This window comes from Tympanuchus pallidicinctus, unplaced genomic scaffold (assembly GCF_026119805.1).
Source record: "Tympanuchus pallidicinctus isolate F22 unplaced genomic scaffold, pur_lepc_1.0 scaffold9, whole genome shotgun sequence".
Taxonomy (NCBI): Eukaryota; Metazoa; Chordata; class Aves; order Galliformes; family Phasianidae; genus Tympanuchus; species Tympanuchus pallidicinctus.
This window is the reverse complement of record NW_026294813.1, coordinates 7,892,218-8,036,396: the sequence shown is the minus strand read 5'-3', so window position 1 is coordinate 8,036,396 and position 144,179 is coordinate 7,892,218. Positions and strand designations below refer to the sequence as shown.

General features: G+C 37.6%; 2 protein-coding genes across 3 annotated transcripts; both read left to right on the top strand.

The window, feature by feature from the left end:
- The first annotated feature begins 57,787 nt into the window (after positions 1-57,787).
- Positions 57,788-133,747, top strand: ITGA1 (integrin subunit alpha 1). The gene is made up of 30 exons (XM_052670225.1): positions 57,788-58,104; positions 85,091-85,211; positions 87,966-88,078; positions 89,042-89,130; positions 89,221-89,335; positions 90,043-90,170; positions 95,672-95,820; positions 98,074-98,224; positions 100,040-100,205; positions 104,321-104,394; positions 105,884-106,028; positions 108,168-108,310; positions 109,628-109,771; positions 111,122-111,376; positions 111,878-112,008; positions 115,022-115,185; positions 115,338-115,474; positions 116,464-116,574; positions 117,502-117,587; positions 117,793-117,928; positions 118,610-118,690; positions 122,187-122,263; positions 122,918-123,007; positions 123,932-124,034; positions 124,882-124,995; positions 126,609-126,713; positions 127,824-127,928; positions 128,419-128,511; positions 129,011-129,127; positions 129,835-133,747. Exons 1-30 carry the CDS (start codon positions 58,077-58,079, stop codon positions 129,877-129,879), a joined length of 3,516 nt encoding a protein of 1,171 aa, XP_052526185.1. The 5' UTR covers positions 57,788-58,076; the 3' UTR covers positions 129,880-133,747.
- Positions 58,155-68,663, top strand: PELO (pelota mRNA surveillance and ribosome rescue factor). Of its 2 annotated transcripts, XM_052670230.1 has the most exons (3): positions 58,155-61,889; positions 61,961-66,202; positions 67,877-68,663. In XM_052670230.1, exons 2-3 carry the CDS (start codon positions 65,477-65,479, stop codon positions 68,306-68,308), a joined length of 1,158 nt encoding a protein of 385 aa, XP_052526190.1. In that variant the 5' UTR covers positions 58,155-61,889; positions 61,961-65,476; the 3' UTR covers positions 68,309-68,663. The 2 variants fall into 2 exon arrangements, with proteins under 2 accessions (XP_052526190.1, XP_052526188.1); XM_052670228.1 differs by having other exon boundaries at positions 58,155-66,202.
- Positions 133,748-144,179: the final 10,432 nt, after the last annotated feature.

Sequence of the window (144,179 nt, the reverse complement as noted above, 5' to 3'; positions counted from 1 at the left end):
TTAGCCATTTGTACACATCTATGACTAGTCGCTTTTATCCTTGGAGAGGACATAACACCAAGTTCATAGCAAAGACCACAGTAAGAGCAGAAAATGTTTCAGATTTAACAGGAGACCCCAGCACACAGGGAGAGCATAAACACATTTCCAGCTGTTTTATTACTGTTTGCCCCAAGACAACCCAAACTTTCTGTTCTGGAAGGAAAAAAACCTTCCTTTTCAGCATGTCTGAGATAGAGGAGCAAGAAGATTCAGGTTTTTAGTTCATTCAAAAGCAGTCAAAATTTGGCTAAGATATTACAAATAGCTATAGTTGGTAAGCCTGGAAAAAATGAGAAAATGAACATTGCAATAGCTAATCCATTTTGTTTTGTACATCTAACTTCAATAGTAATTTAAACTCGGGAATATTTTTAAGATTTCACCATGGAAAAAACAAAATAGAATGAAATTTTAACATTTTACGTAAAAACAACAACAGTGCACACTGTAGTTTGACTTAAAAATTTCTCAATGGTAAGTACTTGAGCTCTGAAAAAAACTGCTTTTACCCTTCTTTTTCCTCTTCCCTATCAAAGAGAAGACAAATGCTTTGAAATATATATTAGAATATTACCTATCAAAAGCATTTATCAACTCCTGCTTATAAAATTATCTCCAAGCTGCAAATTACATTCTTGCTTTAATACTTGCATACAGCATGCAATGGTTAAATTATTCTCTCTCTTCTTTGAATAAACTGAACAAACAAAAAGGCTGTTTAGATGATGCTGTGTAGACATAAGAGAGTTATAAATCATATAAGCTTGTAGGAAAATAAAGGCCTCCCAAAAGTTATGAATGCTTTGACTATAGATCAAGGAGGTTCTTATACGAAGCTCATTAATGTTGAGAAATTTGAGGGCCACGCGTTTGGGATCGGTCCATTTTCTTCTCATGCCTTCACAGGAACCATTTCACTATTTATCACATGACAAATAGGACAACATCACACTGTTCAGAAATAACTTCTAAGTGGAAAGAGTTGCCTTCCAGTTCCCCACGTAGTAAAATTTAACTATAGAGCAAACAGTTTATTAATACCTTCTAAACATGAGTCCTCATTTCAAAAATTACTCAGAGTTGGTCATTTTTAGCAAGAAGGCTGTGCTTTACCAATCTTGCAAATGGTGACCTGTAAATACAGCATAAAGTGTTTTGATCTGTTATTCCACTTATCCTTACAGCCCAGTGAGGGTGTTAAGGGCAAACCATTATCTGAAAATATAAAGGTCAGTGCAGAAACTGAAAAAGAACTGCTCCAGAGCTAGTATCAGAGAAATGTGATGCTTAGTCACAAGAAATTCTTCTAATGTGAGCATGACATTTGCCCTTTGGATTCATATTCTGATAGAGGCTGACTAACATTTTCCAGAAACTGATTTAATTCATTGCACAGAACTTATTCAGGAGGGAACAAAACATTTTCTTCAAGTCCTTTTGTGGCACAGCACAAGGGGAAAAAAAAAAAAAAAAAAAAAAAAAAAAAAAAAAAAAAAAAAAGAGCAGAACAAGAGCTTTAAAGATCAATACTCCCATCTCGTGGCTGATGTAGAAAATGCACATAGGTAAATAAGATTTTTATGGAGACAGATTCTAAAAGAGAATTGACACAGATGTAATTTTTCTTCTATATCATAACTAAATTTGAATCTTAGAGCTCCTGAGGTTTTAGAGAAGGAAACAGATCATGCCACACCACACACGGAGTTTCTTTAGCAAACTCCCAATTGGCAGAAATGTGGATATCAAAATTGAATTCACTGACTACTGAATGAAGGAAGGAATATGCTAGAAGTCCAAAGACCAGAGGCAATAGCTAATACTGGCAGTTGACGGTGGAGAAGAAAGTAGAAGTTAATACACTGCCTCTGGATGTAACTGCTGTAAGTCTGATTTCTACTATTCTACAAATCTCAAAAGCAGGGATAAAAGATCTATTTTTCTAAGTCTTCCTAATGGATTTTTGTATAAATGTTTTTAGATATCTTCAAAAGGCTGAAATGAAAAGGATGTGGTTTGTGTTCCTTATTAAAAGATCCAAAAAGTAAGGTACCAGGAATCGTAGTCACTTAAACAAATCATTGCTGAATAAACTTATCTCCTCCATCATTTCAGGGTCTGATCCTAATACAGAATGTATCTTGATTCTAGATTATCATCACCAAATAAAAACAGTGATAATAACAAAGCGTCTACCAATGTATGAGCGTTCCTGTCCCTCAGGACTAAAAGTTGCTTAGAATACAATGGCACTGTCATTTGTAATGGTTTCAGTAACAGAGCTATTTGCTTTAATTTTTGGATATAGTCAATTCCAGGAAGTGCCAAGCATATAATTTTAGAAGTGGAAACACAGCTGGAAGCATGGTTATAAGGTTAAAATGGATGATAACATGATTATGGAGATGATGAGTCAGGCACTATCTTAATGAGAAGAATCAAATATGGAAAGGAAAAGCCTTCTAAGAGAAGCTTGAATGTCATGTAAATATGCTAGGTCACACTATTCATGGAAACTGGAAGATTAATACACCATATTTTGTTCTCACCTAAATTTCAATGTGATTGAAAAGAGACCAAGGTCCAATCTACCCACTTAAGACTGTGACTACTTGAAAATTAAAGGGTAATAATATTAATCAAGCTCAGTGGTCAACAGACATAGTAGATCATAAGATCACAGAACCTAAGAATTAGAAAATCAGGGATTATAAGGGACATCTGAAGATCATCTAGTCCACTACAGCAGGTTCTTCTGTTCAGATGGAATTTCCTGTGGCCCAGCTTGTGTCCATTGCTCCCTGTTCTGTCACTGGGTACTACTCAAAAGACCCTGGCCCCATTCACTGGACACTTTTCATTTAGATATTCAAAAGCACTGATAAGATCCCTTTTCAATCTTTTCTTGTCCAGGCTGAACTGTCCCAAGACTCTCAGCCTTTTCTCAGAAGAGAGGGAGATATTCCAGGCCCCTGATCATCTTTGCAGTCCTATGCCCAGTATTTCCCTGTCCTTCTTGAACAGAGAAGCCCAGATTTGGACACAGTACTCCAGATGTGGCCTCACCAAGACAGAGTAGGGGGAAGAACAGCCTTCCTCAATCTGCTAGCACACTCCTTTTAACGCACTCCAGGATACCATTGGCCTCCTTGGCCATCAGGCCATATTCATGGTCAACCTATTGTCCATCTATTCCCTTTTCCACAGAGTTTCATTCCAATGAGTCGGCCCCTAGCCTGTTCTGATACATGAGGTTATTCCTCCTCAGGTGCAGGACTCTACACTTGCCCTTGTTGAACCTCACCAGGTTTCTCTCCACCAAACTCTCCAGTCTGTTTAGGTTTCACCATATGGCAGGAAAGACTTCTGGTGTGCTTATCTACTCCTCCCAGCTTTGTGTCCTCAGCACATTTGCTGAGGTTGCACTCTATTCCTTCATGAAGGTCACTGGTGAATAAAACAAGATTAGACCCTGTTCCACAAACCTCTGTGGAGCATGACTAGCAACAGGCAAATGGAGCTTTCTGTCGGCAAATTTGCTCATAAACCAGACCACAAAGCCGTGTCAAGTTATGAACTGAAGACTAAGGTCAGGGCATATCAGTATCTGATGAATGAAAAGTAGTCTTCATAGATCGTAAGAGGGAAGGTAAATACAAGAACTTCAGCAATAATAACAATGTCTTAAACCCTTGTACACTACTTCGCAAGCACACAGGCCAAAAAATCCTGAAGGGTTTAGGAAATTCTGTGTTTCAGCTGGTGGGTATGTTTTAGTTTGAGTAGACAAATGGGAGTTTAACTTTGAGTTATAAATTCTGTGCATTCTGAAAACTGGTTTCAATAACAAGCTGAGCGTGAGGAACGTTAACCATTTTTAAACAAATGAGGAGTGCACCCTTGCAGTATGAAGACAGAACGCTTGCTGGCCTATTTAACAATGAGACCTATGAATTGATGGAAGTGATTATGCTGCTGCACTAGGCATTTTTGAGGGTGCATCTAGAAAATTGTTGTTGCTTTGAGCACATCTCCTGTACAAGATGCCGGAAGGCTTGAGAGAATCTAAAAGAAGGCCACTAAATTTATGTTGTTCTGAGGGAATCTAAGGGAAAAGTTTGGTTCTTTTTATCTAAAGAAGAAGGGACCTAAACTACTGATTCTACTATTGAATGGTGCATTCTAGCTTTCTCTTCTGACAGATGTGTGAGGAGAAGGGGCAAATGGTCAAAATGTGCAGCAAGAAAAATTGTAATTAGACATGAAAAAATAAAATCTTCTCCAGGACAGAACTGACGCACTGAAACAGACTGTCCAATAATCATGTGGAATGGCCATTCTGGCCAAGTTCCCAAGCAGACTCTTCTAACATTGTCCTATGCTGAGGAAGAGCAAGAAATGACAGGAGTCCTGTATTGAGCGAGAGGATGAATTAGAAGACATGCAGATCTTTCTTTCACTTCAGCTTTTCTAAGACTGAATATTTTAGGAGCTTAGATATAGTGCTGTAATAAATATTGTAAAAACAGTAGAAATTAAGTCTAATCCAGGAGCATTGTTTATAGAAGTCATTGATTTTTCTCAAGAACAGATACAGCACCCACAAATTAAATTTGGATGGCTTCTGTGGCAGTCTGTAGACTCATGTAAGATATTTAACTTACATAAGATATTTAAGTTAACTCTCTGTCTGAGATTGGTAAGGAATGTCTCAAATCAGCATGAGGCAACCAGTATCGCTCTGTGGGCAGTTTTACATTTGAAAGCATTTCTTAGGAGTTGTTTGCATTGAATGAGAGGGCCCAGGAGTATCTATTGCCTGAAGACATAGCCTGGGAGGAAATGAAACCAAGCTGATAGAGGTGACTGAGAGATGTTACCAGGGAGGATACAAGCTGGCATCTCCCTGCCTTCTTTTATCTGCTGACTTAAATTTGCAAGGCCTGAAAGACAGGAAAAAAAGGAGTTCCACTTGAGATTCCCAAAGTCAGAAGCTGTGATTCCAAAGAGCAGGCTTGATCACTTTGGGCTATAAGTAAGAGTTTGTACTGTCATCAGTAGTTGTCAACTGATCAGTGCAACTTCAGATGACCCACAACTTCTAGAGATCAGTAAGATATCACTGGATGGAGCAGTGGTGAAACATTTTGTTTTGCTGTGTTTGTACATCTGTCTGTCTCTCTTTCCTCATTTTCTCTTTTGTCTTTAACTTCTTCTATCATTTTACTCTTTATAGTAATCACTGCCTAATATTGTCTTACCTGTAATGCTTATTACTTCGCAAATTAGCCTATTTTACCTCCAGTATTAGTTGTTGTTAAGAAAGCTCTCAATAAATTGATATGTATTATTCCTTTGAGTCTTGGATGATTCCATCATGGCAGAGACCCTCTTGATAACTAGAGGAGGCATGATTCAGGACATAGAAAAAGATTCACTTCTGTCAATGGTTTACGGGCTTGCTCAGCCCAGTTCCATGACTAGCGGGGCAGGGGAATCCATGGACCTATGGCCTGAGAAAGGGAAAGGGGAAGAAAGGGATGCAGGGTAGAAAGATGGGCCTAAAAACAAAACAGCAGAAATGATCTGTGGAGAAACAAACTAATTTACTAAACAAGACGTCGGAACACACTATAACACAATATAGTACAATAGAATTAGAATTGAAGCTAATAAATAAAATGAGAGAGTGTCTGAAAGCTGAATGCCTTACTGCCATGCTGAGGCAAGACGATCTAGGGAGCTCACACTTTGCCATGATTAAAAAAGAGGAGGAAGGATCTGTGAATGGAATTTATCTTTCCCTCTGAGTGGAAAATGGAAGCACAAATAACACAAAGTCCTCTGGGGCACATAGTGCTGCTCTTCTGGGAAAGGTATCTGGAACTGGAGCATTAATTCTTTAACTCCCAGTGCACTACATGATCACAGAATCACAGAATTGTAGGGGTTGGAAGGGACCTCCAGAGATCATCGAGTCCAACCCCCCTGCCAAAGCAGGTTCCCTACACCAGGTCACACAGGTAGGCATCCAGGCAGGTCTTGAACATCCCAAGAAAAGGAGACTCCACCACCTCCCTGGGCAGCCTGTTCCAGTGCTCCGTCACCTCACCGTAAAGAAGTTCTTGCGCACATTGGTGCAGAACTTCCTATGCTGCAGTTTCCGGCCGTTTCCCCTTGTCCTGTCTCCACTCACCATTGAAAAGAGTCCGGCCTCGCCATTCTGTCCCCCACACCTTAGATATTTATAGACCTGGATCAGGTCCCTTTTCAGTCTTCTTTTCTCAAGGCTGAACAGACCCAGTTCACTCAGCCTTTCTCCATAGCAGAGATGCTCCAGGCCCTTCACCATCTTCGTGGCCCTCTGCTGGACTCTTTCCAAGAGATCCCTGTCTTTTTTGTACTGGGGTGCCCAGAACTGGACGCAGGCTCCAGATGAGGCCTTACCAGGGCAGAGTAGAGGGGGAGGATCACCTCCCTCGACCTGCTGGCCACGCTCTTTTTAATGCACCCCAGGATGCCATTGGCCCTCTTGGCCACAAAGGCACACTGCTGGCTCATGGCCAACCTGTCGTCCACCAGGACACCCAGGTCCCTCTCTGCAGAGCTCCCCTCCAGCAGCTCATCCCCCAACCTGTACTGGTGCATGCAATTATTCCTCCCCAGATGCAAGACTCTACACTTCCTTCTGTTAAACCTCATCTGGTTTTTTTCTGCCCAGCTCTCCAGCCTGCCCAGGTCTCACTGAATGGCAGCACGGCCTTCAGGCGTGTCAGCCAATCCTCCCAACTTTGTATCATCAGCAAACTTGCTGAGGGTGGCCACTATTCCCTCATCAAGGTCATTGACGAAGATGTTGAACAAGACTGGACCCAGCACAGACCCCTGAGGAACACCGCTAGTTACAGGCCTCCAACTGGACTCTGCACCGCCAACGACGACCCTCTGCACTCTGCCAGTCAGCCAGTTCTCAACCCACCTCACTGTCCACTCATCTATCCTACACTTCCTCAGCTTTATTATAAGGATGTCGTGGGGGACAGAGTCAAAGGCCTTGCTGAAATCAAGGTAGACTACATCCACTGCTCTCCCCTCATCCATCCAGCCAGAGACAACATCATAGAAGGCTACCAGATTTGTCAAGCACAACCTCCTCCTGGTGAAACCATGCTGACTACTCTTGATAACCTCTTTTTCTTCCAGTTTTCTGGAGATGATATCCAGCACCAGCTGTTCCATCACCTTTCCAGGGACAGAGGTGAGGCTAACTGGCCTATAATTGCCTGGATCTTCCCTCTTGCCCTTTTTGAAGACCGGAGTGACACTGGCTATCCTCCAGTCTTCAGGCAACTCCCCCGTCCTCCAAGACCTCTCAAAGATGACTGAAAGCAGTTCAGCAATCACCTCTGCCAGCTCCCTCAGCTCCCGTGGATGCATCCCATCGGGTCCCATGGATTTGTGAACACTGGTGTTGCCTAGGCACTCTCGGACCACCTCTTCCCTGACTGAAGGGAGGTCTTCCATTCCCCAGACCCTCTCACTAACCTCCAGGGTCTCGGATTCCCGAGGGGGAGCTTTTTCACTGAAGACAGAAGCAAAGAAGGCATTCAGTATCTCCGCCTTCTCAGCATCCCCCGTTACCAAAATACCCCCATCACTTAGCAGGGGAGCCACATTCTCCCTAGTCTTCCTTTTACTGTTAACATACTTAAAAAAGCCTTTTTTATTATCTTTTATCCCCTTCGCCAGATTTAATTCCAGGTGGGCTTTAGCCTTCCTCGTCACATGCCTGCAGGCCCTGACAACATTCCTGTATTCTTCCCAAGTGGTCAGACCCTTTTTCCACATTTCATGGGCCTTCTTCTTTCCCTTGAGTTTGTGCACGAGCTCCTTGCTCATCCACACAGGTCTCCTGCCACCCTTTCCCGATTTCTTCCTCACAGGGACGCACCGATCCTGAGCTTGGAAGAAGAGCTGCTTAAATGCCGACCAGCTCTCATAGACCCTCTTACCTCTTTACCCTAGCCCATGGAATAGCTCCAAGTAGGTCCCAGAAGAGATCAAAGTTGACTCTCCTGAAATCCAGGGTAGCAATCCCAGTTTTTGCTTTACTTCTTCCACTCAAGATCTTGAACTCCACCATCTCGTGGTCACTACAACCCAAGCTCCCCCCGACCTTTACTTCCCTGACAAGCCCTTCTCTATTAGTGAGAATAAGGTCCAGCAGTACCCCTCTCCTCATCGATTCCTCAACCAGCTGCATCAGGAAGTTGTCTTCAACACATTGCAGGAACCGTCTGGACCGTGCATGCCTGGCCACATTGCTTTTCCAGCAAATATCTGGATAATTGAAGTCCCTCATAAGCACCAATGCCTGGGATCGTGACGCTGCTTCCAGTTGCTTGTGGAAGGCCTCATCAACCTCCTCGTCCTGATCAGAGGGCCTGTAGCACACTCCCACCACAGCGTCAGCCATACCAGCCTGCCCCTTGATTCTCACCCATAAGCCCTCCACTGCTACACCGCTTTCCCCTAGGTGGAGTTCAATACATTCTAGCTGCTCTCTCACATAAAGAGCAACTCCACCACCCCGCTTCGCCAGCCGATCTTTCCTAAAAAGCACATAGCCCTCCATTACAACATTCCAGTCACGCGAGTTGTCCCACCACGTCTCTGTGATTGCAATTAGATCGTAGCCGTGCGACAGCACACAGATCTCCAGCTCTTCCTGTTTATTTCCCATACTGTGCGCATTAGTGTATAGACACTTCAAGGAAGCAGCATTCCCCTGCCACACTCCATCCCTTTGAACTCCACCCTCATCACCCATCAAGTTCTCTTTTGAACCTTGAACTACCCACGCAGCCTCAGCAGTCCTCATTTTGTCCCCTTCCCCCTTCTTGCCTAGTTTAACGACCTTTCAATGAGGCCCATCAGCTCCTGGGCTAGGATCCTTTTACCCCTTGCAGACAGGTGAGCTCCATCTACAGCCATCATGCCAGGAGCTGAGTAAATTGCCCCATGGTCAAAAAAACCAAAGTTTTTGTGCCTGCACCAGCCTCTAATGATGTTATGATGTGGAATACCAATAACCAAAAAATCATAAAACTGTGACAACCTCCCTCAAAACATACTGAGTGGGTCAAGACACTGTCTCAGTCTTTGTCATCTATTATATTAAGCTTAAGTGATAAGCTTATTCCAGTATGATAGATGACAAAGGTAAACTGAGGTTAGTTATTTATTAGCTGATTACAAATAGGGAGGTACTATCGATCTTTCTGAAGGTAGGGAGGACCTTCAGAAGGATCTAGATGAGCTGGATCATTGGGCTGAGGTGAATGGGATGAGGTTCAACAAGGCCAAGTGCCGGGTCCTGCATTTTGCCATAATAACCCCATGCAATATTATAGGCTTGGGGATGAGGGCTGAAGACGAAAGAGACCTAGAGGTGTTGGTTGATGCTTCGTTGAATGTGAGCCAACAGTGTGCCCAGGTGGCCAAGAGGGCCAATGCCATCCTGGCCTGCATTAGAAATAGTGTGGCCAGCAGGAGCAGGGAGGTGATCATCCCCCTGTACTCAGCACTGGTGAAGCCGCACCTTGAGTACTGTGTTCAGTTTTTGGCTCCTCACTACAGGAAAGATGTTGAGGTCATGGAGCATGTTCAGAGAAGGGCAACGAAACTGGTGAGGGATCTGGAGCACAAGTCTTATGAGGAGCGGCTGAGGGAGCTGGGATTGTTTAGTCTGGAGAAGAGGAGGCTCAGGGGAGACCTCATTGCACTCTACAACTTCCTGAAGGGAGGATGTAGTGAAGAGGGGTTTGGCCTCCTCTCCCAGGCAGCAAACAGAACCCGAGGAAATGGCCGCAAGTTGTACCAGGGGAGGTTTAGATTAGACATAAGGAAAAACTTTTTCTCTCAGGGAGTGTTCAGGCACTGGAATGGCTGCCCAGAGACGTGGTGAAATCAGTGTCCCTGGCAGAGTTCATGAGGCATCTGGGTGAGGTGATACAACATATATTTTAATACCTTGTGGTAGCAACAGTAATGGGAGGACGGTTGGACTAGATGATCTTGAAGGTCCTTTCCAACCTTGTGATTCTATACAACACTGAGAATAGTAACAATTCAAAAGCTGTTTTTGTGGTCAGTGGAACTTGGGAAGTATTATTTCAAAAGAATATGCGTTCTTTGCTCTCTCATATTATTCAATAAACATCCTTCACATCCTCAATAAAGGGGATATGCGGTTGGTCTGAAGGACTTAGTTGGCAGCCATCCACTGCCAAACTAAATTTGTAGCAGCTGAATTCTGTCTCCTCTTTCTGGGACACAGTGATCTAGGTTCTCTTCAGCATCTGGGATCCAGCTGTTGTAAAATTTACTGAAACAGAGTTATTGCTGAGACTTCTTTCCTCCTTTAAATGTAATTGAAACTTGCTAGCAATTTCAAATCCTGAGTATAGAACCAAACTGTTGACAGCATAAGCTTTGTTTTTACGGAATCACAGAATCACCAAGGGTGGAAAAGAGCTCCAAGATCATCCAGTCCAAACTGTCCACCTATTATTTTCCCACTAAAGCATGTGTTTTAGTATCATATCTAAGTATTTCTTGAACACCTTGAGGAATGGTGACTCAACCCCTCACTAGGCACTCCATTCCAGCATCTGAACATTCTTTTGGGGAATAAATTTTCCTAATATGCAGCCTGAACCTGGTGCAATTTGAGGCCATTTCCTCTACTCCTATTATCAGTTATGTGGAAAACTCTCACCATGCCACAGCCTCCTTTTGGTTAGTTGTTAGTTGGAGAGCAATAAGATCTTCCCTGAGTGTCCTCCAGATCAAGCAATCCCAGTTCCTTCAGCTGTCTATCTTAAGACTTGTGTTACAGATCCCTCACCAGCTATATTACCCTTCTCTGAACACTCTCCAAGGCCTCTTCAAAATTATTGCGTGTCTTTCTATTATAATCTCTTCTTAAAGTATAGATACCAAGCAGGAGTGCATATAAACAGCAAATTAAGACACAATACCATCCTACAAGTACAGAATACCAGAAGGCCTTCAGTTTGCTGAGTTATGCTATTAACTTTATACTGTAGAAGAAATGTAATTTAACTGGTAAGTAAAGCCAACAAATTTCAAGTTTGTGAGTGCAACATAAACTCTGCAATATTAAAAAGGAGTGCTGATACTGATGTTTTGGTTTTGTTTTCTTGCTGATCTGTGAATCTAACTTTTCTTTCACCTTTTTTTTTTTTTGGCAGACATATAAATGTAGCTTTTCATCTTTAGGGCATTGTACTTGCTAACAGGAGTGAAACTGGATACCAGATCCTTCAAGCGTCACTACTGTCATCTAACTTCAGATTTCTATCATATGGATTTTACATCTGAGCCTGTCCTTCTAAGCTACAAGTACAGTCAGTGGAGAGCAACAGCCACTTACAAGAAATTATTCATCTGACCAATTGTAGACATCTATCTAAGGATGATATTAACCACCACATTCCTCTGTGGTCATTCCACAGAGTGTGGAGTAGCTTAGATGCAAATATCCACCTGTTCCCAGATGAACCCTTTCCATTATAGTTAATAATTTCCATTATCCAAGTGAACATCATATTAATCTTGTACTAAGTAATTTTGCATTATTCAATGTGGCAATAGTGCTATTATTGTATACTATAAGTTTGTTTCTCTTCCTGCCTGAGCTGAGAAGAACTGAGCTCTTCAACTGAAAAATTACAGTACGCACTGTCCTAATCTTATGCCATGTGTGAACAATCACATTAATTTCTGCATCATTATTAATTCTATTTACAGCAATAGGAACAAGAACAGACAATCCATATTGATTATGACAACATCTCCACACAAACATTACAAGTGAAAAACTGGAAACAAATCAATCAACAAATAAAAGCTATATTCACTGTAATACTCCATATGCGCACTTCATATGCAGTTCTCAATTTGATGGTTAGGTACAGAAGGCATAACCTAAACAAAGATGAAACTGGAGTAAACAATTGAGAAGAGAGAAAGGTATGAAGGGACTGGATTGTGTAGCTGATCTCCTTAGTGCAAAAAGTCAGAACTAGTTAGAACTCTATAAAACATTGTTAAGATCTGTTCAGGTCTGTTTAACTTATGATAGTAACTGCTTTGGCAGCTTCAGTCTCTAGGTGGCTCCTGATTCCTGCTTCTTTCCCACCTCTTATCTGAGAGCACTGTCTGGGGTACTGGGTTTCCCAAAGATTTCCAGGATTATCTAGAAAAGCCTATCTCTGGAGTGTGGGATATTCCAGACTGGTAGTCTTCATTTCACTTTCTTTGTCCTAGGCTCATCCTCACTTCCTCCAGCAGTCAGATATATTACTTTCAGAGCACATTACACTGTGGTCAAAATTCAAATATTTGTGGCAGTTCTACATTCAACAGAAAAAAATGTTCTCTGGCAAAGAATAAATTGGCCTGTTTTTGACTACTGATCAGTACCTGGGCAAAGGAAGAAATCCCCATCCTGCTAAACAAGAGCCAAAAATACTGACTTTTTAATAAGCAAACTAATAATCCAACTGGATATACTGATATTGTATACTAATTCCAGTATATAGTATTCATCTTTCTCCCAGAATGTAAATGCTTATATCTATAAAAATCATATAAAAAAAGGAGTTTGCATCTACAGTAGTCACAGAATGCTGCTCTGTGACCACAAACTTCTAAGAAATCTCTCCACTTATGATTTTCTTCTGTTGCCTATCCTCTACAGGCAAAGAAATTGAACTCAGTAGCAGTTTCCTTCATTTTTCATGAGAGCCCTTCTGAAGAACATAGGAATTTGCAGTAGCAGTTGTGTTTTTCCCCTGCTGAGGAATAGGAATTAACTTGATAAGATGATTATGATCTATATAAAAGAGAGTTACATGTCTGAATGCACTTGTTCAGTTATTTAAAACAGGATGCATGTGAAAATCTGAATGAGATTTTCTTTGTCTCCCATTTTAGTGGCTTCTATACCAGAACACAGAAGGCTGTGCTGCCATTCAGTGAGATCTGGACAGGCTAGAGTGCTGGGCGGAGAGAAACGCTAGGAGGTTCAACAAGGACAAGTGTAGAGTGACAGAATCACAAAAGCATAGAATAGTTTGGAAAAGACTTCTAACATCACCAACCCCAACCATCAACACACCACTACTATGCCTCCTAAGCCATGTCCCCAAGCACTACCTTCACCTTTTTCTTGAAAATCTCCAGGACCACTTCCCTGCACAGACTGTTCCAATGCATAATCATTCTTTCTGAGCAGAAATTTCCCTAATATCCAATCTAGACCTCCCTTAACACAACTTTTAAGGTTATAAACTCTCATCCTATCACTAGTTACTCAGAAGAGGCTGACTCTCACCTTGTCACAACTTTCTTTCAGGTAGTTGTAGACAGCAGTAATGTCTCCTCTGAGCCTCCTCTTTTCCAGACTAAACAAACCCCATTTCCTCAGCTGCTCCTCATAAGACTTGTGCTCCACAACCTTTACCAGCTTTGTTGCCTTTCTCTAGACACACTCCATTGCCTTCATATCTTTCTCCTACTCAGCAGCCCAAAATGGAACTCTGCACTAGAAGTGCAGCCCTTATCAGTGCTGAGCACAGAGCTACAATCACTTCCCTAGTTTTGCAGACTATGCTACTTCTGATACAAGCCGAGATGCCAATGGTCTTCATGGCCACCTGGGTACACTGGTGGCTCATGTTCAACCACTCATTGTTTAACAACCCCAGACTCTTTTTCACTGTTTCTCTTTCCAGCCATTCTGCCCAATGCCTGTAGCTCTATATGGGAATGTTGTGATGAAAGTGTAGGATCAAGCTCTTGATCTTGCCAAAGTACATCCAATTGGCCACTGCTCAAAAAATCCAGCCTGTCCAAATCCCTCTGTAGGGCCTTCCCATGATCAGACAGATCAATACTTCCCTTCAACTTGGTGTCATCTGCAGACTTACTGAAGGTACACTCAATGTTCTTGTCTAGATCATCAATAAACATATTGAATGGGATATTCTCCAGTTCTGACCGCTGGGGAACACCACTCGTGACTGGTCACCAGCTGGATTTAACTGTACTCACCACCACTCTCTGGATCCAGACATCCAGCCAATCTTTTACCCAGCCAGAAATTTACCGGTCAAAGCCATGGGCTGCCAGCTTATCCAGGATAATACTGTCACAGACATAGTCCAAGGCTTTACTGAGGTCCAAGTAGACTTCTTTTATCCACTACATGAACATAGGTGCAGATTGGGTCAGTCAAGCAGGATCTATCTTTCATTAAACCATGATGCCTTAGTTGTCCCATACATTTTGTGTGATTACATTCAAAAAGATCTCTTCTATAATCTTTCTAAATACCAAGGTCAGCCTGATTGGCCTCTAGCTCTCTGAATTCTCCTTCAGACTCTTTTCATAAGTGGGTATCACTCTGACAAGTCCCACACCTGGAGAGGAACAACTGCATGCATGCAAGTCTGGAGCATCTCCATTGTGTGTAAAGGCTGAGATACCTGTCACTTGAGAGGTGGGCCCATACAAACCTCATGAAGTTTACCAAGGACAAGTGGTAGAGGTTAGATTTAGACTAGATGATCAGGAAGAAATTCATTATTATGAGGGTCTTGAGATACAGGAACAGATTGCCCAGCAAGGCTGTGGATGCCTCCTTTCTGGGGACATTCAAGGCCAGACTGGATGGGGCTGTGAGCAACCTGGTCTAGTGAGAAGTGTTTCTGCTTACAGCAGGGGTTGGAACTAGGTGATCTTAAATGTTCCTTCAAATCCAAACCATTCTGTGATTTTGTGAACCTGCTTCAGCAGAAAGGTTGAACTACATGATTTCCAGAGGTCTCTTCCAACCCCTAAAATTATATGATTTTGTTTCTCATTAGTATATGATCTTTGACTTTTTTTAATTAATTGTCATTAAGGAGCTTATTCCACAATGCTGAAAATTCACTAAAATTGAAATAACAAAGTTAGACACACGTGACTAAAGTGTTCTTCTCCAGGCAGCCAGTCTTTTGAAATTACTGTGAAACAGCTGCATACTGACTTGCTGAAATAATATAGAATACGTATATATATATACATACATATATATATATAGCTATATATGCACATACAACTGTTATTGGGAACTTTAGGAATGTTTAACATTCTTGAAGTCACAAATCCATTAAATTCTAACAATGCTTGTAAAAATTATATTTCAGGTCTCCCCAAACAGGAATTCAATAAAATCACCACCCGCACTTCAAAACTGCTGCAAATCCTGCAGTCCAGTACTGTGCTCAAGACAAAGTGTAGAATTTCCCACATAGGAAATGATTTTTGATACTGTGAAATTTCATTCAGTGGGAAAAAATTATACATAAGTTATTTCACAGAGCAAGTTAGTGATCCTTTTCTAGCTCCTGTCAAGAATGTTATTCATAGTCTATGACACAACTTTGTCACAATCCTGGCAGGTTTGAAAGACCAAAATAGTCTACATACTCTTATGCAAGTCTCCACAAAGATTTGTAAGAACGTAAGAGGCTATAAGGCCCTACCTGAACAATCTGGACAAGCTGGAGCACTGTGGTCATGGCTGAGGTATAAGGGGGTGAAAAAAGGACCGGGTAGGAACACTACACAGCAGCTCTCAACCCAGTGAGCATAAGAGGAGCAAACCAGTGGAATGTTAAGAATGCAGAGCCCAGAACATAACAAGGCAAGTGCCATGCAGGAGAGAAAACTTTGTACAGTGTTCATGATCAGACTGCTCCTCCTGAAACATAAGCTGACAATGACACACACTATCTCCATGATTATATCTCCATTGGCAGCTTCTCCAGACACTTCAAAAAACAAATTTTGCTGTGTAGTCTTTCCCCAGTTTCTTAGTGGATGAAGTTCATATGTACTTGCTTCTATGCTAGATGTGCTTCTGTCTATAGAGAGCGGTACTTATTCTATCTGTTTTAAAAGCAAAAAGTTATACAAGGTTTAAAGTTCAAAATAGTGAAATAATGAAATAAGTATCTGGGACTCAGATCTTTGTTTTCAGTTCTCTTGGATTCTATGCGACATCCTTCTCTGTTCATGGACCATTATCACAAATGTATGCCATTTGGACAGGCACACGAACAACAGCAGAGCAGATTTCTCTTCCATGTTCTGCTTCTATTCTTTAAAAGTGAGACAGAAGCAATACGAGGGCAAAGGAGGAATTCATCATCTCTGCAACACAATCTTGGAGAAACAGATCTCTCTTCGGCTGGGAAGAAGTCTAAAACTAAACACAGTATTCTGGATGCAACTTCATATGTGCCAAGTAGAATAAATAACATAAATAATAGACAATTTTATAAGCCACTAAGGAGATGATATTTCAAGCTACAGCCACAAGGTAGCAGAGTAACTTTAATTCGAGTTACTTGCATGAAGTAACAGATGTGCAAACAGACAAGAAAAGCATACATACATGTATATAAAGATAGTTGCCTCCTCTCAGTCTTAATGAACTGCCCCCAGACATTCCTTAATGATGTAAATGGTAACACTGAATTATGCCTGGAAGTTCAATGATGGGAAAATCTGAATAATGTGTAACAACGTCATTAAAGAAAAAGACAATTTATATTTCACAGCCTGTGAACTGCATTTCCTTTTCTTTCTTCACATTCCTAAGGAAAAAAAAAGAAGAAAAAAAAAATGAACTGAGTAACATTATCCTTATCAATATAATCGCATTCTAAAGTATATTAACTGCCTTGCTGTCTATACTCCACAGTGAAAAAGATGCTTTTTTCTTATTCAGTTTATATTTTACTTCATTTCACTGAACTTCAAGGAACTTAACTTCCAAAACAAATTAAGTTTTGATAATTAGGTTCTAAGATGAGAGGAATTATCTTTTATAAGTATTGAGATGGATTTTAGACTCCGCACAGAACATTTTAAAATTCTTCACTCTCATGGACCGCGTACAGTTCAGCAACAATCAATTAAAATTATAACACCTGATCGTGAGCTTTTAACTTCTAAATTTGTTCATTTACTTTCCGTACTTCAGTAGTTTCTTGGAATCTTCCTCTATTCCCATGATCTGGGAATGAATAAGCAATTAGCTTCAGTATGAATCTGAGGTATGGTATGACTCTGCATAAGCTCACAAGAGTCACCTGTAGGAAGTAAAAGTTGCTGGGATTTTTTGCTGATTATTTCTGATCTGCATCTTTTGGTCATAGCTGATCTTTGCCATGAAGATATTTTGTATTTATTGTACATAGACACAGAAATCTATTTTGGCATTATGGCAAACAAAGACAAGGGAAGAAAATAATTTTTTAATGAATCTTACATGGAGAATAGCTCAAAGAAAATCAAAAGAATTCTTTATCTGGTACTAAAGAAACTTGGTGGCAGACCTTCATGAAAGAGATATTTTAAAATATATTTGATTTTAATACTACTTATTTCATGTCTGCTGTCTGATTAAAAAATATGCATTTGTCAATAAAATATCATTTTCACATTGTAATTATCTGCAATGAATGCCAGTGGTTTTGCAGCTAAGCTTCACATAGGAAAAGAGGATTCTTCTCTTGAAAAAGGAAGGAAAAAATTTCTTCCTACTTTATACAATTAAAATCATTGTTTCTGGATATGCTTTACCTTGATTATATAAATCACTTTTGATTAACAGTTTACATGAAATAATTAATAAAGTTCCTTTTTGGAGGAAGATGGTGAAGTGTTGGGGGGGGGAAATTCTTTAATGCAAACTTATGAGCCCAGATATAGGGAACAATATCTCTAATGTGCCAAAAAACAAACAAAGAAGAAAAAAAATAAATGAAAACAAACTGCTTCTTTACACCTTTAGCAATGGTAAGCTGAAATTGTGTAATTATGTAGAAATTTTAACTCCATTCTCTGTTTCTGAGGGACTCCTGCTAATGTAGATGTTAAGTGCAAAACCTTCAGAAGAGCCTTGAAAACGTTTATCTAGTCATACTTTTTCCATATGTTAACAATTATTTATTTACAAAAATCAGATATTTAAGTTTTTTCAAGGCTAAACAAAAAAAAAAAAAAAAAAAGAGGAGAAAGTTACAAACCTTTCTTTTATTGCCTGGTTGCCAGGGAAGAAAGATGAAGTGGTGAAGTGTTACAATAAGCAGTCTAGGAAATGGGGAAATAACTTCTGATTAAATGCAGATGCTGAACTAAAAGTGGCTGCTAATCACACCCGCTGGAAACTGCTTTAAAGAGGAAAAGAGTAAAGATATGACCTCCTTCCACTCATCATTTACTTTATTGCCGCATAATTCTTCATGCAAAAATACTACAATGAAATAACTTCGGTCTTCTATAAATGTTTCTACACTTGATCAGGGTATTACAAGGACAAAAAAAGAATAACTATTTGTAAGAAGAAAATAAATCATAAATAGAGGAATTAGGGTCATGAAGCAGCAGAGCCCTAATAAATATTAGAAATGAACATCTGAAAGGAGAACAAAGGGAATCCATTTTAACATGCAAAATAAACAGTAAGATAAAATACAATTTTAAAGAGATCAACATAATTCTAATGTACAGAGCTGAATACAAAGTTTTGCAATAATATAACCTCTTTATTTAATGGTGAAAGAAAAGCCTGATCCAAGACCAATACAAATCAAACTAAGCTTTCTATTGATTTAAAGGAGTTTGGGCCAGAATTCAGTACTAAGAACCACATTCTGTTTATTTTCCCTGATGTTTTAAATAATAAAATTACATTTTGTAAGTGCCAGAATAAAATAACAATTAAAAAAATATATATCAAAAGACAATTGAGCTTTCCTAGAATCTCTTCTTGTATATGCCAAATGAATATGTATACACTGCTGCTCTGAAATGCTTATAAATCAAGGAGTTCTCACCTCATAATGCATGGCACTGTTTAACATATCAAGGCAAACTGCTAACAGCGTTATGGGATGCTATCAGAAAGGCATCCAAAGTGATGTATTGCTGACCACATGTTTTGTGTTTGGAAAATATTTAGATGGAGGTGGAGGGGTTTCATTTGTCCATATTTAGAATCCAGTGCTGTTAGACCTTCAGTCTAAATTTTCCTGTTAACTAAACTATGGTTGATAGGAAGACTAGCAGAGTACAATGATGTTGCTATTCTTTCATGGAGTACTTAATGAGAAGGAAATGAGCAGATTGTGTATTTGTGTGTATTTAAAGTAAATAATATTGTATATATTTTTATTATTGATGTAATATCTGATAAATGAAAATTATTTACTGTATTTATTTTATATTTAACTTTGATTCCCAAAAACAAGAACACTAGAATGCCATTCTGGATTATAGCAGTGACTGTGAAGACCTGTGCTGGGTACCCAGAAAGAATCACAGTCACATGCCTAAATATGAGAAAGAACAGGGCAAGTATATACAGTGTCTTGCCCTACAATCTGCCAGATTTCAAGTATTTCAAGTATTGTTCTTCATAGCCTACAAATGGATTCTGTATATTTAGTAATTTTTAGAGAATTTCTCTCCCATTAAATTTTCTCATTTCCTCTGGGACCTCCACAGATACTTACAGATCAGAATGTGTTTGGTAGGGAGTTGCAAGGGTTAGCTACCTCGTGTGTAAAGAATTGCCACCTTGTTTTGAAACTCGTTCCATCTCGCTATTACTTTATCTTCTTCCTTCCATACTTCCTACTACATCCTTAGTTTACAGCATTATCAAAACTGAATTGATAATAGCATAATTGCAGCACAGGATCTTACTATACATGTCAGCTATTAAGGCTTAAATGTACTCTTCTTTAAGAGGTAGAAACAAAGATAGATAAACTTTATGCCAATGTAAATATATGAACATTGCAATTGTCCCTAAACTGGCACTTTCTTAATCTATGAGTACATAATAATCTGTGGAAACTACAGTGACGAAATTACACATCCCTTTTGTCAGGAAGCCTTCTGATCCCTCCTCACATATATATACATAGTAAAAAAATAAAATAAAATGCTATCTGTGAATACATAATACATTATACAAAAGTACAACAATTTTGTGGATTATCTTACCCCACCTCAGTCATTCACAGGAACAGCACTGTACAAAACAGAAGCTGGAAAGACATTAATTAATGTTAGAGTTGCCTCTTGTGGTCAAGTGGGAAAATCTGCAAATCAAAAACTTGAGTTTGATACACTGCCTACTGCAGAGGCTGGATGCTTCTGTACTGAATCGAAGTGTACCAGCCAGAGATCTATGACCATTTTATTTGTTCTCCCATCAATTTATGTTGCCACTTGCAAGATTTTTACAGTATTGCTGCACAACAAATAATTGTATCAAGGCAATTTCAACTACACAATGTGTTGGCTTTATAATTTTCCTTATGTTCAGATATATGCTCCACTGTTCCGAAGGCCAGCGAATCTCAAAACTTTTTATTCCAGAAAACAGTATAACAGTACTTGTGGGAAAAGAACAGAATTACATACCGTAACCGAGGGGAAAGGTACAGAAAGGAAATAGTTTTCCACACCTCATCAGTAAAACTATCTTCGCTGCTTGATCATAGCTAAAGTATCCACCCAGAATAATAGAAAACAATATTTAACTTTGTGGAAGTAATTTGCAATAGAGCAAGACACGCACTGAGGATACTTTTCTTTTGTATAGACACTATTCAATTTTTTTCATACAATTCTTCCTTTGTTTTACTATATATTGCTCAGCATTACCTAAATAATAAAGCAGGTCTTTCTCTATAACATCCAGCTTAGACATCTCTTACTTCATTACCATATTCTAGTAATTGTATTTCTTCTGACAGAGTTAGGAAACATAATTTAAAAAGCAGCAAAGATGAGTCAGTCTGCTAGAGAGATTACAGGCTTCTTTCTTATATTCACCCTGCTCTAATTCCCATTTGGAGCCAATGGGAATCTTACAAATAAATTCCGTTGGAATTACATTTTTCTCTTAGGCAAATCATCAGCTTGGGAATCTGTTCTCAAACACAGATTTCATGATGGGAAGAATGTCTCAAAAAATAAAATCTAATGAAATTCTCTGTAGAGATAGAAGCAAACAATTCTCAATAGTTTGTAAAGGACTTCATTTTTGAAACAAGGATTAGTGTTATTCAGAATTTTTTGTATATCTATTATTCACTTCTATTTTTTAATGAGTACATAGTTACTCTCACTATGAGATTTCTATTATCCTCTCCCAAACCTCCTAAAGCTAAGGAAACGAAGAACAGATTTCTTCTCAGAACTCCATTTCCCATTTTATGATATTTCAAATTATAAGTTATTACTGCATTCATATAATGTACCACGTGTTGTTTTGGATAAGTACAAATTTCGGATTATTTATGGAATCATAGAATCAAAGAATGGTGTGGGTTGGAAGGGACCTCAGATGTCATCACATTCCAACATCTCTGCCACCGGCAGAGATGCCAACTACTAGGTTAAGTACTAGACCAGGCTGCTCAGGGCCCTGTTCAAACTGGCCTTGAATACCTCCAGGGGTGGGGCATCCACAACCTCTCTGGGCAGCCTTGTAGAGAATCCCATCACCCTCTCAGTGAAAAACTTCCTCATGTTATCCAATCAAAATCTTCCCCCTAATTTGAAAATATTTCTTCCTTTCCTGTCACTATCTACCTGTGTAAAATGTTGATTTCTCTCCTGTTTGAAATCTTCCTTTAAATACTTGAAAGCCATCACGAGGTCTCCTCGCAGCCTTCTGTTCTTCAGACTGAACAAGTGCAGCTCCCTCAGCCTGTCTTCATAAGAAAGGTGCTCCAGCCCTATGATCATCTTTGTGGCTTTCCTTTGAACCTTCTCCAAAAGCTCAACACTGTCAACAACATTGTCAATTGACAATCTTTTCCTGAATTGAGGGTCCAGATCAGTACACAGTGCTCCAGATGAGGCCTCATGGAGGCAGAGAAGAGAGGGAAAGTCACATTCTTCTCCCTGCTGGCCACCCCTCTTCTGATGCAGCCTGGGATACCATTGGCCTTCCAGGCTGCAAAGGCATATTGCTTGCTCATTTTGAATTTTTCATCTTCAAGGACCTTCAAATCTATCATCACTAGGAGTTCCTCTCCCAGTCTACATACATACCTGGGATTAACCCAAGTGCAGAACTGTCCACTTTGTTTTATTGAACCTCATTAGGTTTACATGGGCTCATCATTTGAATTTATCAAGGTGCCACTGGATGGCATCCCTTCCTTCAGCTGTATCAACCATATCGCTCAGCTTGGTGTCATCAGCAAAGTTGCTGAGGATGCACTTGATCCCATCCTCTACATAGTTAATAAAGATTTTAAAGAGCACCAGTCCCAACACAGTCACAGTTTATCATCAGTCTCTCCCTAGACACCAAGCCTTTTACCACAAACCTCTGATCTTCCAATTAATTCCTTATCCATAGAATAGACCAATTTTCAAATTCATTTCTCTCCAATTTAAGGGTGTGCTATGGGACTGTACAAAAGGACAGGCAGAAGTCCAGGTAGATGGCATCAGTTGCCTACTACATTCCTTTATTTTTATGACATTTTGAAAGTTGTGCAAATATTTAATGCTGATCCATTGCAATAGTGATAAACATGTTGATTTCACAGTACACCCATTGCCTTTATACATTGAAGTAAACTCACAAATCTTTACAGAACTGATGTTTCTCTAGAAACCCTCAACTCCAATATGAATTCTAAGTGTTTTCTGTGGCATCACTGATCCCTAGAACTAAAAAAAAAATCAATAATTTATCTTATTATAACAGTCTGTGATCCTAAAAATAGAAAACAAGACAAGGAGGATTACATCTATTACAGCTTCACATTTGGCTCCAAAAATAGACTACACTAAATTTTAGAAAGAGATGTCAGTGTCTTGTATGTTGTTTGGCTGAATGTTATAGAATAACCAACAGTCATCTTGTACTTAATTAAAAAATGAGGAGTCTTTCCCCTGTGTATTAAATCATTGGAAAACAAAAGGACTGTATAAGACAGTAACACTAAACAAAGCTGAGTTCCAGGGTACTTGAACCTTACTAATTTCATGTTGATTGCAACTACTGAACTTCTAAGAGCAAAGGCTGGGATTCTCCAAAGTGTATGAAATTATGATAGATCGCTCTTTATTAACGAGAGATTTCCATTTTTCCTAACAAATAACATAAAGTTGTAAATAATTCATTAGCTGCAATTAGAATTCATTGCAATAAATGTCAATATCTCAACTTCTAAATGGATAAAGGAAAGATTTTCCACTACCTAACAAAAACTTGCTGTTACAACGCCAAGATAATTGAACGTGCAGTGTGCTATTTATCTTGGTCACTGCTGCCTTCCAGCTATACCATTCACTGACTTAATTTCAGAGATTGGTTATCATCTTAATCTTCACTGATATCTTCTAAAATATTAAGTAAAGCCAGTGGTTCAATCTCTGTCTCTTTCAGAATAGCTTTTCCTATTATGTCTCTGCTTAAACATTTCTTATCTCTCTTGCCGCTTTCTTGGGAGTTCTGGAATGGATCTGTCTGTCCTGACATTTGCACAGGCTACAGACACTCTAATTTTTTGATCATTTCTGTTGGCAAGTTCTTATTATTCATGTTCTTCCCTTGGGAAATGATTGTCTGTCCCTATATTCTTTTGGAAATCCAAAGTTAAGTCATTTGATAAGTCCAGTTATGTATACCTCTTTCTATCAGTAAATAGCATCCTAGTTCTGTCATCTCTTTTAAGTAATCTTTATTCCTAGTGCCATCATGAGTTTTATTTAGTTGGACAATTATTTCTCAAATATTTTTCATTTCTGGTTGTCCTACAATTGTTTATGCTTGGTCTTTAACATCTTCTGTATTTGTTCCATCACAATTATATCCAGCATATTTCTTTTTCACTTCATTGCTTTTTATTTTTAGTGACTGAAGTGGTTCCTGTCTCTCCTGTACTATGTTAATCATCAGCTACAGTGCATCACCTCACTGGTACCTACTAAATGCAGTACTTTATAATCTACTATTCGTTCCATCATTCGGGGTCTTCTGTCCTTTTTCATAACTCATCACATTGAAATACTACATCTTTATTAGCCTCAAATATTAAAAAGCTAGATTTACAACCTCTGCTATAACATTGCCTCTGAATAATGGTGTTATTAAAAAAAAAAGGACCAACCTCAGCCTAAAACCAATTTGGGCCTTGTACAATTTTAAACTAGTCAACAAGGTTCAGCCTTAGAAATAACTGAGAGCAATATGTCTCTGTACAAATGTAAAAATTACTTTGCTTTAAAAAGATCTACTTTTCTTTGTACTAATAAATACATTTCTGTGTCTATGATAGCTCATTTGCAAGGTTCAGTTGACATTTCCACTTGGAAAATTTATGCTTGGGGAGCAAAGGAGCAAAACTCTTTGAAGCATGTCCTCCCTAACTGTTTCATCAAACAAGCGAGAATAGTTACATGGCACATCACAGGAGCACTTCACAAACTCTACATACTTCTCTTCTGATGCCTCACGGAGAGAATCAGCAAGGGACTAGAATTACTCAGAATCACAAAATCACAGAATCACAGAATGGCCTGGATTGGAAGGGACCTCAAGGATCATGAATCTCTAACCCCACTGCCACAGGCAGGGCCAAATGAAATGAAATTCTGAAGTACTTCAACATACTGTCAGCATTAAGCCACACACACTACAGCTTCTATGCAATAAAACCGGCATTCATTCCTTCCTACTTTTTGTCAACCTTTATCACAGACTCGCTTTTAACAAGGTTTCCCACTCAGAGGAAAAGAGTTGGGAGTATTTTCTGAGAAACTTCACAGCAATACAAAGGGATTAATAATAATAGGCATTGCCCAGTTCTTAGGATATTCAGAAAAGAGAAATATAATCATATCATAGAATCATAGAATAACCTGTGTTGAAAAGGACCACAGTGATCATCTAGTTTCAACCCCCTTTGTGCAGGGTCGCCAACCACCAGGCCAGGCTGCCCAGAGCCACTTCCAGCCTGGCCTTGAATGCCTCCAGAGTTGGGGCATCCACAACATCCTTGAGCAACCTGTTCCAGTGCATTACCACCTTCTGAGTGAAGAACTTTCTCCGAATATCTAACCTAAATCTCCCCTTTTTCAGTTAAAACCATTAAAACCATTCCCCCCTGTAAACAGCCATTCCCCTCCTGTTTATATGCTCCCTTCAAGTGCAGGAAGGCTGCAATGAGATCTTCCTGCAGCATTCTCTTCTTCAAGCTGAACAGGCTCAGTTCCCTCAACCTTTCCTCATAGGAGAGGTGCTCCAGCCCTCTGATCATCTTAGTGGCCCTCCTCTGGACACATTCCAAGAGCTCCACGTCCTTCCTATATTGGGAGGCCCAGGCCTGAATGCAGTACTTCAGATTGGGCCTCACAAGAGCTGAGTAGAGTGGGTTAAATTCTCTGAAAACTGTCTACTCACTGATTGGTTGTGGCACAACATATAATTATAAATTAATAAATAAAATCTACAACCAAATGAAACAGAAACACAGCCAGGAAGGTAACTGAGAGTAAAGCAGCATTATTATGCCAGTAAATGAATCCATACTATCATATCCATACAGAGAAATCATTACTCTATACTTATTCTAGTTCTATTTTTCTTGAACTGACTTGGCTTTATTCTGATGCAGAATATCAACACTGTTTTTATCATCCTCTCATGTATTAATATCTGTCACAGAAATGCTAGATCATAACTCAATTACATTCTTTCAAAGGAGGGTGATGAATATTGCATTTTAATGTATATGCTCCAAGAAATCAAATACTGTACTGAAAAACAGTTCTCCGAGTAACGCATTTCATACCGGCTCGGTTTGCTTTAGATACCATCGGTAGGTTTTGGTTTGTTTTACATTTACCTACAGAAAATGGTTTTTGGTATAACAGTTCTGTAAAACATTCTTGCTTTGCTTTTTTTTATTTTTAATAATAAGCTAAAGCAATAAAGAATTGAACCTTCTTTTAAGTTTTTATCATTTTCTTTATTTGCAAACCTATTTGATTGTCTTTTTTTTTCAAATTAATCTCTGTTATCACTTTAGTTATCCTCATTTTTTCTTCAATTGATTAGCAGTGTACTCCACGTCCAATTCATTCAATTTCAGTGTCCTCTTTTGAAAGATGAACATCTTAATCATTTTCAAAGATTGATTATTTGCTGCCTATCAGGCTCTACTTTCTGATTTTGTTTCCTCCAGAGCTCCTCTCTTTCCTTTTTTGTTTTCAGAAAGTTGCCTGTTTCATTACTTAATACAATTTCCCTTCTGTCAAACAGTTGCATACTTTAGGCAATTTTCCTTTCCGCTGTACATACTTTGTTTATATTACACCTTTTTGTCTTCATCTCCTTTCTCACTCATTAAAGAATACCTGCATCAATTCCAGCTATTTCATTAATTACAATAAATACAGTTTCCATTTAGCTTTTTCTCTCACAATGATTCAAGCAACTCTTAAACTTCATGTCTGTGATGTGAATTTGGCTATAACACTTTCAACCCAGCTATTTTAATATACTCATGTTGGTTATACCATTCATTTTATTTAAGAAAGAAAGAATAAAGAAAAGGTTAGGAAAAATATTTACTGTCTTCTCAATTAAAGTATAGTCATCCAACAACAGCAGTTCTGCCACATGCAGTATTTCGTTATTATTTGGAACTGTTGCTGTTTTGCTAGAGCTCCGAAGAGCCATGATTAATGCCGGAATTCCACAGCTATACATTACAGACACAAAAAAGAAAACTATGATCCTAGCTGAAAAAGCCTTGAGGTCTACAAGAATCAACAAATAGACTTCTCTTTCTGAAGAATTTATTCCATTTCACTTGTCTCGTGTAGTTTTTGCATGTCTCTCATGTAAGCCCTTTCTAATACATCTTTTCAGATTTTCTTTTTGTTTTCAAGCTGCCTGTCACACTGTAGTATCTTTCATCTCATTCCAGAAGTATTCTCACATTTCATTTTGTTTTATTTTTATTTCATTATTTCACTCAAAGACATTCAATTTCATCCTGCTTGATACATACCAAATTGTGATTGTTATGAACATTATGTGTACCTCTCCTTAACAGTAAATAAATAGTGAAATATCTTCAGTGCACAGGCATCATGTGAATCAGAAGCTGTAACAGGTCTTCAGAATCCACACTCCAGGTCTTTGATCCAGAAACCAAATTTTGTTTTTGTGCATAACAGATCCACAATGTTTGGTTATTTCACTAAAATTTATAACTGCAATGCTATAGCTGCTCTTATTATAGTGTTTGCTCTTCTCCAATATTAGCAGCTAAATAGCAGCTTATTCTGTGCAGAACACTGTCCAATGAGTTGTATCATACGAATTTTTTCAAAAAAATATCCTTTAGAGTGTTTGAACTGGCAATACTATTCTGATTTCCTAACAATCAGAAAGAATCTCTCTCTTATGATTTGTTTTGTTTTGTGGCGTAGTATTCTTGATTTCATTTAGCCTTTAAAGATTACAACAGACTCATAATAGTATTATGTGTTTTACTTCTGGGGCTTCTTCCCCAAAGTCTGTGCAAAAGTCTGTTAGATATCTCCTTGACTGAGTGGCTTGTTCTGCAATTGATTGCCTGGAATTACTCTGACTGCAGTCTGCAGTGATATCCATTGGAATTTGTTGTTCCCTTTACAAAAAAGCAAACCTTGCCTTCTTCCCTTCCCATTTGGAGTGACTGTTAAGAATCCTCTAACAAAGTTTGCAGAGATTTCCTTTCCCATTACGCTGCACTGCAGGTTTTCCTATGGGAGGGGTGCTCAGATTCCCTTCTCCCTGACTTAAGTCAAAACATCTATAATAGTATCAGAAAGTTAATGAAATGGCTGACTGGGGCTGAATGAGGAACGGCTGCTGTTTGTTTTCTGGCCTCTTACAGTATTTCCTGAACAATATTAAAATTGTATTTCCAATATGCATCATATTGGCATGTCATAGTGTAAGCACAGATTTCCCACAAAACTTTCGGCTGGTACCTCCAAAATAACAAAACTGCATGCTCTCAACTTCTGCTATGCTTTGTTGGAACAGAAAGAACTGACTGATCCGTAGCTCTGGTCATTAAAATCTCAATTGCAGAATAGGGCCTTGGACAACAACTGATTTGAATATTACACCAGTTGCTGTCAGGACTTGAAAATGTATGTGACTACCATCTGGCAGCAGCAAACTAGTCTTATTCTTCTGATTAGTAACTGCATAAGATTTTCAACATAAACTCCCAGTTTCATGAGTTTTCAATTTATTCTCCTCCCATTTAGAATTCAGGTATATCACACACAAATGTAGATGAAGCTCCAGGCCTCTTCTAAAAAGGTGTAGATTGGGACCTCAAATGTAACCTAACCCTAAAGCTTCCCCCCTTTGAAATCCATCTACAAACTTCTGGGCTCCAGAAAGTCTCAGAGTTTTGTTTTCTTGGAAAATTAAATATTAAGATCTTCTGACTCATGCACAGTAGTACAATTCTCTTTTCACTTGCCTCCCTTTTTCTTTAAAACAGCTGAGGCAGAGGAAAATTTTTGGAGTAAGAACTTCTCTTTTAATTCTAATTTCATTTTTACAAGTGCAGTTTCTTCTCTTAGCCTTACTGAACTTGATCTCTTTACTGTATTGTCTGACACTATCAAGGAGAGATGAGATCTTAAGCAGTGAGAGGTTCTATGTTGTCATGACAGAAGTCCATCTTAGTTTTTAAGCCATGTTTGTTGTCACAGTTTCAAAGCTCACAGAAAATGACTACACCACATGCAGTGAAAATCTTGGTCTCAAATTCTACAGCATTTACTACAAAGAACAGTTTTTCTTGTGTTTTCATTCTTGAAGTAATTATTTTTGAGTGCTTGTAGGGCACATTAGGGCATCATATTTGAAACATTACTGCAATAACACATATGTTTAATTGACGAAGTAATACATTATTTTAAGCTTAGCAGTGTCATACAATCTAACTTTACTTATCATCTTAATTTGCCAGGTGCAGTTTGGAAGGAATCTTCTCATGAAAATGAAAGCTGCTTTCACTGGATTATTAAGATATGACTGAAGTTTCCTCCAGTAACATGAAGTATGTGCAGCACAGTGACATCTCTACTGAGAAAATAGTTGAGCCAGTTGGAGGCATGTCCTCACTTGCAAAGGTCAGCCAATATGAAGTGTAACAGCTATTATTTTGGGCTTTCAAAGACTGGGAAGTCTGTACACTGTTTTTTCCCTTCTCTCCCTAGAGAAATGATAAATACCAAATGGGCCCAGCTGAGATTTGTAAACTTAACAGCTAGAGATGGGGAATAAACTATGTCAGATAAGCAGTCACCACAGATTTTTGCTTGAAGATTAATTTCAGGGCATATCTTCATGTGGGCTTTTATTTCCCACTTCCTCCTCAGGAATAATTGTGTGAATATATGTGTCTTCTTGCATTTAATGTCCTCTTCCTTTCAGTATTCTTTTATATATATGTATACATATCAGGGAAGTAGATTTAAATTCCTTTTCTGCCTCAATTGAAGCCTTGTTTGTATAGATTTTCTAGCTGATACACTGAAATAACACTTCTCTTACCCTAGTCAAGCTCAAAACCTAGACTCAGTCTTAATCTGTGATAGCTGTGACTGTTCTCAAACTCTGCCTTGTATGCACTTCAGGACATAAGATGTGTCTTCTTTTATTCACACTTTAATTAATCCCCAAATCCTCTGAGCCTTCATAACTTCCTCTCATTACGCAAATCTTAAAGTGTGTAGTTGAAGCTGGGCACTTCTCTCTGCTTACCTTTTAAGTAGAATATTACAGTGAATAGTCTTGAGTCATTATTATGGCATGCTTTGATGCCGATACTCTCATAATGCTTGCAGCTGTAGTTTAATATGAAGACATTATTTTAGCTGTATATTTGCTTGTAAATTCAGTTAAATGACTGGAATATTGAATCCAGTTTGCAGGCAGGGTGGAGAGTTTGTGTGTTGTTGAACTGAGTGTTCAAGTCCAAATACAGAGCATTTATTGTTAAGTCGTTATTTTATTTAGACACACTTTTCAACAGACTGAGTAAGGAATTAAAATTTAATGTTGTGATCTATAGCTCCTAGGCCCAATAAAATACTGGGCAGATATATTCATATTATTACATCTATGTACATGTGACATACTCATTCTGAGAATTATTACATTAGAGAGTTTAGGCTGCTCCCAGCATTGCTATTCAGCTGCTTCCACATGTTTACAAATTGGAGACTGACATGCAGCACGGCTTTGCTTTATTCAGTACTTTTTAAAGTATTGAAATAAAGGATATTCTTAAGGAATGAATTTCAAATTTTCTCTGTCCCACTACTGAGATGGATCCAAGAAAAATATGTTTCAGGGAAGATATTTCCACAAGAAAGAGAATACTCATTTTTCAGATTACAGAAGAATGGATGTTACTGATTCAGTAGCTTCAAAATATGTTTTTTATTCTGTTCTTCAGCATTCTGCCTGTACTGTGCCATCTATTTGAGACTCCCAAACAGAAAATGCACGTATGATGGGAAGAGTACTGTTGACAAAGGAGAATTAACATTAATTCTATGAGTCAATGCTGTGTTGGATAGTGACCATAATTTTTAAGCTCCTGAAGATGACCTTTCAACCAGAACACAATGATAGAGGTAAGCTGGAGTTTAACTGCTGCGATGTCAACACCACACTGGTATTTTATTCCATGTATTGGCCATTCAATGACTCCTTTCTATGAAGCTGTTGCATAAAATATATTTCTTCTGGGAATGTCACCCCATGAAGGAAGAAGAGGTTATTGCTCTCAGTAGTGATATCTTTCAAACGAACAGGAAAAGACAGCTGTGATTTCCAAATCATCACATCTGTCCCTGAAACTGTTTGACATGTTGAGAGAAATGGGATGCACTTCTCTAAAGAACAGTTACTCTTGTACTGGAGCAGCAGAAAATTTCTCTCTCTGCCTAGAGTACATAATTATTCATTATTAAGCTAAATACTCAAAGTAGCTTAATAAAATAATTACACAATGTTATTGCTACCAAGTGAGTTCCAGGAATCCAACAAAGAATAATGAAAAAGCTCACTCAGATGCAAGCTCAATCATTTTTTTATTACAAAATGCACCCTCAGGAAGAACACAATTTATATTCCTATGTATTTTTCACTTGTCATTCCTTCGGCTTGATGGGTGTCAGAACATGATGTTTTTAGAAGATTTGCAATTGCTCAAGAATTTAAATAAACCCTGTGATTATATGCTGCAGGACCAACAACTGAAATGCCAAATGGCCATTGCAATGCTTCTGGCAAAACTGTTCTCCCTTTGTGGAAAGAATTCAGGTGCTTTTCTGCAGCTGCAGTTATTGTCTGATGTTTGGAATAGGCTTTGGCTGCTCTCTTTCCCTCCTCTCTCCTTTCTCTCTCTTCTAAGGCCTATTCATACAGTCAGAACACTGCATAAATTATCATTTTAGACAGGATGGAAAGCAGGTTTACTACTGTATTATTTGATGCTACATAATTCCTGATTCATTTTCTGTTAGAAAAGTGCATGACAAAGTTTCTGAAGAAATAATCTCCTAAAGATAACGAGGAAGTACTGTGAGGACACAAAATAGTGAAATTAATATTCAATTCACTGGCAGAGAATGTTGTATTTATACCAATAATGGTATAAAATGAAATAGTTCAGAACTGTATAGACCAGACTGAATATATGTTATAGACCGAGTTAAAGTGACAACTTTTGAAAATTATTACATAGAAAAAGCATAGAATAATAATTAATGCTTTTTGTTCATAAAAAAGAAAACCAGTAAGTGACAAAATGATCTGTATTGTCTATGTAATTGGTTTTTGAAATATTACATGGATCCTTGTATCTGAATAAACTATCTTCACTTGATTTTCAGTTTAATTCCTTGAAGGTATATATACTGCCTTTTGGCCAAGCAAGAACTGACATGCAAGTTTTGTGTGACCAGAGATACCAACTTCAGTGCAGCACTGTAGTGATATATATACCAAGTACTCATTTTTGAACTCAAGGGCTGTTCAAACAGATGGCATTTGTGTAGATCCCAGTACTGACCCCTGGGGAACACAGTTGTCACTGATCTACATCTGAACACTGAGTCATTGACCACTGCTCTCTGGGTAGTATAGTTCTGGACATAAAGCAAAGTCTAGTAAAGCTAATAGTAAATTTTAAGGTGCAGGCATACTCTAGTAGTCAAGAAGATGTGTACAGTTTTCATGAACGATCTTCTGGAGTTTTTATGGGTGGCACAAGGTGTTTACAGATGTTAGTGTTACGTTATAAGTGGAGCACTGGTCTGACAAAGTGTGATGGTTCCCACATCCTTTTTTTTTTTTTTTTTTTTTTTTTGCTTACAGAAAGGCCAAGAGTAAAAATGTTTCCAAGGAATCTGTGTAAGAACAGACAAAATGATATATAACAAGACAAATCAGGAATGTTTTTACTATTTCAAAACAAATTTTATTAGTGTCGTTTTTCCTGCACAGTAGGATTCATGTATAGAATACAGGAATCAAATGGAATCTATGAAATATTGGAAATATTTGTGACACATTTTGTAGGGAAACAAAGAACAGACATTCACAGCTAGTGAGGGTCTACTTATACGAGTGAAGATATATCAATATAAAGGCATTTAAATATGAGAAGAGAATCTTTCTGTTTTCTAGGTAGTGTATATGTCTATTTTCATAGTCTCAGGAAATGAATTCATTTCTAAGTACTTTACTTGCAAATGGAGCACAGAAGTTATTTGAAAACAAGGGCAGAATACTGAGATAACAGGTCTGTTATATACAGATTTAAATATACACACTGCTTAAGTTTTAGAGGAGACCCCAGTTTGCTCAATGCCATTCCAGTGTAATGCCACACCACTGAAGTGACATTTTGTGATTTTGTTTGATTTTGTTTTTTAAATCTACAATCCAGAAAATCTCCTGCAACATGTAGAGAAGAAAAAGCATGAGCTATTCTAGCTGAAGCCAGTTTCTATGGTATAAAGCATGGAAAAAAGAAAAAAATAAAAAATAAAAAGAATAATTAAAAAAAAAAAAAAAACAACAACAAAAAAAAAACAAACACAACAAAACAGATAAAAATTGGTGTACTCCTGAATGTTGTTTTCTGCTATTGACTGCAGGGCAACTGTCATGAAAAGTACTAACTGGGTCTGACTATTTATAGAATCATTAAGATTGGAAAAGATCACTAGGATTATCAATTCCAACCCATCTCCATTATGCCCACTCACCATGTCCTCTAGCACCAAATGTACACATTTCTTGAACACCTCCAGAGATGATGACTCCATCACCTCCTTGGGCAGCCTGTTCCAGTAGCTCACCATTACTTCTGAGAAATTTTTCCTAGGATGCAACATGAACCTTCTCTGATGCAATTTGAGGCCACTGTCTCTCATCCTATCACTAGTTATGTGGGAAAAGATGTTAATTCCCATCTTGCCACGACCTACTTTCAGCTAGTTATGGAGTTGCAGTTGTAGTTGCTCCCCTTTGGACGTGCTTCAATATCTCAGTGTTTTTCTCCTAGTCAAGGACCCAAAACTGAGCACAGTGCTCAAGGTCCAGCCTCATCAGTGGCAAATACATAGTGATGAGCGCATCCCTAGTGCTGCTGTCTGCACTGTTTCTGATACAAGCTGGGATGCCATTGGCCTTCTTGGCTACCTGGGTGCACTGCTGGCTCACATTCAGCTGGCTGTTGATTAGCACCACCAATTTTCCACCATGCAGCTATCCAGCTATTCTGCCCCAACCCTGTAGCACTGCATGGTGTTGTTGTGATCTTTGTACCCTCAGGCTTCATCTGCCTCCCAGTTTCATGTCATCTGCAAACTTATTGAGGGTGTCCTTTCACATTTACAGTACAGCTCTTCAGCCTTAATAACATTGGAACCCATTTCTCAAACAGGTGTATTTTACCACGCAATATATCTAATTTAAAATCAGAGTAGGTACTAAGGACAAGTCAACGCCTAAAAGAAATGCACATCATTCTCGATAAAGATTTGACACATCTGACTTAGCATTGTGATGCCTATTAGCACAGTGCCATTGACTGTCCTTTTCATGAGTAGAAATATTTGTGATTTAGAAAGCATATGATTTGCTGCCAACACAAACTTTTGAGAATCACATTATTACAGAACTACGAAACACTTTTCTAGGAAATAATGCTATTTAATAATATTAATGATGGTTAGATTCACCTTTCTTTTCCTTACTTGGCTGCTGTTTCTAATAGTGAGCAAGAAACACTGAGTTATTGTCTATTGCTAACTTTTCTATCTTTATGTCATAAATATTATTATTTATTTAATTTTTATTATTTATTTGATATTCATAAAAAGCAGCAGTGGCAATTTGAACTAAATGTCTGGTTTTTTCTATACTAGTGATTCATGAAGAAAGGTCTATATATATATATATTATATTATATTATATTATATTTGTATTATATTATGTTGTATTATATTGCATTATATTGTATTGTATTATATGTCTTCCTACAACAAATTTATAATGTTTTAGGGGCTGGAGATTTTTTTTTTTTTGTAGTGGTGGTGGTGATCTGAAGTGTGGGGTTTGTTTATTTCCCCGTTTGTTTTAGTTTAAAGAATTGTCAGAGAATTACTTGCAATATAATTTGTAGCAATAAAAAAAAGTCAAGAAAAGTCACTATGATACATACCATGTTGCTTGGCAAATTCAAGAAAAAATGAAAGAGGACATTTTTTTGTTGTTGTTGTTGAATAAGAACAATTAGAGCCTCAATAACAACTTTAAAAAGGAGATTTCAAAAAGGGTAGTGGTAGTAAGATTCGTTGTCAGCTCTTGGCAACTACCTTTGGATCCTCTGCAATAGCTGACATAATACTCTCCAGGACTATGATACAGCCAGACATGGCAGGGTGAGATTTGACCACAGAGAGTAAAAGAGTGAAGAAGAAACACACTGAAGGGCATTCTCTCTTTTCATTTGTCATTCATGCTTTCTCTCCCCCACTGTTTTGTTCAAACATACCTAATTCAAATGAAATTTGTGCACTCCTGGTCAAGTGTTCCAAGTAGGGTTGTGTCCCATCCCAGCATTATGTTTTTAAGACATTCAACCAAGGCATATGAGACCAAATTTGAGCTATTTCTGCTTCATGAGAAGAATCAAACCCACAGTTTCCTCTTTCTGAACAATGCTCTCTTGCTGAATCCTCTCACGATTAGATAGCTTGTTGGTTGTAAGAAGGGTTGCCCCATAGAACCCATTTTAAAAAGGGTTTTTCTGGAAGAGAAGGACTCTGTGAAGAATTTTTTTCTGGAAGAACCTGTGGAGAATATTTTCTCTTTCCTGAAGACAACATTCTTTCTTACTTACATAAAAGCACTGAAAGCTACATGTTGTTTTTTGTATAAACAAACTCAAAATACAAAGTCAGCAACTCTAAGATAGCTACTGGCTATTTCTTAAAGAAGGAAGATGGTATGCTGTTGGCAAGTGAGGGTTGAAAGGGCAAGGGCTTAGCTGACAGCAGTAAGGGTCGGTTTCAAACAGCTTGGGAGAACTTCCTAAAAGTAACAATAAACATTAATGTTAAGGTACTTCAAGTTTCCAGAAGAGGACAACAAAAATGATGATAGGGCTGAAAAGCATGTCCTGTAAGGAGAGTATCCCAGTACAGAGAAGAAGAGACTGAGAGGTGATCTCACTACTCTGCAGCTCCATGAGAAGGGGAAGCTGCCAGCTTCTTCTTCTGTGAAATTATGGCAGGATAAGAACAGCATAATGCTGCCAGGGGAAGTTCATATTGAGCACTGGGAAACATTTCTTTACAGTGAGGATTGTCTAACATTGGAACAGGCTTTCTGGAGAGGTCATTGATCCCCCATGCCTTATCATTGTTCAAAAGGCTTTTGGATAATGTTCTCAGTAATATGCTTTAACTTCTGGTTATCCCTGAAGTGATAGAGAGATGGAATTGAGAATGTAAAGGCACAGAAGGAACTGAATTTGGCAAGAGATGTGAAAAGTAACCAGAAGGAATTCTACAGCTACATTGCTCAGAAGAGAAAGGCAAAGGAGTGTGTTACTCCTAAGAGTGAGAGTGTTGCCAGAGAGAACTGGCAACAACAGACATGGAGAAGAATGAGGTACTTAACAAATTCTTCAGCTCAGTCTTTATTAGGAGTCAGGCTTCCCAAGTTTCTCAAACTCATGTTCCCAAACCTCTAGGAAGGAGTTGAGGAAGTAAAATTTTCCCACTGTAAGAGAAAAGTAAGTCTGAGAACACCTGATGTCCTCCTCTATTCTGCCCTTGTAAGGCCCCATCTGTAGCACTGCATCCAGGACTGGGGCCCTCAGCATAAGGACATGGAACAGTTGGACTGGTTCAGAAGATGGCCATGAAGATGATCAAAGGGCTTGAACATCTCCCTTATGTAGACATGCTGTGGGAAATGGGAATGTTTAGCTTGGAGAAGAGAATGACCTGGGGAGACTTCACTGTGGCATTATATGTAACTGTCTTGTCAGTTCACTCTAAACATATACAGTGAGGTCCTTCTTCATATTTCTGCTTCACAACGTCAGATAGAATCAGATAGAAACTCATGTCACTTTTTAAGCTGTGATATTAAATTAGGCTAAAGGGCAAAGGAAAAAATCACACTTCATTTCTTGGCTGCAGAAGTCAGAGGGAGGGCACAAAAGCCTTCCTGACACCTCTACTTGGAAGTACAGCCATAGCTCTTCTCATGAAACCAAAGGCAGGAAATTTGGCTTCCACCACTGCTGGCACAATGCGACTTCTCAGGTTGGTACCTGTATTGTTTCTCGTGTGAGAGAAAACACTCTACTCCATTTGCAGTGGTATTTTCTTGACATATTCTCAGTCACATCTGCCAAAGCCACAGAGATAGAATGGCTTTACATTATTATTTTCTTTTAAATTAGTTAAATTAGAATCAGCCTATTTGTTCTTTAGTTATCAATGTGCTTCCTTGGAAATTATATCCTAGATTTGTGACATGTTCTGATTAAAATAGATTGATTTTTCAATAGCAATACCTAGAGCTGTGTCAGATCTGAAAAGTTTTACAATGCTATGAGAAATGGTCTAGGAAAGACAGAAAATACTATTTTGTTTCAAACTCATTCACAGCATTAAGAAGTAAATATAAATAGACATTACACATTTTTCAATATAATATATATTTTTCAATAATGTGATGCTGTCTGTTCTTGCAGTTCATTTCAGAATCATTTTAATTAAATATTCCACCATTCCAGCTGATGCTGTGTTATTTCTGCCAGTGTCTGCCCAGAAATAAAATTGCGTGTAAAAGTAACAAATACAATTACTAGCAAACTATTCTCTCTCTCTCTCTTTCTCTCTCTCTTTCTCTCTCTCTTTCTCTCTCACACACACACACACATACACATACACACACAAAAATCAATTGGATTGCTTAGAGGAGTTGCCATCCCTGCTGCTGTCCTGCTGATTCCTTCTTGTTGACAATGCCTGCAGCAAGCAGCAGAGCTGGAAGTCCAGCACTGAACGCATCCCAAAGAAAATATTCATTTTCACTACTTCAGCCCTGACTGCCTACCTTGCTTGCTGTTAGACTGCTGCATCAGGAGTACATCTTTGCTTAGTTCCTGCAAGCACATCAATGGCATGATCTTGTGGAACTGGAGCCTACTCTTACTCCCTGCTCATACACTGTTCCTGGCCCACCTGTATCTAACATGGGTTTTATCTATAAGGTCTTCTCTGCTCTGTCCTGACTTCTTCAGGTTCCAGGTTGGTGGGATCAGATATAACATTCTGGAAGTGTATGTATGCAAGGAGTCTGGAAAGGGGATAACAAGTCTGACTATCCTCAAAGTTCTGTCTGCCCTTCATATGCTTATTGTTTCCCATAGCAGTAATTTCCAAACCTAAAAGAAAAGCTAAACAGACAGCAGAATCTACAAAAGAAAAGAGCACAAGAGAAGGAAAAACTGGGGGAGAGAAGAATACGCTAAACTCCCACCATGGAGGAGCATGAAATCAATATGTCAATGAATATTACAAGCACAATCCACAGATGCCCCCCTCCCCCCCCAAAAAAAATCTACCATAAAGCAGCCAGAAAAAAAAAAAAAAAAAAAAAAGAAGAAGAAAAGGGGGAAGAGAATAACATGTCCATAGAAGTGCTTTTATCTTTTGTGAAATTCCGTGTACTGAATGGATTTTAGACAACTTTTTTTTAAAGAAAAAAGTTTTCTCTTTTCTCTTCCCTAGATCTCATAGATTCTGACACTTCTACTGCAGACTTTTCATCCTAGTTTTCATCAGTATTCTCAGCAACAGTAAACTAGTCTCAGACCTATTTCTTCCTACATTCTTCTTCACAGAAACTGTATTCTGTTGTGTTGTTTCTCCCAAGTGTATTTGATCCTTATGACAGAAGGACTCACTTTTGATTCCAGGATATTTGTTATTGCCTTTAGTTTTCTTCCTAGTGCAGAGTCTGTACTGATTCAGATCTCTAACTGCACAGTTTCAGTTAGAACAAAAAACAACACGCTTCTCAAGTTGCTTTTCCATCCAGATACTTCTGTCCATACTGAATTATATTCCCCCTGAATCCAGCTGAGATCATGACAGGCATTTGGGGAATAGAGTTTCCTACTGTGCACCGCCACAGAACTAAGACTTCAAACAACCAACAAATTACTTCTATTACCACTGTTGAAGTTTTAATGGGATCAAGGTGAGATCAGCAAGAATCAAAGATAAAAAGTCCATCCATATGCACGTCCTGGCAAAGAAGTACAATAAAAATAGTCCAAACAGAAGTGGGGTTTGGGGTAATATCAAATAAAATGTCACAAGGTGAGGATAAGTCCAGTTTTCATATATATTCAAGTCATGAAAATAGGATATGAGTCTAAGAAAAAAACTATGACACTCTGAAAAGAGATTCATTACAGTATTTGGTTAAAGCTTTGCTACTTCTTCCTCCATAAGCTTCTCTGTTGCAATTACAGTCAATAAAATTAATCTTTGTGATAATAACTAAGCACCATACAAATCTAAATTTCACCCGGTGCAGGAGAATTTCACTGTAGCCTATATAGCCACCTGAATAAAAGAGTTACGATTTATCACATTGCATTAATGTTGCCCTCTGCCTGAAATATGGACATAATCTCATGAAGGGAAATCTTATTAATAGGAATCAAGCTAAATTGTAAATTGTTTCATTTCTTTTGGATGAAAGTAGTAGTGCAGGAAAGCCTTTGTCACAAGCATACAAAATATCAAAATGAAAAGCAAAAACATCTGGTTTAAATTTCAGAAATTTAAAATGTTGTGTTGCTTCAATAATCATAAGCTAATGCTTATTTTATATCTTATACAAATCCAAAATAAGAAATAAAATATTACAAATTTTTAAGAACAGGTTTGTATTCTTTGATTACCAAAACAAATTATATTCATGTGATTAAATCCAGTTAATCTGAAATAACTGCTTGTATAGGTAAGAAGTAATTATTCCAAGTATGTGCGCTCTGAACGTAAGTAAATAAAATAGTTAATTCTGCGATAAGCAAGTTTGAAATCTAAATGGTCTTTTTCACACTAGTGTTGCAAAAATTACCTTGGTTTATTATGAACTTTCCCTTTAAAAGGAAACTAGAGGTCATTACTTGAGTCAGCAGAAAGGATTATCATGCTGGAGTCAGCAAAATTGTTTCATTTAAAGCCCATGTGGAATTTCACATTATTATTCTTGCAGAGTCTCATTATTTTCAATGTTGCAGAAATTCTCTAACATAAAATTCTTTGTGCACTACTTCTTCACTTAGTGCTGAAAAGCAAAGCTGAGACAGAATCTATCTTTATTAGCATATTTATGCTGCTGAAGATGTGACTAAACAGGAGGACTGATGATTGGTGGTCCAATTAGTTAATGTTCAGACCAGTAGTGATACTGGTAGCTATAGTAAAATGATTTGTTGAAGTGCATTTGCAGTTTTTTTGTTTTGTTTTGTTTTGTTTGATTGATTGTTGTTGTTTGTTTGTTTGCTTTCCAGTCAAACTGAATGTATTTGTCCTTGAGAAACTTCTATTCCACCACAGACATTCAAAAAGTAAATATTCCCAATATTTAACATAGCAGTGGTCCTTACAACCATTGGAACTTCCTATCAAAACCTAGAACAAATAACCAGGTAACTATCATCCAAGATGTAGCAGATCCTTATGCTTTTCACCCTTCTGTTATAAGGTGACAGCCAGTATTGGTTACTGAAGTAAAGCACAAAGGATGATCTTATTTAAAGTAATATCACTACAGGCACTGACATTGTTTCCAGATATCAGGCACAGGTCAAACGTGGTTGTTGGAGTGGAAGCATAGTTCCTGAAAAAAATCACCTGTTATTCTAGTCTTAAATCCCTACTACAGAACAGAATGGAACGGACAGAACAGAATAAATGGTTCGACTGCAAGGGACATTCAAAGTCCAACTGCCTGATCACTTCAGGGCTAAACAGAAGTTAAAGCTTATTAATGAAGGCATTATCCAAATGCCTCTAGATGACTTAAAGGCATGGAACATCAACCACCTCCCCAAGAAGTCTGTTCCAGTGTTTGAACATCCTCATGATAAAGAAATTTTTCCAAATGCCCAGACTGAATCTCCTCCATCACAGCCCTGTGCCATTCCTATCCTGACATTCCAAGTGTAAAGCCTGTCAGTTTCCCCTCCTTAGAGAGCTGAATAGAACAGTGAGTTTGCCTGATGACTCCTCCAGACTGAACAATCCAGATCTCCTCATCCTCTCTTCAAAGGACATGCCTTCCAGCCTTCATCATCTTTGTTGCCCTCTTCCGGATGCTTTCAAGCACTTTGACATCCTTCTTCTGTTGTGGAGCCTGGAACTGCATACAGTATTCAGGTAATACAATACCAATGTTACATTTTTGCTGGCTAATGCTATTTTAATACACCTCAAAATGCAGTTTGCCCCTTGGCTGCTGAGGCATAGGTCAAGCTGGACCTGTTGTCTGTCTGTGCTGCTCCCGGCCCCTTGACCTCCAGCATTGCTCTATCACAGAAGATGGAAAATTACAGTTAGAAATTGAAGAAGATGTTTCTTTGAGATGGAAGATGAAGACTGAAGAAGTATTCAGGAACCATAGTTTTCTCCTCTATTGCATGAGAACTCTCGCAGATAGGTATTGCATCTCTGAAACATGCTATTGGTGTGGTCATGCACACTGATTTCAGAAAATATTTCACAGACTAGAATGACGTGCATGGTAGCCATGAATCCTCAAACTCCAGAGTGATGTGATAAATGCATTCTACATACTCTTCAGAGATGGATCTTCTACAGGATCACCCATAACACGCATTTTAAGATGGAGGAATCAGTTCCTGAATAAACTTTCTTCCATCTTCAGTTATAGAGAGCATAAACAACCAGCTTTCACTTCATTCTCAGATGTCAGAAATTGGATGTAATTAATCCAATTTTATAGCAATCCTGAAGTGAATTTGAGGCTGAACAAACTTCAGGTTTAAAGAATGCAGTATTTTACCATAACAATATCAGATGTTCAGGGTTGTTCAAAAACAGATTCTGTTTTTGCAATATTTCACAATATTTTAATTTTTTTTTTTTTTAATTATTATTTTACATGAGGAGATTCTTCTAGTTCCAGTCAGGATCTCTCGTATGGCTGCTTGAAAATCTCTTTGTCTTTTCTACAGCACATTATTTTAGGGCATTTCAACTTCTAAACAACCATGGATTAAATTATAGTTGCAGTCAAAACTTCAATACATATACTTCATATTTCATTTTATCTTGACTCTATTTGCCATATAAGCTCTGCTTTCATTCTGTAAATTACACCTGCTCTCCTGCTGGAAGACAAGAAATATAATGCATTTTTGCATCACAGAGTTGAAGCACCTGGGAAAAGGTGTGAAACATTTTCATGCTGAATGAACGGATGTGCAGTTATTCACACACTGCTTTTTCAAAGGTTAATGGAATATGTAGTATCATTTCAAGAACTTGTTATATTGTTTATTTTGGATGCGATGTTCACTCATATTATGTTAAAATTATGGTAGTTTATTCAAGGTCACATATTGTTTTCTTATTTTCACTTCCAACTTAATTATCTTGCACAAAGAAACACACCCAGAATTATGAACAATTTCCGAGAAAACATTAATCAATGTTTTGATAATGAACAAAAGACTTGAATAGCAGAAGAAAGATATCCCAGAGCTACAGATTTAGAAGAAGAGAAAACAGGAAATAAAAAATAATGCTTATATACATCTCATTATATTCTACTTGATAGTAGCAGATATTTTCCTAATAATAACAAAGACAATATTTCTGTATTATATATGGATTAATAAAAGTTGCACTTCACTTCCCTGAACTTTAATAACTGAATGTTACACTCAATCTAAGGTGAAAAGTAAGCTCCTTCTAGAATTGACGCAGAAAGGAAAGTAAAAGAGAATTCTATAGTTGTTTTGAGAAGATAGAATTATTCTAGCTATGGGGGAACTTTCTTCATTTAACTGACAGTTAAACAAGTCTTGGCAAATGGCTTTGATTAGACAGACACAATTTAATTGCATAAGATGTATCTTACCACAAAACATAGTCAGGTAACTTACTAAGGATTTCTCTTCAATATTGATTTCAGAGTCAGAAATATAGAAAAGTTACAGAAATTATTATACAAACCATCCTATTTAGTATTAATAGCTACATCAGTTTTTATCCAAGCCTGAGTCTTATACCTGCACATCGGATTTTATACCCCTCTTCCATAATAATCATTTTTTATTTCATCGTTATGCATGCCAATTCTATTTTTTGTCAAAAAGTTTCACCTTGTCAGATAAAAAATAACCTAGACTAGTCTTGATAACAACCAAACTGTGCACAGTTTATAGATAATAGATTCCTAAAAGGTTAAAATTTGTTTAACCTTTTAAAAGACTGTTAAAATATCATTTTGGGAAAGTGTGGTTTTAAAAATGTTATCTGATTCAGTAAAAAAAGTAGAAAACAAAGCCAAAGAAATTTCACTGATTCTATCTCTCATGAGAAATACTGTATGAACTTAAGAAACTGTTTTTTGTATTTTAGTTAGGATGTAAACTTGAACTACATGAGGATCATGCAATGTTTAAATGATTGCTCAATGGTTTGTTTAAGAAAACAAATGCCAAACTTCAATATATTCTTTGTACTTGTCTAAACATGTTCTTTTAAAATCAATCTATTTTTCACAAAAACCTCCTCAGCAATTTTTATATATTTAAAAAAGACTAAACCTTGACCCTCCATTTATTCAAGATAACTTCTTCTAAGTGTTAGACCTGGGATAAAGAAGTTCAGATATCATACAATGCATTGTCAGGAAAAGGCGTGGATAGTTTGCATACGACATTTCCTGAGAGCTATGTTTACAGGGAATTTGCTTTGTTATAGTTCTTAAATCCATTCTGTTTGTTATTAAACACTGTTCTTTTAGGAATATTCATTGACCAGTGTTTTTGCTTACTACAAACTACAGTATACAGTTTTCCCACAAATGTTTCTGTTCTAGATGCAACTTATTGTGGTATAAAAATCTGCATTGCCTTTCATGGAATATCATCCATTAATTATCATAGCATCTGTTTTCATACTGATTTCTGTAGCAGGAAATAGACCACAAATGAACCAATAAAGCTGGTGATAAAAAATATAAATAACATCTTTGCTTTCTTGCTACTATGTTGGCTTTTCTTTAGTCCTGGCCAGTATATGAGAGAGAATAGCTGTTAGGCTGAGTCTGAAAATTAACTCTACAGAGCTACTTTATCATCTATTTTTGACAAGCAGGTAGTACAGAAATACAGCTTAGAAATATAACACTCCACACTACATAATTATGGCTATGATTCAGTAACTGCTAATACATATTATACCTCTAGGGAGATACCTTGTGTTTTATTGACAAACCTTCCTCAAATTGAAATTGTGATTATTTCAAAATAAAAATCATGCTGTTTAAAACTTATTCTTTATTTCCATATTCTCTCTTGTAGTGTATTATTTCTATTTCATAGTGAAAAAAAAAAAATTAACAAATTATAAAGCTCTGGCCCCCTCATTACAGAAAACATTACAGAAAACACTTGGAAGCCCTAAAGCATGTCTGAAGAAAGGCAACAAGGCTGTAACTTTAGCACTGAGAGATGTGGCACAGTGGTGATGAGTTGAACTAAGCGCTCTTAGTGGTCTTTTCCAACCTTAACGATTCTATGGTTCTATGATTCCAATATATTCATGAATGAATGAGATTGTTAATAGCATGATATTTGGTGATCTTGTCTGTGGACTGCTTGCAGTAATTTTATGTGAAAAGCTGCATTTTAAGAAGAATGCATCATGCCAGTTGTATTTTTGCACATAGATTTCCTCTCATAAACACTGATGCTTTTCTCCTGAAGTCCAAGATTAAAAAAAAAAAAAAAAAGCAAGCTTAGATTTTATTATAATCTTAGGTAATTTCAGCACAAAGACATTTGACATTTATACCATTTGACAAATGTGTAGAAATGCTCCATAACATAATATCTTTCCAGTTCTAATTTTGTTCTTTTTTTTGGGGGGGAGGGGGTCTCTAGCTTTTCCTTCAACCCTATTAGCTCAAAGAATTTGAAGTCCCATTTGAAAATTCTCAGCTATGCTGGAGAAAACAACAGGCAGTGGGTTGAATAAATCTGTAAAAAAAAAGAAATAAAATTTGTCTTTGCATTGTTTTATTTTCCCTAGTACTACAGAAATGTATTTTTATTTACCAAAACAGTACATTACAACAAAACTGTGCTCTTCAGTAGGTCAGACTAAACAAACATAACAATTCCCTTGGCCTTCACATCTGTTTAGTCTGAAAAAAAAAAAAAATTAGCCAACTCAATGGAAATACTATTCCTCTATCGTGACAGGTTTTGTTAAGCATCTTGCAAGCCTGACATTTTGAAGAAAGTCAATATGATGTCTTGAAACACATACAAAAAATTACTTACGTAACATAAAATAACAGCTCAGGACCACAAAGACAAGTGGCATGTGAAATATTAATTCAAACTGACTGAAAATTATAAGTTTTATTGGATTTTGATACCTTAAGAAAAGCACAAAATTGATCACTTCTCTGAATTATAAGCTTCTTTTTCCCCACCAAAAATAGTCTCTGAGGACCAAGTAGAACAGAAAAAAATGTAAGACAGTAACAAAAATAATGTATTATAAAAGGTTAAATCAAATTATAATAAATCATTTTTATAATATGTTATCATGTTATAGTATTTGTAGCACTAATAACGTACCATTTCAGTTCTTATTCTCATTTTAACTACCCTAAATGAATGAATTTATATCAGTCTGCTTCATGAAACAATCCCTTACCAATTTGCCCAACAAGTACAGCATGCAGATAAATTTTGGAAAAGATGGTAACACTAAAAAAATCAACATAAGCAAGTATAGAATATTATTGATGTTCACTCTGTTTTATCAGTTCACTGACCACATGCAATGAGTAAATTATGTTTATTTAGAAAGATCTTAATTTGCTCAGTCTATTTAGAGCATCTTACATTGTATCTATGGTGCTACTATGTACCTAATTGTACAACTTTCTTGATGTTGTCCATGCAGCTATATGGTTAATAACTGTATAAAAAATTGGTCTGTAATTACAGTTTACCTTTCGGTTTGGATTAGTTAATTTTTATGATTACCAAGTCTGTGAATTTTCAAGGCTCTTTTCTCCACAGCTTTGCTCTTTCCCATATAAAGCACACATTGCTGATTCAGCATCGTAATCACCACTATGAATCTTGTTGCCATACCTACAGCTAAGTTGGCTGTCTTATCTTAAACTAAGTATTAGTTCTACAAGGCATAGCACTGAGCTGATTGCTGTAGTCTAAACTCCTCTTTCTGCAGCCCTTTCTTCATTGTGCTATTTTAGCAGTATCTGCATGCTTCTCTAAGTACTAGCTGGCTGTATGGCATTAACAAACCAGAGTAGCTACATACAACTAACAAAATAATGCCAAACATGAGACAGCACTGTGTTTGCTCAGATTCACTGCTCAGTTCTTACCTTCTCCCACAAAACAAGACAAAGTATTTACACAAATGAACTCATCTGACAGTACTCTGATTTACTTGACTTCAGAATCATAGAATCACAGAACATAATAAGAGGTTACTACAAATCTGTATACATCAGAATCCATGTCACATAAAAAATGGTAAACTTGGAAGCTGGGATTTTTATCTCCCCATCAAATTAATTATCCAGGAACCCAGGAACCATGCCTGAATCTACAAATAGCATCTCCTGGAGCTTTGTAATGCAAATGTCAAGTAGACACGCTGGTGCAATTTTAGCTTTGGATCATCTCTGGAAAAAATATCACTTCAATATTATTTCAAAATCTCACCAAAGATCTACCAAAAGCATTTTTCTTCTGGTTATGAGCTATTTCTCAATCAGCTTTACTGCAGTCAGAATCATTTAGCTGAAAACTGAGGTAACAGCTTCCTAGAAGAAATAAAGTTATCGCATCTGTATGATATGTTTTCCTCACTGGCTAGGTAAAACATTTTCAGAAAAGGTCACAAGCCTCTAAATAAGAGACGAAATGGGAATGTGAACAAATGTGGTAATGGGTATAATCATTCACTTTATCTTAACACAGGCACTCATTAAAATAAACATGCTTTTCTTCTAGCAGACCCAATTAAACTATGTCTTGGAGACAGAAGACCTTACATTAGAGTCTGAAAGATTTCTTTAAAAAGTTGAAGATCTCAGGCAGAGAATTGCCTGTTAGGTGCATAGGTATTTGATAATGGTGCCAGACTGACTTAATGAAGAATGCAACCTGTTTGGGCTAAGGTCAAAAAGGCTGCAAAGCACAGGGGGCAATGTTCTCTTGAATTGCTCCATGAGAATTTACTTGAATTGCTGAGCCAGCTTTAAAGGTTCTGCAAAGGGTGTTGACCTGAACCAGAATCTTGGCTTTGAGAAACCAGTGTCAAAGACAGTAAGCACAAATTAATCCAGGCATAACACTCATATCCGCTGACTTACCAATGATCACAATATTATTAATGAAATTAATTCTGGTTCCAGATGATACGTTAGTTATTTTAAAAACCCTAGTGTGGTCTCTCAGCTCTTTGACTCAGCTTTATTCTAATAAACCATCTTTGAGGAAGGTGACACAAGTTATTCCTAAAGAATATGATATTGTCTGAAGAAACAGACATGATTTGTCCGTGCTTGTTATACTGGGGAATATCTTGAGAACGAAAGAAATTGACTTCAGACTGACGAACACGTAAAAAAATATTTATCTTTCATCTATCTACAAAAGAGGCAACTTTGGTGCTTCTTCTAATAGTGCTGTATCACCTGCAGTATTACCCTGCAGCAGAACAAGCAGGCATCTGTCCATGAAGTTACTGTTTCTTGACAGTGGTGGCCATCAGTATGGAGAATTTCCTTCTCCTTGCTTCTTAAGTTTCAAGTAAGTTCTGGTTGCTAAAACCTGTTACAATATCCTGCCAGCTGATGGAAGTTTTTGCACTGTTCTCTTTTTTAAGATTGTACTTTTGCAACAAACAAAAAATACTTAAAGAAATCATGCACATGTACCATAACTTTTATTAATTTCTAGCTCTATGGCTGGTAAACTGGAAAGGAGAATAATGCAGTAGGTGCAAAACTTTATTTTGTTTCACAGGGGATGAGTTTTGAGACTAACAAACAGCTACTGATCGCAAACTCCCATTGTCAGAGCAGAACTTCCTCTTTCATTGTGACTATACACTTTAAACAATTTCTAGGAAGTGCTGAAGTTACATTTGCTACACCCAAGGCTTATTTTACAGAAATGAAACACAGCTGCTTACTTTTTGCATCAGGAAAGATTGTTGCTATAAAATTAAAATACTGTGAGAAATTTCTCTTTTTAAGTTAAGACAGAAGCTGTGTTTAGCCTGTAGTCTAGACCATGGATGTCCAGCCTTTCAGCATGCATGGGCTGCACTGACTGAAGAGAAATTGCCTTGGGGCATATATAAAATACATAATAAAGTTAATGTATACAAGCAACAAAAGTTCTGTAATAAAAAATCTTTTATTAAAACATAAAAAGGATGTAAAACTAGCAGAATATTTGACCTTGTTTTTGTGAAACTAACGCATCAGTTTGGTTTAATGGGAGTAGTGACAATTCCTAGTGATTTGTCAAAGTGCTCATCACAGGTTTCTTATCTAATTTTACTCTCTTCCTTTCTTCTCAGAAAGAGCGGTGATGCATTGGAACAGGCTGTCCAGGAAAGTGGTGGAGTCACCATCCTGAGGTTTTCAATAAAAGGGCAGATTTGGCTCTGAGGGATGTGTTTTAGTGGGCACGGTGGTGATAGGTTGATGGTTGGACTAGATTACCTTCTTGGTCCTTTCCAACTTCAGTGACTTCAGTGGGGGGAGCCCAACCCACTCACTAAAGCAGGTAGCATACAGTAGGTTGCACAGGTAGACATCCAAACAGGTATTGAATATCTCCATGGAAGGAGACTCTACAACCTCTCTGGGCAACATACTCCAGTGCTCCATTTCACTTACTGTAAAAATTTCTCCTGCATGTCTTTATGGAACTTTCTATGTTCAAGTTTTAAGCCACTACTCTTCGTCCTACTGCTACACATCACCAAGAAGAGTCTGGCCTTATCCATTTGCTTCCCACCTGCCTTTATATATTTATAAACATTAATCAAATTCCCTCTCAGTCTTCTTTTCCTCAGGCTGAACAGACCCAGGTTACTCAGCCTTCCCTCATGAGGGAGATGCTCCATCTTTATGGCCCTTTATTGGACTCTTTCTAGGAGATCCCTGTCTTTTTGAAACTGGGGAGCACATGGTGCTCCTAAATGTGGCCTCATCAGAGCAGAGTAGGGGGGGAGGATCAATTCTCTCAGCTCTTACTAACGCATTCTAGGATATTACTAGTCTTCTTGGCCCCAGAGGCACACTGCTAGCTCATGGCCAACTTTTTGCCTACTTGAACATTCAGGTTCCCCTCCTTCTCTAATAAAATAGGAGGCATTACTTCCTTACAGAGTTTTTAGTTAAGACTAAATGATCTCAGAAGATTTCTTCCAGTTGAACAGCTGTATTATACTTTCATTCTAAACCTTTCTGGCCTGAAGAAGCCATAATCCTTAAGTACAAGCATTAGTTTCAACAGAACCTGCAGGAATCCCAGCAGAAGTCTGCCAGTTTTCAGTTCATAGAATCATAGAATGATAGAATCACCAAGGTTGGAAAAGACCTAAAAGATCATCCAGTCCAACCATTCACCTATTCCCAATAGCTCCTACTAAACCATGTCCCTCAATACAACATCCAGTCTTTCCTTGAACACCCCCAGGGTCGGTGACTCCACCACCTCCCTGGGCAGTCCGTTCCAGTGCCTGACCACCCTTTCCGAAAAGTAATACTTCCTCATGTCCAGCCTGAATCTCCCCTGCCGTAGCTTGAAGCCATTCCCCCTGGTCCTATCACTAATGACACGAGAGAAGAGGCCGACCCCCAGCTCACTACAACCTCCCTTCAGGAAGTTATAGAGAGCAATGAGGTCTCCCCTGAGCCTCCTCTTCTCCAGGCTGAACATTCCCAGCTCCTTCAGCCTCTCCTCATATGGCCTGTGTTCCAGACCCCTCACCAGCTTTGTTGCCCTCCTTTGAACACGTTCCAGGGCCTCAATATCTTTCTTGCAGTGAGGGGCCCAAAACTGGACACAGTACTCGAGGTGCGGCCTCACCAGTGCTGAATACAGGGGAACAATCACCTCTCTGCTCCTGCTTGCAACACCGTTCCTGATGCAGGCCAGGATGCCATTGGCCTTCTTGGCCACCTGGGCACACTGTCGGCTCATGTTGAGCCGAGCATCAATCAATACCCCCAGGTCCATTTCCTCTACGCAGTCCTCCAGCCACACCGCTCCAAGCCTGTAGCGTCGCCTGGGGTTGTTGTGGCCGAAGTGCAGGACCCGGCATTTGGCCTTGTTGAAACTCATCCTATTGGCTTCAGCCCAACTCTCCAGCCTGTCCAGATCCCTCTGTAGGGCCTCGCTACCCCCAGGCAGATCCACACTTCCAGCCAATTTGGTGTCATCTGTGAATTTACTGAGGGTGCACTCGATGCCCTCATCAAGGTCATCAATAAAGATATTGAAGAGGACAGGCCCCAGCACCGACCCCTGGGGAACACCACTCACAACCGGTCGCCAGCTGGATTTGACTCCATTCACCACCACTCTCTGTGCCCGGCCCTCCAACCAGCTCCTCACCCAGCCAAGAGTGTATCCATCCAAGCCTCTGGCTGCCAGCTTTTGCAGGAGAATGCTGTGGGAGACAGTGTCAAAGGCTTTGCTGAAGTCTAGGTAGACCACATCAACAGCCTTTCCCTCATCCACCAGATGGGTCACTAGATCATAGAAGGAGATCAGGTTGGTCAAACTCTGGAGATTGCAGATGTGGTTCAAAAAGACTTTCTACATAAAAAAGAATACCAAGTTATAACTCTGAATTTGAAAGTGAGTGTCTCATTAATTTCTAAAAAAATAATGTGTATTACCTTCTCTGTCAGCAGTCCACAGTTTCTACATAATTCATATTCATAAGGTTTCAGATTCTGGCCTAAGGTAGCTAGAGATGCCTATCCGTCTATGTCATAAACCAAAATACGTAGATTTCAAGAAGTAAGATTTCAGACTTACCCATGTGTTTAATATTACCTTGCTTCTGTAAAACCCAACAATGGATAATAAAACCCAGCAAAGGCCTCTCTATGAATGCCAGGACTATGCCTTACCAGAATGACCCAACTATGAAGATAAAACCATCACAGGGTTTCAAACCACAGAAACAAATTATACACATGAAAGTGCAAGTGGAGTACTGCGATTTAGATTACGGATCTCAATAGTACTTCTGAAACAAAGAGTTACAGTTATCAACAGAAAGTGGAATCCCTGCAGGCATCTGGTTTGCAACATCCACTAAAAAGCTAGCAATGTGTTGCTCGTTAGAGAGGATTGCTGAAAACTCATAATTTGTCTTAAAATCACACAGCTAAAAAATAAAAAGGCAATTATTACAAGAGTTGAAGTTTCTGCACTACTGAAGTATTTTTCTTATTGGCCGTTTGTTTGTTTTTTAACTCTATGCAATAAAACACACAATGGCATCATGACCAGGCTCACATTCTCATAAAAGTAAATTTCTTTTCCAGATCATGAAGATTAAATGAAAACCTGGACAATGTTCTGTATTTAAATGTTGTTTTTGAAATAACTGAGCAAAATAACAGAAATGGGAGTGCATGTATGCATCTGTGAAAAACAGGAAGAAAAAAAAAATTATGGTAAAGTATGTAATTTGTTACAGAGCTCAAAGATACATTGTTGGCATAATAAGTAAATAAGCGAGCAGAAAATTAAAATCACATTGCAAGAGAAAACTCTGAATCAAGATTTAAATATATTTTCTTTGTAGGAAGATGAATCAAAGGAAGTTGCACAGGAAGTGATGGAAAGAGAGGTTAATAGTAAATAAATGAATAAAGTGAAACATGCTAGATAAATTTACCCCTTCTTGTTCCAAAATCTTCACATGTGCAAATAATTCACATTTAAGATGCCTATATTATTAAGATACAGCAGTTTTGATCAAGACAAGCTCTACAAACTTAGGATCAATGTTGAATTTAAAAAATGCCCTGAGAAAATGTAGAAAAGTAAAGCAGTGTGACTGAGGATGTGAGATACTTTAAATCTGCTAAGGAAAAAAGTCAGATTATTTTGATAAGAATACAGATTGCATACTAATTTTGTTCAAGAATATTTTATGATTATTGACAGATACTACATAAAATGTTCCGTAGAGAAGAAATTTAACGTAGAACACAAAAGGCTTCTTCCATGTTTCCTACCAACATTAATTAAACTAGCACAAGCTGCACAACAAAAATTTTATGAAGATCCCTTTGTACAGTAGAAAAGGATTCCTGGCACATTTGTTACCTTTAGTTAATACAGATGGAGCAGAAACATGGACATTCTCCAAGAATATCAAGTATCTGCTAAAAGCTGAGCTGTAAAACATGAAAAGATTTATGCACAGAGTATTGCTGGAACCATACCAAATCCTACAACATCTTATTTCTGGTACTTAAAAAAGGAGCCCTTGAATATATCAGACATAATAAAAACAAGACTATAGTCCCACAGGTTTTGCCAAGTGAATTCTAACATGGTCATAGAATCAGATTGGAAAAAAAGGAGACTATGAAAATGAACATCAGAGCAGTCAAGGTGAAAGACAGCTTGGAAACTGTGAATAAGCAAGTGTAAGAAAAAATTTAAATGTAAATATCACTAATCCACAGTACACTGTATACTATCAGAGATGATAATAAGAGCTTTCAATGATAAATCTTCACTTAGAAGTTACACGAACAAGCTCTGCACCATTTTTTAAGCAGTGCATAATATCCTGTAAAAATAACAGTGAACACTGCAGAAATATGTTACATCTCTCTTACATTCACTGATTCTGTCATACTATTCCTTTAATGGAAGTAAGTTAAGCATACTTTTGGCTATATGAATGCAAAAGTCATTGCTCTTTTGTGCTACAGATTACAGATGTCCTTTACATAACAATCAAAATAAAGGAAAATGGTAGAACAATTTCAACAGAAAATCAGTTCTCTGTACATTACAACCACATTGTTTAGAAGTGAGCCTACCACTGAAACTGTTTCTAAAGCTTTGGTTCCAGTTCCTTTGTCTCTTACCTTTAGGACAGGGAGTGTTTTTACGTTTTGTCACAGAAATGACACCCCTTTAAAGAAGTATGTCCTCCTGACTTTTTTTCTCCCTATTTTTTCACAGTCCAATTCTTCAAAGCCTTTAAATTAATCTTACATCACAAATATTTCTATCAGATTCCATGGAACTGCTATTGCACTCAATCGTTCTTTAACATATTTATCAGTGATGTAGGCAGTGAGATCAAGCGCACCTTCAGCAGCTCTACAGGTGACACCAACCTGAGTGGTGCAGTTGATATAACAGAAGGAAAGGATGACATCCAGAGGGACCTGTATAGGCTCACAAAGTGAGTCCATGTGAACATAATGAGGTTCAGCAAGGCCAAGTGCAAGGTGTTACATCTGGTCTGGAGCCATCCCAGACAAGTGTACAGACTGAGAGGACTCCTTGAGAGCAGCCCTGAAGGAGAAGGACTTGGTGGTCCCGGTGAATAAAAAGTTGGATATGAGCCAGCAGAGTGCATTTGCAGCCTGGAAGGCCAACAGTATCCTGAGCTGCACCAAAAGAGATGGCCAGCAGGGGAAGAGAAGTGGTTGACACCTCTACTTTGTTCCTGTGAGGCCATATCTGGAGTATGGAAACCAGGCCTGAGGCCCCCAGCACAAGAAGCGGAGCTGTTGCACTGGGTCCAAAGGAAAACCATAAAGATGATCAAAGGGCTAGAGCACCTCTCCTGTGAAGATAGGCTGTGAAAGCTGGGCTTGTTAAATTTGGAGAAGAGAGATTTCAGGGTAGAGCTCATTGCAGTGTCCCATTATTTAAAAGGAAGCTTATAATCAGGAGGGAGACCAACACTGTGCAAGGTCTGATAGTGATATGACAAGGTGGAATGGTTTTAAACTAAAGGAGGAGAAATTCAGATTGGATGTTATGCAGAAAATTTTCACTCAAAGTGTGGTGACTTTGGTGACAATGGTGACATTGGAACAGACTGCCTAGAAGCTGTTAGAGAAGCAGCCCTTGTATAAAACTTAGAACTCAGTATCTGCTGAGTATTCTATGTATATTCTATGTATATTCTGAATAGCTGTCTGAACAAGATATATAAAAATATATATTCTGAACAGAGACAGTAGCTATTCTACAAGCAGTAGGAGTGTTTTATTCTGAATTACTTGGTATTCAAAAATAAACAATCGTCTATAATGCAATATACTTTTTTGAATGCATTCCAGTTAGTATGAAATTCTAGCTCAGTCCAACAGTTCATCTCTTCTATTGTCTTCCTTTTTGACATTGCCTAATGAAAGACTTTTATGAGAAAATGAAATATAAAAAATAATAAGCAGAAGAATTTAGAGGAAATCAGAAGCAATCTTACATCAGGAATGTTTGATTTTAGTTTCAAGAAGCCTTACCCTCCACCATGGTGTGCATTCCCTACATAAGTACTAACTATCATTTACAGCTAGTTCAAATAGATTTGAATTGAATAATTTAATCCACGTGCAAGTACTTAGTCTCCCTGTTTGTCCACTGGAGTAGCTGACCAGCATTACAGACAGAAATCTTTCACAGAATTGAAACAAACTTAACTTCTCCACGTGCATTTAGTTGAGGTATAATGATACAGAAGGAATACAAATGTTTGTTTTTAAAATAACAGTACAAGATGTTATTCTTTGAAATCAGTCTAAAACTGTAAGTAACTTGATCTAAAAAAAAAAAAAAAAAAAAAAAAAAGAAATGACAGATTTTTCCAAAATCTCATCTTTTTGTTTGAATTCCAATTTGGTTCCTTTTTGTTTTATGCCTAAATACTTTAACTAAAAAAAAAAAACGCGTTTACTTCCTTAAATTGAGGCCAACATATCTAATATCTTCATTCAGCAAAAGTAACATATGTGCCTAATTTCATTAACTTTGAGTAGTCCCACTGTGGTAATTAGATTAGATATTGCATAATATCTAAAGGCAAGCATATGTATAAATTTTTCCTGAAGTGGGACCTTCGCTCTTAAATCCAGGTTTAAAACTGTGCATTATTTTCTACAATTTGCATTTCCACAATCTACAAATAAAAGTGCATTCAATGTGTCCTCATAAAACGTAAGACAGAAGTTTGGAAGATGTCTTTAGCTATTGTAGTGATTATGAACAGCTGTAGTTTACGAGTCCCCAAGGAACTTAGAAAAATTCCACTATCTTCCACTTATTCACCAAACTCTTTGTTCTATTATTTCTAGTAGCAAGAAGATCCCCAAATCCACAGAGTATTTTGACTTCTCTTTCTCTTGATTGAGAGACTTGCTCCTTTTGTTCTGTGAACAATTAAATCATTTTTCTGTAGCTGCAATGTAAGAACTCACACACTGATAAAGGGAGGTAAGGTAACCTGAGCATAATTTGGAAAATATGAAAATAAAGTCCTGCAAGGTGGTATTTTACTAAGTGTTTATTAACCCCGGAAGCTCCTACTCCCAGGCTGGAATCTGACTGATTATCTTTATAATTTATTAGTGAAGTCATTCAAGTTGCAGAGAAGGGAGAAGATCATACAATCAAAGAATCATTGAATGGTTTGGGTTGGATGGGGACCTTTAAGAACAACTAGTACTGACCCCCTTGCTATAGGCAGGGACACCTCCTTCTAGATCAGGTCATTCAAAGCCCCATCTAGCCTGGCCTTGAATGCTTTCAGGGAGGGAGCATTGTCAGCTTCACTGAGCAACTTGTTCCACTGTGTCATCATATGCACAATAAAGAATTTCTTCCTAATATCTAGTCTGAATCTACCCTCTTCCAGTTTAAAGTCACTTCCCTCCGTCCTGCTGCTACTTGACCTTATAAAAAGTTATCTTGGCTGTCTCAGGCTGTCCTCATAGAGAGGTTCTCCAGCCCACTAATCATCTTTGTGGCCCTCCTCTAGACCTGTTACAACAACTCCATGTCCTTCTTGTGCTGGGGGCTCCAGAACTGGACACAGCACTCTAAGAGGGGTCCATGAGAACGGAGTAAATAGAAGGCCAGAATCACATCCCTCGACCAGCAGGCTGCTCGTGTTTCTTCTGATGCAAACCAGGATGCAGTTGGCCTTCTGGGCTGCAAGCGCACATTGCTGGCTCACACTGAGTCTTTCATCAACCAATATTCCCAAATCCTTCTCCTCAGGCTGCTTTCAAGCCATTCTCTGTCCAGCCTGTATTTGTGCTTGGGATTGCCCCTATTCAGGCGCAGGACCTCGCACTTGGCCTTGTTCAACTTCATGAGGTTGGTATGGGCCCATAGCTCAAGCCTGTCAGGTCCCTCTGGATGGCATCCCTTGCTTCTAGTTCTAGTGAACTGCAACACTCAGCTTGGTGTCGTCTGCACACTTGCAGGGTGCACTTGATTCCACTGTCCATGTCACCTACAAAGATGACACTGCTTTCAACTCCGAGCCTTGAGGTATCCCACTCATCACCAGTCTCCATTTGGACACTGAGCCATTGACAACTCTCTGGGTGCGGTCCTCCAGCCAATTCCTTATCCACTGAGTGGCCCATCCATCAAATCCATTTTTTTCCAGATTTGCAACAAGGATGTAATGTGGGCCAGTATCAGATGCTTTGCACAAGTCCCTATAGACAACGTCAGTTGCTCCTCCTTTACCACTGATTCTGTAACTCCATCAAAACAGGCCTCCAAGTTCGTCAGGCATGACTTGCCCTTGGTGAAGGTGCTGGTTACCACCAATCACCTAATCTTTATTTTCCATGTGCTCCATGATCTTGTCAGGCATAGAGATGAGACTCACTCACCTGTAGTTGCCTGGATTTTCTTTTTTTCCCTTCTTGAAAATGGGTTTTATGTTTCCTCTCTTCAGTCAGCTTGAATTTCACCAAACTGTCATGACCCTTCAAATGTGGATAGTGGCTTGGCAAATTTGTCTACCAGTTTTCTCAGAACCTGTAGATGGATCTTTTTGAGTCCCATGGACCTGTGCACCTTCAGATTCTTTATTTAGATGGTCTCAGACCTGATCATCACTTACAGTGGGCTGATCTTCTTCCTCCATATTCTTAACATTGCTTTCTGCACCTTGAATGGTGTTGCTAGAGCCCTTTCCAATGAAGACTGCAGTAATACAATGCCATGCGAATGTCCAGTAGACAAGGACAAAGGCAGCTGCATGGTATTTCCCCAGTATATAGTCTAGAGAGGCACAAAGATTTGGGAAAATTGCCCTCTGGAGAGTTATTTCATTTCCAGAGCTGCAGGAAAGAAAAACTAAATTTGACCTGTAGTCAGAAATGTTTTTCTTCTGCTGAGAAGGGGGAGAGAGGTGACAATGAAGCATGCCCAGGTCTCTCCTGTTCTACTGAGAGGGTTGACTATTGGGAGACATTACTAATTAATTACAAGCCAGCAGATGCCCCTTTAAGGTCTGCTCTGCTTTCCAACGGCTGTAGTCGGAGACTTAGAAGGGGAGAGGGTTGGCTTTATTTGTACATCTTCGAGCTGGGTTAAGAGAAGGGGGGTGGTTTCCAACGCTAAGAGGTCTTTGGTGGCTTAGGTGGGAGGAAAGTTTTGAGCGGCGATGGTGGGGGGAGAAGTAAAATTCCTCTTGATGTGAAGGAAAAAAAAAAAAAAGAAAAAAAAAAAAAGCCGTAAGGACTGAATAACAAACAGGAAATGCCTAACTCGGCTGCGAGGCGGACGGGAGGCGCAGAGAGCTGAACTCCACTCGCAGCACAGCCGCTGCCGGGCGTGCCGGCGGCAAGATCGCTCCCGTCCATCGCTCCTACCTCGGCCCCGGGCTCCTGGCCCGTGGCTCGCAGGAGTCCAGGCATGGCTGCCTCCTACTGGATGCTGACAGGTGAGGAAAGCCCCTCTCTTAACTTTGAAAACCCTGGTCCGGGCAGTAGTCCTCCTTTCTTCGGGAGGGGGAAGAAAATGTGGGGTTCTGGCACTCCAAAGATCGAGTTCCCCCTGCCTCTGGTCCTTCTCTCTTTCCCTGCCTGCCTGCCCCGGGAATCCTCTGCTCCATCTAGCCCTCCTGCAGGAGTTCGTGAGGTACTACTTCGGGTTTTTTGTCTGAGAACTTTGATCCCTACAACAATCATGCAGTCGTGCGGGGGAAAGAAAAGTGCTGCTAGATGAAGACGAATAGGTGAGAAGAAATACTGTAATTGGCACTGGCTTGGAAAAAGAAAAGCATCCTGCAACACTTTTTTTTAATTATTATTATTATTTTTAGAGCTTTTCTGTTTTTCTCCTATTAGATTCAAAGATATTGTGCATGGTAAAGGGGAATGTAAGGAAACAGTTAACTGCCTGGTTAACTTGAGGAAAAATGAGTTCATCCGGAACTGAAATATGTAATATTGCCTTTTAGGGTTTCATTTATTGTTGGGGATTTACTTTCTTTTTCAGTAAAACAAGTATGAAAAGAAACAAAAATTTCTTCCCCCTCCCCTAGTAATTATGTCTGTAGTAATGCTTTGGAACTAGAATCAGGGAAATCCAAGGGATTTCACTCTTTCCAGTGGGAAAGAGTGTAAGGCAATACTGGGATTCATGTGCTTAGAAACTTTGACACAGAACTCCACAGCAGCTCTTGAGCTAGCAACTAGAACACAGTGAACCTGAATCAGTACAGAGGAAGAAATCCATTTCATAAGAATAATCAAAATGCAGGCAGCAGTAAGTGGGGAAAAGGCAAGACAAGGTTTTTTTCCTCTTCACTGTGCTTATTGTGCAAGAAATAACTGGTATGTGAACATGTGGGAATCTGAACATAGTTCTGCAATATTTAGCTCTTGTTCATAGATGTCATTATTACTTGTACTACACAACAATATTCGCCAGGATGTGTTTGTCATTCTTTAAAGAGGTCTGCTTTATTCAGTGGCAACAATTTAGTGTGCCACTTCTTTTTCAGATTTTCAAAGTTGCCACTGGTAATACCAGTGAATAATTTATTAAAGTAGTAAAGTAGAACTTTGATTAAGTAAAGGGGGGAAAAAAAAAAAAGAGGTGTATTATCAAATAGGAGTGCATCTCAAGGATGGGTCCTGACCAATTCCATTAGTAGTTGATGAGAAATAGAATAAACTTTAAAAAAAGCTAAGGCATTACAGATAAGAGGAACAGGATTCAAAGCATCTCAGGTAAATAAGAGAGAATGTCATATATAAATAAAACAATGTCAGAAAAATACAGACAAGGGGATTTAAAATTACAGCAGAATAATAATGCAAATTAATTACGTGCTTTTTCTTAGAAAGGGAAAAATAAAGCAAATCCTATCATAGATTCACTGAATGACTTGAGTTGGAAGAGACAACTTTAAGATCATCTATTTCCAATCACCTGCTAGTGATGGGGACACCTAGACCAGACTCAAATCCCCATCCAGCCTGGACTTGAATGACTTCCAATGTCTCACCACCCTCACAATAAATAATCTCTACCTAATATCCAGTCTAAATCTACCCTCTTCCAGCTTACAGCTGATTTTCCATCCTGTTGCTACCTACCCTTATAAAAAGTCCTCCTCAGCTTTCCTGGAGGTTCCTTCCTCAGTACTAGAAGGTTGCTATAAGGTCTCCTTGGAGCCTTCTTTTCTCTAGGCAGAAGAGCCCAGCTCTCTCAGGCTGTCCTCATAGAGAGGTTCTCTAGCCCACTAATCATCTTTGTGGCCCTCCTCTAGACCTGTTACAACAACTCCATGTCCTTCTTGTGCTGGGGGCTCCAGAACTGGACACAGCACTCTAAGAGGGGTCCATGAGAACGGAGTAAATAGAAGGCCAGAATCACATCCCTCGACCAGCAGGCTGCTCGTGTTTCTTCTGATGCAAACCAGGATGCAGTTGGCCTTCTGGGCTGCAAGCGCACATTGCTGGCTCACACTGAGTCTTTCATCAACCAATATTCCCAAATCCTTCTCCTCAGGCTGCTTTCAAGCCATTCTCTGTCCAGCCTGTATTTGTGCTTGGGATTGCCCCTATTCAGGCGCAGGACCTCGCACTTGGCCTTGTTCAACTTCATGAGGTTGGTATGGGCCCATAGCTCAAGCCTGTCAGGTCCCTCTGGATGGCATCCCTTGCTTCTAGTTCTAGTGAACTGCAACACTCAGCTTGGTGTCGTCTGCACACTTGCAGGGTGCACTTGATTCCACTGTCCATGTCACCTACAAAGATGACACTGCTTTCAACTCCGAGCCTTGAGGTATCCCACTCATCACCAGTCTCCATTTGGACACTGAGCCATTGACAACTCTCTGGGTGCGGTCCTCCAGCCAATTCCTTATTTTTATAGCATGCACTAGAAGTCAAAACCATGCTAGAGTAAAGGAAAAGTGTAGAAGTGTGTTTGTGTATTCATACTGACTTTGGTTTTAGTTAACTCAGTATTTGCCAGGACTCTAAAAACCCAGAGGTAAAGGAAGTAAGAGAAATGCAAATAAACAGACAAGAATGCACAGAGAAGTCACAAGCCTGTCTTGGATGAAAGAGAATCCTCAGCAAGTATGCTGATGATATGAAGGTAGGAGGAGTGGCTAACACATCAGAAGGCTATGCTGCCAATCAGCATGACCTGGACAGGCTCGAAAGTTGGGTGGAGACAAACTTTATGAGGTTCAACAAGGGGATGTGTGGAGTCCTTTACCTGGGGAGGAATAAAAGCGTCTATCTGTACAAGTTTCAGGACAACAAAGGACAACCTGCTGGAAAGGAACTCTGTAGAGAAGGACCTGGGAATCTCAGTAGACAACAGCTTGACCATGAGCCAGCAGTGTTTCCTTGTGGCCGAGAAGGCCAATGGTATCCCTAAAGTGAATTTAAAAGAGCGTGACCAGCAAGTTGAGGTGGCATTTTCTCTCCCTCTATTTTGCCCCTATGAGGCCAATGTGGAATACTGTGTCCAGGTCTGAGCTTCAAAATAGACAAGAAACTTACAGAAAGAGTCTAGTGAAGGGCCACAAAGATGACTATGGGCCTGGAATAACTCCACCCTTACGTGGATAGGATGTGAAACCTGGGAATGTTCAGAATGGAGAAGAGCAGACTGATGTTATTTATCTAATTATTAATATCTAGAAAGTGAGTGTCAAGCGGGGAGAGCCAGGCTCTTTCCAGTGGTGCCCAGTGACAGATCCAGGGGCAGTAGGCACAAACTGCAACACAGGAAATTCCATGCAAACATGAGGAAAAACTTATTTTGAGGGCGATTGAACACTGGAAACAGCTGCCCAAAGAGATTGTGGTGTCTCCTTCTCTAAAGATACTCAAAACCCACCTGGGTTCTTTCCTATGTACGGAATCTGCTTTAGGAAAGGATTGGACTAGATGATCACCAGAGGTCCCTTGCAATTCCTACAGTTCTGTGATAAGAGTTGACGAAATGCAATCAATGAAGAAAGACTGAACAAATTAGGCTTGTTTATGTAAGAGAGAGAAAATAGCAAGCTGTGAGTGTTTCAAATCTATGTTTTTACAACAGTACTATTATATAAGAATATTTTTCCAATGTCAGTGTTTCTTTTCTTTCATGAGAGCAATAGCTCTATAAACCAACATATTCAATATATGAAGTCCAATATAAAGAGTTTATGCACTTGGTTTTCTATGTCCAACAAAGAACAAGGTAACTTACTGGGTTAAAAAAAAAAAAAAAAAGGAATATTCAGAAGAATTTTAGTACTCATCGGGTATTGATAGAATTCCTAGAGTAGATTACTTAAAAAACACCTCCATAATCTCCTTCACTTCAAGTTTTTATGAAGTTGGATTAACACTTGTCAGGGTTGGTTAAGGTTTTTTTTACTTGGCTTCAGTTTATGTGGTTTAAGTAGGGATCTGCTGCAATTTCCGCAAGCTCTGATTGAAAGAAGATGAAGGAAGAAACCTAGCCAAAGGAGTTCCATTACTTTTGATAATTCTTCATTTATATTCTTATGCTTATTCTAATACTTTCGCAATTTTTTTCTCTCCTCACTGGTAATCATGTTGTTGGTATTAAATAAGAATCTATACTTGTCTTTATAATACAAAAGACCAGTAATCAAAAAGAAATAGCTGTAGAACTTCATTTCCACAGAAAATGAAGGAGTCCTGAAACTGCATAAGCAGGACTTTGGATGACGGAAAAGAATGAAAACTGATTTTTTTACCAATTTTACTCTCTACTTTCATCTGCTCATTTGCTCTTACAATAATAGCATCCATAAATCTCTCAACAGAGTTCCCCCTGTATTTGATAATCTTTCTCAGTGGAACTTTCTCACTCTTTTTTGTCCAGGACTTTAATGTTTTTTGCATGATTCTACCTATAATAGAAGTGGTGGGGGCAGGTGGTGGGTCGGGTTGGGTCTCATAGGAACATAACTTGTCTGACCAAAATACATCCCTTCTTCATAAGGTAGATGATCAAAACTTGAAGATACAGGATTGTGTGTCTTAAATATGTTCAGAGCCTTATAACACTCCTACAAGTATTTGCTTGCCACCATTCTTGTTTTGCATTGCACTCAGAAATGCGATTAAAATGGATGAAAAATTGATGCAATTACTACTATCTATTATTACTTTTTTTTAAGTGATAAACAGAAAGATCTCAAATATGACATCTCAACTTAGTTTTTCAACAAGACTGGAACACACCATAAAATTTAAAACTTGACTCTATGGACATTAACTTCATAGCTCTCTTTACAAAATTAGTATGCCCTTACGAACTTAGTTACATGTGCTTAAATTTTTGGAGATGTTTTCTTTCTTCTGCTGCTTTTTCTCTAATATTCAAACAAATAACAATATTCAGTAATTACTTTTCACCAGAGTAGGCAGAGCATATTCATCTAATAAATGTGTTCCTTTGTAAGTGACAATGGGCTTGCTAATTTTAAAAAACACCATTTAAGTTTACAGTTGCTAAATACTTGTGGAACATTGTTCCCAACTGTATAAAATCTCATTATTTATTTCAGAAAGTATTTAAGCACATCTCAAAATGCCTATGCAGCAACAAATTAATATGTTGAGAGGTAACTTTATTGAGTGTTTATTGGTTTGGTTGTTACTTTTAAGCAGCATTTGTGCTTGGCAATAAGTCACCTGCTTCCATGAGCTGAACCCTTATTTTTTCAGATACTAATTTCCAACTTGCAAACTTTCTCTGAAATGTGTAATATCTCTAAGGATGTAAGACTGCTAGTGAAAATTAAACCAGAACCAACAAGTGGAAAAAAAGTTTGTAAAAGCAAGGCAGTAAAGGAAGAAAAAAAAATACCAATGTGGAATGCTAATACACCTATGGATATTATCATTGACAGAATAGTGTGAGGTCTATCCTTGCAACTTCCTAACTGCAAAGAATATAAAGAAAACTCACCATAAGTATAGCATTTGCATAGACAAACAAAAGGAGTTCCTGAGAAGCTAAATGCAGTCTCCACCTAAGCCACAAAACGTTAACACAAATTATGAGTATGCACAAGCCCAAATTAAACAAATAGTTATGTGTGTGCTTATGTTTTATTCCTTTGGGTGGTCCAGTTTCCTTCTGTGAAAGTACTCATGCTAACAGTTAAACGTGTACTCATAGGAAGAGAGTCTGAGGTTTCATAAATAAATCCTGTTATGTAATATCTGATAAAGTTGTTTTTACATCAGTATCAAGATTAGGAACACTGAATGCATGTCACTGGGCCAGATATGAGTTCAGTGTCCTGTTCTAATCAGTGGCCAGTGCCAGATACTTTAGAGAAATTCCTATGATTTACATGAATAACAACATAATGGGAGATATGATTTTTGCTAACTCTAATCTTGTATCTTATTAAATCCTTCAGTCCAATTATTTTCCTTGTTAGGAATATTTTCTTAAGAAACTAAAGAAAACCAGAGAGTTGCTGGTCCAGGAGGAAAGCAGCAAATTTAAAACTGTTAAGAGGATATCTCTTGCTTTTCAGTTATGGCTAAAGTATAGACATTAACAACTTACTTTATCTGCTCCAGTTGCCCTGATACACTTAGAAAGAAGCACAACTTCTTTTTTATCAAATATTTTCACTTTTTTTTTCCCATACAAAAACATCCTTTTAGTCTCCATTCTTCTCAGTTTTCTCTCATTCTTAATAAATTTGCAATGTTCCTTCTGAAAACAGCATTCAGCACTATTTCAAAATTAGCAGAATTCACACAACAGTATCAACAGTTTTTTATATCATTTCTGCTTTGTTAAACGTGTCCAGGCTGCAAATTGAATTGGGAACATCAAAACATCAAGCTTTTTATGAATTATGGTTCTCAGAGCTGTCTCATTTTGGCTGCAGCCACCAGAAGATTCAGCATGGAGCTCAAGTTTTTGAGCATGTTTGAACATAAGTGAAGATAGGATGTATAAAGAAAGATAGTGCCAGTTCAACCAAAACCCTTAACCTCTTTCTAAGAGTAAAGTCAAACTAACAGTTCAGGTTTTAGCGTTACTTTGAACTGGTTTTCATTGCGGTCTGTAAACGTGATCTCTCTAGTCACCTCTTTTGCGCCTCAGATTTTAGATACCATTGCTGTTCGATGTGATTCTAAAGTATCACAGCGTTCTCTTATCACAGCAAGGAAATCAGCTATTTAGCTGTACTGTTCTCATCTCCATTATCCGTACCCATGACCTTCCACACGTACATGCCTGTAAAACTACTTAGTTGTCCCCTCCTCTCCCTGCCTCACGGCACGGAGCAGCACCAGGACAGCCCTCCTCCCGCCTCAGGCTTTCTGACAGACCGGAGCACTCGCAGCACGGCCGGGAGCCGCCCCCTGCTCTCCGGACGACAGTGGCTGAACGTTGCCGCCGTTGCGCATGCGCCAGCTCCGAATGGTTGAGTTGGCGGCGCGCGGGAGACGTTGCGCATGCGTGCCATGCAAAAGGACTGCCGTCCGCGCGCGTTCTACCGGCTCCCTACGGGCTTTGGAGCGTACGCTTGGGGAGGGTGGTGGCAGGCGCTGCGCATGCGCACGCTGTGAGGAGAGGTGGTGGCTCAGGGGCCTGGACGAGCCGCGTCGCCGCTGCTGCGAGGGGCCCGGATTTCTCCGCGGGGCCGCGTGCCGTCGGTTGTCAGGAGATAAGCCCCTGGCTGACCGGTCAGTAGCGAGTACGTCCCGCTCGGCCCCGCCGCTAAGCCTCCCGGGGCGGGCAGACCGGCTGGGCCGCTGCCGCCGCGGCTGAAGAGAGAAGGCGCCGGCAGGATGAAGCTGGTGAGGAAAGACCTGGAGAAGGATAATGCGGGGCAGGTGACGCTGATCCCCGAGGAGCCGGAGGACATGTGGCACACCTACAATCTGCTGCAGGTGGGTGACAGCTTGCGGGCCTCCACCATCCGCAAAGTGCAGACCGAGTCGTCCACGGGCAGCGTGGGCAGCAACCGCATCCGCACCACCCTCACCCTCTGTGTGGAGACCATCGACTTCGACTCGCAGGCCTGCCAGCTGCGGGTCAAAGGCACCAACATCCAGGAGAATGAGTATGTCAAGATGGGGGCCTACCACACCATCGAGCTGGAGCCCAACCGGCAGTTCACGCTGGCAAAGAAGCAGTGGGACAGCGTGGTGCTGGAGCGCATCGAGCAAGCCTGCGACCCAGCGTGGAGCGCTGATGTGGCAGCCGTGGTCATGCAGGAAGGCTTGGCTCACGTCTGCCTGGTTACCCCCAGCATGACCCTTACTCGTGCCAAGGTGGAAGTGAACATCCCCCGCAAACGGAAAGGAAACTGCAGCCAACATGACCGGGCCCTAGAGAGATTTTATGAACAGGTGGTGCAGGCCATCCAGCGGCACATCAACTTTGAGGTGGTGAAGTGTGTCCTGGTGGCCAGCCCAGGCTTCGTTCGAGAGCAGTTCTGTGATTACATGTTCCAGCAGGCAGTCAAGACTGACAACAAACTTTTACTGGAGAACAGATCCAAGTTTTTACAGGTAAGGAGATACATTGTCTTTAAAAAGTTTAAGAAGTGGGTTAAGAGCTGTTGTCTGTGCTAACAGAAAAGAAATGCAAGGAAGATGGGGAAATAATACCCTTAATGGAGAAAATAGTTTTCTACTACAGCATTGTAAGAGATGCTGTAATAGAAAGGCATATTGTCATGCCTCTCAAGTTACAAAGTAGTTATGCAACATTCAGAGATTTTTTTTTTTCCTCGGGTAACTTCACATGGAATCACACACAGAATCACAGAAACAGTGGTGTCCAGTTTTGGGCCCCTTACTGCTAGAAAGACATTGAGGCTCTGGAGCAGGTTCAAAGAAGGGCAGCAAAGCTGGTGAAGGGTCTGGAGCACAGGCCTTATGTGGAGTAGCTGAAGGAGCTGGAATTGTTCAGTCTGGAGAAGAGGAGGCTCAGGGGAGACCTTATTGCTCTCTATAACCACCTGAAGGGAGGTTGTAGTGAGCTGGGGGTTGGCTCTTCTCTCATATAACTGGTGATAGGACTGGAGGGAATGGCTTCAAGCTGCACCAGGGGAGATTTAGGACACTAGAAAATACTACTGAAGAGTGGTCAGGCACTGAAATGGGCTGCCCAGAGAGGTGGTGGAGTCACCAACCTTGGAGGTGTTCAAGGATCATTTGGGTTTTGTGTCGAGGGGTATGGTTTAGTGAGAACTATTGTTGATTGGTGGTTGATGGTTGGGCTGGATGATCTTGTAGGTCATTTCCTACCTTGGTGATTGATTCTGTGATCCTGTAATCAGTATTAATGTTTTTTTCCTAGGGTAACTTAGCAGGAAATGTAGGAAATATTGGCTTTAAATACATATTTAATGCACAATTAAAAGTGAAATACAAATTGAAAAGCAGTTTAACTGTAGTGTTAATCAGCCATGCTATGTAACATGTAAATTTCATTGCATCTTTCTTAAGGTTTTTAAAGAGGAAGGGAAGTGGTGTGGGTTAGTTAATGTTGCTGTTAGATATAGATTGTGTGGACCATAATATTTCTTCATATTCTTGATTCTAATGGTTGGAGTCTTTTGTTGGTTTTTTTTTGTTGTTGTTGTTTATTTGTTTGTTTTTACCTTTCACTGAAATAGGAGAAGTCAGATTGAAAAAGTAAGTTTTCCCTTTCATAAGGATTCTTGCAGGCCTAATCTGTACTTTCAGAATGGGGAGGGTCCTATTCTTAATGGTAGTAAGGTTTGGTAGTCTTAAATTATGTGCTCTTGCACATACAGGAATGTGATGATAATGTGTAAAAGCAAACATAGAAATATGCAGTTACACTGGACTTAATGCTTTTGTGCTGGATGTCTTCAGTCTTAAGAGATCATCTTCTTCTTGTATGTTTTAAAATAAAGAGGATTAAGTTTTCTCAGTATTTTGAGATGCTCCTGCCTTAGGTAGGAGCTTGCTTATTCAGGAAAGTTTCTGAAGAAGAGAATCAATTTTTTTTTGTACACTTAAAATACAGTTTGTGGATTTAGGTTAAGCTTTGCATTGTAGGAGAAAAATTAAGAAAAGAGTTGTAGAGTTCAAGGAAGAGACAAGTTGGTTATTATCAAGATAAGTATGTATTGTGGAATCTACTTGTGGTTGGCTAATCAAGAGAATTGAATGTTGTACTAAAGAAAGAATCTCTGATTTTGTTTACTCCAGGTGCATTCATCATCAGGACATAAGTACGCACTGAAGGAGGCACTTTGTGACCCAGCTGTAACTAGCCGTCTCTCTGACACTAAGGCTGCTGGTGAGGTCAAAGCCTTAGATGACTTCTATAAAATGTTGCAACATGAGCCTGACCGGGCTTTTTATGGCCTAAAACACGTGGAAAAGGCCAATGAAGCCATGGCCATTGATACTTTGTTGATCAGTGATGAGCTCTTCCGGCACCAGGATGTGGCTACACGTGCCCGATATGTTAAATTGGTAGATAGTGTACGGGAGAACATGGGCACAGTGCGCATTTTCTCCAGCCTTCATGTGTCTGGGGAGCAGCTTGGCCAGCTGACAGGGGTAGCAGCTATCCTGCGTTTCCCTGTTGCTGAGCTCTCTGACCAGGAGGATGAGTCTAGCTCTGAAGAGGATTGACAACAGTGGCTTCATTTCACAGTATCCCTTCCAACTGACATCAAAATGACATTAAAAGTCTTCCCTTCCAAAATACTGTGTGCAGATTTACCATGATATGTCACTTATGTTTTTGATAGTATTTCTTATACTATGTGTTTCTTCTCACCACACAAATTGATGTCTATTCTATGGTGAAGACGATTGAAATGCTGAGATTTAGAGCTGACTGGCTTTGCAAGTTACACCCTGGATCTCCAGCAGTACCAGAAACAGATCTCAGTCCCCAAAGCTGCTTATTCTTCATGTTAAGGCAGACTGTCAGCTTAATGTTCTGGAATGTGTACAAAAAGATAATAAACTATGAAGCAGAAAACTGTGTCAGACTCTTTATTTTAGCTCAAATGTGTGAAAACAGTATTACAAATTGAAAATCCGTCGTGTAAGACAGCCAAACTATACTTGGTCTTCTTAGGAACTCATTAACCATAAATTATACTTGGTCTTCTTAGGAACTCATTAACCATATCCTAAAAAGAAAGGTTGAGAAATGGGATCATCTATTAGAGGCTTTCTGTGAAATGTTTGAAGTGATCTTTCAGAAACTCGACTCATTAGGGTAACAGTTTTCTCTTTAATGTGGCAGTAGATGCCTGACAGATTGTGAAGCTCAATGTGTCTGTTTCAGTAGTCTTTCCAAATGCTCTTTGGGAAATTGTTTGAGGGGATTTGGGAGGAGGTAGACAGGGCAGTTGTCAAGGGATGTGTGTTACCACTGTGTTCTGATGAATTAGCACTGAAACTAATTAGTATCCAGTTTTAAGCAGCCATATGAATATATGAGTAAGGCTTAAAGAACCAGGTCTCTAGTCTTTATTAGAATTTTTTTTTACAACAAGCAATAGAAGTAATTTCATAATCTGTTACCTGTTTAAAAACATATGCATTATCATGTGGAGATAAAAATTACAGACTTGTAAGTAGAATTTTAGCTTAAGACAGTGACAACAGTAAAAATAAAGTTACTTCTCCAATTATTTGATTTGTTCAGTGAAAGCCACAATGAGTCTGATTTCTTCACTTGAACAATGAGATCTTAGGGTGAAGAAGCACAAACTGCTTTCAGATTCTGATGTGCGTACGCATGTGAAATTGACCGTAGCATATTGTTTGTTCAGTTTAAACCAGTGTGTGGTGATGAAGGTGGTGAGAGTAAATAAGCATTCCTTGTTTAAATGTCGCAGTGGAGGAGGGAACTGGAGACTGACTAAAAATAAATTTCATTTGGAAAAACCACAGAACAAATAACAAAAACCTGAAAGTTTTATGCTAGATCAAATAGAAAAAGAAAGTAACGGTGCTCTCAGTGCTAACTTGTGCCAGCTCTGTGAGTTTGGTATTAAGTATTGCTAAGTCACATAAACCAAAACAGCAGCCTTAATTTGTTGGTAGGAAGTTGTACTGAACTGGAAGCCCTCAGATGTGAAAAGACAAGCTATAGAATGGTTTGGTATTTTTACAGACCAGACCAAATTTAAGACTGCTATTCCATTTTTTAAAAGGAAATTGTGGAGAATTTCTACTGTAAACTTTTGTAAGAAAGTTACAATGGCAGTTTTTTTAAGTCTGTGTCTCCTATGTTACGGTAGCATGCACAAAGCAGAAGCAAGCAGGCAAGCATTTGGTAAAAAAATAAATAAATAAATAAATAGTGATTCTTTCTTGTTTTTTTTTTTTTATTATTATTTTTGCAATTAAAATAACAATTCTACACAGAATTTGAAAGTTATAAATATTTTTTCTTTTTCTAGCTACTGCTATCGTGTCATTAACTCTCTAAAAGAAGTACAAATCCAGTTGTCCGAAGTATGGAAGGGTGGCATTTTTTGTTTTGTAAGCATTTTTGTAGTAAAATAAATATGCATGCACTTTGTAGACAACTGCATCCTGTTTCAGGAAACAGCTTAATGGCATAGTTTTGAAAGTAGGCTATATTCAGTCATGCAGATGCTTAACCTGGCACAGTTCCAGGTTAAGTTCCAGTGATGTTAATATATTTTAAAATTGTAATTATTTTAAATAGCTGGAAAGCCTATATTGACAAAGATTTTTGTTTGGCAAACACCTTAAGGTCCGTGTCTAGATAACACACAGAACTTGCATGTTATCTGCAAATCAGAGGAAAAATATTTTCCCATTCTGTTAGCACTTACTCAAGTCTTTTGAACTAGATATGCATGAAATGAAACCAGTCCACAATGTGGAAGTTGGCTTTTTTACCATTATTTATTAATTTCAGTAGTAGGTAAGTTTGGGTTTTGTATTGTGTTGTGAGATAAATCTTTGAGCAAGTAGCTTGTTTTATCTTCCAGTTTTTCAATTTTCAAAATAAATGATTATACATTGCAGAACTGTTAATACTTACTGTCTTTGTTGGGAAGAAAGCTTTAAAATATATCATGAAATTGTCTTGATAATAAATCTATTTACTTCATAGACTTAACTCTTGCAAACTAACTGAGATCAGACCCCAATTTATTAATTCTGTCACCTTTGGCATTTTCATCCATTTGTTATTATATCATAGGATAAAGTCTATTTCATAATATGTTGCCATCATAGAAAGACCAAAATAATCCTGCTAGTTATTAAGTTAAATAAAAGATAAGTATTTGTTGAAATTACACCCCATTTAATAGTATTTGGCCTGGGGAAGATTTCTTTCTTATGTGTTCACTGCTGCACACTCTTTGAGCTAAGAATTGGTTACAAATGAACTTATGACCATTCTCTCATTGCTCTCATCATAACAACAGCCAAGTAGCTCTTCAGCTGAATTTGTGATGTAACTTCACGGATGCTTTTAAGGACATGCAATAATCTGGGGTAATTTTCATCATTTTGTATCATTGTTGCAAATGTTAAGTAGCCCTGATCATAATAACTTTAAGCATTTAATTCATATTCTCAGCTGCTGTCACTTGTTTGCATTTGTTTATGAAAGTGTATTATAGCTTCCTTCTCTGACTTACATATAAATTGAGCTTCTTTAATTGCTGTCCAGATGCTGCATAACCCATCCAAAAAGCATGCTACGTTTTATAAAGATGAGGTGGGAATATAAATGGGATTGTGTGTATGTGTTTATTTGTTGTTTTTTTTTTAGGGTTGTTTTATTTTGTTTTGGCAGATTACATTTCTTATTTCACCGGAGAAAAATTTTCCAAAGATGTTCATTCTGTTGTTTTATATGAAGCTATGTTTGTCCAGTGTGTGGTCTATTTCTTCTACAGATGATCAAAGAAAGCAGTTTTAACAACATGAAACTGCAATTAGAGTGTTAGCAAATAAGAATCCTTGTTACAATTCAGAATTTTAATTCCTTCAAATTGTATTAAAAAGAAATAAAGGAATTTCTTCAGAAATTTACTTTCTTCCTTCTTAAATACAGCAAAGTTTCAGACTTTGTTTTTTTCTCATTCTCTGAGGCTTTTATGTTTCCCTTTTTCAAGATGCAGTTAAAATTTTTATTTTGAAAAGAAGACATTAAAATGCTGAGCTAGGTGCTGTTGAGGTGGCTCAGATTCATAACTATTAATATTTCTTCTACCATAAACTGTGCTAATGTGGAGAATGACAGAGCTGTGGGTGTTCTGTTCCATCTCAGTTCCTGTAAAATGCCTGCAAGTTATTAAAAAGTTAAATGTTAGGACAAAGTCTTCAATGCTTTGGGATTTAGGATTTTTCTGTTTGCTTTAAGGTGATGGGAATAAAGTAAAAATGAAGTCGTTGCAGTAGTTGATTTTGCTGTGTCTTTGGTATTTTAATAGCCACAGCCTGGATTTAGAGACTACTGTGTTTATCGTAGGAGAATATTTTGCAAACTTACTGTACTGCTAATGTAGAGTTAAGAAAATGCCTACTCTTTTGGATCTTGTGGTTTTTGTTACAGTTCTTAATTCAGGCTCTGACATGGGTCAAGCCTGGGCTATTTCAGTAGAGGAAAGAGTAAACATTGACTCTGTAGCTTCTTGTGACAGTTGCCCTAAGAACTGCTTAATAAGCACAATACTTAGTCTTACCACATTTTTTATACTTGACTCATGTAGGGCATTGACTTTGATTTGTGAATAACTGCTTTCGCGATCCAGAATACAAAGTTTAGTGCATATTCTCTGTAAGCTAATGAACTTGTCTTTACTAGAAATGTAATACAGTTTTCATCAAAAATTGTCATCTTTTAACCTAAAATGGAGTGTGATGGAAAGTTCTCTGAAACGATACTTGATTGTTGTTTTTTGAAAATAATCAGTGTCTCTTGGGAAATGCAACATGAAGCAGGACTTTCAAACACTGCCAGCATTTTCAGACTTTTCTGCAGGAGTCTCTAATTTATTGCCTCCTGTTTGTGAAATGCTATATTCATAGCTAATGTAATTACTTTCATATTGCTTTATTAGTTACTCGAAGTCAAATTAGAAATGATCAAGAATTCTCTGGCAAAGTAGCTTTTCCATTAGAGAATGTTAATTGCTTGAAACTAGTCCTTCTTTTCAGGAATGTACATACAGGACTTTATGGAATTTTTTTTCCTCTGGTCCAGAATGCAATTCCTACTCAAAGACAAGCCTAGAATAGCGAGGAAAGAGTCCAGGGGTTAAGGAGTAATACAGAATGGAAGGTATGAGGCTTAAGATCCTTTTCTGATAAGTTGTTGGTCTAGGTTAAAAGTGCTCCCTGTTTTGTAAACATCTCTGCAAAGCACTTGTTCCATATACTGCAGAAGTGTTCCACACTACTCGGGTGCTGAATCTCTTGGCATGTAGGAGATGATCTTTAGGTTTTTGATCTTGATAGGAAAGAAAACTGATTTAAAGCTGGGACTGTACCTGCATAACATACTGCAACCAGAGTCTCTGCGATTCAGAAAATAGTCCTGAATACAGGTTGGTGTTAAAAAAAAAAAAAAAAAAGAACGTATTCAAAGAACGTATTGATGATTCTTGAGATCCTTTCCAACCCAAGCCATTCTGTGAGTCTGTCTTCATGACAAAACTAATGACTCTTAGCTCATGGTCGTGTTTTGTAGCTGAAACGGTGACTTTACCACAAAGACTTGATCCTTATCTACAGATCTCAAAATTTCAGTTAGAGTTGCTAGGTAACAAATGCTGCATTTAGAATGTCTGATAGTTGATTATCAACTGCTCACTAATGTTTCTTTCAAAGGCTTCTGAAGTTTTGAAACCTGCAACAGGTTCTGCTGAAGATAATTATCTTTTTCACTGACCGGAGTGTTCAGCCAGGGACCTCACATATTTAATAGTGGTATAAGTATTCAGATTTGTGCGTTTGGGAAATTTACTGATTACACTGTTTGTCATTTATCTTACTCAGATAGTTGCTATGAAAACACTTCCATCCCTTTTGTAAAGATGAGCACTTTATCCCTGTATAATTTATTCCTCTCCTGAATCAAAATTGCTGTATTGCAATTTTGGTAAGAGGGGTAACCAAAGGTAAGAGGGGAGGAGCTTAAACAGATATTTTTTTTTTCCATACCTGTTACTGGGGGAGCATCTGCTGTCAGACAGAGCTGCCAAACCTGGGGCAGCAGCAGCTTGCTTCACTGTCAGATGGTACGTCAGGCAGTTGTGGTAAAAGGCAGAAAAGGAACAGTTGCATCTTGAGGGAATGTTCCCAAATTCCAGAGCAGTGAGGAAGAATGAAAAGTTACAGTATAATAGAAAGTATGAGATGCTGTGTTGAATATGAATTTTCCTTTCCTTGAAAGCAGCAGCACTAGAATGTTAGAAATATCTGTAGTTTCTTCCAAATGAATTTTTCTATTCTAAGACACCAGCTAATATGGTTTATCTTGTATCCAAAGAAGAGGAGTCTTAAGCCTGGGACTAGGAATTGTGATACTGGGAGCTCAAGAGAACTTGCTAATCCTTTCATTATGTAGTCAGTACAATTTCTGATGGGATGGCTAGACAAATATCATATGTGGTGTGACAAATACAAAAGCAGTATTTCTTGTTTTGTGAAAGACAAAGGCATTCAGCATGGTCTGTAGTCAATTTTTAATGAAAAAATATCAACGTAATTGAAATAAACGTTCCAGAGTTTCTGAGGATTAATGTATTGAGAAGAAGCAGCTAGAAAAAGTCAGAAGTTACTATATTGAAAGGTGTTTTTATTATATATTTCTGCTTATGTTTCAATGGAAGCACTGTTTTTTATTAACCTGACAATTACATTAAGTTGGCCAAAGTGCAAGACTTTATGCTTTTTCACTTAAATCTCAGACATCAGTTATTACAAGTATAATAATAGGCAGTCATTTAGTTGCCTAGTCAAGCATACAAACGTCTTGATAAAGAGATTTATGATTGCGTAAGCGATTGCAAGCTGTCCACATGTTTCATGCAAATCTTCCTGCATGATCCTGTACTATTTCTATTTTCACACAGAAATCCTATTAAGATTTCAGAAATGACAAAATAAACGATGACAATATATACTGACAACAGTAAGTCTAACCTTTCCAAACTTTGAAGATATGCTTAGACCGTATAGGTTGTAAAGTTTTTAAAAGTCTTTTCGAGCAGGGCACAATTGAAACTTACTGAAAAAATCTTTAGAGCTTTGTACAAACATATTTTGAAATCAAATGTTTTCAGTTTTATTTCTAGAACGCTTTTAAAACTGCCTGGTTCTCTATCTTAAGTACTCTTATTTTGACAAAAGAACAAGCAAGAAGTAAATATGTGTCAGAGAGCAGAAAATTTCTATTACTGGAACATAAGAAGATTGGAATAACCTTTCAGACAGAATAATGGGAGCAAAAGGTCTCTAACGTGGACCTTGTTAAGAGAGATTGTTATAGAGATTGTGAGCAATAGATTGGAAGCAGTAGTGCAATATCCTATGCTCTGTATAGAAGCAGAGTGCTTGCTGCTGTTGTTTTAGTGGCATTTTGAGTTGCCCTGTTTATATGACTACAATACTTAGAATGTACATTTGTGCCACATCTGTGACTTTTTACAATACTGGCCTCTTGTCAGGATTGAGGGAGCAGGAGGAATTGTTTTTCAAGCCATGGCTAAGCTGATGGTTTGAAGATGCTTGTATTAGGTACCTGATAGGGGTTTAATGCGCACTTGCCTGTCTATCTGTCAGTTCAGTGCCTTCCAGTAACTCTAATGATTTCTTTAAAATAATGTTTGAGCATTTTGTTTGCAAATAGACATGAGGCTTATTTCATTGATCTTTAAATGTTTTTCCTTCAGAAACAATGATCGCCCTCCAGACTCTGAGCTGAGACATTAATAATTGCTCCTCTTTATCTTTGGACATTTTAGAAATGCCTGTGGTATATGAAGGCAATAGTAGTATCCAAAGAGCAGTAGACCAAAGACTCATGACCAGGCCAGTGGTCACAGCCCCAAACTGCCAGAGTTCAAGGAGCACTTGTACCATGCATAGCAAGAACTTGAACAAGAGCTTGGAAAACTGTGCTACTGAAGTAGGTGGCACTAGGTTCTTTTTCTTTTGTAGGGGGTCTTTTTTCAACCCTTGCAGTTCTTGTTGGCTTCAGAAACCAATTCATTCTTAAATATCACCAGAACCAGAGTATCTGACTTTATCTTTACAAACTTCTGTCTACCCTGGACAAGTGGCATTTACACAAGAAAATAAAATTTCCTCACTGTTAAAGTCTGATGGTATTTGGATGAAGTTGATGAAGATGTTTCAAAGAAAGAATAAAAGGTACTCTCTGGAGCTCATGTAGAGCCTGAATACCTTTTTCTGAACAGGACAGAGCTGGACAGATATCTTAAAATGAGATTTATTTCATGTGTTGTGAGTAGGAAACATAAGTTATGAGCTCCAGTAAGGCATGTAGACAGCTCTCTCTTACCGCGACTTTTAGATGCAGTTTGTTTTCTTCCCTCTAGGGTCCAGCTCTAATTTTTTTGGAAGGGACACAAACCTTCCTCTTAAAATCTCTGAATGGCTAATTCTAAATTTCCCTGATTTGTTTCTTGATCAGTAAGAAAGAACATTTGCAGTAGAAATTCTGTGACACTTTCAGCTGGCTTCCTAATAAAATCCCTACAACAACAGAACAGCAAAAGAGGTGGTGATGTACTTTATGCTACTAGACTGTCTTATTTTTAAAAGTAGCAGAAATGACTTATGAGGCACTTATTATTCATCAAGTTTTCACAATGTTGCTACTCAATATTATTAATCCATGGCTTTTGGGTAATTTCTTAAAATTTTAATTGAATGAGGTATAGTGACTACAAATATATAACACAGAACGTAATAATATTGTTCTTCGTAAATGTTACTGCTGTTTTAAAAATTGTTTTATTGCTTTTGTTTCAGTGGTGAGATACAGATGCAAAGCTGACCTTTTTACTTCAGATTATTTTTTTTTTTGCAAGCCCTGCATGCCACTTTCTGAAATGCTAGTACATTATTCTACTTACAGAAGTTTAGTTTTCATCAGTTGCTTGTAAATGATGTTCACCTCAGAAATAAACTGGAGGTTAGCTACCAACATATAAAATAATGAGTCTGTAAAGGTTTCTATGATTGTCCTAAATCATGCAGAGGGTAAAGCTGCTTCAGTAAGGTGAATAAAAGTTCATAACAGCAGTTTATGAATCAGCCTGTGCAGCACTAGTCGTTTTTGTGGTGGTTCCATACAATTACAAAAGCAGACTTTAGAACAGTGAACAAGCCTTTGTTTTGGTGATATTCAGTTTTTCTCTAGGGTATTGTGTCTTTCATGGCAGGCAGGTGGTGGTGGTTTCTTTGGCCATTTCTGACATTAGGAAATAATTTAAGATCATGGATGGTTGGACTTAAGGACTACTGTGGTCATTTGCTTGGATTTCTCAGTTAAAATTAAAAATTTGCAAACAGAAAACACCAATTCATATTCTTTAAACTACACAGTGCGAGGGAAGATTTCTTATTTAGATAGGATAAGAAATCATACAGTCTTTGATTTACCTTCCCTTTCACCAATGAGCAGTAGTAAGTTTTGAACAAAAGAACCTGGCTAGGATATTTACCTTTGTAAAAGTGTTTTCTCTATTAGGCTGCTTTGGTATTAACCTGTGCAGTTTAAATGGAGTTCAGCATTTTAAAAATCAACTTGCTTTTCATTTTGCTTCTGCAACTTATAGTTAGCTGCCCTTGATTCAGTAACTTTGTCTGAAAAAATGATGTGAAAGTCCTTTTGCTAAGAACTCTTAGCAAACTCTTAGTTTTCAGGTCTCCACTAAAGTAAATATTTTGAACAGGGAAACATGGAATTATTATTTTTAAGCAGTAATAACATAGGAAAATGGAGCAACATAGCGGTTCTGTCTGCTAAAAAATGATACAAACGAAGAAAATGAGTGTTACAGAATCACAGAATCACAGAATGGCCAGGGTTAGAAGGGACCTCAAGGATCATGAATCTCCAACCCCCTGCCACATGCAGGGCCACCAACCTCCACATTTAATGCTAAACCAGGCTGCCCAGGGCCCCATCCTGGCCTTGAACACCTCCAAGGACAGGGCATCCACAGCCTCTCTGGGCAGCCTGTTCCAGTACCTCACCACTCTCTGGGTAAAGAATTTCCCCCTGATGTCCGACCTAAATCTCCCCTCCCTCAACTTAAAACCATTTCCCCTCATCCTACACATATCAACCTTTCAAAGAGTTGATTCCCCTCCTGTTTGTAGGCTCCCTTTAGGTACTGAAAGGCTGCAATGAGGTCACCCCACAGCCTTCTTTTCTCCAGGCTGAACAAGCCCAGGTCCCTCAGCCTGTCTTCATAGGGGAGGTGCTCCAGTCCCCTGATCATCTTCATGGCCCTCCTCTGAATCCTCTCCAACAGCTCCCTGTCTTTTTTTGTACTGGGGGCTCCACACTTGGACGCAGCATTCCAGATGGGGCATCACAAGAGCAGAGTAGAGGGGGACAATCACCTCCCTGTCCCTGCTGGCCACCCCTCTCTTGATGGACTTCTAGGTTTTTTAGGTATACCAACGAAAATTATAATGGGTGGCTTACTATCAGAAATATAAGGAAAGGTATTCCTTCTCTACCTATTAAATGTAGTTTGCAAGTTGTTTTTCTTTCTTTCTTTTTTTTCTTTTTTTTTTTTTTTTTTTTTTCTCTTTTATTATACACATCTGAGATTAACTCTGAGGTGTGTATGTCCCCACCTGGATGGTGGATTCATAAGCTTAGAAATATGGACAATGATATTTGACATTTGAACATTAACAGGTAGTAATTTACTCCAACTCAGTGCTTTGTCTTCCTTGACCGTAAACTGTATACTAGTACACTGGATTATGAAAGATATTGAGCATGTTGCAGTTAAGTCATCACTCTATCAAAATAAACTGTTTTTGAGTGGAGGATAGTCATAATGCTTGCACTTGAACACCTATTAACACCTCTGACTCGGAATTTCTGATAACATATCTGGGGTCATTCATCTGAGCTTCAACTCTGATGTGTTGAAAAATGTCTCTGATTCAAAAATGTGTGTAAACTAGCTGATAATTAACAGTAAGGGAGTAGTCTTGTGTCAAGTTGGACATACCATTTCTTGAAGTAGTTGTTGCACAGTCCCAGTTGTTGCAACATCTTCAGACTGAGTCATAAGCATAATGTTGGGGAATCTGTTACTTGAAGTGATTTTTTTGATTATATAAGGCTAGAAAAGGAGCACTAAGCACTAAGGAGCTCCTTGTTTGAGTAGAAAAAAATTGAGTTTGCTTCCTCCTGCTGAACATGTTACAGAAGTTAATATCATTAGAAATCTGGAAAGAATATTTAGAAATATTTAGAAATTATTTAGCATGATAATAATAATAATAAGGCTCTGGATACTCAAAAGCTGCATCCTTGTATAGAAGAAAGTGTAAGATTGTTATTTAATCTACGTGGGCTTTTCATTTAGCATAACAGAAACAAAATTTACTGGAAATAAGCCTATCAGCAGTCCAGTTAACAATATGAAGTCAGATGAAAAATCACTCAGGATTTAATGCTTGCTAAGGATTTTAGCATGTGTTTCCTGAAGCAACAACTGTACCTGACTTCTTGTACTGGTCTCAAAGAGGCTACACAGAGGCTTATTTACGGGCAGCAGGACATCAGCTGGCAAAACTGAGATCCAGTGTAACTAGGCACATAGGAAACTCATAGAAAATTAATTGAAACATCATATTTGATCCTTCCTATCAATGTAGAGAAATCTTGCATTGAAGAAAATGTACAGATTGTTAGTAGTTTTAGAGTGTTGTGAGGAACATGTTTTAGTGTTTTTGTGTTTTGTGTTTTTTGTTTTTTGTTTTTTTTAGGATAACAAATCCTTGTTTATTCAGTTAACTTTTTTGCACAAAATTAATATCTTGCTCCTTTTTAAACTTCTGATTTTCATTCCAGAAAACAATATGCATGACCTTTTAACCTTGCTTTTGTCTGAAATTTGAATTAATTGCAAATAATTATAAATATCTTCAATCTAAAAAAAAAATTCAGTAAATAGATAGATAGTTGTTAAGAAGCAGTTGTGGTGGGAAGAATGGTCTTTGACAACAGAGAAGAATGTGGCTAGAGGACTTCAGGTTCTTGAACATTGTTAAGTATTAATGGAGCAAGTACACCCAAAAGATGGCCTGAACATCACTGAAGATGAGCTCAAACATTTTCTGGGAATTATTTGCCTTTCAACAAACTGCTGAATTTTCTAAGCCTGTATACATTTGTACATGTCTAGGAGCTGACCTCACACTTTTTTGTAAGTGACTGCATATTTTTAAGACTTTTTCTCCCTTCTGTGAGAAACTGCAAAATGCTAAGAAATGTTCCAGTGAGAGGCATGATTTTAAATGTTCCAAACTTTGGACAAAATGGTTTTATTCTGATGGCTGCTGAGTGGAGCAGATATTCTTGGTTTCTGCTATTATGTGTACAGAAGTTTTAACTGTTGCATTGAGTTACTCATTCGGAATCACATTACAAAGCTTCGATTCATTATATTTTCAGGCTTGACACCACATTATAAAGCTATTTTCCAGTACAAGTTATTCAGTACAAAAGCTGGCAGAGGAAGCTTTATTTAATGAGTTTGAAATTTGGCTTTGAAAAGCAAGTAGCTACTGAACCTGGAACCATTTCCAAACATGCACTTCTGTGTCTTTTTTGGATATTTATCTACATTTAATGATAAGTCTTTTTTAATAATACAGGCTCACTCCAGAAAGTAAGTCTTTTCCTTTTCAAAGGTTAAAGATTAAAGAAAAAAGCTGGAGGCAAAATTAAACAAAGGTTCCTTTGTAGTCCTGAAAAATAAATAGCTCAATTTAAGCTCCACTGAAAAATTTCCAGGAGTTAAACTTTTCTCCATTCTTTTTTTCTTAATCTACAGCTTTATTTGAAATACAACGATAGTTAGTCAGCCAGAGCTGAATGCAGTGCAGGCTCCTACCACAGCCTCTGTGGCCTTCAGCACGAAGACAAAGCACTTTGGCCTTCCAGCTCACAGATGGTGATTTTACCACACAAGCATGTTTTCTTCCAATTGGGATCTCAGTAACTGACTCTCTATTTCATAAGTTGTGCATAGTCCTGCAGTGACATTATTACACGTAAAGTAAAAGGTAAAATGATGATTCTCCCCTTCAGTGCACCTGTAAATAATCTACTTTTGTATGCTAGACATCATGTTACAAATAACACTTTTTTTTAATGTTTGCAAGCAAATGCATGTTTAATCTTCCCTTTATACCAATCAGAGGCAGTCTAATTGTGAAGAATGATATTATTTTCTGTTGTTTTCATGTTATGCTTTTGTGGGAGTCCAAGGCAATATTCCCAATCCTGCTCCCCTGGCTAATTGTCATGCATCCTAGCTTTAGAAGCTTGGCCATCCTTCCTAATGTCACTTAGGTTTCATTACAATTTTATCAAACACACTGTTCCACACTGCACTCTTATATTGCATACAGATCATTTAAAATACCATTTTAATATCACTACAAGACACCAAAGCAGTATTTTCTTTTTTTCTGTTTTTTTTGGTTTGTTTTTTTTTTCCTAAGTCTATGAAATATTTTAGTGTTATTTTAATTTTCATTTTAAACTTCTCTTTTACTGCCGAGGAAGGACGCAGACTGTTCTTCTCCTACAGGCTTTCCTTTTTTGGACTTTCCCACTATTTTCTAGTTGTGCATACTTTCATAAGACATTTCTGCTTTTTCTTTCATGGCTGCATTCAGACTTGCTTTATTTAAATCTCTCCTAGCAAATTACAGAGGAATTAATAAGAGCTTTTAAAATGCTGTAGCACAAAGTGTTTGACTTCCTGGGTGATTCTGACGAAATTCTGATGTAGAGAAGTGGTGTGCAGCCAACATGGTAAGCTCTGCTGAATGTAATGTACAAACTTGTCCTTTCCAAGAATAACCTCTGATTATAGAGGGTGCAATTGTTATTAGCTACAGACCATACAGAGACAAAATATCCAAACTGAAGATGCTCTCTTCTCTCAGTTCAGTTACTTTCCATGGTGTCATTTATTGTGAGTGATTTGAGGTGATGTTTTTTTTCAGCAGTCAAGAGCCAGGTGTTAAAGTTTGTGCTGCCATTCTGGTTATGTTTACTTTCAACTATTCTGAGAAAATGTGGGTGCCTCTTCTGCAATTCTTTGTCTGCAGAGGCTAGAGGTCCAGGCAATAAGCACACAGACAAGTACCAGGAAAATCTATTTTAAGCATTTTTGTCTAGTTTAACACAACAATCAGGCAGACAGCATGAAAGTCTGGTTAAAACTTCTGTTAAGTATAACAGAAGGAAGGAAAAATCTTATTAGTGGCTACTGGACAAGTATGAGCTACTACTCTAGGTTTGCAGTACTTTATTACAATAATATTTGGTTTGTTGTCTTGGTGACTGAGTGTTAACCTTTCATGCATAGGTACAGACTGTACTCAACTATGAATACCATGTGCACTAGCAAGTTTTTGTACTCTTCAAATCAGCAGTGAGAGGGTCCTTGTCCCAGTTCTTCAGCAGTTTCTCATTTATTATAAAATGAGAACATAGAAGCTTAAACTTCAGTTTTATCCTTTGATAAACATTTATATTATGCGTCCCTGATCTGTACTTTGACCTACCTTCTTAGTCATTCTGTTAACACATCACAGAATCATTCAAAATCTTAATTTACCTACAGTGATTGTGACTATGTATGTAGCCAAGCACCGTATGCCTCAAAAAAGTGCAGGTTTTTGTTGGTTTTTTTTTTCTTATTATTCCATGTAGCTTTCAAGATTCTCTCCAACATCACTGTAGTTTTTGTTTTTCCACTGGCTTCTGCCAGTACTCTTTTTACTTTTCCAGCATCAGTTTCCTTGAACCAGGTGAGAATGCATACAACTTAGAGAGAAACTGCGAATCTGGAAGAATACAAGCTAAATACTGTTATATGTATACTTGCTTATATAGTGCTTACAAAGCATCATTTTCACAGTCTCAATTTCAGTTTTTTACTGAACTGTGAATTGCCAATTTTTTATAACATACTGAAAGAAATGAAAGAAAACTTGAAAACCATTAAAATGAAGTTGTTCTTAGTTTTCTTAGTTGGCAGTGTAACAATGATCACTGCTAACTCCGCTTTTCAGTTTGCCATCTGCACGCTTTTACATTTATTCAGTATGATCATGATATATTGTGATCAACATGGAAGCCACAGGAGGTTGTGTTGTGTGTTTGCGTAGTAAAATAGCCCAGACAATGTATCATAAAATCAAACTTCTGAACATCTGATTTCTAGCTAAACTGAAGTTGGAAGTTGGGGAAAATAAAAGCCTTACTGGATCAAATCAAGTCTTTATATAGCATTTGATCTTCAAGAGTAAATGGAAGTTGATACACAGAGAAAATATAGCTGCTCCTCCTGTGTGGTCTTCCACTCTTTTAATCTACATTTTCTGAATCAGCTGCACTTCCTATATGGTTTGTAAATTATGGTTTTATGTTTTATTAACCTAGTTATCCATTGAATATATGCTATTTAGCATACAAAACATAGTTTGTCAACAAGATCTACAGGCCCGTTCCCTGCTCTGTGGTGTGTCCTCGTTTTTACTTCTGATCAGTCTAACCCCTCCTAGCAACTTCTAATTTTTCTAACTCTACTTCTTAAAAGCTATTATTATTTGTGGTTCTGAATTGACCTCTCTCACAATTAGGAGGCTTTGGGGAGGTAGTAGCAAATGATAGAAGATAAAAAGAAAATGTCAACTTTGTTGTTTAGCATTTCACATTTTCAGGTTTCATTATTTTGGAATCTATAAAAGAATATATATTCTTTAAAATTAAAAATGTTTGAGTGGATCACATCTCAGATTCTGAAAACTTCAGGGACCAAGTGTATAATGAATACGCTGTAAAAATCACAATAGATTTCTGAGCTTTATTTTTGTGAAGAAACAATGAATGAAGTGAATGTTGTGTGATAGATATTGCATAGGCAATCTCATTGGAACTGTTTAATTGTGTAAGAGGTAAATTGGGAATCTATGTTATGATGTTCTCATCGTACTCATTAAGTCAAAAAACAATAGCAATTATATTTATTCTCAAAATGCTATTAAAAACATTTAAGACAATGACAATTCACTACTTTTTTTAAGGGATATTTTATTGATTTAGTTACGTTTTGATTACCAAGAGAGAGGGAGAAAAATATTCTTTGCATATAAAGAGAAATAGCAACATTTTTAAAAATTATACTTGAACAATTAGTAAAGGCAGAAGATGTATGAATTACTTTTCTTGCAAATTTTTTCCCATCATACTGTCACCCATTATTTTTTTTCCCCATTCCTTATAATTAATCTTTTCAGAAGAATAAAACTAAGATTTGCTTTAGTATGTTCCCTATTTTGTATTTCCTGACTGGAGGAAATAAAGCTGAAATAACACAAACTTTTCCTTTTTCTGCTGTTCAGTGAAACTGGAAATACCTACTATGTGATAAATAGTCTTTTTGTGATATTTTACTGCAGTAAGCAGGAAATAAAATGCTGAGAGAGACAGATTAGTATTGGCCATTTGGAAACTTAATTATAGTAACAAGCTTTCTATGAGAACATCATCATCTCAGTAATGAGTAACAGAAGTATTTTAGTAACTGGTCATTATTTGAATGGTTTGACATGCAGCAAACATTATGAATTTTGATTTTTTAATTAACTGTTAAATTTCAGCAAATGGTCATAAAATGCTTATTTCAGATAAAAGTTCTATATAACTGTTTTGTTCAACTAATCTTAATGCTTTATAAATTTGACTAAGTTTTGGGTCTTCTGTATTAAAGGCACCACTCTGCAGGTGAATCAGTGATTTAAAATTGACTTTAGCATAACAAGGGTAGAAGAAATCACTGCTAGAATTTCAGAACATAGAAAAGTGAAAAAACCTTATTTTCGTGTATGTGTGGGAATGTTGACTAGTAATTCAGTAATTTTGACTTTTCAAAATAACATATAGGTTTGGGCTGCAGAAGTCCATCTCTAAATATAGCGTGTATGTATGTCTGAGAAAGTACATTTTAAGTCTCTTGCTAGCTATGGTAAGCATGCTTAAAATGCCATTTTCAACCCTTGTCATTTACGCTCAGTAACTGAACCTTGTTGTCTAAAAGTCTTGGTTTTCATGCATATTGCTACTTTTTTTTTTTTTTTTTTTTTTTTTTTTTTTAGCTTTCATTCACCTCATTGGTGCATCCAATGTTGATGTGAAAAATGCAATGACTTTCAGTGGGTCTCTTGAAGACATGTTTGGGTACACTGTTCAACAGTATGAAAATGAGGAAGGAAAATGGTAAGTTGATTTTTTTCTTAAGTTTAAACTCCGAATTATCAGATATTCAGTGACTAAAGTTCTATACTGTGTTTCTAAATTGCCCAATATTTAAGCAGGATCGCTTTCTGTCAGTCTTCATCAGATTTCTTAAACTGATGAACCGCCATAGAGACGCATGCAAAGTTTGGGTGAAAAAAATCAAAGTCAAAATTTATATTTTCGTGATTTCCTCAAAGACAGAAATGAGTTCATAAATTGGGTAAATTCTCTCCATGCTAGAACTGAGCTTTATGTTCTGTCTGAGCCCTCTTTTCTCCATTTATCATTCTCCATATTACCAAATAATTGTTCATCTTTTCCAATATTAATGTATCATGAGTGAAATTGCTCCTGCTGCACCTAACCTGTTTTACATATCTTTTCCTGAAGTGTTCTGTCAGTCATTATCTGAGCTGAGTTTCTAGTGTCTGTGGTGAGAAGGTTTCTCTGTCAAAACGTTTAGTAATACAATTCCTAGCTTCTCTTTTGGAGGCCTAATTGTATCTCTCAGTTGGTAATATATTGTCATCTGGGACTTGGCGCTGCCTTCTTCACCTGCCGTTTCCTTTTATAATTCTCGTGAATTATAAATTTGATTTTGGTGTTTGGATTACCATTATCATTGCTTGTCAGTCTTTTGATAAACAGTTTATGCTCTCACCTCATAAGAACTAACATCACAAGCAAATCATGGGGTTGGAGGACTGAAATAGCAATTGAATGGTGAAAGGTTTGGGAACCCTGAGGTCTGCATCGTTGTTAGCTGATTTCTCTGTTTTTCCACAAGCTTTGCCAGCAATCTGACATTCTTGATAAACCCCAGGGACTCCTGCTGGCAGCCTGGGATGAAGGACATGTGGCCGCTTGACAGCCACGCTGCTCCGCGGTGCCTCAGTGGATCCTTTCTTCAGGCACCAGGCCTGCTTGGTGTCTGAGTCTGCACAGCATGGGAAGTGCTCACTGAAATGAAATCGCAAAGCCTGCTTTTGAAAGTGCTAGGTCTTGATTGTCTTTGTTGCAGGATGTTTAAATACCAATCTGCACTCAGATAATGAAAGAAAGATAAATAATGACCTTTTTTGAGCTAATTTAGAGTTTTAGGAAATGGCGTCCATTCTAGGAGCAGGTATTTTGTACAGCAATATTGCCGATGACTGTCCTGAAACCTTATACATGCAAAAACTATACGAGCCAGAAGTTACTACTCTCCCATTGGCTGAAGGAAGACCACAGTGTAAGCCAATGAGTGTCAACATCTGTGAACACTGAACTCCCAAGTTGCTGTTAAGTTTTCAAGCTTTCAGCTTCCTGCAGTGTAACAACATACTGAGCAAGAAAGCTGCAGGCTGGTAGTTTAAATATAAAAAGCTTTTGTGGTGCTTTGTCAACTCTACCTAAATATCCCAGGTAGAGTTTTTCAACGGAAACAGATGTTCTTAAAACCAGATTGCACTTGTTTCTCAAAGAAAAAGTAGAGTCCACTGGGCCAACAGATAAAGTGGCTTTTCAAACCACTTAATTCACAGGACTCTTCTTTTTTTCTTTTTTTTTTTCTGAAAAAAAAGCACAATATGTGGTCATAGTCCTACTGAGATTGATCACCTCTTGTGCGATGTCAAGCGTACTCAGCTTTTCTGCAGTTAAATGGAAGTCAGAGATGCACTAGAGGTTGTTGTGCATACTCTAAGTTTTGGTGTATGCTGTAATGTTCTTTTTTCAGCTTGAAAGATCAGTCAGATATAATATGTGCTCAGACCATTTGATTTGCTTTTAAATATTAAAAAATTGTACTGGATCACAATCAGCTCTTTCAGTATATTCATTTGGAAGCTGGATGGTGTACTGGGTTTAAATTCTCCTTTCATCTTTTTAAAATCCTTAGACAACATCTTACCTGTATTCTGTAGTTGGTTCATCTATCTTCTACCTGGAATCATTAATCTATGATCAAAGGCAAAATTAGTTCTCACAGTAACTATTCATAATCACCTAAGTGTCCAGGAGCAAATCTTACATAACTATTACTCTTAATGGCAGGGTTTCTGTTTCCATCATGTGCTATGATTCCATTGTAACTTGAATTCTTCCTTTCACTTAATGGAGTCAGCCATTCACCGGGTAGCGAGGCTGACAAAGATGTGAGAACAAAAACAGCAACCATCTCTAAAAAGCATTTTCTGCTGAAACACTGAATCTAGGAGTGAATGTTAATTTTTAGTGCTTACAAAGTACTATGCAAGAATAGACATTTTTGATCATATAATATTTTTTTTTTTTTTTAATTGCACAGAATAAAAGCCATCCATAATGTATTTTGAACTGCTGACTCACATTCTGCTTGGTGTTTGAGAGCCTCCCCTTTTGAATTTGATCCCTGCTCAGCACTGACATTTGAAATTTTTCTCCTAAAATATATTATCAAGAATGACACAAATAAAACATATTTTTCCTTCCATACTGCTCACAATGTTTTTCGAAAATCCACCCACTGATACTATTTAAATATATATTTGGTATATAGGAATATTTCCTTTCCATGTTCCTTTTTAAAGAAGAAACAAAAGAGCTTCATTTAATGTGTCTGAATGAGCAATATTAGACACTTTTCTTATTTTCCATTCTACATTCTTTGTGAAGAGCTTGCTGGAGGTATGTTCTATCTGTAAATTTTAATTGCCAATTCTCATGCATTTAGTGGAAGACGAAATTTCAAATAACATATTTAATTTGCAGGGTACTTATTGGTTCTCCATTAGTTGGCCAACCTGAGAAAAGAACAGGAGATGTGTACAAGTGCCCTGTAGGAAGGGACAACCAATCCCCCTGCATAAAGCTGAATTTACCAGGTATGAAAACAAATGAAGCTGATATGTGGAGGTTTGAATTTTAAGAGATTTTTATTTAAGAAATAAGTGTTAAAGTTATTTCTATTGAGAAAATTTACTTCTGACTTCAGAAGTAAATGTGAAGGAAGTTCTATTTGTAATATCAAAAACATTTTTATTTTAAAGCTCCTCATTGCCCTTTGGAAAACATGCTTGTACTTGTAGAATGGGCATTGGCTGTGTTATCCAAATATTGTTATGACTGGCACTGATTGACTGTGGTTTGGAAATTCTGGCAGAAAGACCAAGGATCATAGATTCATAGGCCACCCTTTCCAAAGCTCCCTGGAGCCAATGAGAGCCTTCCTATTGCCTATTCAGTAAGATTTTGATAATCACATAACTACCAAGAGCCAAACTGAAGTACCTAAATAAGGTGCAGGTAAATATTCATCTGTTTCTTTGTCTAGTGTCAAGAGATACTCACTGCAGACAGAAAGAGGTTTCCCCTTGATATGAATTCTCCTAAATATGCCTGTCACCCTATTTTTTTCATTCTTTTCCCTTGAAAATCTTAATGTCAGTAATGTAAAAAAAAAATCAAAAAGTTGCAAACATAGAAGCTATAATTCATGTATAGCAAGACAAGGAAAAAAAAAAAGAATGTGTTCTATTTGACAAAACTGTGTGAACAATAATGTTTTGCTTTTATAGTGCTGTTATTTTTACTTTATTATTTTTGTAGTTAAAGAAAACTATTTGAGACAGCAACGCAGACAAATTTTCTGGGATAAAAGCCAGTCTCAATTTTTTTTCTTGTTCATTGGAACTGAAAGAGGAGGATGAAGGGGTGCTAAAATATTTGATGGAATCAGTGTCATTCTGTGTTTTATTTTAGAAGCTGGAAGCCCTATGGTAGCAGATATATACTTTAACATTTTGTTTCCACATTCTCAAATACTTAACATTTTAATCTATTTATAGACGCTACTTCAGTGCCTAACGTCATGGAAGTAAAAGAAAACATGACTCTTGGAACAACCTTAGTCACTAACCCGAAAGGAGGCTTTCTGGTAAGGAAGAACTTTTTGCCAATTTCAAGAGAAGTCTGTGTTTTCCTTAGGTACCATACCAAATATTTCACCCTTTTTCATCTTTTAAAGGCATGTGGACCGCTCTATGCTTATAAATGTGGGCGTTTGCATTACACAACTGGAGTCTGCTCCAATGTCAGCTCCACTTTTGAAACTGTGAAAGCAATTGCTCCATCTGTACAAGGTATGCATGCCACAGGAATTCTCTTGTGTGTCTGAAAATACAAAGTGCCAAACAAGATGAATGTATACACACAGGCATACCAAAAAGTACAAACTCCTCTCCTTAGCTAGTAGCATTACCAAGTTAAGTAAATGTTTTCATTGCCAGTATATAACCTAAATTCTTTCTAATTTTGGAGTTTATCTTCATATAAACAATTATTAGAGGGCTATGTAACATCCAAACACAATTGCTAAAAATAGTTGCTTATGTTTTTTACTTAAGGCCAAAAGGCTCTTGTTAAATAATGACAGCACGTTGTTAAAACTTAATTCAAACCCAATTTAGTAATATAAAAATCTTAAAGGCCTGGTACCTTGGAATATCAGAGAGGAATTGGTATTTAATAAGGCATGCTCACCAGTAAATATTCCAGTTATGTGATCTTCTAATCCCATTCTTAAACATCAGTTTGCAAGTGAGTGGTTTGCTGTTCAAAGGAATACCAAATCACATAAACTACCATAGAAAAGTTGTTGAATGACAATTTGCATCAAGCACATCAGCTCAGACCCGTTATAGAGGGATATAAGTTTATTAGTTTATTAATTATTAAGTTTATTAAATATTAGTTTATTAAAAGTAATTATTATAATCATAATAGTTAGCTGCAATTATATATTTGAACCTTATTTAAATCAATTACTACGTGGCCATCTGTGTTGCAGAGTGTAAAACCCAGTTGGACATCGTCATAGTCCTTGATGGGTCCAATAGCATTTATCCATGGGAGAGTGTCACAGCCTTCCTTAACAGTCTTCTGAGAAACATGGATATAGGTCCTCAGCAAACACAGGTAAAGTAATAGACATTTTATTGTTGTTTAACTTGCAGGGCAAAGAAAAAAATCACAGGAAATTAAATAAGAGCACTGTCTATGGAACTCTTTGTAATTATAACACCATACTGTAATAGAGTGCAAGAACAAAGCAGCTGAAAACTACTACTGAGTCTGTCTATGCTGCTGAGTGGTGATGTCAGGGAGGCTCTCTCTTCTCCAGCTATTCAGTCTGCTTGAAGAGACCAATTTTCTAACTGAGTGGCAGAAGTTAAGTGTCTTAAGTAAGGCAGTCTGAGCTTTGTCCTTTCTTGCTCCCTTCCTTTTCACAGTTGCTTCTTGTCTTTATAGCACAAAGGACATTACTGCTCCTCTAAGACAGACATTCGTAGTTCAGACTTTTGATTGTAAGATTTCTGGAGCGGTGTTCAAAATTTTGTTCTGTGGAGCACCAAGCATATAAATTTGAAATGACAATAGCAAATGGCTCTAAAGCTGCATTTCTTTAATGGCCCAAATTCCCTGCTGCAGTAAATCAGAGCAGTTTCATCACAAGCTACAACCAATTATCACAGTTCAGGGCGTGAAATGTTTCACAGAGTTTTCAATAGAGTATGCAAACAGCAATTTGACCATAAAATGAGGAAGGGGCCAACATTTTAACATAGAAAGTTTGATTGGCAAGAACCTCCTGTCACTTGACCCTCTCTCTCCTCCCAAAGTAAAGGATTTTTTATGATCCTTTATGTTATTTGATGTGCTATAGGCCAAAAATCTTTTTGCTACTTCTCATTAGCTCCTGCAGATGTAAAGGATACAACTGTCTACAAAGAATATCTCTGTCATTTTCCAAGTTAATAGGGTTAACATCCAAGTCCCCTATTGGCTGTGCTGAATGCAAGCTGGTAAATTGTTACGTATAAACTGTCACCGTCACAACTGTGTCCTCTTATTTTATACATGCCACTTTCCTAGATGGTGTGAGGAAGAGGGAAAAACACTGTCAGATGTAACAGAAGGAAAAAAAAAAAATGCTCTTGGTCCTTAAAGTGGTGATTGCTCAAGTACACATAGTATCTTGGGAAAATACTTAAAGATCAATGGCTGCATGAAAGTCATTACTCCTTGTGCCCAAAGGGCTTCATGGGAAGAGTATGTAGGGCAATGAATGATACTGCACCCTCCCCCTGTTACTCACCCTGAGATTCTGAATTTTTTTACATTGCCACACCTCTTTTACTTGATTTTGGATTCCTGCTTTGTCCTGCACAAAAGGTCTTCTTGCTGATCTCCTGCTCACATTCCGGCAGTCAGCTATCTCCACCTGCAAAATACATTCTTTCCAAGTTTTGGCATAGCTACCCTTTCTTCTCACATGTATGCTTATTTACTCAAGAGCGTCAGCCTTGGCATCTGGTTACTAAAGAGCTGAAACATTTGAGGGGCAAATAAGAATGGGAAAAGGAAGAGAAAGATTGGAAAAATGGAAATGGAAGGCAAATATTTAAGGATTTTTGGGAGAACTCGTTACCTTTCCTGTCCCTTCCTCCTAAGAATTTTATCCTAGCTAGCCCTCTCCTTTCCCCCCTGCTCCCTATCTAAGAACACACTCATAGCCACAGGCAGTAGAAAGTTTATTCTGCTTCTTCCACCCGTGCTTTCTCCTTTCTCACAGGTTGCATTTAAACTACTGTTGAATAGGAAAGAGGAGAAATAGCAGAGCAGGCTGGTTTCTTCTCCTTCATCTAGAAACAAAATAGAAATTAATGAGCAGTTGTTTACTTTCTCTGTTTTAACCATTTTTTCCTGTGTTCGTTTTCTTAGGATTTTTGAGCTCATTGAAATCCAGTGTACTTTCACTGGCTTCAAATTGTTTTCTTCTCATTCAGGAAAGGAATGAAGTGATTACAGAATAGCTTCTTAGCTTGGGTGTGACTTGTTCAAAACTATGTTTTGATTACCGACTTAGAAGAATTATTTTCCACTCTCATTTACCCTGTGCATGAACAATAGCCATTAGGGTTGTGGTAAGTTAGAACAGAAATTCCTCAGTATCCCATTTGGCATATTTGAAAGTGAAAGCTAGAAGATTCAGATGCAAAAAGACAAATTTAGTATAATATTTTTCAGAAATGCTTCTTTCCTTTCCTGTTTTCCCTTCTCTGAAAAATAATGCCTTATTGATAGTTAAGGTACATATCCCAAGCCTAGGAATAGAAGTTGGAAAGAAAACATGACAACAGAGAAGAGGAAATGGAATATGGATTAAATGAGAAAAATAATGTGAAGACAAAAATATTTATTTCTGCTTTATTTCACTTTTTAATACAACTGCAAAGAAATAACTTTTTTCTTTTTCTCTTTTAAATTCTATGGAGACAACTTTTTTTTAATATGAGAATGCACTTTTTCAATCCTTTGTATATGAACAGCCTTCTCATAGAAGGATATTTTAAAAATACTTCAATATGCTTAATTCTAACTTCATAGCTCTACTGTAATGGCACTCAGAAATTTTAAAACATGTTTTTTATTCTCCATTAACACAAGAGAGCCATAGGTATTTGGCCTGATCCTTATTATGTCCCTAAGGATTGTATCAGTGGACTAATAAATCATGTCGTGTCATATCTTATATCCAGAAGAACAGAGCTGTTTTAAAGAAGTTTTAAAAAAAAATAAAAGTAGAACGGAGAAAGGCACCTTTAGTGGCTTAAAGGTAATTTGTGTCTGACTCTTTTTGAGCATGGTAGACCAAACAAATTGTAGCTGGGTTTGGCTGTACTTCCCACACCCCTGTGATGTGAATCCCATCACGTAATTTCCATGTACAACATGGTTTAGTAATTGATTAGGAAAGCCAGAATATGCTCTCCAAAAAAGAGTCTGCTTTCACTAACAGAAGGAACAACGGGAAGTTATTGTCATTTAGAATGTTTTGTTCCAAAGTAGCACAGCCTTTTCACTTGCAATGTTCTCTGTTGCAATGGCTTTTTCATAGGAACTGGAGACAATTAAAGAATTATTCCCTTGTATAATATAAGATCTGTGGTATGCTAGGGTACTGAGCTTAGATTTAAGAACTAAAAAGCTGTTCAGTAGATTACAGTCAATAATGTTGGGAAAAATGTAGTTTTTTCTGAAGTGGAGCAGAATTCATGTTTATCAGCATAATTCTACTGTGTTTTCCAGATTTAAATTAATTAGTTCATTTAAATTAGGATTGCTGAAGTTATGCAGTTTGAAGATGTTTATTATCATATAATGGTATATTTGCACTGCGCTGGTATTTCATTAATAGTTTTCTGTTAGATTCAAACCTTCATCACCATCTCATATAATAAAATTCTAATTTTAAAACTTGAACTTTAATTTATGATCCTGCAGGAGACCTGGACATGCAGCCTAGAACTGTTTTGTCTATTCTGAGAAGTTATGTTACCTTTTGTGAGGTGTGGCTCATCACTGATGCCATGAAAGACGTAGAACGTGATGACTAGTGTTTTCAACACTACTGCTAAGGAAGGGTCTCACAGAACAATTGTATCCCACAAGATAACCACATGCCCCTTTTCCTTCCTGATTTACAAGCTATACAACACAGCACAGTTCTCCAGACTCAGATGTTCTTCCTATTCACTTCCTGAGAAGGAAATGCTCAAAATGTTTACTTGCTGTGATCATGTACAGTGCTTCCTCTCAAGTAGGAAATGATACAAGTCAGTGTCTTTTTTAGGAAAAAGACAACATCAGCATGAGTCTCTCGAACAGCGAAAGATGGGCAGATACTTATTATCCTGATCTTGGCAGAAGTCAGTGATCAGTTTAACCCTTGATGTCAATAAAATCTTCAGTGAAGGAGTCTGAATCCACAAAAGCAGTCTCACTGACAAACAGAAATCTCTTGCTGCGTTTCTTGTGCATGGTACTGAAATAATTGAGGCTTTCCTCCTGATCCAAAAGGCCAAGCATGATGAAAACCTGTTGTTTTTCATCAGTCAATAGTAATCGTTCTAAATGATCAACAGCATCCTTTTCAGATTAGGTTATACGAAGGAGACTAATAACTTGCTAATAATCATTAGCAAAATAAAATAATTATTAGAAATAGTTTGTTGACTGCTACCACAAAAACAAAACAAAACAAAAAGAAGAAAAAAAATTCAGTCATGAATATAGTATTATCTACAGAACAGAAACAATTATAGCATGTTGTCTCAGTGTTGCTTTCACAGACAGATGCCAAAAAACGGTTAGAGAAAAACTTAGAGAGAAAAGGTTAAAATGACTCAGGTGGGATAGATTTTGCATTATACTTTTGTAATTTTATTTAGATAGTGTTTCATAATGTTCATGACATCAAAGACTAGTACCAAAAATTCTACAATATCTATTCTTCTACTGCAAGTCTCCCTTTTTGTTTAAATATAAGCAGTGAATGCCAGCAATCAAACATTGTGCATGGTCTGAGAGGCTATGAAAGTACCCCAGGAAACACTTGCAAAGCAATTGCAAAGGACGTACTAAGCCACCTCTAAAATAATGTGATGCTTAGTATCTACATGCTAGAGTGGTTTTAAAAATAGATGAGTGAGACATAAATGTGCCATGTAATACTGCATAATCCTAAATAATACCTATAAATTGCCATATGTAACATAAAATTGAAATATGCTAATGGAACACTGTGTGGATTCTTCCCAGTAAAAGCTGTCAAGTACCTGCCAAAACATTAAAAGTGACAGAAATGAATGAGGGAAATTAATTAGTATTTAAGGATATTGCTTATCTTCTTTTCATTTTACAGTTTGTTTTTGCAGCAGGTTCCCTCAAGCATTTGTGTTTGCTTTCAGTCCAGGGTGGTTGCATTTTTTTTGAGTCTTTTCATCACTCTCTTATTCCAGGAGCAGCCATTTTGTATTTTTTCCTCTGAACTTGTCAGGGATATTACTTTGGCTTACCTCCTCTTGTGATAATGGTTATGGTCTTTTGTCTTTATAAAGATATGGTTGCTTAGGTCTTCCTCTCAACCCCAATGACCTAAGTTTATCAACAGAGTGTTGTTTCTAGGCTGTGTGTAGAGTAAATAGTCTGTTGATTTATAGAACTTTATGTTTGGACAGAATTAGGAGTTGTATGTGAAGTACAGTCTCATATTCTTTAAGGAAATCCCTTTGAAAACTTGTGACTGCTTGTTAGGGCGTTGAATGCCTTGTCCTAGAAGTGAGCAGATCTGCATTTCAAATGACCCTGTGTCAGGAAGAACAAGGAGTTGAGCTTGCATTTTACTTTGTTCCCATTTGTAATAAAGAAACAGCTTAGAAACTTGAAAAGATTTCATTCACTGTTTTCCAGTTTCTATTTCTCAAATGCTTATAGGTGCTTCATACTGGGGGAAAAGACATGGAGTACATTTTTTTCTCCTGGCTGTAGGTACAGATGAGCATTTACCTCACTACAAGAGATGTAGCTACTTTCTTTAATGGTGGTTGATTTTTAATATAAATGTTGTGTTTCAGGTTGGTATTGTCCAGTATGGGCAGACTGTAGTCCATGAATTTTACCTGAATACCTACTCAACAACAGAAGAAGTGATGGCTGCAGCCCTGAGAATACGTCAGAGGGGTGGCACACAAACTATGACAGCCCTTGGAATAGATACAGCAAGGTAAGTTCACTAAATATTTTCCTGAATATGACAGGAACAAGTTTAAAAGATATCAAAAATAGGATGACTTCATTTAGCTAGATAAATGAGATTTAAGGTGAGGCTGGATAAAAAACCTGTCCAACCTCAATGACAGTTACATGTGGCACCCTGAAAAGGCAGCTGTTTCATGAATGAAGGAAATGGGAAAGAGAAAACACGTGGAAACTAACACAGTTTGTAGTCCTAAGCGAAGGCAATTGAAGGACTTGGGTATACATGTAGGTTAGGCAGGAGCTGTGTATGCAGAGGGATAGATGAAATTAAGTTTTTCAGAGGAAATGGGAAAAAATTGAAATTTTAATATTAATTTCTTTCTTCTGAGGTTAAGATTATTGTGGGATTTAAATCCACATTTGTCAACAAGTCTAGAAATTTTATGTCAGAAGTCTTTAAATCTTCTAGAGCACTGGGAAAATAAAAACTCATAGAATCTTAGAATGGTTTGGGTTAGAGAGTTCTTTAAAGACCAACAGGAGTGCCTTTTTGTAGATCAGGTTGCCCAAAGCTCCATTCAGCCTCACCTTGAACACTTCCAGTGTAGAGGCATCCAGGCTTCTCTGGGCAGCCTGTTCCATCCAGCACCTCACTTTTCTCATAGTAAAGAATTACTCCCTTAGATTTAATCAAAATTTGTCCTGTTTTGGTTTGAAACCATTCTACCTTGTCCTACTACTACACTCCCTGACTTAAAAAAAAAAAAAAAAAAAAAAAAAAAAAAGTCCCTCCCAGTCTATCCTGTAGACTCGCTTTGAGCAATGAAAGACTGCAATGAGGTCTCCTGGAGCCTGTTCTCAAGACTGAAGAATTCCAGCTGCTTCAGCCTATTTTCATGGAAGAGGTGCTCCTGCCCTCTGATCATCCTTATGATCCTCCTCTGAATCTCCTTTAACACCCTACGTGGGTCACCTGGTCAAAGAAGGAGATTGGTTTGGTCAAGCAGGACCTGCTTTATATGATTCCATGCTGGCCAGGCCTGATGCCCTGACTGTCCTGCACGTGCTGTATGATCAGACTCTGAGATGGCTTTAGCACAGATTACACAAGAATGAACTATATTCATACACTCAAGTATAACAATGATCCGTACTGCTAAGCCTTTCATATTTTTTCCCTTTTCTCCTACTTCTAGCATAACAGCTTTACTTTATTCCATGACATAGCATGTCTCTCTTCCCAAATATTCTTCTAGTTTAAATCTGCAGCATCTTACTGATTAACTGTTTAAGTATCTGATTTGTTGATGCTATGCTTTAAACCCAACAACACTATTACTTTTTCACAGTAATATTTGAGGAATACTTTGTTACAAGTAGGAATTCCATGGAGCCCAAGCAAGCTCAGGCAGAATCAATTAGCAAATACTGAGAAAGTGTATGTGGTTCAGAAAGTCCCTGTGCACCACAAACCCTCACAGGCTGGTATGTACAGGAAGTATCAACAAAGTTTCCTCAGCTCTTGCAGTCCCTCCTAACTTCCATTTTTGGTTGTCATCCGAGATGAATCTTAGCTTTTATTTGCGTGGCCAGTCTTTAAGATTGGTGATACTTTTCTAAAAAGAGGAAGCCTTGCTTCCATCTTCTCCAGAACCCTATTCCACCGTTTACTTTTATGGTTCCGTGCAGAACCATGTCATGCCCAGCCTGCATGAACACCCCCTCAGTGTTCCTTTCCCCATCTGCCGTGCTCATTGAGTCACCCACGCCTGCTGTCACTCACTGGGAGCCTACTTCTGCCACGTCTACAACATCCTGTTTTGCTGTAGATGTGTGCTGGTAACTGAAGAAATACTTCTGGCTTCTGAAAGTGCTGTTTTAGTATGAAAATAGACTTTTTCAGATGTGGATTTTGGAGGAGGGGTTTTGATTGACATGTTTTGTTGTTTTTTTTTTTTGTTTGTTTGTTTGTTTGTTTTTTTAAGCTACTAAAACTGTTTTTAAGATGACAGTGTATTCAGTTAGGAAAATAATTATTCACCATCCAACACTGTGCTTTTCTTCTGTCACAGTTGAAAGAATCCTTGTGAAACACTGACTGTAAACTCTCATCTAAATTCCAATTGATCTTGTTTGTATTTGTTCCTGGTTAATTTTTATTTCTTTTTTCCTACGTTCTACTTAATGTAACATATTTTGTATCAGGGTTGACTAACCAAAATGATGTGTGTGCAAGATGTTGACTTTGCCTTTTTTAAACCCTTTATACCTCCTTTAGGGAAGAGGCATTTACTGAGGCTCATGGCGCACGAAGAGGAGTACAAAAAGTAATGGTTATTGTGACTGATGGGGAATCACACGACAACTACAGATTACAAAAAGTGATTGATAAGTGTGAGGATGAAAACATTCAGAGATTTGCAATTGCTGTAAGTGAAAAGTAATGGGAATAAAAGTAGGAGTCTGAAAAGTGTTTCACCTTTCAGATGTCTGTCTAAAATGCTTATGTCACAGAATCTTGATGGAAATATAATCATTTCGGAGATTTACAAAAAAAAAAAATTACCTTTTTTTTTCTGATCTTAAAGCATGAAAGAAAAAATTATCTGACAAGGTTTAAGGTTTAGTTTTGGTTGGTTTTGTGTATGTGGGTTTTTTTGTTTGGTTTGGTTTTTTCTTGTTGTTCATTTGTTTTGGTTTTTTTTTTTTCTGTGAAGATAAATGAAAGAGTTTAAGAGGCAGTATAAAACATAAACTTTTTTTTTTTAAAAAAAAAGGAATAGTGAACAGAGAAGATTAGTTCAAATCTTCTGAACAGTTTGTATAAACATGTTATCCACTTAGAAATAAACAATAAGAGCAAAGGTGCGTTATGGATGCACTGTGTGCTGGAATACTGAAGTTGTCATTTCACGTTGAGCAATATCAGTAGCTGAATGAGAGGTTAAATATGATGAAAGCTAACTCATACAGAGTGTTATGGAAAAATTAATGATAGATTTGGTGTAACCTCTGCTATATTTGTATATTCTATGCTGGACTAATCTGTTTTTTCTCATTAACTTTTAAGATACATTGGGTTGTCTCTGTTCATGTCTCTCTCTCTTTTTTTCTCCTAGTAAGAACAACCTGTCATATTAATACTCTCTGGTTCTGAGAACAGACTAAATAATCTCAAGCACCAAAACTGATGAAGTATAGATTTTTTATTTCCCCTTCATGCCTTAAAGAATGACCCTTGGTGGCATTGTTACCAGATGACGAAAAGCTTACTTTCCTTGCATGACTAACCGTACAATGGCATAATAGGAGATCAAACATTTTCAAGAAAGTAAATGTCTTTAAATTAAATAAAATCATAGAACTGAAGATTAGTTACACACAGGTGGCATTTTCAATAGTTGCATTTATAAAGCTAAAGAGCACTGAAAAAAAATGTCCTTGCTGATTATGCAGTAATTTTTAGCTAAAATCACTGTCTAAAACCAAATTTGAATTGCTTCAGTGTCCAGGAATGCTAGAACACTGAAATGTGTTTGGGTTTTCCCTCTCAAAGCAAGAAAGTGCACAGATTTATTTTTTTTCCCCCAGAAAAAATAAGTGTTTGTCAGAGAATTGGAAAAATTAGCCTTTTTATTCTGAGGCATCCTGAATTTTTACGGCAGCAATTTTGAAACTATTAGCAAAATCTGAAGTCTTGGAGCATCATACTGAATGCAATGTCATGATGTATTTACAGGCAAAGTTATACGTTACAAAAACTAACTATCCTGTTCATAAATAAGTATGTCCTTAATTGTTTGTATATTGTGTTGTGAGAAGAACTGGTGGTATATATTTAGAAGTCAGTACAATTATATATTCTGTCTGGGACAGGGTTGTTTTTTGTTTGTTTGTTGTTTTCTAAATTAAGGTCTATGTCAACAAATCGTAGGAATTTTGTGATGAAAGGATGAAAGCAGCAGTTGAGGATAATATACATATTACACCATACAATTGCTTTGCTTGCTGTTATTGGTGCTTGCAGAAAAAAAAAGAAAATATTGAGCTCTCATACAGTTCTGTTCTAGTTACAAAACAATGGCTTTTATTCAATGAAGGCTATAAATCTGAGGGGAGGTTTTAATAGAACCATGAAGGTTAGATATGATTTTCTAATATTTTCTGACTACCTTCCTCTAAGGTATCTTTTAAAAATAGGATTTAAAACATAACCTTGGTTCTCTTTTTTTAATCCTCTATAGATTCTTGGCAGCTACAGCAGAGGAAATTTAAGTACTGAGAAATTTGTAGAGGAAATAAAATCAATTGCCAGTAAGCCTACTGAAAAGCATTTCTTCAATGTCTCAGATGAATTGGCTCTTGTAACTATTGTTGAAGCCCTTGGAGAGAGAATATTTGCCCTTGAAGGTAGGACATTATTTAAAATTTTACTTTATGCCTGCATTACTGCTGAGGCAAACACAAGACCACTTGCTTTTATCTTCTTTTTCAGTGTATTATGCTGCATAAAATGTGTTATGCAAGTATTTTTTCAGCTGATCATAAAGATATTTTACAGTACACATCAAAAACATAGATAATAATTTGAATTATGTTCAGATGGATTAGAGCAGATGGAGACAGTAGCCTAGAAGGGTAAGAAGGGTCACTATAGTAACCATTACCATTTTACCCCTGGGTGAACTTGAACTCGCCTTCTCTTATGTAAAAGAGTGTGTCCTAGACTGCCCCATGATCATGTGTTTGTCTGCCTTTGCCTTTAAACTCTCTTTATGGTTAGTTATTAACTACAATGTAGTAGTTTGCTGTACAAGTTAATGTGAGTTTTGTATAGAGAGTTGGTAAGATATATTTTTTCTTTTGGAAATGCTTGTGATTGTCAGATTTTAACAGAGAAAAGTTATCTCCTAATATCTCCTCACATTCTCCATCCAAATTAGGCAACACCATCCAACTCTGTTTCAAGTACAGTGCTGCTAATAGAAGACTGAAGTTTATTAGTTATAAATTACAGTGACCAACTCTGAAGGGCTTAGTGTCATACAAAGACAACATCCATCTGTTTGGGCTTATTTTCTTTTAACATTCCAGCTTTCCAAGTAGCTAGAATTGTGTAGTTTATGGCTGGAACAAAAGATAATGTTGAGTTGAATGTCTAAATAAATAAATAAATAGATAGATAGATAGATAAATAAATAAATAAATGAGATTATATTAAAGGTCTTTAAATTTCCGTTAATGTTTCTTAGACATACAAGTGTTTGTAGTGTATCATTTAGTGTGAGTTAAATGTTTCTATCATCAGTTGTTTGCTACTAATTTTTTTTCCCCCATTTTGTATATTCTTATTTTTTCCCTTTCTGAAGGATTTTATTTCCTCATTTATAAACCAATTTTACTTGAGACTAATTCAACTCTCTGAAAACCCAAGTTTAGCTTACTGAAGCTTGCTCAGTACTTTAAAGTTCAGGGAATAGAAGCTCTTTTGTTAAGTGTATGTTTTATAGGAAGAATACACTTTCGGTTACAAAACAGTTATTCAAAGAGAAGTTGAAAACAGCCATGAGTTTTTGAGACATAAGAAAAATCATTGTCTTTTATTATTAGAATGAAATCTGTTAATCACCCCTATTATATATAATGTAATTTTAATGAAAATGTAATAGACTGTTTTATTGGTCCATGGCAGGACAAAGGATATTTCTGGACATCAGTACACTTTGAGAACTCGGATTCAAGATCACATTATAGTACAACCCACTGAACAACAAAATGTAGCCAGAAGAGACAGTGTAATTTTGTTATGCTTCACCTTGTCCCTTTCAGTAGTCTGTAGTCATCAGGTAATGCTAGCTACCACATGGAGTCCCAGCCTATGCAAATAGCATTGGAAACTGTGCTGGCCTCGACTTTCTGTTGATGAGAGAATGCTTTCTTTAGCAGGCTCTAGCCCTTCCACTGGCATTAGTAATTAGTAAATTAAATTAGTAAATTGGTAAAGAAAAGACAAACATTTAAACAAGTTTTGTGTTCTAATGGTACAGTTGCAGTTAGGTAGATGAAGAGGAATCTAGCAATGTGATTGAATAATAGAAATATTACCTGTTTGTATAATTAATAGGACTCCTTTAGTATGTGGTATTTTCAGCATATTTCAGCATACCTCTTCTAAGTATCAGCAAGTTCTGCAGTATTCCTTGAACACAGTTTTAATTTTCTGCAAAATATGCAGAGGCAAATATCTGCTTCTTGAATATTACAACTTTGTATTTGAAATAAACTTATGAACTATTAGTATTCTTGTACTTTGATATATTTTTGCCATATTTTCAAATTTTGTTTCAGATAGATTTGGCTGTATTACAAAAAAAGTTATCCAAACATCAAGAAAAAAGGTTAAAAATTGACTTCTTTCAGCCTGTACGAGTTCTAGATAACTTCATACCCAAAAGCCTCTTTGATTTCCAAATCTTCATTAGGACTTCAGTCTGTTCCAAGATTTCTACATGAGGCCCCTGTGAAATGAAACAATTTATACCCTCTCTTCCACCTGCAGAAGTCTCAGAAATTGCTTCCTCTGTCTGCAATGCAAACTAGAGTGGAAAGTAAGATGAGATCTTAGCTTTATAACAAAATATGATGAGAATCAGTCATTAAGAATTTCAATAAGCCCCTTTTTGTTGATTGTTTAGGCATGGCTTCCTGCTCTACCCAAAGCATTGCTGGAATTATTCTAGATTTGCAACTCTGTCCATGGATACATTGTGGTGAATGGGAAGAAAAGCAGATTATTTCTGTCCCTCACAGCTTTCTTGGGACAATTTAGTTCACTGTATGTGTGCATTGTGTTAAGACTATACAGTGTAGCTGAACTGATTTCTGTATGTAATGTGGAGGTCAGAAGAAACTGGATTCATGAAATTCTGTATCTGAATGTGCTTCAAGTCTTAATCTAAATAGCCTTCTGCTAGTATAGGAGTACATCTGATATTTTTCCTCTGGTAGATTTCTTGGTTTTGTTTTGGTCTTTTTGTCATTAAAAATACTGCAAAGGAAAATTCAGAGAGAGCTGAGTAATGAAATCCAACAAAAACTCACATTTGACAGCCAGTGGATTTTTACACATAATCTTTTTCATATGTCTCTGTGTCTCATGGCGTGTACTTCTCATTTTAACAGCATATTTATGTTTTATCCAATATGTAGGCAGGCACAAATGTTTTTTCACAAAACATCCTTTATTAGATGCTTGGCAGTTTGAAACTCAATGGAAAGTTAGAGTAAAGGCCATTATCTAAGCAGAATTCAGAAGTGCATATACTGACAGTACTAGCATTGTCTTCTGCTTGAAGCTATGAGAGTCATGTCTTTCTCAGCTCATTAAAAAGCATCTTTTGTTGCATGATTAATGCTGTTACTGAAAAACATTATTTATCAGCAAATGTGCAACTTAAAATCTTTATACTCAAAAAGAACCAATTTTTTCTCAGACTTAGCAAAGCAGCTACATTTTGTGAAACACATTGGCCCATGTTTGTATGTGGAACATTTTGTGTTTGAGTTCGTCTGCTTACTGTAGCTAATCATAAATCCCAGCAATTAGCAAAGACATACATGAGTGAGCAGCCTTTGTGGTTTAGCTGCTGAGTAGCAGAAGTTCTGTATTATTTAGTAGTCCTGATGTCTGAAATTTGTGCAGCCATATCTGGCTATGCCTCAGTCTCATTCACCCTGTTTGAGGTTTGCCTCAGTGCTCAATTGGTAGCAAATTATCAGTTCTTCTTGGACAAGCCTCAGAACACAGATCTTAGTTCCTTTGTGATACCTGTTACCATGTCATGCTCTCAAGAAGGAATCAATATGCAGAATACAGTTACCTTACTTGTGATGCTTATGTACCTGAGAGCAAGCACCCTGCTGAAAGCCTGCCAGTTTAGTATGTGGTATGTGACTACCTGAAAAGATATTGACAGTACTACTAAATCACATGATACCTTATTCATTCAGTCACTTAAGAGAAATAGAAACATTTTCATTTGAATTTCTGGGAAGAATTATCGTTCCCAAGCCCTTCCCTAACATTTATGAATCTTGGAATGTTGAGATTTTCCTAATTTGTTTTTAACAAAGGTTCAAATGTTTTTCATTTAAACTTCTACCAGCTGCCTACAAATTTTTAGTTGCTTGAGTATGAGGCTGGGGTTACATGGATGCGTTTTATTGTTCGCTTAGCTCAAGTGGAAAATGGCTTAACCATATTAATCAAACATTCCAAACATATTTAACATCAGCCTGAGGTCAAATCTCAGTTTTAGCCCAGCAGTATTACTTGGACAAGTTCTGAGACATGATCTTAAAATGGAAATGGTTTCTTTCACTTAATGGTAACACAAATCTTAATTTCTGTATTTATTGTGAAAATCTGTTGAAAGTTATATTCACAAAATAGTCTTGTTAATTAATTACGTTGTCCTTTACTATCATGCAAGCATTTTCATTACACATCTTTTTTTGTTTAATAGCAACAACTGATCAGCAAGCAGCATCATTTGAAATGGAGATGTCACAGGCTGGTTTCAGTGCTCATTACTCCCAGGTAAACAAGCTGTCTGAAAAGAGAAGTTAGTTTACAAAGTAGATTTTTGTTGGTAATATCACAGATTTTGAATGAGCATTCAGAATTCTTCCTGCAGCCCTGCTCCTTATTTGCTGTTGGATATTTCCACATTTCCTTTAGACCAGTATTCTGCACAATGTACATGAAGAAGAATTTTAAACAGTGGGAGAAAATAAGTGTCTTATTCACACTAATTCTAAATGTGATGCTCCCATACTATTTTTCTACCAGGGAAATATTCTATAATATGTTAACTGTAAAACTGTTCTCTATAAATATTAATATACAAATTGTTATTATGTTGTATTGATGAACTTTAAACTGAAGATATATATGTAATGACTATTTCTGTAATGGATGTGGTTTGAATTATTAGTAACACAACGCATTGTTAGCTCTATTAATATATTGAATACCTCAATTCTCAGGGGGTAAATACTTGGGAAACGGGATGTCAAAATCCCTGGGAATATTTGTTAGTAGAATAAATCACTTCCTGCAAATGTTATTTATTTTTGAAAATCAGAAAATTCCTATGCTTGATGTACACAAATTAAATGGAAATTTAGCATGAGATCAAATAAACTGGAAATAGTTACACTTTAAAGATGTGAAAAAGTAGTGACAGTTGAAAAGAGCACAAAAGGAAAATAATTTAATTGAGCAGACTTTGAGTCAGACAAACTGACATCCGTAGAAAACCTTCTATGCAGCTTTGTTTACAACTCAGCGTATCACGGGTAAAACAAAGAATAACACACCTTCATCAGGATTTAACATAAATACTTCACTGCAGAAATACTCTGCGTCAATTTTCACTGTGTGCTATGAGATTGTACATTATCCTTCAAACGCTGTACTTCACCTTACATACAGATATTATTCTCATAGAGAACCTTGAGAAGATTTCTAAGGTTATCTATTTGGTAGAGTGAATGTTTGAACTTACCATAGAACTGAACTGCTGTCAGAGCTTGACTTCAGTAGTGGGTTCTCAGTTCTTTTGTGTTGAAGGACTCAGGGTATCTGATGTCTCTTTTATCAAGAAGACGGCATTCCTACCTTCCAGCAAAGCAAACAGTGTCCTTGACAAAAAGTGCATTTTAAATACAAGTTCAGCAGAGCAGAGAAAATTTCATCTTTCTAAAAGTTCATCTTTGGACTGCATTTAGATGTACTTTCTGACTGGTTTTGCTAAATCTCTTTCATCTTTCTATCCTGTGTGTCATTATGGGCTAAACTTGCAGGAGATATATTTCAATCTGTTACTTTTCCTGAATGGTCAGTGTTTTTTTTTAATTGTGTGTGTTTTTATCAAAAAGTGTGAGACATCCTCTAATTTGAGGCCACAGTATTTTAAGAAAAGCAGGACTAAATCTGATGCGCATACAGAAAGCATTGCCCAGCTAAGCGCTGTGATGAAAAAAGGTTCACATAGGTAACAGCTTTTTGTTTTTCTCTACACAAGGATTGGGTTATGCTTGGAGCAGTTGGTGCATATGACTGGAATGGCACAGTGGTCATGGTGAAGGACAGTGATATTTCAATACCAAGTAATGACACTTTTCGTGACAGACATTCAGAAAAAATTGAACCCCTTGCAGCATATCTAGGTAAGAAAATTAGCCCATATTGTAACATTTATCTTGCATTCTAAGTATTATCTATTAGAATGAATTATCTTACATTCTAAAAGTCTGGGAAGTTTTATAATTTATAGAGATGTCTATTGTATGATTTTTTTTATTCTTTAAGATGCAATCAATAAAAAGTTAATCTGAACACTTGTAACCTTAATTATATCTGGACTTTTCTCCAATAAAGATCTCTAATATGTTCAGAGATCTCGAAAATTCCCCTTGCACTCTTCTCAAGCTTTTCTCTGCCTTCATAAAAAGCTTTATATAATTTCCATCTAAATCTTCTTTACTTAAAATTAAGCAGTTTTCTATCACTTGGTGGACAATATGAAGAGCTTACCACCATCCTCCTTATAATAATGTATTATATATTGGCAAGCTATTGTTCTTCTTTTAGGCATTTATACCAAAAGGCATCTCTGTTGCCTTGTGTGCTCCACTGGGTTCTTCTTTCAATACCTCCTGGCTCTCTCATACCTTCTCTCATTTCATCCACATTTTCACTAGTGAAAAGTCACCAAAAGAATCATTTAATCTTTTCCACCAAACACATTTTTTCCTTATTTGCAGATTTCCATTAACTTTTTTTAATATCTCCAATTCAGGCCTATTTACCAGAGTACTTGCAATTTTACTATAATTTTTATTAACTACAAATTTTATTAGTCTTCACTCAAGTTGTTAAACTGTCATGAATACTAAAGAGAGATGGGTTCAAAATGCTCCTGGAACATTTTGACCAGTGTCAGACCAGGACACTATCATTTTGACAGCCAATGACAACTGTTCTTTTCAACCAGCTATTGTGATCAGTGGTTCTTTGTCTGGCTAGAGGCCTTTCGCAAGTTGTGTCTGTCAGTGGTCAGTCTTCAACATCTTTATCAATGACACAAACGATGGAATTGAGTGCACCCTCAGTAACTTTGCAGACAATGCCAAGCTGAGTGATGTGGTTGATACATTGGAGGGAAGGGAAGCCATCCAGAAGGACCTGGACTGGCTGGAGAAGTGAGCCCATGTGAACCTAATGAGGTTCAACGAGGCCAAGTGCAAGGTGCTGTACTTGGGCCGGGGCAGTCCCAGGTATTAATACAGACTGACGGAAGAACCCCTTGAGAGCAGCCCTGCAAAGGAGGACTTGGGGGTCCTGGTGGACAAGAAGCTGGGCATGAGCCAACAGTGTGCGCTTGCAGCCAGAAGGCCAACTATATCCTCAGTTGCACTTAAAAAGGGGTGGCCAGCAGGAGAGGGAGGTGATTGTGCCCATCTGCTCAGCTCTTGTGAGGCCCCATCTTTCTTTGCTAGAAAAATGAACTAGATCCCCATCCAGGCCTGGGGTCCCCAGCACAGGAAAGATACAGAGCTTGTGGAATGGGTCCAGAGGAGGGCTACTGGGATGATCAACAGTCTGGAGAATCTCTCCTGTGAAGAAAGGCTGAGGGAACTGGGCTTGTTTAGCTCGGAGAAGAGAAGGCTCTGGGGAGACCTCATTGTGGTCTACCAGTATTTGAAGAGAGCATATGAACAGGAGGAGGAACAATGTTTACACACGTAGATATCAATAGGACAAGGAGAGTAGTTTTAAATTAATACACAGGAGATACTAGGAGGAAGTTTTTCACTCAGAGGGGGTGACACAGTGGAACAGGTTGCCCAAGGAGGCTGTGGATGCCCCATCCCTGGAGGCATTCAAGGCCAGGTTGGATGTGGCTCTGGGCAGCCTAGTCTGGTGATTGGCGACCCTGCACATAGCAGGGGGTTGAAACTAGAGGATCTTTTCAACCCAAGCCATTCTATGATCCTATGATGATGACTCTATTTCATTTGTACCATCATCCTCTTACTCTCCCTAAGGATAGCAAAATGTACATTATAAAAATTCTGCTGAAGTTTAGACTTACCAGCCTGTGAACAAGTTTGATGACACAGTGATGCTCATGACTATGAGCCTGTAGAAAAATACACCTTCATTTGACTCTGGTATTGTTCTTTAGTGCAACTAAGAGTAAGCATTTGTTTGTAAAGCCAGGCATTAGAAAGCATCTGAATCACAGCAAGTATTTCAGATGCATTCTGTGTGTACTGCATCATGAATTCTTTTCTGCTTCGTAGGCTATACCGTAAATTCAGCATTGACACCTGGAGGTGTGCTGTACATAGCAGGACAGCCACGATACAATCATACTGGTCAAGTCATCATTTATAAAATGGAAGGAAGAGAAGTGCAAGTACTTCAGAGGTTAAAAGGAGAACAAGTAAGTATGCATTCATGATTGATTAACATACGAGATGAATATAGCACGACAAATAGAAATAATGATTTCAAATGAGAAAACTCTTGCAGAAGAACCAAATAGAACTGCGAGTTATAATCAGAAAGATTACAAGATCAGAAACAAATTTAGGTAAATGCTCTGGTCTATTATGTAGCAGGAAGTAAAGCAGTCATAGACTCTTGGAAATCTACTGTATGTGGGGTAAACCTTTGCTGCTGTGAAAGTGGTTATAGCCATTTCTGGACTGGCAATTTTTTATCCTCTGCCTGGAAAAGATGTTATTGGCAAGAAACAGTTGTGATAAGCAACATTCTGTGGGGGAGAATCAGTTGATATAGCATGAAATATTGAATAGTTTATCATTACATAGAACAGCAGCTTTTCCTTCAGGAAAAAAAATAACATGTAACTACTTAATTAGAGAAGGTAGTATAATGTCATGCTTAAACAAGTTGAAAGATCTGCAGACTCTTGTCTCTCTATGCTGCAGTACAATCTTTGATCAGGACAAATCTGATTTTCATCTTCTGTAGCTGACATCTGCATCTCAGCTAATCAGTCTTGGAGACTTTTAGAGTCAACGAAGAAAAGCAAGTGTTTTTAAGGTTTGAGTGATATGGCCCATCTGAGGCCAATATCCAGCATAGAAAGGACTACTTTTCATGTTGAGTGTAAAGGAAATAAAGGGTGTATAGCTTAGCTGTAGATTAATGTTAGATTCAGCCCACACCTTGTGCCTAGACTATGAACATATCACTTTGGAAACAGGTGGAACAAAGGAGAATGGTTTTAAACTAAAAGAGAGGAGATTTAAGTTACACACTGGGAGGGGATAAGCTGCATTCAGGAGACATTCAAAGCTAGGTTGAATGGGGTCCTGGACAATCTGATCTGGTGGGTGGCACTCCTGCCCACAGCAAGAGGTTGGAACTGTGTGATCTTTAAGGTCTCATCCAATCCAAATCATTCTATAATCCCACTTTTTTTCCTTGGCAAGCCTAAGAACATTGGTTGTCCTCTTTCTATTTATTACTGTTGTGACTAGCTTCCCTAGGATAATTCTATTCAAACTCTCTCTACTGAGAGGTGTCAGTCCCCTTAGCAAGTACAAATTTGGACAGAAAACAAGCTTCTAAGGCAAACTGACCAAAAGGGTCTTCTAGATAGCAAAGAAAACGTCTTCATAATGGTGACATATGGTATTGTTGTAAGCTGCTGTAAAATAGATCTTGGAATCAGAACTGTTGCATGATGCTGCTGACTCTACCTCTGATTTATGCCTTTATGTTCTTGCAGATTGGCTCATACTTTGGGGGTGTTATCACCACAATTGACATTAACAGAGACTCATTTACAGACCTTCTCCTTGTTGGAGCTCCAACATATATGGGAACTGAAAAAGAGGAACAAGGGAAAGTGTATGTGTATGCTCTGAACAAGGTAAGGATTATATTTGTTGACCAACATATTGTGTTCCTTCCTGTTTTCATATCCTTATTTTAATGAAATATTATAATTTGAGCTGGGAAGAATGATGTGTTGAAAAGCAGAGAAACATGTTGTTAAGAACAGAGAGTGTACTACTGATTATTTTTGAATACTTCTCAAACTTTTTCATTTTTACTCTAGTAGAGTATTTTGCATAGACAAACACTACTCTCTAAACTGCAACAAGATACAGACAGAAATTTACCAGGTTAATTTTTATATCATATTTTCTTTCTGTTATCATGCATTAGGGAGAAGTAGGGCTCACCCATCCTAAAAGTATCTGTTCCAATGTTTTTGTGACTCCCCAAATTAGATCTAAATCCCATACATTCAACAACTTTTTAGTGTGTCACAGCTAGATTAAGGAGTACCTCAGATGATTTTAGTCATTTGATAAGTCCCTCCTTCCCAGTTTCTATATACATCTTTTTTCTTCTTTTCCCTTCTTTTAGTCCAACATATGTTATCACAATAGGTCCTAGAAGTAATGGTGTCCTAAAACACAGTGGCAGAAAAAGGGCCTGAAGAGACTGGGTCTATTTGACAAATAGCTTTTCCAGTTTCTACATGTGTGCTGCCAACAACAGATTGATGGTGAATAACATTGGCTAGAAAACAAGAATTCAGAGTCCTCTAATTGCAAGTGTTTGAAATTTTTTTCCTGTTGTCACTTTTATCCATCTCCAAACAAAGGAGGTATAGCAATGGCCTTTTTTTTTTTTTACTAATCATTAAATTCTTAGGGCTAATCTCTTGGAAAGATTGGCTACATATCATGCTTTATGTGTGGTTTTGGTCTAGGATTCATGCACACTGGACATTGTTGGCCAGAAGAGTATGTGTGTGTGGGCATGGAGTTTGATTGTGCTGAGGACAGAATTCAAACTATGTAAGAGATAACAGTATTGCCGTCTATGATTCCTATGAAGCTTGGCTTACCTTCTCAAATTAAAAGATTGTCTTTGAAAGAAATATTTTCACTGTGTTGAGAATGAAGTGGATCACTTATAGTAACATCCAAATACTTCTATGACACTGTGCTTTCCTGTAAAACTAATTATAGCATAAGCATACATATAGCGTAAGCAGATGCAGAAATGAGGGAGTCAGATTGTCTTTCACACCCCCTGCTTAAAAATGTTATAGTTACAGAATCAGTTTCTACAGTGCACTCAGTCATTATGAATAGTACATAATTGTTTCATTTAACCAGTTTGTCTTCTGTACAGGAGCTCTCTAAAACCCGCATCGCTAAAATGTTTGTGGAAATCCACTAACTTTAAATCTGTCCTTTTACAGACAAAGTTTGAGTATCAGATGAGTCTTGAACCTATAAAACAAACATGCTGCTCACCATTAAAACATGACACCTGCAAAGTTCTTAAGAATGAACCCTGTGGAGCACGCTTTGGGACTGCAATTGCTGCAGTGAAGGACCTCAACCTTGATGGATATAATGACATTGTAATAGGATCTCCTTTAGAGGATGATCATCGGGGAGCTGTTTATATTTATCATGGCCATGGCAACACAATCAGTAAAAAATATACACAGGTATGAAGTAAAATTTTACAGGTTGGCAGCTTCTGTAAGTCTGTGAGGACAATTCTCATTTCCGTATGTCTTTCCAACACAGAATCAAATTGTGACTTCATTTGCCATGATAATTTATTTTTTAAAATGTTCAGTACTTTTAAAGTCAGTTTGATTTAACCAAATTTGAATCTATATTGTTAGAGGATATATTTACATGTTTTTATTACAAACCTCCTGGTATATTCTATGCAGCCAGAAAAGTAGATATTTTGTAATTCTGAATATTTACAGCATATTTCTCACCATTGTGATCTTTTCAGGAGTACTGTAAAGAAAATTTCACAGAATCACAGAATCACAGAATCACCTGGGTTGGAAGGGACCTCAAGGATCATGTAGTTCCAACCCCCCATAGATTTAAAGAGTTTAAAAGCCATCTAACTGCCAACAAATGCGTGTTGCATGTTCCTAAGAAATTAATCAGCCTGCACTTTATAAATCTCGTAATGCTTTTCACAGCGTATTGCATCTGGTGGAGATGGGGAGAAAGTGAAATTTTTTGGCCAGTCTGTGCATGGAGAAATGGATTTAAATGATGACGGTCTGATTGATGTCACTATTGGAGGCCTTGGTGGGGCTGCCCTCTTCTGGTATGGATATTCACAGCAGCTGTCAGCCTAGAAAAGAAACATTTATTTATCTTGTGATACATACATAACTTGGTTACACTGCAGTTTGGACTGTTTTGAGAATACTGATTTTGTACTGGTTTCATCTCACTCTGACACTGGACGTGACTCTTCATATTTTCATGTGTCTCTGGAAGTAATATTAAATGTTCTAGATAATACTAATGGATATAAGAATGCTTTAGGGTCTTCACATCTGGTGATTGCTATCCTCAGAAGTCATATTCAGAATAGAAACTGATTCCACCTGCGGAATGAAGTAAAATAAGGGAGCTGGGAGAAAGCATTTTCTCTTATGCCATATATTATTTTATTAGCAATTTGAAAGATAGGTTCAAATGTAAGGGAGTCACTAAGACAATGCAACTCATTTGTCTCCTACTAATAAAATTCTAGTTCAACACTCTACAAAAGAAACTTAAAAAAAAAAAAACAAAACTATTTGGTGAATAGTGAAATTGTTTGTTTGACAAAAGTTCACAATTACAATGGAATAACAAGCAATGTACATTGAAGGAAGAAGATAAAAATAGCAGTAATATAAATAAATGAGATAAAACTTAATCTCTCATTTCTAAAGCACAGCTAAAGCTATTTCATAATTCTCTCTCTGGTAAGGCAATTTCTAGGCCAGCTCCCCATCCTGTTGCCCCTTTAACCATCTGTCAGGTCTTGTTTACCATCCTCAAACTGCCAGATTTCCTAGCATTTATCTGCTGACTTGTCTTTATAAAAGCTCCCTGTGTCACCAGACTGCATCTTTGCTGGCTTTCTCCGCTATTTCACCCTTTAGCAAAAATATGTACAACTTTGGAATGTAACACAGATCACCTAAAAGCCACAGATTTTCTGAGAATTTCTTTCATTTCACAGCTTATAGAAGACTCCTTAGCAAAGTCATTTTTCTGGTTCTGTTTTTCTGACTTCTAACTTTTGCAACCTAACATAGAAAAATATCACAGAAACTTTTAACTTTCTTTAAACACAATCAGTTATACTGTTCTACACTCCATTCCTCCTCTGCCCTTTCCCCTGTTGTATTATCTTCCTCCAATGTTCTGCCAAGTTAATATGACAACTCTCAGTATAGAAAAGAATGCATCAAAATCTTTGTAGTATCAGGATGCAATGATTAGCATTAACTACAATAATTGTATAACTTCAGACTTTTAAAGTTATGATCTACATTACCCCATGAAAAACAAAATCAGAATTTATATTTGATATCATTTATCATTTATTTGATAACATTTTATCAAATAAATCAATATCATTTATTTGATAACATTTTATGATTAATATTTTCTATCTTCAATTTTGGTGACATTTTCCAACTTTTATCTAGGATAATGCCTGTTAAGATCTCTGTTCTTACAAAAGCAGGAATCTTCCATAACCGGTCTTTTCTACAGAAGTAAACAGAATACCCAATATTCACATTAAGACAGTAAAGATTTGTCCCAGGGAGAACTGCTTACGTTCTGCAAGTTTCTCATCATTTTGTTGCAATGGATATCTAATCTAAGTCTTGACAGTATTAAAAGAATCTTTCACTCTTCCAATTTGGCCTTCAATGCTTACAACAGCTTTTGTTTATTTATATTACTGTAATTTATTGTTCTGTCAGCACTGGATTGAATTCAAAAGCTTATGTGCGGGAACATCAAAAAACTCTTTTCCAGAGATTCCTTGAAATGTTTTTGATGAACAGGGATGCCACATACATTCCAATTATTCTCAGTGAGTCGTATAGTCCAGTGTGATAAATGCTCCATAGACAGGTCAGCAATGCTTAGCCAATTCTTGTAACTATCGTTAAGTGTGAGGTAAAGCAAATTTTTTCTTAAAATTCTTTCATGTGGATTTCATTTAATATTGTTGCTTCATAGGAGAGTACGTGTGAGTGACTAGCATACTTCTTCATATGGAAGTTTGGCTTTCTCTTTGGGCAGGACTAGCACTGGCTGAACAGTCCCACTGCTTACTGCTCTCCTCCCAAATGTTTGTGCAGCCGTGCAGTGAACTAGCTGAGAATCTCATCCAGCTGGAACAAAAGTCACCCGGTCCCCTCTCACCCTTTATTTTCCTTGTTCATTTTTTAACTTTGACCTGCTCTTCAGTCTGGTCACCATGCAGCTGCAACAAAGCTTTTGTTGTTTTAAGTGACCCACGGTGCATGCAGGATGGGAAAGAGGAAAGGCAGAGCTTGTCTAGTAAGGGATGACTATGAGGAGGAAGTAAGAGCTTGCAGCCCACACTGCTCTTCCCAGGATCCCAGACCTGCTGGCTATACCTCCTGTCCTTTTCCTTCCTGCCACCTAGCCCTTTTATACAACTCTTGCCACCCCTACATTTTCTGGGTACAGGATTCACCTCCTTCTTCACTGTCATGTCAAATCATAAATCTGGGAGAAAAGAAGCTATTCTGCCATTTTCTCCTGATTTACTACACTGGCATATTCCATATTGAGGCTAAGAATGAACAGATCCAAAGCAAAGGTTTACAGGGGAGCAGGGCAGAAGGATGTTAAAAGTGGGGAAAAAATGGTAGTAAATCCCAGCCTGTTTATCTACCCACAAACTAAAAATGACACACTAGCCTCTAGACCTTGTATAATAATTTGTTTGCCTGAGGCTGTCCTTAAGAATCAGTCTGGGTCTTCAGTCTCTTTTGAAGTGGAATCAGCTCTTTAGAGTTCCTTAAATGCCTTTTTGAGATACTTCCTTTCATCAGTCTGAAACAAATACAGACTGTGGAGAGACCCTGTGACTATTTTCTCTTTAATATGTTGCTTACTGATAATGGGTAATAAGTGTATAGTTAATTATTTAGACTATAATATGTGTGTATTTCAGTGTTCAGTGTTGCAAATTTTATATGTTCATTCTTAACAATTAAAAAAAATAAGTTGCTAATATTGTCTTCAAGATGCTTCCTCTAACATTTTTGTTTGTTTGCTTTATTTTTGTTAAGGTCTCGTGATGTGGCTGAAGTAAATGTTTCTATGCAGTTTATGCCCAAAAGTATCAATATCCAACAGCAAAACTGTCAGATAAACAAAAGAAAAACAATATGCATAAATGCCACGATTTGTTTTAAGACCAGACTAAAGTCAAAGGAAGATATATTTGAATCCAGTAAGTAGGAAAGCTCGAGATATGTTACAAAAATGTTATGCCCACATTAGTTTGTTTCTCCAAAAATTGAATACAACTCTCTTTTTAAGAGTGCAAAAAAGAATGTCTGGAGGTAAAATCATGGAGAATATTAATCTCAACTTCCTTTGCAGGTCTACAGTACTGGGTTACTCTTGACGCACAAAGACAGATATCTCGAAGCTTGTTCACGGAAACTCATGAGAGGAAAATGCAAAAAAATATAACTATCAAAGGGTCACAATGTATTAAACATAACTTCTACATGTTGGCAAGTAAATCATTTAAAGTGGCTATGTTTTTCTCTAGTTGGCACTGTAATAATCCAGATGTATTCCATTAATTGTAAACTGGACTTTTTAATCCTAAAACTGTGCATGAAGTGCATTTACTGTTTAGATATTTGTATATGTACATAGATGCAAACTATTTACTTTTTAAATGCTCTGTTTATATTTGTCTCTTTGTTATGGATCTGTCTTAGAAACGAGCACAACACATTTCAGTTGAATTAAGCAACTATCATAGTTAATAGTTTTGGCACATTCAAAACTGCTGGAGCACATAGGCTGTAAGTTTAATTTGATTATTGGTGCAATTTCTTCTAATAAAACTGTAATCAAAAACTCTCAAATTAGGTTTGCGAATAGAGAATACTAATTGACTGTAAAAGAAGAAATGTAATTAGCAACTACAGGAATGAAATTGCCCAGGTTATAACTAATGTGCAGGGTGAACTGAGTGTTTATTACAAGCTCCCCGCATTTTAAATGTTTAGCAACTTCACAGCAGTAACGTAATTCAAAACTAATGATAAATGGCAGCTAACTTTTGCTTAAGTATGCAGTATATTTCTTAGCAGCAACCTCAATTTGACTTCAGTGAAGATGATACTAGTTTGTCTTACTGATTCTTTAAGCACAAGTAAAAAGGAAAGTCTACCAGCTGACATTTCTGAGATATTCTTAAATGAAACTGTGGTGGAAACTCTCTTGCTGTGTGACATTTTTATGATAATGACATACACAGAAGCATTAGTTGTTATTTATAAGGATTGGCTTGCACATTAAATGCATTATCATCAATTGTAAGCATTCAAATATTTATCTAGCTAGGATGGTGACAGTGTGACTTAAAAATATTTTATCTCAGCCTTCTTTTTGTTGTTGTTGTTGGTGGTTTTTTTTTCTATCCTCCTTAACTAGCTTAGGTATTAAAGTGAATGTCCATAACAGCAATACAATTTTCTTTATCTTGTAGGACAAGCCTGACTTTCAGGACTCTGTAAAGGTTTTGCTGGAGTTCAATTTCTCTGATCCAGAGAGTGGACCTGTTCTTGACAACAACCTGCCAAATTCAGTATCTGAATATGTAAGTCAGCAAGATTCTGTATTAATAAACAAAATATTTAAGGTAAAACACATACCCCACACAAGACCTGAAAGTATTGTTCAAAGAGAGATAGTTTTTTAAGCCCATCCAATAGATATGTCCTTTAAATATCTGCTTAGGTGTGAAGAACTCAATTCAATGAGTTCTTGGGAACCAGTATAGGAATCCCTAGCTTTAAAGCTGTCTGGAGTTAAATGAAGATAGAGAGTAATTGTACAGTCTTCTTTTTTTTCTTTGGCAGGGAAATATTAGTTGTATATCTTAGTAGTCCTTGGCATCATTCATACTTTTCTTTTTGCCTATTTTTCTAACTTAGATGAATCACTTGAATTTCCTCATCGTTCCCTTGTATGTTTCACCTGACACTTTGAAGAATCAGTACAGATTCATAGAATGGCTTGGGTTGGAGGAAATCTTAAAGATCATCTAGATCCAATCCTCTTGTTCTAAGCAGAGCTGCCCCATACCAGCTCAGGCTGCCTAGGACCCCATCCAGCCTGGCCTTAAGGACTTTCAGGGGTTGGGTACCCACAGCTTCCCTGGGCAGCCTGTGCCAGTGCTTCACCTTCTCACAGTGAAGAATTTCTTCATAATATATAACTACTTTTGCCTTTTTTAGTTTAAAGCTATTTCCCCTGCTCCTATCACTCTCAGATCACGTAAAAAAATTGACTCCCTTCCTGTTTATTAGCTGCCTTCAAATACTGGAATGCTGCAATGAAGTCTCCCCAGAGTCTTCTCTTTTCCAAGCTAATATTGACATGTTAAACTGTTTAATATTAGGGAATACTTTTTTGAATGTCTGAAAGGAGAGCTTATATAAGGTTAGATGAAGATTTAAAATGCAAGTATTTGATTTTAATAATCAATATAATAAAATTGAGAATAAAAATACTATTGTTGCAGATTCCTTTCACAAAAGATTGTGGAGCCAAAAATAAATGCATTTCAGATCTTGTTCTGAATGTAAAAGCAAGCATAGCTGGAGACAGGTAACTACTCTGGGTTTATTGTATTGCTTGATAACTGTACAAAATTTGAATGTATAATATAAAATCTTTAGAATGATAAGCTAATACTGTGCCATGATTTCCAAAACAGAAACAATAGAGTATGGACACTAAAAGATATTTCTTTTTATTCTTAAGAATATATATAAAAAGTTAAGACGTCCAACAATGGTACTTTATTTTACAGCTCTTCTCCATTCATTGTCAAGTCACGCAATGATAGGTTCACCATCCAGCTGTCTATCAAGAACAAAAAAGACAGTGCCTATAATACCAGAGCTTTGGTTCAGTATTCTCCAAATATTATTTTTGCTGGCATTGAGGTAGGAATTTTTCACATTCATCACATTTTTCATAATTTATATTGCTATGGAGATCTAAAGAAGCCTTTGTATTAAGACTTAATTTCACTGCTCTAACATCATCTTGATTTATTAAAAAATATTCACTGGAAGTACTATCCTTGCTTATACTTCTGTAGGGATGTATTTGTTCTGTCTTAAGCCAACTTTGCTGTACCATCTAAAAATGGCTGATGGATTTCACAGTGCCATTATGTCAATAAATAGCTGCATCCCAGATAAATGCCAGAACCATCAATCACCACTTCAGATCTATCTGAATATATATATAATACATGTAGAATATATACTTATCTATGCAGAACTGCCTCATTATTTATCAGAATGTCTCCTGTCATTCCAATATACTCTGACATAGAAGCACTCTCTTTGTAGCTTTGCAGATTAATGCCTTCCTTAATCCAGCCTCAGATAGCATCTCCAAAGCAGCTGTGTTTTTGCATGCCCCTCTGCTGCCATCTATCACACAACAATGAAATGCAATGGGATATTAGCCAGGAGTTCAACATCTGCTTCCATTGCATCCACACACTGTGGCCAACATAATAAAATAGGAACCTTTAGCAGCCTTTGAATATATATGCTTAGTCAGAATTTAAAAAGTTTATGCATGATAATGATTTCACTTTCTTCTTTATTTAGGATATACAGAAAGATAGTTGTGAGTCTAATCACAACATCACCTGTAAAGTGGGATATCCATTTTTAAAACCTGAAGAAGAGGTAAACAGTTTTCCTACATTAAAAACCTAATTCTTTCATGCTGTCCTAAGGCCCGGGCATTTGTTTTGAATTTTTTTTATTTTTTTTTTTTTGTCTGGAGTACACCCCAAAACTGTCCATCTCAAGCTATTCCCAATGTAAATTTCTCATCACCCACCCTTGTAGGCAAATCAGTGCACTGAGGAAAACATCAGATTTTGGGAACCTGCAGAGTCACCTGTGGTATGTGATGATGTAAAAAGTGTATATACACTTCCATCAGTCATATCAGTCATACTAGCAGAAGGCAAGTGGCACACCTGACTAGAAAGTTCTGTTTCTAAACACATATAATATTGCTTTGGGTATGTTATAGAAAATACACTGATCAGATGTTATAGAATCATCATAGAATCATAGAGTTGTTAGGGTTGGAAGGGATCTTTAAGATTATCTAGTTCCAATTCCCCTGCTCTAAGTAGAGCTGCCCCCCACCAGCTAAGACTGCCCAGGGCCCCATCCAACTTGGCCCTGAGTACCTGCAGGAACGGGGCACCCACAGCTTTTCTGGGCAACCTGTTCCATTGCCTCACCACACTCGTTATGAAGAATTTCTTCCTAATATATAACCTAGTTTTACCTTTTTTAGTTTAAAGCCATTTTCCCTGGTCCTATCACTATCAGATCATGTAAAAAGTAGGCCCCCTGCTCCCGCGTATAAGCTCTTTTCAAGTATTGGAAAGCTACAATGAGGTTTCCCCAGAGCCTTCTCTTTTCCAAACTAAACAACTAAACAATCCCAGCTCCCTCAACCTTTCTTCAATGGTGAGGTGCTCCAGACCTCTGATCACCTTCACGGCCCTCTGCTGGACCTGCTCCAACAGCTCTACATCCTTCTTGTGCTGGTGATGCCAGCCTAGGCGCCGTACTCCAGATGAGGTCTCATAAGGGCAGAACAGGAGGGAACAAAGGCCTCCCTCTCCCTACTGGCCACCTCTCTTCTGATGCAGGCCAGTATACTGTTGGCCTTCCAGGCTGCAAGCACTGTAAACTGGCTTACATCCAGCTTTTCATCCATGTCCCCTAAGTCTTTCTCTGCAGGGGTGTTCTCAATGAATTATTCTCACAGTCTGCTCATATCTGGGATTACCCCTATATCCAAGACCAACACCTTACACTCGGCCTTGTTGGATCTTATTCTGTTTACATGCACCACTTTCAAGCCTGTTCAGGTCCATTTGGATTGCAATCCCTTCCTTCTGTTGTGTCAGCTCCACCACTTATCTTGGTGTTGTCTGCAAACCTGCTGAAGTTACACTCAATTCCACTGCCTATGTGGGATCTATAATGACAATATTGAAGAGCACTGATTCTAAGATGTACGCCTGGGAGACACCGCTCATTACCAGCCTCCACCTGGATACAGAGCTGTTGACCACAGCCCTCTGGCTACAGCCATCCAGACAACTCTATCTACCTGATATATTTCTCCAATTTGAAGGTGTGGTGTGAGTCCATGTCAAAGGTCTTCCACAAGTCCAAGTAGAAAACAGCAGTTGCTGTTCCTTTTTCCACTCATGTCATCTCTCCATCACAGAAGGTCACCACATTGGTCAGGCATAGTCTGCCCTTGCTGAAGCCATGCTGGCTGTCTCAAATATACCTCCTTATCTCTCATGTGCCTTAACATGTCTTCCAGGAGAATCTGCTCCATGATCTTCCCAGGTACAGAGAGAAGGATTACCAGACTGTAGTTTCTTGGGTCTTCCTTTCTTCCTGTCTTAAAAATGAGAGTAATGTTTTCCATTTTCCAGTCATCAGAGAGGATTTCGCCTTACAGCTATGACCTTTCTCATATGATGAAGAATGGCTTTGTAGCCTCATCAGCCATTTCTTTCGTGACCCCAGGATTCACATTACCAGCTGCATATACTCAGAATCATAGAATCACCAAGATTGCAAAAGACACCTAAAATCATTCGGTTCAACTGTCCACCAATCATCAACATTTCCCACTGAACAACATCCCTCAGTACATCTAAACATTCCTTGAACGGCTCCAGGGTCAGTGACTCCACCATCTCCCTGGGCAGCCCATTCCAGCAAACAACCGCTCTCTCAGAGAAGTATTTCTTAACATCCAAGCTAAATCTCCCCTAGTGCAACTTGAGGCCATTCCCTCTAGTCATAGTCACATGGGAGAAAAGGCCAGCCACCACCTCTCCACAACATCCCTTCAGGTGGCTGTAGAGAACGACGAGTTCACCCCTGAGCCTCCTCCAGACTAAACAATCCCAGTTGCCTCAGCCATTCCTCACAAGACTTGTGCTCCAGAGCCCTCACCAGCTTCATTACCCTTCTCTGAACACATTCCAGGGCTTCAATTTCTTTTAGTGAGGGGCCCAAAACTGAACACAGTACACCAGTTGCAGCCTTACCAGCACAGTACAGAGGGATGATCCATTCCTGGCTTCTGCTGGAACATTGTTTCTGATTCAAGCCACCACCATTGGGCTTCTTGGCCACCTGTGCACGCTGCTGGCTCCTGTCTAGGCAAGCATTGACCCATGCCCCCAGGTCTGTTTCCCATATGCAGTCTTCCAGCCATTCTGCCCCCAGTCTGTAGGGTTGCCTGGGGTTGTTGGGGCAAAGTACAGGACCGAGCACTTGGTCTTGTTGAATTTCGTCCCACTGGCTTCAACCCAGTTTGTGCAGTTGTACACACTGAGCCTTATGAGGCTATCTTAGACTTGTAGTGCTCTCCTGACTGCCACCTAGGGGTTCATGGACAAGACTAGTGCGATAATGCTGACTGCCAGAACTCATTGAGTGCCTCTCCCTGTTACTGCCATGTCTGTTGTTGCCAGTTCTCCCTCCTCATCTATCAGAGAAACTGCACTCTCTTTTGCCTTCCGCTTTCCTAATCCCATCTCTGCATGTCCAAAGGCATCTTTGTATTCCTCCCAGGCCGCTTGTCCCTGTTTCCACTACCTGTAATTTTCCTTCTTATCTTTCAGCCTGACCAGCAGGTCCTTGCTGGTTTCCTGCCTCTTCTGCTTGTTTTCTTATACTGGGAGGTGAAGAGCTCTGTTACTCTTACTAAAGTTTCCTTTAAAAAATACCAGCTCTGTTCTATCTCCCTAAGGACAGTTTCCATGTGGACATCATCCACTAATTCCTTAAGAAGACAGAAGTTTGCTCTCCTGAAGTTTATATAACTATGTCTTTCTAATACACTGTGAAATAAGACTAGCTGAGGTTTCTTGGCTCTGAAAATTTTGAGGCTACTGTTAATAAGTGATGACTTCTAGATTTCTCTCTATGTTGGAGGAAAATTTAAAAAAATAAATTCCTTCATAGAAAAGGTTAAGGTATGAATAAGGATCCCAGGTAAAAGTAGCATAATTTTACTCATTTTTCTTCAGCCCAAACTTACTTCATTAATGTGATTTTCTTTCCTTTTTTTTCTTTTTTTTTTTCTTTTCTTTAAATACATGCAATATATTTCTCCAAACAGATTTCCTTCAAAATATCATTCCAATTCAATGCATCATATCTCCTGGAAAATGCCACTGTTGATGTATATGCTACAAGGTTAGTTGCAATCTTTGCTTGTTTACACTGTGATTTTTTTTAGAATGCTCTACAACTAACTGTTTTCAACCTGAACAACCTATAGAGCTGGAAGCTTTAAAGATGTACTTGGTCCTGCAGTAGACTGAGTAGTCTAAATAAAAAGTTGTTGATCCTGTGAGCCAGAAGTGAGTCAGAAAGTGGTGGTTTTACCTTCAGAAAAGGTTTATTCTCTTACAAACTTACCATAAGTGTTATCATAAATTGCAGTTTATCAAAAATGTCTCGCCCTCAAGGAGCAAGGACATTGAGGATGTTTTCTGTGATAGAGCTGCATGAACATGCCCTCAGTGTTTGCTCTCCCTGCAAAATACGTAGATGGTATGAAAATAACGGTCCTTATTTGTTCAATTTCCATCCAGTCAGCAATCTGTAATTTCAACAAAGATGCATTTCTGAGCTGGGTCTTGTTCAGCACTTACTTTTTTTTTTTTTACTGCAAATAGTCTTCTGAACTTTATTTAGAAGATAGTAGTTGACTGGAAATGGTTGGTAGGTTTTCATAACAAGAACTGTGTGTATTTCAGTTTCTTTGTACCTCTTGCCCCCAGTATCCCTGTTACATGTGCAGATGAGTATCACAGTCTGACATGAGTGGCATATGTTTTGTTTTAGTGACAGTGAAGAACCACCTGAGACCTTGAGAGACAACAGAGGACAAGTTACAATTCCTGTAAAATACGAAGTAGGATTAATATTTGTAAGGTATTCATGCTTCACTGTGCTTCTGTTTATTAGCATAGTAAATGACAGGTGTTCAAATAGACTGCAACATTGTTTTGTTTTTGAGCTGTGCTCAGTATCTACAAATGACAATTTCCAGTCTCATGAAAACGAAGCACAAGCTTCACTGAAAAGAGCAGGCTTGTGAAATGATAAGTGACAGTGACTACTGCATTTTGCGGTAGCGCCTCTGTATCAATTTAAATTTGATTTGCAGTTTGCAGCTTTTGATTATTTTTGTTCTTACTGTACTCATTCAAAGGCATTTCAGGTACAAAAGAAGGGAAACAAGGACAGACACAAGTTCATATCACTGTAATATTGTGAGGTGTGGTGTTTGATTTCTGACTTCAAAAATTAGTCTTCATTTAATATTTACAGGGGTTTGTTTTTATCTCTTCTAAGATAAGCTTTAATGCAGATCTTAGACTATATTTTCAGAAACAGGTGGAATTCAGTTAAATTCCATCCATCATCAATATTATCAGTAGAATACAAGGCATGGTGTACATGTGTAAATATTAAATTATTCATTTGGAGTGTATTTCAAGTGTTCAAGTCCATCCTTCTCTAGACAAATTTAAAAGAATGCTTTGTTCTCTCTTTTATGTGAACACTGCCCATTTCACATGGCCATACTCTCTCACAATAAGGAATTGTGCAGGCAATATTTGTTCACTTCATTGATTTTACTGTGCACAACATTTGAAATGTACATGACAACAGGACAGCACTACTGAGAAAAGGAAGAGTTGTTTTCAGTGGAAACAGCATTACACTCTTATTTGCAAGACTAGACCCGGAGGATTAACAAAATAATGAAAATACTTCTGTGATTATCTCACTTAGAGTTTTTATGAAGTTTTTGTTCTTAATGTTTGTGTGTTTTTGTTTTTTAACCTGCAGTGTTTTCAAAGAGCACCATGTTATAATTGCTGCAAATGAAACCATTCCTACTGCTATTAACACAACAGAGCAGATAGGGGATGAAGTTACTTTGCATTATAGGGTAAGGAAAAATAAAACTTTTTTTTTTTCTCATTTAATTTGGGTCATTTAAAGTGATAGCTTCAAGTTACGGGGTACGTGACACTTTTGACAATATTTAACACTTGTTTTCTTGCTTGCTTTGGAGTAAGGTGAATCAGAAGTTTTCAGAATGGTTCATTTGCTTTGGAGTAATTCAAGTGTATTTTAGAGCTACTGCACACACGAGTAAACTTAGTCTTTGGCCATTACAGTTTAGAATAGATATTTCCAAAATCCAGCCAGCTGGGAACAGGTGAATGCTGTGATCTAAGAACATTGTCTTCTTAATGGAATGCATACTGCAAATCAAAATCTCTCGGAAAATGTACATACAGGAGTAGAAGCCCAGCCTCAAGTTGCAGTAGTGCTGAATCTAGCACTATCATAAGAGCATCCTTGTTTCCCAGTGTCAGATTCAAAGCTGAACTACGATTCTGCACATAGTCAGGATAAAAGTCTCTGAATCAACTTTGTCTATAAAACGCAAGCCAAGGAAAAGGTCTTGCTTTCACTAAGCAGCAGTTGCAAATATTTTATGTTTTTTAGGCCACCTACAGTGTTTTTCACAATTATTTCTCTTATTCTTCAAGTTAAAATCCAGTAACCCTGAGTTTTTGTAGATGATTTTTTAGATATCATTCATCTCATTTCAAAAGCAAGGATTTTGAAATGTAAAAGAGCTGGTGGACTGCAGAGCATACCATTTGTGGTCTCATAAACATAACTCATCAAGCAGCTTACTACTAAAGGGGGAAAAAGTAAAAAAATACAATCAAATACCAATAAAATAAGAAGGTATTAATCAAAATACTTTTTCATTTTTACAGATTGAAAAAGGTGAACATTTTCCAATGCCAAATCTCACACTGCAAATCTTGTATCCTGATGTAACAACGGCCAAAAACACTCTTCTCTACATTACAGCATTGTCACATTCCCAAGTAAGAATGCAGTTTGTATTTTTACCATTATTTTTACTATTAAGTTTAAAACATTTTTTTTCATGTTAAGAAGTGCAAATATTTGGGGCTATATATTGCTTCATAGCCTACATCTCTTTAGACTAAAAGATTAGATGCTTTTATTTTAGTAATATCTGAATATTTCATAGGAAGACAGAAAAGAATTATTAGAAGGAAATGAACAAGTTTAAAACAGCTTTGAGCAATAATTGGAATATAAAAATGTTGATTTGGTATATTGCCAAGTGCTGAGAAGTTCAGACTGGGATACCAGGGGCAGAACTTTCTTTCTTAGTTCTGGCTGCTGAGCTTCTGATTGTCTCCATTCTTAGCAGTGCTTCTTGTGAATACTCTAGCCCTGCATTTAAATCTAGAGCTCAATGTCCATGACATCTTCAATATTCTTCATTCTGAAATTAGCATTCCTGTATGTCTGTTCTCTGGCACGGGCAATCTTCTGTCTTCTTCCTTATCTGGGGCACTGTGACATATTGAAGGAGTAATAAGCCATGTCTTCAGTCCTCATTTTTCCATTTCACTCCTCCACAGCAGATGGATGAGATCACAATTCCAGCAAGTCCCATGACTCTAGATGTTAAACTAGGATCTATTTTACTAATTGAATAGCTCAACAAATATCACTAAGTGGTGACATGAACCTTTTCTATCATTCATCTTTTCCACAGAAACACACCTCTTCCCACATGGTTTAATTAGTTGTAATGTGCCGCACCAATGAAAAAGAAAATAAATGGTTGAAATGAAATCTCAAGGTTCATTTTAAAACAAACAAAAAAAATCAGAATATTTTATGTTTAGTGTACAAAGAAATTATGATTGTTCTTTAATTCCTTCCCCCATTATTGTCATTCCTAACCAATGACCACGTTTAACCCACCTAAGCTTCCATATATATTCACAAATCAAGATGGACCACAGGAAATTCGCAATATCTCTTCACTATGGTAATGTGAAAGTGAATATCCTGGATCTAAAGAAAAAGTAAAGTAAAACTAAATAATAATAATAAAAAAAAAAAAGCAAAAGAAAAAAGCTCTCCACTCTTCCTCTGCACTGAATATATCAAATGGTTTGTCAGGTGCCCTTGCAGGAGTCATGAAGGGTCAGCAGTGATCCAGCACCCTTTCATCCTCCCTGGCTCCTGAATCCTGCACTTCATCTACTAGTCTTTTGCTAAGGCAGAAAGCTCTGGATTCCCATTCAAAAACTATTTAGCTCTCTTAGTAGCTTGCTCTCTTGCTGGATCATGTGGCAGTCATCTTCCAGGAGGACGTTGTTTGCTTCTACAGATGTTTAAGCAACTGGATAAAATTTAAGTTATTATCTCATAAAAAGCTTGTTTGTTTATGTAATGATATTTAAATATCCATGCTGTCTGAATTTGCTTTTCTGCCCTCTTGCAATGTCTGGTTTTATTATTGCATTTACTTGCTTACCACTATTACAATTAGCAAATATTGATGTTATTAAATATAAAATATCGTTAATGTTGTCTTGTTTCCAAGACCTTCTAATGGTAACAGGTTGGATAGTCAAGCAATAAGTATATTTTTTTTTATTTCTTCTAACAGAATGCTATCTGCAAATCTAGTTATCCTGTAGATCACCTAAAGATCAGTTCTGGAAAATCATTTGTGCTGCCAAAAATAAAAGAACCTACAAAGGATACAATTATGGTAAGCCGCCCTGTGGTGTATGCTTTCAACCTAGATTTACATTTATTAACATTGAGCTGAGCATTTCTGAAGTTAGTATATAAAAACTTATATCAAACTACATCCTCTGAAAAATCACTTTGTTTAATATCCTTAAAAGGTATCTTTATGTAGGACTAGTTGTATATTTTTATTATTTCTGGCTAAAAAACTGTATGTAGAATTGAATTTATGGCTTTTTTGTGGGTTTTTTTGTTTTTTTGTTTTTTTGTTTTTTTTTGATGTTTTTTATTTGTTTTGGTTTTTGGTTTTTAATTCAACAAATGTGTAAATAATGGCAGCACTTTGGACAGATGAGTAAACCTCACCTTCATTTTCCCACTGTAATTTTCAAATAATATTGATAATTCTCATTTCCTTTGCAACTTTCCAGATAATCAGTTAAAAATATTTTCAAATACAACTGTTAGAAATGTAGTTGCTGGAGCAATATGAAAAAGTTTAGCTTCTCACATTCAAACAGAGGAACATAGTTATGTTGCCATATTGAGCAGAAAGACATCATACTACCTACTCAGCAGAGAGATGCAAGTGGCACAAGCTCAGTTTCTGTTACGAATGAAACCATGCCAAGAGATGAGCATTTTGCCGTGCTTATCATATATCCTTCATAGGGGTGGTAACAATCCAGGCTAGCATGTTTCCAAATTATCAAACATGTCTGCTGTACTTCCAGCTGATAAGTAAAGACACCTGAATTCTCCTATCTCAATTTAGATATCCCACAATTTTGAATGTTTAAGCTGTAGCTGTGCTGACAGAAAAGTATGGCTTGCAATTACAGGCTATGCCTCTGTCAGGGAACTCTGCTGCACAGCTGCAGTAACTGAGGTTTCTACAGGCTAAGGGATTGCATAGGGAGCTGTTCTACCGTATCATAAGAATCTCAACTCATTCTACATACTGTGGTGTAGTTTTTACATAAAAAATAATAATAATAATAATTAATACCCTTTGAGGATTAATATCACAACAAAACAATGATCTATAGGTATAGTATGTTTACACGTTTTTATTTTAATAATGTGAAAAATCTACTACTATTAGTTCATGTTGCTGACTTTTAAACAGGAGTGTGATACATTCAGCTGTGCATCTATTGATTGTGCCCTGGCCCCATCTGACATATCTCAAGTGAATGTTTCTTTGAGAGTATGGAAACCTACCATCATAAAAGTAAGTAAATCCCATCTTTAAGTTTGGAAAAAATAAACCAGTGTTTGTACTGTTTATTGAAATTATATCTTTAATTTTCTGGTCTGCATATTCTCAAGTATTAAAAAATTTCTACAAATTAATTTCCATGTTTTATTTACCTTAGAGTATTTAGAACTGTAAAGGAAATTCAAAACATGTTAGAAAGAAAACTCTTGCTTTTTCTGTATTGACTTTTTTTTTTCTTTTAAACTGGTTTCTAGCCTATCCACAAATTCTAATTCAGCAGATGTATGGAGGGATATATTGAAGCATATCACTTTTGAGTAAATTTTAAGCTGGAAAGACTTTTTGAATCTGTAAGGGATTTTTGATCAGTTTTTGAATCTGAGTTTTCATTATCTCTCCCAGAACTTGATCATTACGTTTCACTTCCAAATTTCTCATTTCTGCAAAGATTTATACTTCAAAATACCTAATGTAAACCGTTGGCATTTCTTTCTTCTTCCAGGCAAGTATTCATAGCTTAACCCTTGTTGTGAAAGCATTACTTCGGAGTGAAAACTCATCACTGATTTTGAGAAATGACCATCAAAAATTGGAGGTAACAACATGATAATTCAGGGATTTACATAGAATATCTTTTATCGGATCATTTGTTGTCATTCATTACTAGCAAATTGATTGCCATTTGTTGTAATGTACTATCCTACTCAAAATACAAGTAAGTGAATTCACATTTGAGCCAAATGTCAGAATTAGCCAACCCGTGTGCCTGGGATGTGTCTGAATTACTTCTGCCTGTTGCAGCGTAAATGCTTCCTGTATCTGCGGATAAAAGCATAATTAAAATGATCTTTTTAATGAATTGGTAGTATTTTCAAAGCCCTCTTGGGTTACTTATAAGTGATTCTACTTAATACATTGTGTTTTCTTTACTATTCCTATTATTAATGCTTTTTGCTCCATTCCTTCCTGCAAATTCTTGTATTTAGATTGAAGGAGTACCTTGGAAACTCAGCACATATGATAACAGTCATGCTGCTCTGATGATATTTTAAACGGACGATTTATTTATTGCTTACGTTCTGAACATTTTGCAGACCATGATTAAGATTTCCAAAGAACTCCCTCCAGGTTCAGTCCCCTTATGGGTTATCCTTCTGAGTATCTTCGCTGGACTCTTGATTCTTGCACTGCTCATATTTGCTTTGTGGAAGGTAAGCTACACATCTTCATGAAAATAAAATATGTATATGCTTGTGTTTCCCATCCTCCTTATAATACCAACCTGGACACTAAAATTATCCAATAGATAAATTGGGATGGATCTTGGAGAAAGACAGAATGACTAGTAACATTACATTTTTCTGAGGTGTAACCTGCAATGCTTGATGATTGAAGCTCATACTGATATATACATAACTGTATATTATGAAAATAACTGTAAGGTTATTTTGCTTTTGTGCTGCCTATATGTGGCAAGGTTTTCTTTGTGCAAGATAAGCCTGTGGTGTAATAATTGCCACAAGTGGGCACTCTTCTCCAAGCTAAATATTCTGTCTATATTAAAGTTTAAAGGCTGTAGGTTTTTAATTTATAACATACATAATCTGTTGAAAAAATCTTGAAAAGTATTAAGAATGATTTGTTTATCTGACTTCTAGATATTACTAAGCATTTTTATCATTGACACCATGTGCACATAACAATGATTCAGCAATCACTTTTTGTCTGCTTTTGTGACACATCTCTTTAGTTTTTCCATTCCAGGAAAAGCAATGTTGTACTTCACTTATAAAAAATTAAATGACTATTTACTGTTCTGCAAGTATGAAAATAGTGGTAAGAGCTTAGCATATAAATGCTACCAATATGGGCTGTTAGCTTTAAGTAGTTCTTTATTCGCTTCATTTCTCTTCTGCAGGCTGGATTTTTCAAGAGGCCACTAAAGAAGAAAATGGAGAAATGAAGAAAAAAAACAACACAAAACAAAAAAAAAGATTTTTTTCCTCAGGTCTGCCTCAAAAATGTGACTGTACAATTTAAAACTTAGATAAACATGCAGTGTTCACAATGTTTTCTAAACTCCAGTGCATTAAAAAAAAAAAGAGAGAGAGATCAGAACATCGAGCAATCAAATTAAACACACATCTGAATGAATCAAAGGAAGAAAATGGCCTTATGTCACTTTGTGATACTCAAGGATGTACTTTCAAGTGTTACTCATTCTAGTAGAGTAACTGAGTTCAAAGATCCTAACATTTTTAATATGGAAAATACCTAATCATATTTTTGTGTGCCTATATATATGCGGAATCCCTTTTCATCCCAAATTATGCAATAAGACATCTGTATGTAGCAATCACAGTTTTTTATCACTCTGATTTTCAAAGAGAAAATATCATACTCAAAATTTTCTCTTTTTAATGGACTGTCAGGTACAGAACATTCAAACTTTGAAAATGAACCAAATACTACATGGCAACTGAGGTAATGACATTTCAAAAGACAGAAGCATCTGCAGAACTCTGAATGATAATTACTGAAATTCGTTGAATTTCTTTCAACTTGTTTTACTGGGTCCAGCTGATACTCCAAGAAATTTTTATTGTCAAGTGGATCACTGGGGATATATCCATTAATTATGTAACTGTTTGAACTTGAAGGGGATTTTTGGCAGACCTGGAAATGTATGCACAAAATATTCAAGCCCAAGTAATTGCACGCTTTACTCAAATAAGCAAAGGAAAGTTGTGTCTGCAGATTGATATATTCGTATTTATGCAGAAAATGTTTAGAGGTACCCTGAAAGTTTGACTTGCTGTATATCTTGGAGTAGCCAAGAGGGTGCTTCGTAAACTTTCACTGTAAATTTGTTGTGTAGCTATTTAATCCAATGAGTTTAAAGTGTACAAATTTATAATTAACAAAAGAGCACAGATAAGAAACTTAGCACTGGTAAGCTTCTTCTAGTAGTGTAACTCTCACCTCATCTTTTTTACTTAGGAGTTTAAAGTGATGCATTTGCATACTTAATAAGCACTTAACAAATTATTTTGTGTCAAAGCTTAAAATTTTTTAAGTTTATGTAAGAATACACTGAAATGTAGATAGCAAAGGGTTTCTCCCAAGCTATTTAGAGTGTTCAGCTTAGCAGGAAATTTCTTTCTCCCTTTTTCTTTCACACACTTGTTTTCCTTCCGCAGTTATGTCTCCTGCAGCTCTTGGCTATCTATACGTTGTCCTTCAAAGCTTCCTACATTACCTGCAGTCACATAAAAGCTAAGAAGGAAACGGAGGCATGCAAGCTAACTGCAATTTTTCCTCAGCATGGTAATATTTAGTATTGATTCCCAGTAGATCAGAAAATGTTGAGGAGTGCTTCTGTAAGATGTGCTCATTTGGAGAAATACCTTTGCCTTGTCAAGGAATTCATCTGTTGCTACACATTTCACTGGAACAAAAAAAAAATCATCACAGCTTTCAAAAGGCTTATCTTCTGAGATAGATTCCGCGGACTTTATAGTAATAGCTTTAAAAAGCTATAATATATTTTATAAACACACCTTTTTTCTTTAAGAAAAGATCATAGATTAAGTTGAACATTCTGGCAAGTACAACTCCCGCAATGCACTGAAGGGTGCTTCACTATTTAAAAATGCTGTCTCTCCTCAGTGTCTTCTATTTAGTTCCTTAGTTAGAGGGTAGTTATTGGAAAGGCTGAGATTTGTGTGAATTCAGCAAGCAGGATTATGCTTGAAAAAGTTTGTGTCTGCCTGTGGGAAAGTTGGTGATTTCATAACAACATTCTGCTGATGGTAGCATGACTCAGAGCAGAGGTCCAAGCCCTCTGCAGGAGCACCGTGGGCTGCAGTGCACAGTGTGGGAGATCCACAGCCTCGGTGGGCTTGCTCACCGGGCTCGTCTGCATGCCTGATAGTGTGCCTGACCCTGGGGATGGGTACAAGATGTGCTGCCCTGGTCCTGAGTACCGTGTGGAAGCTGTAAGCAAGGCGGAAGAGTTGTGGGCAGGATCCCTATTTCAGTCATCATGCAAGCTAAACAGTCCTCAAAGGAAGGAAAAAATCCAAACTAGCATTTGCAAAGATGTTTTCAGTACAGTCTGAATTGAAAGTTCAGTTGTTAACAAATTAAGGTTTTTCCAGTTTGTTTGAAAGAATTATATAGCACTTGTCATCACAGCATACGAATGCCTCAGAATCACCACTTTTTATTTCTTGTAATATCCCTGTAAAGGCATAACAGTGCTATATCCCAATATGGTCATGTGAAGGAAAAATTATGAAGAAGCTGTGACTCGTCTATGCACACACATAAAGTCTATGGTAATAAAGGAAATACTTGTGTTTATTGTTATTCACCCAGTTTGTTAACCATTAGCTCATTTTTCCTAGCTTCATAAAATAAATCACTCCAAGTTATGCAATTCACACGTCACTTTTATGCAACACACTTTTTGTTTCATTCTTTAGTTATGGTAATCTGTTAACAAAAACTTTAAACTTTTCCTGATGACTTTTCATGTCATATTTTAAAGCATCAGCCTGATTTAAAATAGCCAATAGGACAGTCTATTTCCCTGAAGTTTTCACAAAAATACATATTTTATCAACGCAAGTTTGTTTGAGATCAGTGTTCCATTTTTTTAGCATCACTTTGCTTTTTAAGAGCAGTAAGAAGCTTCATGTAACCACACTGCTATTCTGTTTGTTCTGATACTTTCTCTGTTTTCACCTTTGTCCTACTATCAAATGTTCAATTATAGTATCTATTTAAAATTTAAGTATGTAAAGAGAATAGCACTGTATCACATTTCTCTTGCATGGGCTACATTATAGATTACTACATTAAATCACTATTTTAATTCACAGAATCTTTCCATGCAGCACTGCAAAAGCAGTATTTTTACTGCTTTTCACATTATGCAGCAAAAAAGCCTACTGAAATCAATATTGCAAGTATCACAATCATCTCACTGAGATTTGTCTGGTCAAGGAAAATCAGTAATCTGTTCTATTTCTTTAGAAAGACACATTAGGCTTGTATTATGGTTCCAACTACTAACATTTTTTAATTCAAATAACAGCCTATGAAAAAATATAATAAATTAGGTGTATAACCAGAGCTTAAGCTATCAAAGGAATCAGGCCCATGTCCACTCCTAATGTCAGCACTGAACTAGCTAATGTTAGAAAGAATGGACAAGCTATGTTTCTATAGCACTGCACTTTGCTGGAAGAAGGAGACAGAGCTTTAAGTAATCACACCTGCCTCAAAATGAGGCTGTTGCATATGTTGTCAGTCTATTGTATGGAGACATGTCAAACACATCTATTTTAGAGCAGTCCCCTTCGCTTCTGCTTATGTTCCTGTCACTCTCAGGCACAACCCACCTATCCTGAGCCCTTACCTGAGCCTTTCAGTACATCTCCTGTGCTGCTGAGCTGTTTTGAGCACAATATCCTCCTTCTGCAGAGCTTGAGTCAGGGGAGCACACCTTCAATAGCAGCCAATAAGGTTTGCACTTTTCTCATAGTAAAGAGAGGCTGGAGTTAGGGTCATGCTCTTCTAATGACTTTCATATTGTTTCTTTGTTTTAATACATTGGATTAACTATTGTATAGATAACAATAAAATTCCAGGAAGAAAAAGAAAGCAAAGTAAGAGATTCAGAATGTACGCTCATTAATTATGCCACTGAGCATGACGAAGATGGATTTTTTTTTAAGAAAGAAATCACAGCATTCTGCACAGCATTCTGTTTTTCCTGTAAAATTATTCCATATGTTTTATTGATTAAAAATTTTTAAATCTAATATACGTCTTTTGTAGTTTGTGTGCTTTTCAGTGATATAAGGTGCATTACAAAACTTGTAATGACTTAACTATTATCAGGGACTACTTTCATAGTGAGTCACAATCCTGTAATACCTACGTCCTGTCCAGTCACAGAGGAATGCTTACCAAACATCCTTCTATGTAAGATCTATGTATGATCTAGAGTTTGCTGGAAATAGAAGTATTTTTATGAAAATCAGACCCGTTTTTTTTTTTAAGATTAATTTTCAATGCAATTAAAAAAAAAAAAAAAAAAAAGACTAAAATCCATTTTGCGTGGCAAGGAGTGCAATACTACATTCAGTTTGCACAAAACTAGACTGTAATTAATAGCATTTAGCAGAAGGAGCCCTGATGCTTCAGATTTTGAAAGCAATAGTAGTTCATGGAGCATGTGTGGTTTGAGCCCTGTGAGGACAAAATACCTCTTCAAAAAATGTTACAGAGCTGCTGAAATTTTAGTAACTCCTGTCTGTTCACAACACACAGCTACATTCTTTTTGAAGTGGGTGACAGTGTTAGCTGTCTTCAATATAATCTTGACTTCAATTACAAATATCAACACTAGAGATGTTTGACTTTTCTCATTCTGAAAAAAAAAAAAAAAAAAAAAAAGAAAAAGAAAGAAAGAAAGAAAGAAAGAAAACAAAAAGGAAAAAGGTAACCCTCAAGCTTTTCATCTATCATAGATAGGACATGGTACTCCTTGACTGCTGTTCCTCTCTTTCACTAGCCACTCCGCCCTCTTTTGCCCTGCCTCATATCTTCTCATAAATGACAGACATTACTGAAGAGCTTACTGAATGTTGCACCTCCTAGGTATTTCAAGAAATGACAGAAGGAGCAGAATTATTTGAACCATATTGCACATTTACATCTATCATATTGGTTACCTTGGTGTAATTTGTGTCACCAGTTTTTGCACTGTATCGGTTCACTTTCAGAGGTGACCACAGCAAAATCTGGCTTCTCAGTTCCAGATCACCTTGATTTGGCACTGAAAGTCATCAAGATTGTTGAAACAAAGAATAAATAAGTTTGTTGAAATAAAGAATCATTAAGTTTGGAAAAGACCGTTAAGACCGTTAAGACCTTTTTGGCTTACCTATGCTACACTGAGTGAAAGGGAATTGTCTTGGGCCACACATGAAACACGATACAGTTGAAGTATACAAGTAATAAAACTTGCTTCATTTTTTTAAATTATTATTATTAAAGCATTAAAAAAAAACAAACACATAAAACTGGAAGGATATTCAACCCTGTTCTTGTGAAACTAATACATCAGGCTTGTTTGCCAGAAGTGGCTGTGATTCTTTGTGAGTTCTCAAGGTGTTCATCAGAGACTTTTCATTAAATTTTATTCTTCCTTTCCTTTGATCTTGACAATAGTTGTTTGAAAATGTATTCACTGCCAAAAAATGATGACATAAATAAGGTGTGATTGTGAAGAAAGGGATATTTTTTCTCTGGTAAGTCAGGCCTTATAAAAGTCTGATAAGAGACATGATCAGATTTTTGAGTTGAAATATGATTCCAACTCTATATATTCCATTTGAAATTTGCAGGCCATGTGTTTGCATCAACCGAAAATTAAGTCACAGACATATACAGAATTGATGGTTTTTTTTTCAGGAATCTTGAAAATTCTCAGATTTCTTTATCAAAACAGAAAGCAAGTCTGCATGTCTTTTACTGTTCACTGGACTGTGTTTAGCAAATGTATAAAATTGCATAACACTATTTGGCATAACATGCATTGGCACTGCACTGTGCCCTGCCCATGCCCTTGTTTCAGTTCAGACAGTGCCAATTGCACACCAATTTTTGGTTGTTGCTGAGCAAAAGGTGTGTACCTGAGGCCAGATTGGGCCACTTGGCAGCGAAGGGCTGCTGCCATGATGAAGAGAGGACAGGGGGGCAGCTGCAGGACAGGCTGTGCCACGCCATGGGTTGGACTTGCCTGTTATGGTCCAACCATCAACTTATCACAACCATGCTCACTATACCACATCATTCAGTACCATATCTATCCTTTTCTTGAACATCTTTAAGGACAGTGACTCCACCACCTCCCTGTGCAATCTGTTCCAATACCTCACCATGTTCTGAGAGTAAGTTTTTCCTAGTACTCAACATGATCTCCCCTGTTGGAACATAAAGCTCATGTTCAACCAACTGCCAACCCACTCCCCAGGATCTTTTTCTCTCTATACACTCTTACAGCCACTCTGTCCTAAGCCTATAAGATTACCTGGGATTGCTGTGACCAAAGCACAAGACCCAGCACTTGGTCTTGTTGAACCTCATACAACTGCCATCAGCCCTTCAAACCAGCCCATGCAGGCTTATCTGTAGGGCCTTCCTGCCCTCAGGCTGATTGACACCTCCCAGTTTGATAGTATTTGCAAATTAATAAAGTGTGTTCTCAATCCTATTTCACATATTTAGTTTAGTATTATTATAAGATTTTTTTGTCATCCCCAAATACTTCATGCAATGCTCCATGTTAAATTGTTTTTGATGGTAAATTTCTGGAAGAATTTGCTGTAATGAATGAATTAGGTAACTAACCAATTTACTTTAAAAGATAGAGTGTCCTTCAGTGTATTTGTGTATGAGACTGCATATGGGAATGTGTCTCTTTATTTAATTAACAATACTGATCCAGCAGTTTCACCACATAAAGCTCAAGGTTTTTGGTAGAGCACAGTAGGAGTCTTTCATTCAAAAGGTGGTGGCAAAATAACTTTTTTTCTGCTGTGCGTTGAGCACATAAAACAGAAACAGCGACTTCATTTTTGCAGCACAAGTGTGCTGTACTGGTTTATGAATTTTACTCTGACGTATGAATTGTGATGCTTACACTTGAAACTACACTGTGAAACTTGACACTGTTTTGAATGGGTGAACACTGTGTGATGTACACCACAAGAAACAGGCTTCAGGCAGACAGTCACTGATAAACAGATTTTGATAAAGATACTGAACTCTGAATGCCAGGTCATACACTTTGGACTAAACAACTTATGGTAATGCTACAGACTTGAGGAAGAGTATCTGGAAGACTGTGTGGAAGAAAATTACCTGGGGGTGTTAGTCAATGCTCAGCTAAACATGAGCCAGCAGTGTGCCCAGGTCAAAGAGGGCCAATGACACCCTGGCTTGTACCAGAAATAGTGCTGCCAGCAAGAGCATGGAGATGATCCTCAGGTGAGAGAAGTCAGGAAATGAAGTCAAGAGACTGGCATGGCTGAGCTGTGACCTGCTAGTCAAACTGAAGAACAAGAAGAAAGTACACAGACAGCGGAAACAGGGGCAGGTACCATTGGAAGAGTATAAGGATGCTGCTAGGCTGTGTAGGAATGGGGTCAGGAAAGCCAAGGCCCAGACTGAACTAAACTGGTCAAGGGATGCCAAGATGGATGAGAAATGCTTCTAAAGGTACCTCAACCAGAAAAGGAAACACTTAGAGGGTGTACCCCGACAAATGAGTGACATAGACAAGCTAGTAACAATAGCAAGGAGAAAACTGAGGTACTCAGCAATTTTTACCTCCATCTTCTCTGATAACTGCTAATCACACAGCTCTCAAATGACTGGTTCAGAAGGAGAGGATTGGGGGAACAATGTCTCTCCCATTGTGAGCACAGATCAGGTTTGTGACCCCCTGAGAACTTGAACATCCCCAAGTCTATGGGTTCTGATGAGATGCAACCCAGACTCCTGAGAGAAGTGGCCAATAAATCACCAAGACACTCTCCATGATATTTGAAAAGTCATGGCAGTCAGGTGAAGTCCCAGGTAACATCTTCCTCATTTTTAAGAAGGGTAAAATGGATGACCCTGGGAACTACCAGCCTGTCAGTATCACCCCTGTGTTGGGAAGGTTCATGGAGCAGATCCTTCTGGAAGCTATGCTAAGGCATGCAGAAAGCAAGGAAATGGCACAAGAGAACCAGCATAACTTCATCATGGGAAAATCCTGCTTGAGCAACCTAGTGACCTTCTGTGATGGTATAACTGCATGAATGGACAAGGCAAAAGCCCCCACTACCAATACAAACTTGGAGATTAAAGGATTGAGTGCAGCCCTGCCAAAAAAGACTTTGGGATACTGGTGGATGTTGAGCTGGTCATGAGCAAGTAATATGCCCTCACAGTCAAGAAAACCAACCATATACTGGGCTACATCAAAAGAAGCAGGGCCAGCATAGCAAGGGAAGTGATTCTGCCCCACTACGCTGCACTTGAGGCCTCACTTGCACTACCTTGGAAACCCTGGGTTTCCCAGGGAGGCTGTGGATGACCTGTCCCTGGAGGTGTTCAAGGCCAGGCTGGATGGGGCTTTGGGCATCCTGATCTGGTGCTTGATCTATAGTTAGCAGCCCTGCCCATCACGAGGGGTTGAACTAGATGACCTTTGAGGTCCCTTCCAACACAAGTCATTCAATGATTCCAAGATTCTTAAGGTTGCTTCACATTAAATGTTATTCCTCCTGCAGTAATGAGATATTCTCCACAATAAACATTGCCTTCATGTTATCTTCTATCATATAGCCTTTGCATCTTGTTGAAGGATCTCAATTTGCCCTAAAAGCACACGTAAAATTTTGCAATTCTGAGAACCAACATTGTCCATGACGTACAATTCATATGAGGGAATTATATACATGAACATTTCTTCTTGAGTGTTCTCATCTCTGGGCCCATATTCATGGCCACTGATGTGCAGTCTGTTGTTTCCCTGCTCACAAAACACTGGTGTCAAGAGATTATTATTCTTATTTTAGTCATTTTACAATATGTCACAACAGGTGCCATAACACATCAAACTTCTTGGTTTCAGTTTAAAATTTCTCACAGCCTCATTAGTTAGAAAAAAAAACAAAACACAAAGCTCTGATGACACTAATGTTATGGTTTTGGGGACTCTCAGGAACTTCAGAAACCTGTTAGTTGGGTTTTTGCAGTTTATCTGAGCGATCTGTCTTTTAAGAATCTTAGATTAGAAAATTCATTCAAAGTCTCTGGCCTTCTTTGCAACATAGTTTTCCAATATTTGGAAACATGCCAATAGATACCAACACACAAGCGCCAACAAATGCAATTAGAAAGCAAAGCAATAATTTCGAGACACTGCTGCAACACAGGTTGTCTCTTCATACACAGTACCTTCAGGTTTCAATCAACATTGGCTTGCCAGGTTGTCATCTAAAATTTTTTCTTGATGGTAAGATTTTTGCAATCTGATCAGGAATGCTTTGTGCATCTGGTCAACTAGATGACATTTAACACTGTTGCCAAGTTCATCCCTCACAGTCTAGTCTGATATTTCATCATTAACTCAAGGTTCAACAGCAAATGGAAAATAATTGAGTGAAAGTAGCTCCAATTTAGCATTTATGAATGTAATGAGAAGTATTCTCTTGGAGACTAAGTTTTTTTGTTGTTTTCATTTGTTTGTTTGTTTGTTTGTTTACTATATGCAAATAATATAAGAAAAATAGCAAACAAAAATTACATATTAAGACTGAAATCCACCTCACCTTATCCATTTACAATTCATATGTGGTTAAGCAGGGTTTCTTAAGGGTGCCAACTTTGAAAAGAAATGTCTAGCAAATGATTGATTAACCCTTTGTGACAGACAAATAAAAAGAAAGAAGCAATGAATTTTAACTCCACAAACCAAACAGTCACTACGCCTTCAAGGCAAAATTGTCAAGAATTTGAGTTAAAGGCATACTTTTAGCAGACAGTTTCTCATCTTTTTGTTGCATACCTATAACTCCTATCTGATAAATATCTGGGAGTTAGGAGTGTTATTACACTGTTGTTAGGAGTGGTTATTGGAGTGGTATCAATGTTAATGCTCTGAGAAATTGGCTGAAGCTCACTGTCTGTTTTAGAAGGCATAAAACTACATAAATTAACTGGCTTTCATATTGGACCTCAATTTAGAGGATCACAAATGAGTGAGAATATGTCTTCCCCATCTGCCTTATATCCCATGAGCAACTGTGATAATTTCCAGATATCAGGCACAAATTTTGCTAATCTGGACAGAGAATCACTTAAAGTACTCTATGTTAATTAGGATATAGGTCAGTCTAAACAATATGTAATCAGTAATTGTATGCTAAGTTATATAGACAGGAACAGGACGGGAGAGTGCTAAAGTTTCTGCTGAGAACACAATGCACACACTCTCTGCCTTTTGAGAGTTTTGCTTTGTACTCAGACTTGAATATCAATTTCATATTTTTTTTCAGAAGACAGTCTGGCTTTAAAGGATGTGAATAGTGTTCCTAAAGGTCTGCTCTTCACATCAAAAATCTTTACTTCTCTCTGCCAGCTCCTGTATTTTTCCTTTGAAATCCTTACTTCACTTTTCAATCCCTTTTACTTCCTCTGAGGTTCATATTACACGTCTAAGAAAGCAAGTGTATACTGACCCAGTTGGACTTTCAAACATCTTGCCAACATCTATTGTGAGACTTTGTTATCCCTATTAGTTCTTTTCTGTTTGTCACTGACAGCTTTAGTGGAAAACCGATCATTGGGTTTAAAATGTTTACCCTTTGTTAAATTGTATAACAAGATCTGTTGCTCTTAAATCACCATGTAAGAAAACCTCCTTTCCAAAGTGTATTTGGATGATTCTCAGGTGGATGGGGAGATGAAGGAGGCAGCTTCACGTTTTAAACTGATGTGTGATTTGTCAGGATTAACTCATCTGTCAAGATTAATCATGGCAATCATGTAGATGTTAGGTCATGACTTTCTAATAGAAAACGCTGAAGTTTAGAAACAGGCTCTAAATGTGATATTCAGCTCGTTTTCTTGTGTGTATGTGTGTTTGTGCCAGGGGAGAAGAGCTCACTTCTACTTCTTTCACTGGGTAAAGAACTGGCTGGATAGCCAGGCCCAGAGAGTGGTGGTGAATGGATTCACACCCAGCTGGTGACCGGTCACAAGTGGTGTTCGCTAGGGGTTGGCATGGAGGCCTGTCCAGTTCAATATCTTTACTAAAGACCTGGATGAGGGCATTGAGTACACCCTCAGTAAATTGGTAGATGACATCAAGTTGGGGGGAAGTATTGATCTGTCTGGGGGTAGAAAGACCCTAAAGAGAGATTGGGCAGGCTGGATAGCTGGGCTGAGGTCAATTGGATGAAATTCAACAAGACCTGTGTCCTGTACTCTGACCCAAAAACCCCAGGCAACCCTACAGGCTAGGGGCAGAATGGCTGGAAGATTGTGTATGGGAAACAGACGTGGAGGCATGGGTCAATGCTTGCCTAGACAGGAGCCAGCACGTGCACAGGTGGCCAAGAAGCCCAATGGTGGTGGCTTGGATCAGAAACAATGTTCCAGCAGAAGCCAGGAATGGATCATCCCTCTGTACTCCGCACTGGTGAGGCTGCAACTGGTGTACTGGAGAGAATTGGAAAACAAGACAAAAACAAACAAACAAACAAAAAAAAAAAAAAAAAAAAAAAAGGCAACAAGGCAGAATTTGTGAGTTGAGATAAAATCTATTACTAAGAAAAGAGGAAGAGAAAAGAAAAATAGTAATAGTAATGATACGAGTATAATATATATTTATGAAACAAGTGATGCACAAGCAATGGCTCACACTTCACCAGCTGATGCCCAGCCAGTCCAGTGAATGCATCCCTGCCCAACTCCTTACTGTTTTCAAGTTATTTCACGTGATGTTTTATGATTTGGAATATTCCTTTGGCCAGTCTTAGATCATCTGTCCTCGTTCTGTCCCCTCCCAAGATTTTTGTGCTCTCTAGCCTCTTGCTTGCAGGACAGTGAAAGAAGTTGAATTTCCTTGGCTCTGTGCAGCACTACTCAGAAACTACTAAAACATCAGTGTGGTATCTACATTTTCTCCTAAAGCCAAAATATAGCACCATACCAAACTCTAGGAGAGAAAAAACAACTCCGTATCCACTGAATCTGGGACACTTAACTTACTTAATTAGCCTTTGTCTTCTAGCTCTACTATGGCACTTTGAGATCAATGAAGCAAAATTTCAACTCTACTGCTTGCTTAAGCAATTTCCAGCTGGGAGAGCAGTAATCGGCCTTTTTCAACTTATCTCAAAAACTTCATTATTACTAAGGTCTAAACTATATCCTGACAGCCATTTTTAATATTTCCTTTTTTGTTTTGGTTTTATTTTTTTTTAAGCTTTTGCTACAAGCATGTGTCTGCCAAAAATAATAACTACTTCGTGGCCATTTTCTATGACACCTTCAGAAATACCAAAGGAGTGACCTGGAGCCATACACCTTGGCCTTACTGGTGCAAATTGCATCACCTTGGTGAGAACCCTTCCCAGAATTATGTTATCAAAAAAGTCCAACGTTGTGTACTGCACAGAAACTATGGGCACCCCTCACAGATAACAAAGAATGGAAATTCCCAAATGTTTGTCTGAGAAGGTTGGCATTAAGTTTCTTTTATGTCATCACATTAAAATTACTATATATTAGTTGTAAAATCCCACAATAGCACTTACTATTATGCAGTCAACAGATATCTTTTAAAATCAAATATTTGCAGTTTCTTTCCTCTTTAATTCTTCATTCCTCTTGAAAATACAAAAATTATACTGATCTTTTCTGTAGTGGAACTTACCAACCTACTTGCTTCCCTTACCACAGGAAAAAAAAAAAAAGAAAAAAAAAAAAAGGCTAAGGCTTACTTGGCATTTCCAAATGAAATAGATTCGTCCCACGTGCAACGAATCCATATTTATGCACAACCAAGCCTGAAACTTCACAAACACGCTCAGGCAGATAAAGCATTTTTGGCAAGTGTCCCTGTGATGAGCAGACAAAACAGGGTGCTACAAAGCACACCAGTAAACAGCCAAGTCATGGAGAGCACAGGGTGCTTATCAATTTCCCCTTACAAACAAAAAAACAAACAAACAAACAAAAAACAAACAAACAAACAAAAAAAAAAAACCAAGCACAAACCAAGCTGTTCAGTGTATTAGTTTTTTGTTATTCTAGACAAAATAAATTAAGGAAATATTGCCTTACTTTTTCCTTCATTCTTTCCCTAATTTCATAAGATGCACGTATAATACATACAAAATAGATGGGAAAAAGTCGGAAAGGTGAAGTACTGCACAATGCAGAAAGCCTGGCTTTCTGTAACACACAATGGGTAGTTCAGGATTACATAGCAGGGTACAAATGCTTTGTAAACTATTTGAAATATAAATATTCAACTAAAGGTTAAAGGATGCAATAATTCACATGGCACGTATTCTCATCTGACCTATTATTTGCAGATACAGACAAATGTCAGTCTGGGAACGGCCTTTGTGTGTATGAAACTATTTTTCAACATTGTGTCTGGATGAGGAAGAAAGTTTCGTATCCTGAGGGTGTGTTCATAATAAGGATGATGTAACTGAATCAAAGGCACTGTTTCTTAGGAAACTGACATGTTGGTCTTCAAAGGTTATTTTTAGGTGGGTTAAAGGGCAATTTCAGGTGTATGTATTAACTAAGAAATACTTCTTTTTCCCTGTGCTGTAGATTTCCTTTATTATTGTCCTTCTAACAGCGTCTATTAATTGGTGGTTCTTTTTTCTGCTTCATGGAAGTATAGATTTCCCTCCCTGCCCCAGAGCTGCAAGCATTCTTACATGCACAGCACAGGCAGAGAAAGCCCAGAGCTGCGCCAACACCTGTTCCTGGAGCAGATGTTCCTGCTGTAGGTAGCTGGCTCTTGAAGCACATTCTGCAGGGCTGTTAAGACACCAAGAAGGGACTGCACGTGAGTCATTCTCAGTAAATGATTGACTCAGAGGGAATGGTCAGAAGTAAGGATGTCCTGTGAAGTCTGTCCCTGTGCAAGTTCATGAGCTAGGCTGAGTAGCATGACTTCATGAAAGAGTAAATACGTGGAAGGGATCATCATCAACTGTCTAGTGCTGGGTCTCTGCTGTACTTCCATCAAGGATCTGAATGTCCTGACAGTTTCCAAAGACCCACTGTCTGAACCAATCAGTACCTGCTGGACAATCCAGCTTGCCAACAGCCTCTGCTTTAACTTAAAATTCACATTCAAAGTGTTTGAAAGGAATATGACGAGTGAGAGAACGCATGTATTCTTACATTGCTCCTGAAATAAAAACTGAGGTCTGTGACACACCACAAGGACATGACACAGATGATGAACAGAGGGAGGAAGGAAGTATTTCTATTTCAAGTTTCCAGACAAACTGCCTTTTTCACTCCACTGAGTTCATGCCAGGAAGATACAGTATGTTCACCAAAATCATTGCTGCAAAATAGAATATCATCCAGTATTCAATAGGTCTCATACACCAGAGCTGTGGGAGAGAGAAAAAGAAGGGATATCAAATACCA

Excerpts from the sequence above, each read along its gene's own strand:
- ITGA1 (XM_052670225.1), top strand. The coding sequence starts at position 58,077 with ATGGCTGCCTCCTACTGGATGCTGACAG. Across the intron at positions 104,395-105,883 it reads TCAGTGCTCATTACTCCCAG|GATTGGGTTATGCTTGGAGC; the intron begins GTAAACAAGCTG and ends TCTCTACACAAG. Across the intron at positions 126,714-127,823 it reads CTACAAAGGATACAATTATG|GAGTGTGATACATTCAGCTG; the intron begins GTAAGCCGCCCT and ends ACTTTTAAACAG.
- PELO (XM_052670230.1), top strand. The coding sequence starts at position 65,477 with ATGAAGCTGGTGAGGAAAGACCTGGAGAAGGATAATGCGGGGCAGGTG. Across the intron at positions 66,203-67,876 it reads ACAGATCCAAGTTTTTACAG|GTGCATTCATCATCAGGACA; the intron begins GTAAGGAGATAC and ends TGTTTACTCCAG.